Source organism: Gallinula chloropus (genome assembly GCF_964237585.1).
Source record: "Gallinula chloropus genome assembly, chromosome: 17".
Classification (NCBI taxonomy): domain Eukaryota; kingdom Metazoa; phylum Chordata; class Aves; order Gruiformes; family Rallidae; genus Gallinula; species Gallinula chloropus.
The window spans coordinates 11,632,453-11,747,221 of NC_140102.1; the positions used below are offsets into that span (position 1 = coordinate 11,632,453).

The window sequence follows — 114,769 nt, forward strand, 5'->3', positions numbered from 1 at the left end:
AATCCTTGTTTACCTAAAAGCCAGGTATGTCAGTAAGAAGGAAGACAATCAAAAGCTTGATTTTTCTTAATACTCAATTTTGATGCATTTAGAATGTCTAAGAGGTTCCAGTCAATTCTGGCAGTGAAAACCCCTTAGAAATCCATATACATTATGAGATACTGCACTTCATGTAAAAAATAAAGTGTAAAAGGTATTTTTGTAGGCAAATATAAAAAAGGCAAGTGAAGAAATGCACCTGGCTGATTCTTACCATCTCAAAAATGACTAAGGAGTGTATCTCCTGAGATTTTTAGTGAAAAACCAATTTATAGTCTGGCCTCTTATTAGGGAAGTGGTTTTCCCTCAGAATTTTCAAGACTGTTGGAGGGTGAAAGAACAAAGCTATTGCAATTATCTAGTTCTGAATTAAGCACAAGTCAGGTTTAAACACAATGAAAACAAAATCCACCATGCAAGAGATCTGAGAGAGAAAAAGCACATTAAGCTCAAAGGTAAAATCATGTAGCATCACACACATGACAACCAGGATGGACCAAGAAGATATTTGGCATGTGGGAGGACATGCAAGACATGTCATGGGTCAGCCAGCTTTGCAAATTTTACAGGCAGCAGCAGAGCAGCTACCTCAGGTAAGCTCTCCACAGGAGGAAGGGCTGGTGTTGCAGTGATAAATGAATGTGCTATCAGCTTGAAAGGAAATGAAACATGCATTAAACTGGACAGTGGCACACAAGTGAGCATGATGCCAGGAGCAGTCTTAGGTACAATTAAGAAAACCCCAACAACAACAAATAGCAAGGGATATCCAGGTAGAATTCAGAGATTACACTGATGAGCCTGTCACCATTAAAGGATTACAGAGACTGGATATATGAGTAAATAGGAGACTGAAACAAGTACAAAGGCAGTGGTAAGAGTATTGTTCACCATGCCAAGGCACAGCAAACCCTAGACTTGAGCAACTGGCAACACATACAGGAGAGTTAGTATGACATGGAGTGTAAATAAAAGTTTGATAATGATTTTCCAGGTGAAAGCTGCCAGCTGTATCCCTAAGCCTTTCCAATGCATGAAAGGCTTATTGGTCTCAGAGTCACCAACTAGGTAAAAGTGAGACCATTATCCTCACTCCAACAGCGTGGTGGACAGCAGTATTAAAATAAGCTCTCAGCTATTAGCAAATGCTGGTGATAAAATCAGTGCAGCCACAGACTAATATGTACTAATACGTACCCAATATTAGATAACTTGCTCCATGGCAAGGATATCCAGTGGGTATCCAGCTGGATTCACAACTCACCCCTTTGTCAAAAGGAACACTGGTGACTCAGGGAAAGTGTTCAACCAAAATATTGGTAAACATAACTAGCAGCACACAAGCAATCCAGGACATCAGCTGAAACAGGAGAGCATTTGAAAAGCACGTTTTCCAAATATTTGTCTATTTCTTTTCTGTGGTGACAAAGCAGGAGGTTAATGCATCAGTTACTTCTGCAGTAAAATCTGTACATTTCCAGCAGAAAGATGAGATAGAAATTTAAGAACTCCCTTTTTACTCACATTTAATTCAATTTCTTATTGACCCTTCAGAAAAAGTCAATTAGATTTATTTATTTTTTCACAATCTAAAGGTATGTAAAAAGAGACTTGCCTATACTGTTGCTGTAATAAATAGCTGAAGCTTTCAGGCTAGACAGTATCTACTGGTTCATAAATTAGTGTCCTCTTCTACTTAACAGATTTAGCATGATTTTATTAATGAAGTTCCAAAGTTCATTAACACTTCAATTTACTGTCCCTAGTTCAAAAGCTTGAGGGATGTTGACAAGGTTGACTCATAGAATGGTCTGGGTTGGAAAGGACCCCAAGGATCATAGAGTTCCAACCAAACTGTTAACTAGATGAAGTAAATAATTCCTGAAATTCTATTACTGTATTGACATTGATGTTTCAGTTGTAAATAAAAAGCTTTATGTATAATTTTGAGTATTTATGATGCAAGATAATAGTGGCTGATGTAACATATTAGAAAACTACATTAATAAAATAGGGCTTCTTGCCTGTAGACAATATTTAACAAAACAAAGAATGAGGATTAGAATACTTACACTGAAGAAGCTGAAGTTAGAGGAACTGGGGTTTGCAACAACATCAAGATAGATAAAATGGAACCAACTTGCAAGCTACGCCTTGTAGCTCCTGGACCCACTGGCTTTATAAGCACAACACAATGCACATATAGGATTAAAATCAATAGTATTCACAGGAGGCTGTGGACACAGGAGGTTGTCCTGGAAGGGAGGCATATGCTGAAGAGGAACACACGTGGTGTTTTAGCCCCAAACAGTGGCTGAGCACCACACACCACTCACTCCCAGAGCACAAAGAGACCCAGCCACAAGCTGGGACAAGGACAGTTTAGTGATAAAAGCACTGTGATAATTAGAACAATAGCAGCCAATTACACTCACACCCGGTGATAACACAGAGTGCTGCAGGACACAAGGACAGGACCAACCTTAATACCCCAGCCACACTCAGACTGCCCTGGAGGCACCCAGAAGCACCCCCTCCCCAAGCAGCCCCTTTTATGGGGAGTGATGTCAGGTGGGGTTGATACAGCCCAGGCTGACTCAGCTCACCTGTGCTGGTTGCTTGGGGAGGCTGACTCTGGCCTGGCCAGAACCAGGACAACACAATACGTTTCCAGCTCCAGGAACAAGATTTTTTTCCTTACCTGAGCAAGTGACAGCTTGGTAGCAGTTACAATAAGATGAAAGAATGTAATGTAGATGTGGTTATCACCGAGTGAGCTTAGCAAACCCTAACAACAGCAGTTTTGTACATTGGAAGACACTGTCAACTTCATGCTGCACTCTAAATCCTCCAGAGAATAATGAGGACTTTTAGCATGCTGGTTATAAATATTTATTAGAGCCATGTATCATAGATTGTTTGATGGTGATGGTGATTTGGCTTGCATGGAAGACTGAGATACTGAGCATTTAACTAGTGTGGCCTCCCAGACACAGGAACTTTGTGGAAGAAGCCCAGCAGAAACACATGGTGGCTAAGCAGCTGCAATTCTGACTGGTGACTGAATGTTATGCAAGCAAAGCCTTTGCACAGTTCCCCACAGTGATTTCTGCTGGCAGGAGAGGCTGGAAATTGTAATAAAAAGCAGTGCTTGCCCATTATGATAGCAGAATGGTGACCCAGACACATCTTCAAACAAGATGTCAATGCTGAGAGTGCTGGTTACCCAGACATCACTAACCCCATCTCTCAGCCCGTGGTGGAGTCTCACTCCCAGCTAGAGATGGGCACAATGAAAGTCTTCCCCCAACCCAGTGCTCCTCCTGGAAGCCCAGTCTGTGCCCATTATTCGATCCCCACTTGGAGCAGAAACACTGATCTGGAACACTGCATCCTGTACCTCTGAGAACAGCAACTCTTTCCCAGGTCCTCCTGTGACCCAAGAGCCAGGGGGACACCAGGGGAGGAATCATCACAAGAAAGCCCTAAATGAAGAAATGAAATATGTTTCCCTCGGAGAGGAGGCTTACTGGAGTGTAAGGAAAACAAGCCCGGTCCCTCCTCCCCTGAGCGCACACACACACCCCCTGGAGGCTTTTGCAAAGCCACAGGAACGGAAATAATTTCGTTTGAATCCATCAAGCATTAAAATCCGTTCGCTGAGGGATTGAAGTGAAAAATGAGCCGGAGACAGGAATTAGAAGCTCACTGCCTGGGCTGTCAAAAGGGATTTTCCCCAGATAGAAAACAAGCAATTGGAAATGCAGGGAGGTAAATCCTTTCAGTCTCTGACATGTACACAGATTCTTAGTTTCCCCTCCTGGCCCTCTCAGTTCTGGGTCCGTGGAGTCAAACCTGGGCGCTCTTCAGCCATAGAGCCCATCCTTGGGACCCCCTTCTGGGGGTCTTTCTCAAGAATGTTGCAAGCCTCAAGCAAGGGGAGGTGGTGAGCTGGCTGCCCTGCACACACCATACTCATGGGTCCTGAAGGTACCAACGGGAAGACAAGGCACCTGCTGAAGGGATAAACCAACAGCTCCAAGAGCCACTTTATCTACTGTGTAAAATTTGCTGAAGAAAGACAACAGGAGAAAAGTTCACATTATAGTGATAATCACTGCACACCTTAGGTTGCCACTCAAGAAAAGCCCCAAAACAAATCCCAAACCCAGAACACTCCCTGCCCTTGAAATGTGGTCTCTCTCTCAATACCAATGCAAATGCCTCTGCAGCAGGTACATTTTGCTGATGTCTCAGAGGAATATTTGCAACCCTAGGAGCCAGAGGTCTTCTTTTTCCAAAATGAAACAGAGACTCAGGAAAATAATGTGGCAGCTAGGGAGAGTTGAGGCTACTGTGCAGAGGCCAGTCCAGTTTATGAGCTGAAGCATGTAAGGTGCATCTCACATTCACAAATCTCTGCAGTCTTATAACTGGGCTTCAAGAAAGAAATGATCACCACAATGCTGTTTGGTGTTATGCAGGGTAAAATTCCCCTTCAGTTGGTTGCCAGACCTCAAGGCAAGAATTATTTGTAGTGCAGCTTTTTTATGAAGATAATAACATGACCCACTGAAAAAAAAAAAAAAGGCTGGTATACCTCTGGGTCCATAGCACAGGGATGCAGGACAGTTACAAGAGGAAACACAAAAAAACATGACAGATCTACCAAATGTGCTGAGACTTTATACTCACCAAACTGTACACCGGCCATTTACTATGGAGCCAACTGTCTACTTGGTGAAAAAGGGGTAGGAAGAAAGCAGAGAGAAGAAAAAGGGAAGGTGAAGAATCAAATATGCAACATCTAAGCTATGTGAAAAAGCCTGCAGAATGACAGGAGCCAAGGAGCCATCTAACCACAGCCCAGTTCCAGACAATGCAAAATGGTCTGAGAATAGGGCAGAGGTAGAACAAGAGCAAGGTAAGAATTCACACAACAGGATCCTTGGTGCCATGTGGCTTTGAATTCAAAAGCCAGTTAAGAGAACAGTCAACTTGAAGTTTAGTTTAACATAGAATTCAGTAATTTTAATGTATGCCAATATGCTTCAAGATAAAGGCCCAGTTTCCTAGATACAAAGACGCATGTGTTCATAGTAAATATTTTCTTTAACACATGCTGTCCTCTACTGTTGTGTAATATGCTTTCCTATTGTTCTGTGGCCCTCTCTGGTAATAATACTACCACTTAGGTGGTGTTTCATAGCTATAGATCACACTGTGCTTAACCCAGGGGGTATCATTATCTCTGCTTCACATATGGAGTCATGGAAGGACCTAAAGATTAAATGAGTCCATGGAAAGATTGGAAAAACAAATACAGTTTTATAAATTATTGTGGTAGCTTGTATATAAGAGAAACCTCAGGAGGTTTAAATGAGACTTTTTTGGCAGCATAAAGACTGTTTGAAAACACCCATGAAATGTACTCATCTTAATGGCAAGCCAGGGATAAAAACAGGCAGGAGAAGGTAAGGTGATGATGCCATGACCACGGGTCAGACAGAATCAGTAAGAGCCAGCTCAGCAACTACATTAGAAAGAGTTTGTGTTTCCTTCACACTGACGATATTCACAGTTGCCTCCCTGCTCTTTGAGGAGCTGATGAGTTATCAGCAGAATCTTACACCAGGACCAGGTCACCCAGAGAACTGAGCTTGGGAAAAGGGACGGCTGAAGTCAGCCGGTGGCTACAGTATCGGGGTGCGGGTTGATCTGTATCTGAAAAGTCTCCCGTGCCTGCCATCCCCATTCTGTCCCCCCTCCCTCTGCTGAAGATGCTGCTGCACTGAACCTGAAAGGTCTGGTTATAAATAGCTTCTCCCTGCAGCTCCTCAATGAGCCACTGAGGCGGAATGAGTCATCTCTGCCGGCTCCGTGGCCCCCCCAAACCGACTGCGTCAGGTTGGGAGCGTGGCTGCCAAAAGCAGTGGTACACTCTGTTCTCTCTCAAAGGGCAGTGGCCTTGGGGGACAGGGACACCAAACAAACTCACTCCACTCATTACTCATAAGCACCCAAAAGCCACATCCCTTTGTGCATAAGAATAATGCAGAAACCATCCAAAGTGCTTAGAAACTGACACTGGCACTCCAGCCCCCTCTGTCCACACCATTATCTGTGCCACCCTGGTTTTCAACTGGAGCTTCTAACCCATTCACTGGTTTGTTGTGGCAATGATTGAGCACATCTCTGAAAGTGAACCTTTTATTTCACTTAGAAAGAAATTCTCCTTACCAGGACTTAGTGACACTGTTCAGTGATGGACACAGCGACAAGTAGGTGAGCTGACAAAGCTAGGTGAAGCATGATACTAGGCACACCTCTCTACTTCCTATGAGGAAAAGACAAAGAGAATTTTAACAAGAAAAGTCAGACTTAGGTTTGCTTATTCCTTTGTGAGAGAAATCCACCCAGGACCCACATCCTCGTCCAAACAAGACAATGCACAGAGCTGATGGGCAGCTCTATCTCTTCTAATTGTGTTGCAGGAGAGTGTTCCCCTGTGTGACTTCTGAACTTGCACAGAACATCAGGTACCCAGAGTAAAGGGATTCCACCGATTATTTGCTTTGTTCATGTGGGCTTTATTCAGAGGCAAATGGAACTCTCCTGGAAAATGTCCTTTCTCAAGCCTAAGACAACAAAGATAGGTATTTCATGAGCTTTAGGGTAAACACCTATGTAAATAAGTAAAGCACAAGTCCTAGCCAAGATAAACATATCAAATTTGCTGTAATTAGCAGAGATTGGAGGGGCTGGGAGTGAATACTTACAGTAGGGGAAATAATTTAAATCAATACTTTGTTGAAAGGAAGGAAAAGAATGATCAGGTAGGGAGGATAATACAAAGTGGATGCCAAAGAACACCAGCAGGGTCTGGAAGCTGGTTGTTACTGTTATTACAAAAAAGATTTGGAAACTACATTTCTTTCAAGTGGAGAGTTTAACAACGTGATCAGAGTGATTCAGGTATGTCTTCCATAAACTAAGTGTAATGGCTGTGACCCATGGCTCACTCAAGTATTGTGTGAGAAAGCAAGCACAGGACAGCAGTGAGCAAGGGTACCAAGGACAGGCATTCCAGAGTATGTTACCCATCAGTTGAAGCCAAACGTTTGCAAGTAGAATCTTGAAAAAGAAAATTCTCATGTAGCTACTATTGGAACTGAAAACTGGTCAGGTTGATGAAGGTCCACACAAACAGAATAAACAAAGCAATATATTTCAATTCCCTTGGTTTGTCAGCCTTCAGCTGTGCTGACAAAAGCAATATTCCCCAGTTATATGGCCACTGCAAGTGATCCCTGGCACTGCATTGTGTGATGGCAGAGGGGGTTTGCTTTCAGGTCGTGCTGTGATGCAAAACAATGACAAAGCCTGACAGATTTTTTTGCTGCCACAAAGGTGATACAGTGTTGTCTCAATGGAGGCAGAGGATGATGCAGCTTTACATGAGCTGCCTTTTCATTTTCCCTCCAGTTTTTAATTCATCATCAAATCAACAAAGTACATTCTGTTTAAAGTTAATGACTTTGTTCTGATAGCATTTTAAAACCGACCTACTTCAGAGTTTTATAAGTTCCTCATGTACAGACTCACCGCTTCTATATTAATGTTGTCTGGGAATATTTTATCTTCAATTTTATTTTTTTCTCTAAACAGAAGGGTCTTGCTCCACAGAAGAACCCAATCCCAGAAAAGATCCCTGTCCTGCTTTCTACTTTTTTCTCAGCACTTAGAAAGTTATTCACAAGTACCTGGCATTCAGAAATGACACTTGTTCTTTCTGATATCAGCTCTAACCTCTCCTCTCTTTCTTCATTATTACCTCTTCTCTGTCTCCTATCAAGGACACAAAGAATATCTGTTTTCTCTTGCAATGTTCCTGTATCAGTGAGTAATAGAAGATCCTCACCTCCTTACTTTTCATAGTGCTGAAGGGACAGGCTCAGCATCTCCAAATTTTGCAATTAGTAAACATGTAGTGATGTTGCTACTGCTGACTGTATTCCTTAGCCTCTGAGGAATCCAAGCATTAGAAAGGTGGTACACGTGCTGGCTAACTGGGTCTCAAGGGTGTATCTGGGCTGCACCCGAGTGCTGCCCCCAGCTCCTCTGTTGTATCATGGCTAAGAAAGAAAATCACAAAGGTCGATCCCTTGGTGACAATGTCAAACCCCCATCTTCCTTTAATGAAAGGAGAAGGATAGAATAGATGAAGTCCTGCAATTTCATTCATTTTCCCCCTCTACTCTGCCCTGGTCAGGTCCTACCTGGAGTGTTGTGTCCAATTCAGGGCTCCCTGGTATAAAAAGGACCAAGATCTCCTTGAGAGAGTCTAGAGGAGGCTACAAAGATGATGAAGGGCCTGGAGCATCTTCCCTATGAGGAAAGGCTGAGTGAGCTGGGACTGTTCAGCCTGGAGAAAAGAAGACTAAGGGGGGACCTTATTAATGTTTATAAATATCTTAAGTATGGGATGCAAGGGGAATTGACCAGACCCTTTTCAGTGTCTGTGGAGACAGGACAAGGGGCAATGGCTGCAAGTTGGAGCACAGGGAGTTCTGCTCCAACATGGGGAAGAACTTTTCCCCAGTGAGGGTGAGGGAGCCCTGGGACAGGCTGCCCAGGGGGTGTGGAGTCTCCATCTCTGGAGAGATTCCAGCCCCATCTGGATGCTGACCTGTGCAATATGAGCTGGAGTGACTGCACTGTGACTACTCCACAACAGAGAGGATGGTGGTTCCCATACTTACAAAGCACAATGTATATTTTTATTAATGAGCAAGAAAATAATTATTAAAAAGAAAATTAGGCACATGGGAGGCAAGAGCCTTAGTGAGGGCTGAGGTTCTCATGGGAGCAGGGGAAATACTGATGAAATAAAATTTTGTGCTTTAAATATTTGTAAAGGCCAAAACATCCCAAAACAGCCTTTCAGGAAATGAATAAAAAAATGCCAAAACAATTCCACCAATAGGTGTCCTAATTGTCCCAAGACTGTGAGGCATCTCTTGTTATTGCACAGAGTGAACTTGGAAATCAAAGATACTGAAACCTTCTGTTGAACTGGTGTTTGCAGGATCCTATCTATATTCTTTCTCACCTGAGACCAGGTACCTCTCCAGATCTGCTTCATCCTCATCTACAGCATTCTTTGGCTACTCCGGGCATGGGGTGTTCCAGCTCCTGAAGACAAAAAGTGAAGAAGCAATTAGCCTAATTGCATCCACAGTATCATTGCACCTGCCTTTTAGACTAAGATTATTCAAGGTATTATACTAATTCCCTAGAAAAGCAGGCCTTTTAAAGGCCTTAGAGGCTGTCTAATTTATACAGACTTTCCTTAAACATCCCAAGGGAGGAAGTGTTCTGTGGGGCTTACTCTTATCTCTCAGGTTGTGTAGTGTCCCAGGTCAGGTCACCCCGTGACCAGGGTGGTATATATACAAAGTGAATGGAGATAATAGGATGTTTTTCATAAGCAACATCCCCTTGCAATAGACAAAAATTCATGCTAATCAAGATCAAATTGGATGCTGCACCTGAAAACTAACAAAGGAAATATTTGAACCAAAAACTTCATGCACTAGGGGAAACAGTTCAAAAAAAGCCCGATCAGGTCAAGGCAGGTTCAGGAAAGAATAATGCAGGACTCATAATTCAACTGTATTTTCTTTCCTGCATCTTTCCATCATCACTTTTTTCCTCCTTTCCAATCTACAGGATCCAATTCACTTTCCTTCCTGCCTGTTCTACTGCATTAAGCGAGATGTAGTGATTATGCAATGACAACTTTCTGAAACAGCCCAGTGGCATGGTTAAATGATGCATATGAATAGAAGAAACATTCTCCTGATGCAACTAAAAGGTCAAGCACAGGTAGTCAGCTGCTGATGCCCAATGGCATGTCCAGTCACTTGGCCATGCTGTGTGAGAAACACCATGGTGAGGTGCACTGTCATCCTACCCAGTTACAAGCAGGATTTTAGATAATGACAGAGACACAAGCATTCATATCTGCTGTCATCATTGCTTAGCAGGAATAAAAAAATTCTTTTAGGTTGTCCAGACATTTCAATTTCTCTTAGGACCCAGTTTAAAAAAAAAGTAGAAGAAACTGATTATTTCGCTGTGGATAGGAATATGGAGGAGGTCACCATATGTGTAGGATAAATATCCTCCTGCTGCAAACTCATATCAGTCAGTCACCATCATCTGGTCTGTGGGATAAAAATGTCTCAGATGCTGTGCACTCAAACATCAGAATTGCCCATCTCATTTACAGTCCTTACTGCTGTGCAGCAGGATCAGCCGTGAAGTACAAGGTGATTGTCAGCCAATCGCCCTTTCTTTTCTTTTCTTTTTTAATTGAATCTTCACCTCCTCCCTTTTACCAGTGTTAAAGTTTAAAAAAAAAACAACTGAAGAGATTATATGACAGTCAGGAGAATTGCAGAAGAACCGATTGTGCTCATGTTAGAAGATTAGATTGCTCTGAAGAACTTTCAGCAGATCCTCTCCAACCCTGCTGTAAGGAAGAGCAATGAGGGAAAGGGAGAGGAGCTCAGGGAGGAAAAGAAAGGCCAAGCAATAGCTGAAAAGACAAAAACCTTTCCTTTTGCTCTGTGTACCATCTGGTACCCTGGGGTAGTGGGCTAAAGGGGGCTGCAGTACCCAGTGTAGCTTTGGCTTTAAACTGAAACCGAGTCCACACCTGACATTTCCATTTCTAGAGCTCTGGAAGGGAATGGGCAGGAGGTAAGAGCATCCCTGAAGAAGCAAGGCTTCTCTGGCAGAGCTGCTGCAGCAGCAAAGCTATTAATAAATGTTTGCAATCTTTTAATCATTCTGCTAAATTGCCATCGTGTTCTTGCAAACCCCATAGTGTGTCAGTGCAGCTGCCTCCTCCCGCCTGCCTGCCCGTGTTCGCGCATGTGAGTGAGGGGGAACATCAGGAACATGCTCATATCTGAGGGCTGCTGCAGCGTTACAGGGAGAATGATTTTGACAAGTGACTTTTTAAATCTCCCCTGTTCCAAAGAAAGCAGCCCGATTAGTTACATCTATACGCCGTACCTTCTCCTGGTTTTCCTTCTCCAGCAAATCCTGCCTGCTCAATCCGGACGCTAAACTTTCCCTCGTGGAAATACCACGTCTGATCTGCCATGGCTTGGGAGCTGCCACCCACGAGGCCACATCTCTTGGGATGTGGTAGCACCTCAGTCACAATCAGCTGGCTCACACAAAGATACTCTCAGCAACAGAGCATTTTTGTCCATGTTATGTGACCCACTATGGAGCTGATAGTCACCAGGATACAGCACAAAGATATATCTATATCATTTCAGGCTTTCTCTACAGGGTCAGTTAGTCAGAATATAAGTGGACTGGAAAGCTGTGATCCTATTTATGTCAAGAGATAACATTTCAGGATGAAAAGGATTAATACTTTTAAATATATTGTCTATTTGCCTCTTCATGTGCCTAAAGCATATCCATTATTGTCCAAACCAGGATATAACAGACAAAGCTACCTTCTAACGTCATGGTGGAGATCAGCTTAATCCTTTGTCTGTTCCCTCCCCCCCAGCTCAAACTCTCATCTTCGTCCTAATTATAATAGCATTTGAAATTATCATGGTTTAAAAAAAGATGCCAGCTTATATAATATTCTTATTGCTTATTAATGATTTCAGAAGGGAGAGCAAGTTGCCTTGCATTCTGGGAGTTATGCAAATGAAGGCTGAGCCATACCTTGCTGGGCTCCACGAGTTTCTTCTTCGGAAGCCTGATGTGTGAGGATTACCATGTAATACCAGATGTTAAGGCTTTTAGTGAATGACAGGCCTGCCACACATCCTTGAACAAGAAGACATGACAGGCGTCCCATTTCACAGTGATTAGCCTGGGGCACTTTTCAGAGGCAGAAGGCTCCAGGGGAAGTGACTTTAACCACCCTGCGAGCCTGATAATCCCCGAGATGGCAGAGCCTGGAGAGCTGACTGCTGTTCAGCATGGGAGCTTATGAATAATAATAAAGAAAACATCAGACTAGATATCGGTGACACGGTTACACTGCGCTGACAGCCAGAAAGACACTCTGGATATGAACTCCTTAAGTCCATTACTTAACCTAAAGTTACTTGTACCCACTCCTCCAAACATCACCTCCTCCATAAAGCTGTAACGTGTGAAAGGCACCAAAGACCTGAACTCAAGGCTTAGTTTGTGTCCTTCCATTTGTGGTGTGTGCTGCTGTGGTAATCCTTCTGTTGGCGAACACAGTGTGGAGTAGGAGGGAACGTGAATGGGAGCAGGAGCTCTGTATCCATGTTGTAATCTTCTGCTTTTCTATTGAAAAATGAGCTTCAATATAAGGTGACACCATGAGTCTCTGATAGTAAGAGACTATTAAAAGACTAATGAAGTTGCTTGCCCCCACGCTTACAGCGAAACACCTGCACTCTGCAAGTCCCAAAAATAAAAGAGCTCTGTATGTATAATTTAAGTAAACTAATTAAATAAAATTATTTTTAAATTATTTTGTTAATGCCTGTCATCTGACTCACAGATGTTGGTCTTACAACACTGGGTAACATAGTAATGGAGAAATAATAGGGAGTATATGTGCTTTTTCAGGCAACGAGTTTATCTATGTAGCAATATACATGAAAATGTTGAGAGCTGAAGTTGAATGTGTGTTTGAGAGGAACACAATAAACACTCAAAAGCATCTTTATGCTTTTTTAAAATCCTGCATCTTACAGAAATAAAGAAATTTAAAATTATTGTTTAAATAGTTGTCCCTCTGTGTGCCACAAAGAAAGCTGAGGGAGTTTTGGTTTGGCCAAGTGGTTGGGGTGGGGACAGGGAAGGAGAAGAGAGAGAAGTTGTTAAAAGAATCAATCCATCTCCTGGAGACAAACCATTGCATGCAGAAAACCCTGTCAGTATATTTAGAAATAAATGTGGAAGTCGTGCAGACAGCATGGGACATTAGGTTACAGCGTTGGGAGTGCCGTGTCCTGTGCTAGCCCTGCTATTTGCCCTGAGAAGTCCCTTAGGTGCCCATTGTGTGCCAATGAAGAGGAGCCATGCTGTACCAAAGCAATGGCTCCTGTGATGCTACGTGATGAAAAATCTTGCCACCTCCACACATCCTACACAGAGGAAAAAGCCAAACCCAACCCACACTTCACTGGCTCCAGCTTAGTTTCTTGACCCATAAGCAGGTACCAGTTTTAAGCCACACACAGTCCACACCACCAATTCTTGACCCATCTCACGTTCTGTCTCTATACCATCTTGCACATTGCTGGCTGGAAGAGTGGTACTTGGCTTGGCACAGAGACACAGGCAGCCCAGGGTGCTGACATACAACAGGCATATGCTGAAATGTGGGGAAAAGTGAGCTCCCTTAGGAAAGATGGAAAATGAAACCAGATGCCACCAGTAGTGAGAGAGAGAGAAGAAACCAGATCTGATCCTTTAGATGACTTGATGGAAGCTGCTCATGTTCAGAGGCAGGAGGACCAAATTCAGCTCTAATTAAGTTACAGCAGGATAAACATGATCTTTTAAGCATCACAGGTATGAAACAGGGACAGAGGAGGTCACATAGCAACAGCTGCTTGAGTTCCAGCACGAGCGCTATGGAATTTTACTGAGGTGGCCTGAGGGACATGCCCTGGGTCAAGTGCTCCCACATCATCTCACAGTGGCAGATGCCACCAAGCATTGCAAGAAAGTTGCTGTGTGCACCAGCAGGAGCTTTAGCTCGGGACCAACCAGCAGCAGGCAGAAGTCATCTCAAGTGCCACATCAATCCCCCCTGTGCCCTCAGGGCAACTGGTAGAATCAGCCTAGCAAACGCAGCAAGATCCTTGTTTAGTTTGCTTCTGTCTTCGTGGTGTGCATGGCTAGAAAAAGGGACAAATATTTGCAGTCTCTTTCACTCAGGTGCAAGCATATCTTCAGAAAAATATTAACAAAATAACAGCAAAAAGCCCCAGCAAGCTTCCCAAAATAGGTCAGATGCTTCCAGTGCTTTTTGTCGTCTTTGATCTCGAACAACCAGTGCCTCTGGAAACGTGTTTGCACTGACTGGGCTCTGTGAGCACCCCCCGTCGGCACAGCAGAAATAAAAGAGCCGCAGCTGATCCTCTGCACCCAAATCTGCACTCACACACTGCACCCCGCTTTGCTCTGGGGAGGCTTTCGCTGGCTGCGCTGGGCAGTGGGACACTGCGGCAAGAGCAGACGGGTGGGGAGGGCTCTGTCGGGGTGGGTCAGACAACGAGTTGAGACCCCTGTGCTCCAGCTCGGCAGTGACTGACACACTCTTTGCATCAAGCTGACACCGGTACAAGCCAGGACCCTGCAGCTGCCGTGGGGAGCCCCGGCCGTGCCCCACCGAGCAGCTCCACAGCAGCTCCCCCTCCTCCCTTGCACATGTCGCTGCTGCCCTGATGGAGCCAGGCAGCAGGCAGGGATTATATAAACAAAGTTGCTCCAGGATGCCTGTCCTCTCGCCTCAGCGCCACAGCCACTGAGTGATGGATGCACTGGAAAATGCTTTTCATTGCCTCCCTCATTAGGGAGAGGAAGACATCTCTGATCCTGTGCTGCTCTAGGCTGCTGGAGTTAAAGATGAAGCTGTGGAGAGAAAGGAGTGTTCAGAATATGGCAACATAAGCAGATAGGTCTTTACGGTGCAATAGGACCCTGGCTTAATGTGCACATGGGAATTCAGGAGCAAGGAAAAGCAGAGAGCAAAGATCTGTGAGACAAGCAGAACTAGACACGTTGTTTTTGTTTCAGAGCAGCCTGCCCACCAACTCATATGTGAAGAGGGTGGCTCAGAGTAGGCTCTGTTTATGCCAGAAGAGCTTCTATTAGCTCAATTATTATAACTGCATAGTAACTCAATAATTCATTTGTAGCGCTCTTTGAAGTAGAAAAATGTTATTTGCCTCATTTTGCCAACGTGAAATTCAGACCTGGAGAGATCAAGGGCCAGACTTCTGTGAGTATGAAGGTGCCCAGCGCCCACTGAAGTCAAAGGTAGTTACACACCCAAATTGTGAGAGGGTTTTTCATGAGCAATGGAAATCGGTGGGACAGTTGGGAATTTCAGCAACCCACTAATCTTACCTAATTGACAGTGCCCTGCCCTTGTAAAAACCAGATTTATTTTTTCTTTTTCATCCTCTGTTTAAGTGCCATTCAGCTCAGAACAAAACCCTGAGTCCCATCTCACTAGCAGGCTCCAAGATCTGCTCTCTCTGGAAGGTCTGTTCTCCAGTGCAGGCTGGAAGGCAAGGAAGACTCTCCAAGGCTGTTCCAAAGTTTACAGCAGTCTTCACCACATCTCCACCTCCCTACAGGTAGCAAGAAGTTAAAATCCCGCTAATGCTCTTGGATTCTTTGTCAAGGAGCAATTTTTCAATTACACATAATTAATAGTAATTACCCTTTATCTTCAGAGACCAGAACAAAGAATAATTAATCCATCTTAACATCCCTGTTAAGGAGGTTTTAAATATGGGGGTTTTACATAGCAGATTACATAGTAACTTATGTGGCCTGCTGTTCGGTCTGTGTTTCCTAATGCAGGAAGGAAAAAGAGAATCCTGAACAATCTCAACTAATATTCTAGGTTTTGCCTTAATTTAATTAACTAGCTTGGAAAGAGCATTTGTGGCTTGCTGCAAATGAAGTGTGCTGCCTACAGACCTCTCCTATACAGAAGCAGTTTTAATATATTTGATAATTAATGACATTCAAGTGGACATTGTCCTAATTTTAAACGTGCATCTTCACAGGAGTAAAGTATTTGCAATTACTCCCATTGCAGAGCTGGAGAAAAAGCAGCTCAGAAGTTTATGATCAGCTTCTTGCTTGGCACACCACCTTTTTGCACTGCTTCTCTCTCACACTGTTTTTATCTCCACAGGAAGGGAAGACTCGTGATTCTGTGTTCATTCTGGACAGCAAACTCATAGACACTCATGTCCTTTATCAGATCTTAAAATTTGGTTTCAGTCATCCAAAGTACTTCCAACTTTCTATACCTCAGTGGAAGCTCACCTTGCAGCACTTCAGATGTCTCTCAGAGCACAGAGTCGCCGTTAATCTGAAGAGAAATTTCCTTTCCTTGACTATTAAAAAAGAAATACTGAAAGAAACATGAATTTATTACTATGAACTTCAGTAGTCGAAGATCACAAGCCACTGAAAGAGGCAGAAGCAGAATTTGCTTCAAACAAGTGGTTTCAGAAGACAAATATTCCACATGGCAGGATGACAGCGAAGATGGGGGCAGTGCTGCAGGCAGCACGTGTGGCAGCCTTGGCAGACAGACCAGCAGCCTCTGGCCCATGACAGCTTGGGTGCCCAGGAAGCTTATGATTAGTGACTGCACACTAAGGTGATAAAAAAGGACAGCTTTTATTCCTACATGTATTGATCCAAGGGATCCTGATCTAAAAAGAGGGGAGGGAGCAGAGAGATACAGAAAATAGGGGGAGTAAAAGGGAAAGGACTGAAGGGAGGAGAACGTCCCAAATGTTAAATGAAAGCATCTGCATGAAAGCCTCCAGGCCAGCATGCTCAGAGAATGCACTCTTCTGTCTCAGTGACCTTGTGAAGACAAACTGAACAAAAAGCTTCAGGCAACATCAGACAGAGGATTTAAGAAGCAGTTTTAATTTTAGCCAGATTGTTTTGTATTTTCGACTGCGGGGTTATCTGGGGATGCAATGTGCACACAGTGGAACAAACTGTAGTTGTCACCCCCCACTCTGATACCACACTCGATGGCAAACTCCAGTTCTGTGCTTCCAGGGGGAAGCAAAAATCATGGTTTGGGAGGATCAAATTGCAGTACCACAAGGATGGAGTACCAGCACATCCTAATTTTACTACAGAATGTAATTACTTGTCTAGCTTATGCACAAGCAACATACAAGACCTATACTCCCACACAGTTTGCACTAACATGCTGGTTCCCTCTGCTCACGTTATATCCTTGCTTTGCATCCCCAGACTGACAGCTGTCTACTATGAGCAAATTGTTGAACCCCCCAGTACCTCACTTTCCCCTCTATAAAATGGAAATATCCTACCTAGAAAGATTGCAAGGATTCACTAACTGATACCTGTTCCTTCAGTGAACACATTTGCTGGTAATTTTAATTATAGCAAATAAATACAAAGTCTAAGAGCTGGCTGTATACAATAAAACATATGCATTAATCACAGTGTCTGTTGCAGCTTATTAGCACAATTAATTCTATACTATACAAATGCAATCTAACCCTCAATCTGGAGATTACAAATGCCTTATAAATCCAAAATGAGGGTCTAGATCTTCAAGCCTGCAGCAAAATGTCAAATCATGAGCTAAAATGGAAATAAAAGCAACCTGGGACTGATTGGGAACCACATGCACACTACCACATGTGACAAGCACGAGCTGGGAAAATGAGACCTGAGTATTCCTCTTGCACCCCTGTAGCATCATCACTTTATAAATCAACCATTGATGAACTGATAATCTTCTACCCGAAGTTCTCAAACTCTTTATGAATTGTCTCTGATGTGTACAGGCAGCACACGTTGTTTCTGCCGTCCTATACTCTGTCCTCCACAATTTCTACTTGATAAGCTATCCTGAGGCCACACTGTCTCTCCAAGTCTGCAGGAGAGACATCCATCCTCTCTCTTGGCAGGTCTCTTGAGCCCATCCTCAATTTCAATACCGTTTTCTGAATTTTCCTCTCTCAGATCTTTTCTTAGGAGACAGTTCCTTCCCACCGCGACGGTGTAACTCACCATCACTGGCGACAGTTTCCTGAATCACTGAGGCTGGAATCAATACAGCAGAGTTGGCAGAGGATGGGAGTGAGGAGGTGGGAAAAACAAATGTGAAGATGTTGCAACCTTTTAGTCCTGTGCTGTCAGCTCAGCACGCTGTGATGCCTGACCAGACTCACACGGCTTGTACTAACACAGGCAGTGACTCTACAGGGAGCTGTGGCAGCCCAGGGCTGCTCTATGCATCCTCCAAACTAACAACAGGGAACTAAAGGCAATATCCTACGTGAAATGAAGCAGGACAGGGCTCTCTCACAACACTGCTCTCTCTTTGCATCGTGTCTCTCCTAATCAGCCTTCTGGACCGAAAACGGTGGCCTTCTCTATACACAGGGCCAGGCTGTAGCATGCACAGTGCACATGTCCTATTGGATTACAGGGCAGAGTGCACTCACATGCTCTGCTTGTCAGAGACACAGCCCTGCCTTGCAAAGAGAAGGAAACCAGGCAGGGCATGAATGAAAGCAAACCAAGTGGCCCAGGACAACCCGAGCCCAGCCAGAAGGCGGGATGGGGGCTGCCACCTGAAAGACAGGGGCAGCAGGCAAACAAACCCTGGCAGGCACACCAGGAGGCTAAGCCAGGGCATCACTCCGTACAGAAAATACAGGGAAATGTGTTTGATGTCACTCAAAAATGTGAGAATAGCTTATCATCCAGGAGCTTGCTGTATTGACAAGTGGAACAGATGACAGCTAGGTCCCAGTTTGGATATTAAAACACAAAGCAATGCAGCAGAGATCAATGCAACGCGGCCTCTCTCATCGAGTAAATGCTTCTGTCTGCATCAGCTTCAAAAGCTGACAAACTTCCCCTGGCTCCTTTGGTCATGGTCCAAAAGAAAAGGTCTCCTGGCAAGTCTGTACTGGACTTTGTGCTTCTTTCTCCCCTGAGACTCATACCCTGCAGTTCTCTGAAAAGAAAACTTGACTCAAAAACGTGATCACAGGCGAAGAAGAGAGGAATTAAGAGAAAGGGAGAGAGCAGCAGAACAGGCATCTATTTCAGAGGGCAGAAGTTTATCACCCAGGACAGGATTACCACTGGGTTTATCATTGTTTTCTTTGTCTAGAATTAAGGTCATTAAAGAAGATGTTTCCACTCTGAATTAGCAATGAGTTCCCACTTAATTTACGGTGCCTCAGCGCTCCCATGTGATCTGGCTCCAGGGACCCTGGCAGCACTGCTGCTCCCGTCATAGAGTCATAGAATCACTTGGGTTGGAAGAGACCTTCAAGATCAGAGTCCAACCGCAGCCTAACCCTGCCTATGTCCTCCAGACCATGTCCTCAAGCACAACATCTGCATACCTTTTACATACTCCTAGGGATGGTGACATAGCCTTTTCCTGGGTTTTTCAGGATGCAATCTCAAGTTTACTAAATGTTGGTAGCAGGGATTCTGGAATCAAAGTAGTTCACCAATGCCACTGAAGCAATTTCTTTGGAAAAAGAACTGTAAAGAGGAAGGAGGAAAGTGACGTGCTGTTAGGAACAATGTGACATCACTACATCCATGAACGGACAAAAATAACGAAGATGATGCCGGGATTCACAGAGGAAAGGGGCAGAGTAGGCAAATCTGTGTACAGGGAAGGCAGCAACACTTTCCACGGGCTACTGTCAAATTAAAACAAAATTTTAAACCTTTTTAAGGATTTTTTTGTGTGTGTTTTACAGCTGCTCCTAATCATGATGGGAATGCCCTAACCGGGGCTTTCCCCCGCCTCATGTTCGGGTCCCCACCTCGTGTCTCTTCCCTCCCCCTCCCCTCTCCCCAGTGCCGTCTCAGCCAGACCCTTTCAAGGAGCGCTCCCTGCTTCGCCGCGTCACGCCAGAGGTCAGCGACCTGACAGCCGCTGCAGGAATGACTGGAAGTCGCTCTGCTCCACGCTTTGCTGGGCTGTTTGCACCTGGTAGGCAGCCCGCACGCCCGACCGCCCCCGGTAAACGGGGGAGGCGCTGGGCGCCCCGATGGAGCCCTCAGCCGCAGCTGCAGCACCGGGCCTGTCCTCGCCCCCTCCCCAGGGCGGCTGCGGTCAGGCAAAGGACACCCCGCGTCCATCACCGAGGCGTTTTGGCACCAGACGAAGCGGGCTCAGCCGAGGTGGGCTGAAACCAGACGAACAGACTGACGGAGCGCGGAGCCCAGGGCCCGGGACACCCCCAGGGCTCCCCAGGGCCCCCGGCCGCCCCCTCACGCCGGTCCGAGTAGCCGCGAGCCGCGCGCGCCCCCGCGCGGAGGGTGCCAGCAGGCAGCGAGGCCGCCCCGAGAGAGCCGCCCCGGCACAAGGAAGCGGAACGCATGCGCAGAGAGGGGGGGGGAGTCCTTCCTTTGTCCCGCCCTTGCGCGGCGGCGATTGGCGGAGGTACGAAGAGAGTCTTCGCCCGTTGGCCAAGCGCGACGTCCGTCCAGACCGGCGCCGCCGCCATGGTTCGCTTCAAGAACAGGTGAGGTGGGTATGGCCGCCGCTCTGAGGCTCGTGCGGCGTCGCGGGCTGACGCGCGCGCTCCCCGCAGGTACGTGCTGTGCGAGGTGGTCTCGGAGGACCCGCGGTGCCGGCAGTGCATCGAGGACCGCGCCGTGGGCGTCGCCGTCAGGGAGGCCATCGGGCGGGTGCACGGGGACTACGGCCTGGCCTGCTGCTCCATCTCCTTCACAGGTGGGGGGGCCGGGCACGCCGCCCTGGGCGGAGCGTCTCCGGGGGAAGGGCCGGGGTGCGGGGCCGGGCTCAGCGGTGCGTGTGTGTGTGTGTGTGTCCCCGCAGTGAAGTACCTGAACGCCTACACCGGGACCGTGCTCCTGCGCTGCCGCAAGGACTTCTACCGGCTGCTGTGCTCCGCGCTCCCCTTCGTGAGGCAGCTGGAGAGCCGGGCCCAGCGCTACCCCTGCTTCCTCAACACCCTGCACGTCGGAGGTCAGCCCCGGGCTGCGGCCGCAGAGCTGGCGCGTACCGGGCAGGCCCGCTCGAAGGCGGGAACCTCGGCTGGGGGCTCGGGGTGCCAGAGACACGTCCCGGGGTCGCTCACGGGCAGCCTCGGGCAGGGAGAAGTAACAAGCGGGCAGCAGCAGTGCTTTGTTGACTCCCTTGTTAACTGTGCTTGTATATTACCCTTTAACACAAAACCAGAGCAGCACATACCATATTGATCATTTTCTTTTAAAAATACATCTTTTGAAAGCATAGCATCATCCCTGACCTGAAAATTAACCAGCTTGGGCAAGTAAAGTAATGGACATGGCAGATTAACTACTGTTCTTCCACCCCTTGACCTCAGCAGTGCAGAAACAACATCTGTAGCCAATCTTTGTGCACTTGCATTAGTGAAGTTGTTGTCTGGGACATGTGTCACTCAGTACAATCACCTTCAGAAAACAGACTAGCAGCCTTGAGCCCTGGGGGTGTGTAGGTTGTCAGATACTGTTCTTGTGACTCCTACAGGTACTATAAGGACATGTCAGAAATTTCTGATTCAGTATAACAGACGACAGCTGCTGATGTTGTTGCAGAACTGCACAAATGAAGGTAAGTTCCTTCAGCCTAAAATGTGACCAGTTCCTGGGGGCTGCAGAGGGTGTGCTGGGCTGCTTCTGGATTCCTGAACCAAGACACATTCTTTTCTTTGGAAGTTGAGGATATCCCACTGTGTGTGAAAAGATCAGTGACCCTCTGTTGCTCTCTCTGTTGCAGAGGAAAGACGGTGTGTACAGAAGTCCTTGTTGAGCTGTTCCCTTACAGAAGATCAGTCTCAAAGTGGAGATGAGGAAGATGATGATGATGATGATGGCATAGAGACAGACTGAACATTGCTAGCTACTGCTCACCTCTGTCCTGTACTGTGTAATCGAGACACTATCAATTATCTTCAGTGTTAAGGACAGGGGACAGGGGAAGCATCTGTTCATATTTAGACTTAATTCCCCCATCCCAAGTGTTCTTAAATAAATACTTTTTTTAAAAAAAAAGTTTTGCTGAAGTAGGTTACTTGCCTGTTTCACTCCACTTGCACTCCTAAGGAGCACAGCAGGGCAACATGATCTTCATGCTGAGGTAGAAGTGAGCTTTAGGCAGTTGGTGTAGACAAGGAATGTAGTTACTCTCCATCAGCATGGAAGAAGCTTTTAGCATCTCTGGGTTTTGCCTTCTCTTCATGGGTTATCCAGAGTCACAAAAGCACCAGCTGCACACTCAGGAGCAGAGATTACAGGGGATGCAAGGTAGAGCTGGAAGGCTCAACCCCATCCAACCCATTATAAAATTCATAGCTACAAGCACTGCTTAGATATTTATTAAGTTTACACCAATCAGTTACAGGAAAATAGCATTGCTGGTATTCTCTCTCAAATCCATAGGAAAATGAGATACAACCTGAAGATGCTGTCCAGAAGAGCCTGCCCCTGCAGAAGGGGCAGTTCCTTGCCCGCATCGCTTCCCTTGTTCTAGTGCCTGTGAGATGTGGAGTTACAGCAGCTCCAGCTATTCTGTCTCTCTTGCCAATGCAAAGAAAAGTTGACTATAAATGCACAGAGGTAATAGAACACAACAGATACTGGTTAGGCACTGCTAGTTACTCCTGTCACATGGCTTTAAATGGCTACAAATAGGAAACAATAGTACTGTGAGCACAGTTTAACTGTGTACTCAAACTCATTTCTTGCTCAGTAGCTTTTTCTGCCCTCACCAATAATTTCCCAGTGTTTATGTGAAGCATTAACAGCAAGATGTGTACCCGCTTCCAGGCATCTTGCCTTCAATTCTTTGCCCTCTCTTGACAAGCTGTACCACCTTTCCACCAAACACAGTTAATTGTGACCAAGCGTGAAGTCAAGCTGTTTGCAAAGAATCTTTTGCAAGTGTTTCCTCTGTCCTCCTGGAGCAGTTCAGTATTCTAAGCCTCCCCACTCTTCCCCTTCTTTCTGGCTTGCAGCTTTGCAAGTATTCTTTTTGGTGCCAGCTCTCCTTGCACACACACCAAAGTGCCTCAAGGAAGTACCTGGATAACATGGAGCCAAGAGCTCTGCAAGCAAACACCAATATATCAACCTAAACTTATTAAACAACCAGAGATGTTACTGGTGGCATCAGTACACCTGACTGGAGGAGCCACATGGCTTCCTTGCTCAGTCCAGTGTCACAGGGAGAGGATGCTTCAACTTTGATTTCAAGCCTGTGCCAGTGCAGGCAGACCATGAGGCTGAAAGTAAGGGCAAGATAGTGCCAGCTCCCTGGCACAGAATCTGTTGGCAGCAAAGGAGGATTTCAGTTGGTGCAACCAAGGGGCATCGTGCTCCCCGTGGGGCTGAGGGGAAGTGTGCAGTACTCTGAGTGCATATATGCATATGATTTATTGCAGCTGTATATGCATATGATTTTTATTGCAACTGTTGGCCTTGACTGGTACATTACACCTACAGTTCATTTTATTCAACAAAATCCACACCACTTAACTCATCAGCTCAAACCAAACTACAAGCAGTGCAGAATGTGACCACCCAAAGAAAGAAGCAGGGAGGGGTCCAGAAGTACCAGCCTGAGGTGCTTAATGCAGATCAACTTACATCCCAGAACCAAGCAGATACAGGCCCTTATCCCACTACAAAAGACTCCAGTCTCTCCCTGGGGCTACAGACTCCAGCTATCAGTTGTTCCTCAATTCAAGAGCAATGTCAAAGCGTAGTTCAGGTAGTTAAAGAGCCCTAGGGTGGAGTGTTTATTCTAGATGACCAGGTTACAAAGAATGTGGAGCCCATGGTTGGCAAAAAAGAAGAAAAAAAAAAAATTAGCAGCCTCACTCACCCACATGAAAACAAAATTGAACAACTGAGAAAAGCCAGGAGGTTCCTCCTACCCCTGGTGCCAGTACACACCAAGAGTCACTTCAAAACCAAGTAGCCAATTTCTGCTTTGCACTCCACCTCAACTTTACATCTTTCCAAGCCAGGAGAACAGGAGGAATTCTTGCTCTTTAGAAAAAAGCAGCTAACACTCTAAAGCCAGGAAGCTCTTTTGCCAGTGCAGTGGAAACCAATTTCTCCAGAGAGCAGTTTGACAGCCTTACTGAAACAGCACTACTGTCAGAGTCAGATGGACTTCTGCCCATGAATATTTCTAGAGAAATAGGGGCTCTCTGCCTCCTCCATTAGGTAACCTTGCAGTATTCTGGCAGCACCACAGAGCTGTGAAGACTCTCATACTGCTTATTAGATGACAAGAACCTACTTGGCACAGACTAGAAGCCTCGGCTGATTTGTCTTGGGATTGTTTCTTCCAAAACTTTGTTTCAGTATAAACTGATGAAGCAGTTGGAGTAAAATGATCTGATTTCAACATACACTGCTGTGGTTTCCTCCTGACCCCCCCCCCCCCCGAAGCCCTGGAAACACAAGTTTAGTCTGTTCAAATTTAAATACTTAAAACTATAGCAGCAAAACAAAGCAAAATGAAAAGAAAACCAGGAGAGGAAGCTTCTCTTGAATAGCAGAATCACTTTGTGTGAACAACAGAGGTGCTGAACAATAGCTTCTGCTTCTGTTTCTTTCTTTTCTTGCCTCCCTTTTCCTCTGTGAAGAATTAAAATGATACTGTCATTCTTCTCATGGAACAGGAACATCACACAGAAATGATAAATGGTCTTCCCTAGCCTAAAGGATTTCTACAGGTCTGTGACACTTCCTATCAACTTACTGAGAACCAGAGTGTTTAATTTTTAACAAAATTTAAAAAAAATAATAATAAAAGGCCAAGTACTGCAGGCAAACTAAGGCAGGCTCCATCACACCTAAACCACCCCTACAGACATCCCTATCTGATTCTGAAGTCGCTGTTGCAACAGCAGATCCTGGGACTGCAAACATGCTGCCATTTGCCTTTCAGACAGCTATCACCTTCATCCATGTCCAAAACAGCTGGAGCTGGCACTCAATTCCACTGAATGTCCCAGGCCCTCCCATCCAAGTCTCCATCATTCAGTGCAGCCTCCAAACAGAAGCCAAAGCTACACATCAGAACTGGGCATTATAAACGTGTTTTACCAGGCAGCACCAGGCTTAGATGTTTAACTTCATCTCTGTTTCCGACTCTCTAATTTGAAATTTCAGCTGGCTGTTACCTTGATGCTTTGGTCAAACTTACGTGGAGGTTCAGCAGCTCAGGTATTTTGAGTTTAGAAGTGCATAACCTGTACTTCCATAATACAAAGCTTAAATTAAATTCCAGTGGAGACATGGCAAACGACTGTCAAAAGCCATCTTTGTCCTAACAGGACTCTCTGCTAGCTGGAGATCTCAGCTCCCACTATGAGAGCTGCTTTAAGCTAACAGCAGCCCTAGTCAAGCTGTTCAGAAACCACAACCCGACAATTTTCAAAACTGTTTTGCAGCCAATTCTTGGTCCCCAGAATCGCTGCTCTCACTTCTGCCAGAGGATGGAGGGGAAATACTTAAGCCTTTTCACTTCCAAAGTTTTTCACACCTTCTCCCCCATCTTTTACCTGCTAAGTGATCAGCTGTGGACGGTTTGTCCAGTTTCAGGAGAGCAGCCTCAATAGCTTGGCTGAAGGAATTCTGGAAGCTGGGCACAGGTATGCGGTCAGAGCTGTCACTTTCGCCATCGCTATCCACAGGCACAGGGAGTGCCAGAGTGTTCTCATCTGAAAGGAGGAAAGGGCCTTGAGAGGCAGAAGACTGTACCCAAAAAATCCCAAACCAAATCACTTCTGCAGTGCAAATGCCCCTCCAGGCTCCAGACATTCCTTGTGAAGTCACAAGTTCTCTCAGGTTAGATGCACATTAAAGAACCTGAAGCAGCAATAGCAAATTGCTTACCTCTTGCCTTTGGAGCAGGCTTGGGCCATGTTTCTGGTTTTGCCTTTCCAACTCTCAACATCTACCAAGAAAAGTTGGACAATATGATTAAATCCCACATACTACAACAAGCCTGTGTATTGCCTAAGTGGCAGGAAAATTGAGGGACCCCTTCAGGTACTCAGACCCTACTCTGTAAGATTTAATCACACATCGTTTTTGTGGAGGAGGCAACTGTGTTCTCAGACTAACCCCCAACTAAGACACATGAGTAATTCTGACATGATTTACTCTGCTACATGGCTTACCTGGGCAAAGGAGGGGAAGGGAGACTCTTCTTCTAAACTCCCACAGAGCAAGGGGCTGACCTGGCTGGCAGCAGGTAACAGTGGAGTTGGAATAGATTCTACAGAGAAACCAGCAGATAATTAAAGCCAGCTACATTTGGCAAAGGCCCTCGTGCTGCTTATCAGGATGAAACAGAAATAAACTTCTATTATCTTATGCAATTAACCATTTTTATCTCAACAGTTCCACCTGTTACAGAGTGAGACCCCTCAAATTTCCTCAATCTTTTAATTTAAGGGAGATTTAAGTTCGGGGGGGAGGTTGGTTGGTTGGGGTTTTTTGTTTACTTATTTGGGGTGTTGTGAAGGGGGTTTTGAGAAAACTTCTAAGAATAGTTTCTATTTAGTATTTTTTTATGAACTGCAAGATAAAACATCTGGTAAAGCATCACTGGACAACCACCTAGGTGAGTCCTCATCAGCTACATTCTACTGTAGTGTAACATGGTGGGAGGAAGATGGAGAGGGTAGAAAGAAAAAAATGCCAGCAGGACATTCCTGGCATACACATTTTTCTTCTGGTTTGGGGTTGGTTTTCTCCTCCTTTCTTTTCTTCTGCCTCAACAAAGATTTAAAAGATGAGGCAACTACAGGGCAGGTGTCTTGTTATCACTGAAATAGAGGCAGTAAAAAGCAAAGGACCAGAATGTTTTGTAGCCATGTCGGCTTCTTGTGTACAATCTCTCAGGCAACCCAGGGAAGAAGCAGTCTTTGGTTAGTATTCAGAAAGTTTGGTGTGATGCCTTGAGCAGTTTATACCAAAAGAATGATTGACAGCTAGATGCAACATGTTTTACAGATGCTCACCTGTCTGAAACACAGGGCTTCTGCCAAGAGGAGACAGACATAAGCTCTGCTGATCAATGCTGGTAGTTTCTCTGGGACAAGAGGTAAAAGCAGGGAACTGCTGCAGATTCTCTAAAGCAATATGGACCTCTGGATCTAGAAAAAGTTTTTAAATTAAAGCACTACACAATGTGGGGGAAGACTGTCAATATGCAAGTTGTTTCAGGACTCTAGGAGGTGTCAACTCAATTTTCTTTCCACCCTCTATTTTAGAGACCAGTACAGCCCTGCTGCTGGTTCCTAGACACATTCTTCCCCCTCTTCACTTTTCACTCTATACTGTTATTGCTATAAAAACAGAAATTAGGAATCCTGAGAGTTGTATACACCATGGAGACAGCTGTGCCCTTGAATGCCCTCTCTCCCATAATGTGCAAGTATGCAGGAATTGCATCACATCTAACATCCTGACTAAAAAACCCTTACATTTTTCACTCTACAAATGTTCTTCCAATACCCTGCAATCTCGTTCAGTGTACACACTACAAGCTGAAGGCCTTCAATTCACTCTACAGCTCAAGAAATGAGCTCAACAACTAAAGATGACTGGAAATCCATCAATCACAACTTACATTTGCCCTGTTTCTTGTTCTCTTCCATCTCAATTCTGCGCTCACGGCGTCGTTCATCACGAGCTTTCTTCTGCCGTAAACGTTTCCTCTTTTCCAGGTCATCTAGGAGCAATGACAACACTGGGTGTCAGAAACCCCACACAACACTTCAGCAATGTTTTATTCAGCTTTGAGAGCAATGTATTCAGTTAGAACACATTAGTAGCTTACAAACAGCATAAGCTCTTCCAAGCAGTCAGGCTTTTTTCTTCTTTGGATACCTGTTGCCTATAGAACAGGGAGCTGGGGTTGTTCTGTAGCAGGGGCAGTCATCAGACAGCTGGTGCAAGGAGAGTACAGCTACTGTGTATGATCTTTGTTCTGCCATTATGGGTAAGAACAACTTCCCCTTCGCTGACACACAGCAGAGCCTATTAGAAAGGCAGTACCAACCTGCAAACAACTCCAAAGTCTCCTTAGAGATGATGGGTGGCTTCAGAGCCAGTTCACAAATGCTGAACTCGCAGGTGAGGGGCAAGTGACAGAGGTAACGATGACGCTGTCTTATATCCTGATACAAAAAAAAAAGGCAAATGCATCATCACAACTTGGTCTAGAGGCTGACAGTGAGGAACAGTTTATAGAGAACAGAACACCCACCCTTCACCAAATCAAATGGAAAACAAGTAGGAGCAGAGACACAGTAATCACATTATAAACTACAAACAGGTGAAGGATGGCCTGGGCCAGAACCAAATGCTCTGAAATCAGTATGAAGCTGAGACAGGGGAGGTTTAGACTGCATATTAGAAAGAGGTTCTTTAGTGAGAGGTTGGTCAGGCACTGGAACAGGCTTCTCAGGGATGTGGGCACAGCCCTGAGCTTGACTGGGCTCAAGAAGCATCTGGATGATGCCCTCAGTTCCATGCTCTGACTTGGCTGGCCCTGTGTGGACATGGGAGTTGAACCTGATGATCCTTATGGGTCCCTTTCAACTCAGAAGATTCTATGATTCTCTTCTATGATTTTATAAAACCTCCACCAGCTACATGATACCAGTTTTGGATGCAGATATTCCAGCTCAGTTACCAATTTTTTTGCTACCCCTCCCTTCTCATTCACACTGCTGAAAGTAAGTTCAACAAAACTAGTCCTGCAATGCATTTATTTCTGCACTGGACCATAACTGTCTTTTATGTTTAGAATTGTTTAGACTGACAATCACCACTTTGCTAGATGGATATAAGCTGAGTTTGGTATTTTTCCATGTAGAGCCAAAAATCTGAAAGACAATTATTTCCTGCCTCTGCATCCATTCTTACCCAAGCACATCCTTTCTCAAAGATGGAATGAGGAATTATGTGTAGTTGTTACTGCACATGCCAGTTCTTACAGCTGTCCTTACCCAAGGAACTCAAGACCCCATCCCCTCTTAAGCACTTTCATTCCCTCCACCTCAAACACTGAAGTTTCTTTCCATCCTCTGCTTTCATAACATTCCACCTCTACCCTTGATGCTCAGAAAAAACCTTTTCAAGATGGGCAGAACACTTATTCAGGGTGAGAAAGTTGATAATCTGTCTAGTTCAAGCTACTGTCTTATATGAGAAAACAATTTAACACAGTTTTAACAACAAACCATTCTTAAGCTTGCAATTCTCTTACTCCTATAGCTTCCTACCTTCTAGGAAAAAAAATAGATGACAGCCTATCTACCAAAAGCAATTTAAGGTCCTGTGTCTCACACCGACACCCTCCTCAGATTAGCATACCTACTCATTCATCATTACTGCTTATTACTGAAGAGAAACAAGTCATCTGTCAGCCACAATGATCAATCTGCTAAAACAAAGGCCCTTAGTCAACGGCAAAATAACTACCTCTGTCATTGAGTAGCCAGTTATCTCCACTACAGCTGCAGTTATCTTCTCTGGACTCTTCTCCAAGCTGCCATATTCACGAACAAGACATCGAACATTCACAGGGTGAAGATACATACACTGTCCATCCTCCGCTGTAAGAGAAGATACCATCACTTGTTTTTTGCCTGTTAATTTTCAGCACCCTTCTCCCCACCTCAGTGCAATCTCCAGTAATGAAATAAAAGCTCTGTTCTGAGTTTCTGAGGGAGTGTCATTGCACAGGGGTTTGCTCCATCTAATGAAGTGACAATCTTCCTTAAGAAGATCCCAAAGGATCTGCCCCCCAGATTTCACTGCACTGACCTTGATAGAAATAGTAAAAAGGAGAGTTGTTAAGATGTCCACTGCTAATTGTATCTTTAGATTCCTGGTAGCTTGTTTCAGCTGGATTTGGTTCTTCTGTAGTGTTCGTATCAGTTTCCCCTACGGCATCCACCTCGGTTACTTCCTCCTCATCCAGTACTGCCTCTTCTGCTTCCACAGGAGGGGAAAAGGAACTTGCCAGCTCAGAGGATGGCTCCACAAGCTCCTCATCAAATGCAGAGAGATATTCCACACCACACTATGACAGTGGAGAGCATATTGTTAGTACCACAACACCTTCTTCAAAAGATTATAATCTCTGCAAAAATACACTGGTGAACTGGTGCCAGAGAAAGTGACAGAATTAACTACTAACAAGATCTGCCAGAGCAGAGTCCTCACTCACCTTTTTCTCTTGGGAAACTGCAGGCTCCACAACCTTGGAGCCTTCTAGGACCAATTCTTCCACAGCTGCACTGATTCCAGCAATGCTGTTGTTTTTATCCTGATCAGCAGAAAGTGCTGATTCTCGCTCCTACAAGTCAACCAAAGAAAACAAATTTCAATTTCCTATTTAAGCCAGGAGACTCTCACTGCAGTTATTTTTAGCTTTCTCCTACACTTCAGGTTTGCACAGAACTATAATGCATATAAACAGAGTGAACCTTGAAGAGAGGTCTTGGTTTGTAAGTGGGAAGCACAGCCATTGCAGGATGCCTAAGGGCTTTGAACAGGAATATTCTACACATTTGCTCGTGTCTGCCTGACAAAAGTTATCCCAGAAATTGTTGGGCCTGAAAGGGAAACACACCTTCCTTGGAAAGCATTAGCATTTATGGAATGGATCCCATTCAGAAAAAAGCACTCTTATCCTGAACATCACACTTCACAAAGGGTCCAAAGGCTGTAGTCTCTTCCAAGATTTATAATGCTATTCCAGCAGCCACTATCACCACCTTGCTAGTACGAACGTATCATGAAGACCAGAACAATCACACACAATTACTTATGAGGCAGAACACAGATGCTCTGTGCTCAGCATACTGTTCAAAATAAGGTCACTGAAAGCCTCCTAAGAGGTTCTCACCTTCAGTTCCTGGATGGCTGCCTCAATAAAGCAAGCTTCTGGGGTGTGTTTTTCTTCCTCATACTGTTTCAGTAATGCCGCTTTCTCCTCCAGAATCACCAGCTGCAAGACCTGCTCCCTGGATGCCAGAAGCAGCTTTGAATACTGACTGTGCTGGTCATCTGAACAGGAGGAGCACCAAATCATTAATACCCACATGTAGACACACCAGTTTAGACTGCTATTTATCCTTAAGTCTTGTTACTGCTCCATTTTGTGAGTTAATTCAGTCCAGGGCAGACAATACTTAGCAAGAGCTTCACACAGACTCTGCATATTACCATTATATCATCGATGACACAACCTGGTGCCACATACCTGCTCTGCTACACACACCTATCCCACCCAGCAGTTTATCTGCAACTTTCAACCTGCCACTTCACTGCTCAGTTGCTACATATTAAAAAATAAATAAATAATTCAAGTCTAAACTTCTATGCTGTGGAAGCATCACCTTCAAGATGCCTTGGGTGGTCAAAACTTCCTGAAACAATGCAGTCTGCAGCTGCTTCCTCTTCTCTACATGCTCAAACCTAATGCAACTGGAAGTTCTGCAAAAGCAACCACTGGTTTGGCTCTAACTAGCTCATAAGCCTGTATGTATTAAAATCTCCCACAAAACACTACTATAAGGTGTTTCCAAGAGGCACAGCTGAAATAGTAAGCTACAGAACTGCAATTTTAGCAAAAGGTAGTTGTGTCTGTTACTAGAGAGTTTATCTTCACTAGAAACTTCACAGCAACCACAGCGTCACACACTAGTGCAGTCCCTATATTCACTCTCCCCAGGGGTTCAACCTTGTCCACAGAAACAGTTAAAGTCAAATTTCTTGGGTTTAGAACAATCTCCAATCCCAATTTCTGGTTTGTTTTATGAAAGGATTTAAAGCCCTTTACTTTCAAACACCAAGAAACATGTAAGCACATGCCCTGCCTGCTGCCTACCCAGCACATGTGAGGAGAGTTGACTTTTTCCAGAGCTTAAGAGAGCCAATGGGATCCAAGAGAGCCAATGGGATCCTGGGGTGCATGAGGAGGAGTGTGGCCAGCAGGTCAAAGGAAGTGATCCTCCCCCTCTACTCTGCCCTGGTCAGGCCCCACCTGGAGTGTTGTGTCCAGTTCTGGGCTCCCTGGTATAAAAAGGACAGGGATCTCCTGGAGAGAGGCCAGAGAAAGGCTACAAAGATGATTAAGGGCCTGGAGCATCTCCCCTGTGAGGAAAGGCTGAGTGAGCTGGAACTGTTCAGCCTGGATAAAAGAAGACTAAGGGGGGACCTTATTCATGTTTATAAATATCTTAAGTATGGGATGCAGGGGGAATTGACCAGACCCTTTTCAGTGTCTGTGGGGACAGGACAAGGGGCAATGGCTGCAAGTTGGAGCATAGGGAGTTCTGCTCCAACATGGGGAAGAACTTTTCCCCAGTGAGGGTGAGGGAGCCCTGGGACAGGCTGCCCAGGGGGTGTGGAGTCTCCATCTCTGGAGAGATTCCAGCCCCGTCTGGACGCTGCCCTGTGCAATATGAGCTGGGGAGCTGCTTTGGCAGGGGGGTTGGACCTGATGAGCTCTCAAGGTCCCTTCCAACCCCTGGGATTCTGTGATTCTATGATTAACTGCATGCAGCCTTTCACGACTGTGACTGCAAAATGAAGTGAGCCAAGCCAGCCCACAGAACAGTAATCTTCAGTAAGATTATTTCTTTAGTCACAATTTTTTTTTGTGCTACTAACAGCTAGGATGATGATGTGTTAGTCACATTACTTGACTGGAGAAAACTGAAGAAGCCAGGCAGCAGATGTTGGGAATAGGTTTGCAGTAATTTTGATTATTTTCCCATATCATTCACAGATTTTAGCTGGTAAGTGAATATGATGAAAACCTTGTTGAAGATTACATCCTTGAAATAGTTTAAGCACAGAGACAGGAGACAGTTATTTTTGCTAAGCCATATAATGAGGAGAAAGGAGAAAAAAAAGTTAAGGACACTGAAGAGCCAACACAAGCAGCAAGAGACACACCAATGACTGTATGATACAGAACACATATCCAATTAACAACAACGATTGAGAAGGCAAGAGTCTGCAGCGTGTTAGTTTGAAGGGAAACAGCACAAGTTAAAGCCTTCCAAAAACCAAAATGTAGGTAGGAAGCTCATTATTAATACGTGGTCATTAAAGGTTTTCAGCTGCTAAACCCCATCTTTCACGGTCTGGTTTATTTTAAGGTGACAGCATGGCATTGCCATGACAAATCCTCTCCACACAAGTCCTAGTTACCGAAACGGGATGTCAACAACCAGTAGGCAGGTACACTCACCTCTGACATAAACAGGCTGCACCACATTCATCCACTGAGATTTGGGCAGTGCTACCAGAACACCTTTCTCTCTTCTCATAAGTTGCATCGTAATAGTATCACCGATTGCATATTGACGTGTTGCCATAGCAACAACACTGCAATGTAAGGGGGAAGTCACAGCAGGATAAAATCATGTGTCAAAATGATACATCATTTAATAAAAACCGAGTCTCACCTCTTCAGATCCTTCTTGTGAACAGAGCTGTAACAAATCGGACATTTACTCCAGGTCTTTTCACTCAAGGAGAGATAGTGAAGGATACATGCCCAGCAAAAGATGTGCCCGCAGCGGGTGATCTTTGCTGCAGTTGGTGGGTACAGACATATTGGGCAGGAGGGCACTTCATGGCTACAGATTCGCTGAAATGGCACATGAGAAAAACAGTGCAAGTTTTAGGCTTGGAAATCAGTTCCTGGGCTACAGAATATGCCACCTGTAAGATCTACTCTAACGTGCTCACCTTCCGGCTCTTTAGGTTCTCCCTATTTACCAAGAAATTTACTACACTAAGAACTCAGTCACACCTTCAGACTGCACATGGAATAATCTTCAAAGCCACCTATCTGGTATTTCTACTCTAATGACATTGAAGTGACTCATCTCACGTTTACCCCATCATCTCTAAGAGTTAACAGCATCTCCACCACTCCAGAGAAGACAGGAAGTGAACTCTGTCACCTCACTTACACAAGCAGACTTGCACAGCCCTGTTTAACTGCAAGACTGATCTTACCCATTTCCATGAAGATGCTGGTTTAGTCAGACACTTCGTTAGCATCTCAGTGTTGCAGAGATATAACTGTCAAACAAGCACCTACACTTTTCAGCTCTCTTGTAGCATCAGGTAACAATAAAACCCATCTCCTCTCCAGCTACACCACACAGCAAGACTAGTTCTGGCTGATAAGAAGTTTCTACTTGAAGCAACCCAAAGTTCTGACCACAGTGCTCAAGAGGTTTTCCATTTTGTTGCTAGGCACGATGGGCCACCTATGCACAAAGTAATTCTTCAAAATTCTACACTCTAGTCCTCTTCCATGGACTCATGCCCAAGTTTTCTGTTAATATCTCGATCACAAGGACTCTGTCTACAGAATGTCAGATACTATTTTTGATGAGCTCCCATCTGCGAAAGCAAGAAGAAACTGCTAATTTTCCTAATAGATTTTAGCACTTCTCTTTTCCTGTCATGAAAGTATTTCATAATATATTCCATGACAGATCTTTCCCAGTATTGTGGGAGTGACAGAAGAGGGCTCAACGCAAAAACACAGCTGAGTTTTACATAATATCACAGAGATAAAGAGCCAGATAAAGACAGGTTAAGCTTCTTAATAATCATTTAACAAATAAATTAAATCTAGCCCATCACAACTGACCACTTGCTCCACAAAGTCCCAGTTGACCAACGTATCTGGATCAGCAAAGTGCACTGTGTAGTCCTGTTCTTCAGAGACAACAAACTGGCAGCTGGGGAAAGGCAAAGAGACAGATGATCCACTCAGTTGTTTCTAAAAATTCTTTGAGAACTATCCTATAGGACTCTCTGAGCTGCTTCTTCATCCAGCAGAAAACTGCTGGACACAGTAACTTCTACCAACAGAACCCAAAAGAATTCAATTCACACCCAGATTTCCAGCACAAAGGTATGTCTAATTTCAGTTAGACACAACCTCACATACTAACTACAGAACCAGCCCAGTAGAGTTAACATGTAACATACAGCCAGCTCCTGCTAAAAACAGGGAATCCACAAGTGGAAAAAAATATACTCACAAAAACCAGAACTAGTGGGGTTCCTGCAAATAGATTTCACTGCAATAAGCCACAGAATGATAGCAAAAAACTGGAAGCATCAATGCCAAAAATACTTTTTATCATCTTTAACACAATGAGATACAGGACATCCTGAACACATTACAAATTCTGGTGAAATTGACCATTATTTCCAGTAAAATGCAATTCTCCTGCGGGATTACTATCCTGATCATCACTCAGGTTATACTACATACCAAGGGGCCTGTGAAATAATCAGCAGTTTAAGAACTGAGACTCATTCGTAATTGCTTTTGGGACTTAGAAATTCAGATCAACTGCCACCCCCACCACCCAACATACTGCTTCTGGGAAAAAAAACCCAAACTACTATCTTCCATAAGGGAACTACATAGGTCTTCCCAAATGGAGTGTCATACTCCACAAGCAATGCCCGAAAATTTGAGCAGAAGACTGACTGGTTTGTATCTAAAGGACTGGTTCCATCGGGTATCTTGTAAATGGGTAAAAAATGAAACTTGATGTATTTTTATCCCTTTCAATTATAGTCCTTACCACTAAAAACACTACAGAGAGGCAAGTTCACCCTGGTAAAGTCAACACAAGTAGTCAAGGTCAAACACATTTCCCTGGCTGATCACTCCTTACAGCTCAGCGTCTCTGTAGAGGTCTACAAGCCCTGCTGGTCTCCCACTCACTTGGCCTGTAGGAAGAGCTCCTTGTTGAAAGGCTTATGTCCCCACTTGTTCCTTTTTCCCCAGTTGCCGTGTCCATTCCCATCAAAATGGCCTGCTTGGCCACGGGGTTCAAAAGTGAAGTTCAGTAAGTGGTTCAGATTAATCTTCTTGGGACCAGAGAACTGGGCAGGGCTGAACTCTGCCCGCTGAGCCTCTGCTACCTAAGAGACAACAGCATTTGTTAGAACTTGCTAAAATTTACTACAAAAGCATCAGTACAAGTCAATACCCAGGTCCCACCAGGGCTTACATACAAAATACACAGCATCCACTCACTCACCTTCTCCCATTCCAGTTCTGCAAATCAAGCAGTGCAGCGTTAGAAGTGCATGAGAACCTGAAAGTTAGAACTGAGTGGTCTTACCCACACTGATCAGGAGGAGGAGAGCACGAAAATAACCCACGTAAAGATAAGTGAAGGCTGGCAAAACCTAGTAGTCAAGGTTAATAACAGAAGAGAGTTGCACAAATCCTGACATTCTTTTAGACAGACAGAAACACAACTCTGATTGCTATTTGCAGGGGATGTACTTGTTTTGGTTAGACTGCATATAATGAAGCAAAGAATTGAGAATTCAATAGAGACAGCAAGTGAGTTTCTAAAGTCAGCGATTTAGATGAGCAGTATTGCTCATTCACTAAGAAAAAAAATAAATAAATCAGAGCCCTCTGTGCCAACAAACCCCCACCAATAATCTACAGCATTTAGACCCATGTGAGCATGAAAGTCTCAGTGCCATTTTACTCCATCTCAGTGTCACCAAGGCTAATGCAATTACCTTCTCAATACCTGTACCACACATAAATTTGCACACTGAAGTGGTCAGACACAATCACCTCAGGCTTAAAACCTAGAAATTGTCTCCTACTTTGATGAAGGACCTCTGCTTCACAGGACAGGTACATGGCCTGTCTAGGTAACCATTCCTCAGATGGTATTTTTTATTGCAAGTCTCTCAGAGCAGAGAGCACTCCTCTTCTCTTGTTGCAAAGTTGTTCTGCTCACTCTGCAGACTCTGGCATCTCAACGATGTTAGCACCTCTTACCGCTCTTTCCCTTCCCAGCCCAGGAGCTGAACACAGAAGACCTGTCTAGGCAGGTCCGAGTGATCCTCTCGTCCCAAGAAAGAAGGCCTTGGAGACAGGGCATTACAATTCTCACCTCATCTCGTCTTCCACCATTAAAAGAGCTAAAAAGTTTGCCACTTCCGCCGCTACCTCCTCTTTGAGGGGGCATCTTGTTAAAAGCTTTGCTTTTCTGTGAATTGGAGCGACGGGACTGGCTGGAAAAGTTCTCATTTTTTGAGTAGGAAGTTTCTCTTTTGCGGTTGTAACGCTGTTTGGAGCCACTCGCATTCTTTCCATCTGAAAGGAAGAAAAAAGAAGCCAAACACAAGAATCAGACCAGCAGGCTCAGAGCTCTCCGTGCGCAACACGTCCCGAACAGCGTCACACAGGACATCCCTGTGGTCACTTCAGCCCCTGGATCCCGGTTAAAAGGCAACTGCTCATCAGGACTTCAAACCCTCCAGCAACCCAAACTGCTTCGTTCCTGTCACTGCCCAAAGAACTGGTCAAAGAGGATAAAAGAAGGTCGTATTGCTGTGCTTTACCTTTTTTAGAATGGCTGAGTTTTCTTTGCCCAGGCTTGGAACTGCTGCCACCAGACACTAACATGTTGCCTGGTACGTTAAGTGACCAACAACAACTTCAAGCCCCGCTACAAAACCTGACAACTATTTTATTTTTTCATTCCCTTTTCTGAACACACAATTTACCATATATTGTTCCCTTATACAAGTACACTGCTGCCAGCATTTCTCTAGAGACTTCCCACTTTGCAAGACCCACCTTCCTTGTTTTCATTCATTCTGTTCTGCCACCGACACTTAAAAGACCCCAACAAACCTAATTCTGTTTAAAAATACCCTTTATTTTAATCTCCACAAAACCAACAAATGCTAATCAATTGTGAATCACAAACCCAATGCTTTGGCCTCGCAGGGCAGGCAACTAAAATCTAGGTACTAAGTCCACCGACCTACACAGCAAGGACTGTTTGCCCAAAATCATGCCAAAGCACCGCTGACCCAAACACAGGACACAGTGGTGAAGCACAAAGCAAAATACTGCAGGAATAAAGCTGACAAGGGCAGAAAAATCAGTCTGGTTCTAGAGAGGGGCCTCCTGTGTCTGAACAGCTGCTTCTGCAGGATAGAAAATCAGTACTATTGAGGTATTCCTAAATATCTTAAGATCCAAGCTGCCTTGAGGCCGCAGCAGACCTGTCAACTCAAGAGCCCCAAGTTTTATTTGTAGAGGAGGAATGTCAACAAGCTTGGAAGCAGAACTAGAGGCGCAGCAAGGCGCCTATCCACACCAAAGTCACCCTGGGCACGCAATCAGCATTACACAAACAGCAACACCTTGCACTCCATTTTATAAGAGCCTCCTAGTTTCCTTTTCCTCACATGGTAGCCCTCCCCACCCCTTAACACAAATTGTAGGTAGTAGGCAAACAGGCTGCAGTGATTCAGGATGGCGTTACTCCCAAGGGCAGTTTACCTTCCCAGTGCCAGCAGTTCTCCCCCAGCACCACCTCAACCTTACCCAAGTATTTAAAGCAGCTGGAACTGGATCATTCACACAAAGTCTCACTCTTCGTGTTATTTTTTGTTTTCTCTCCCACCCACACCCCACAAAAAAGAGAAATCTGTATGTTGTTAGACACTACTGAGGGTCCAGTTTCTTAAGAATAATTAATAAAAGCAGCTTGACTGGGTTTTGTGGTGGTCTGCAGACTTCAGTCTTTGCCTGCAACTCCCACTCCAGAAGTAAAAGGGCACTATTACTGCTGTCACACAATGCCACAGAGCCATTTTGCAGACCTTCATCACCAAGACCAGTCGCTTACTCTGCTTGTCCAAAGGCTGATCCTTTAATTCAGAGTTAAACCAACTCCACCAGCACCACAGCCGTGTAATCCAAACACACGGCTGCACAGCTTGCGGTGCTCTAACACACATCAGTCTTAACAGACATGAGTTGAGTGTTATCAGGGAAAAAAACACACCAGTAGCTGCCAAGCTCTGAGGGTGTGACCAGGTCTGGCTGAAGGATTATTTAGATAGACCTTTTTGGGGATTTTTTTGTAGGCAAGAGGTTATATGCAACACCACTGAGTCTCCGGACAAAAATTAAGTACTTTTGAAGAAGTTTGGACAACTGCTCAAGTTGTCACTTTAGAGGTCAACCACCCTCTTAAATCTGCAATTCCAGTGAGCTCCCCAGAGAGGCACATGTCCACTCTGTCTACAGCAACCTTGCAGCTTCTCTGCAATCATCAACCGGGGAAAAGAAACAACTCAGAAGTGTAAGTTCAGTGTAAAGTGGGTCTTCACAAGGCTCAGGAACAGGGAACAGCTTCTACCTGCAGCTGATGGAAGAATTTAATCGAGTTAGTCACCATCAAATTCATCAGTCAGCTGGTTTATACACATTCCTGTCAAACTACAGGTCCTTTCAGACCAACTTCTAGAGCCCCTGGAGTCACCCTCGTACTTCAAAGGAAAGCCCTGTCCACCTGGGCTGTTTTTAGGAATGACCTTACATGAAAGTCTAACAATGCTTCAAGCCTGATTTTACTGATTGCAAGTTTCCTCTCCCAGAATAATTACTGTCATGAGGATTCTGGTCCATCAAAGTAGCAATGAAATCAGTCATCAGACTGCCAAGGGTTTGGAGCATGTATTTGTAAACTGGAACACTTTCCCCCCATCCCAAATCCAAGCAATGCTGTTCCTTCCAACTTTTCAAGCATGCCACACGTAAGGGAGCTCTCTTATCATTACTCTCTGCATTCCTATGAAGAGTGGAGCAGGGCAGGGCTATCTGTACTCAGGTGGGGGAGAAAAGTAGAAGGTTTAAGTAGAGAAGGTTGGGATTTGGGAGGGGTTTATTCTTCCTTTTTTCACAAATCAGAAATGAGCAACAGTGACAGTGAGGTACTTGCTCTTCACTCAGGTCCTCAGTTAGTCCTTCTGCTGTTCTCACAAGATCTAACCTATAATAAACATACCTGCCCATCCACACTCCAAGAGAGCACAGACTTATAAAAACACTGTTCATATAACTTTATAAGTTCTTGCCTTCTGGAGAGAGCCCTGACACCTGTAGTTTGTCCCATGTTCTGTTAGAGAACTTCTATCTCCAAAGACCCAGAGAGAGATCATCAAGTTCACCAGGCTGAAAGCAGCTCTAGGTGACTGCTTCAGCTCCAGACCTGCAGTACTGGTTTGCTACTGGGGTGAGGACTGCAGTTCCCTTCAATCTCTGGCCTCCTCAGCTGAGCCCTGCTGAAGCCAACGATATTGCATAAGGGCTTTGGGTGATGGATCACACACAAGCTGCAGGGTGATTTCATGAAAACACACTGCAGCTATTGCTGCTGCTAAGGCAAACACCCCAGCGAGCAAGAGGTGATTGAGCAGTCAGGCATCCCAGCTAAGCATGCTCACACTGCACTAACAGGGCAGCCCAGGAACGTTTATAGGAACTAATGCTGTCCATCAGGTCTGGAGGAGTGTGGGGAAAGCCAACGAGCCTATTTCCCCTTAGTTACTTTATTCCACTCTAAAGGAATGTGACTCCTGTCAATGCACTAACATAACCAAAAGAAACTTTCCTGTTGGAAACTTGAGTTTAATTTAGTTTCTAAGGGCAAGTTTGAAAAATAGCTGGTGTACAACTTCCAGAAATACAGGAACCTGCAGTATTCTATCTAGCTCATTTCAAGCTGTGCTGCAAGAGAAACAGAAGGAGAAGGTATGACAAGGTTTCACAAGTGTCCACTTCTTCATTCCCTCAGCTGGAGCTGACCTCAGCAGGTAACCCTGGAAAGCACTGACTGACCTTAAATCCAGCGACCATCAGTACAAGAGTCATGTATGTAACTAAGAGATCTACGTTCTGGGGAAGGCCTGTGGTCCAGAAGAATACTTTTCATATCAAGGGAGAGGCCAGATTTTCAGAAGACATCCTACACCTTTCCTGAAATAAGAGAAAAATTGGGTTGACCACATCAGGCACATGCAACTATACCATTCCTAAAAAATCCTGTGTGGTGACATGCTGGTGCCTTCCCTGCAACAGGTACCAGACCACGGCCACTGTTCCACACACTGGGGCTGGTTGCCTTGGTCAGAACCAAAAGAACCTTCTCCTTTTAGCTTTCACTACCCTCCAGCTAAGCTATTCCCCAACATACAACTACTCCTACCAAAAGAGATTCTCATTTCTTCCAGGCCCCTCGGATGCACTGTAAAGGCAGCAACTCACTCCACATCCCCACTTTGCCTTCCACTGCGGTTAAGAAACGAGCCTCTTAGAAGCAGAATCATGTCAAACCAAAATTGTCATCTGCTTTATTAAAAAAAGATGTCTTCAGAAAAATTGTGAGGTGTTTTTTTTTAAATTAAAAGTTAGTCTAGTGTATGGGAGTAGAAGAGTATGGTAGGTCAGGGTTTCCCTTTGCACTGGGCCTCTGCTACTAGTGGCAACAGTTTCAAGCCCGTAAAAGGCGGCATTCCACAAAAATCACTTAACACTTCTATTTTGGGCTGGAAGGACACACCTTTTATTCCCTTACACACTACAGATACATTTTATTCTACGTGAAGGCATAGCAGCCACAGGACAGGCCATCTTAATTCCTCACTGCGGGATGTTTATACTCTGTGAACAATCCTCTGCTGAGTATCTCCTGGCAAGAGAGAACAGAAACCCGTTCTCCACAACAGGAAAACCATGTGTGTGTGCCAGCCTTTCACACTGCCTCTCAACACATGCAGAGACCTTTACACACTCTGTTATCCCATTAGAAGCCAAAAATTCAGTTCCAAAGCTTTCACTGCATACCTTGCATGTGATACCCCCTGTTTCCATTAGTCCCTTCATTACAGACTGAAAAATAGGAGTTGGGCAGGTTCAGCCTGGAGAAGAGAAGGCTCAGGGAGACCTAATGACAGCCTAACAATACTTAAAAGGAGTCCTACAGAAAAGCAGGAGAGGGACTGTTCACCAAGGAGTGCAGGGGTAGGACAAGGGGTGATGATTTCAAGCTGAAAGAGGGCAGGGTTAGATTAGACATCAGGAAGCAATTCTTTCCTATGAGGGTGAGAAGGCCCTGGCACAGGTTGTCCAGAGAGGGTGTGGAAGCCCCATCCCTGGAGGAGTTCAAGGCCAGGTTGGATAGAGCTTTGGGCAGCCTGGGCTAGTGAGGGTGTTCCTGCCCACGGCAGGGAGTTAGAATTAGGTAATCTTTGAGGTTCCTGCCAACCCAAAGCATTCTGTGATTCTGTGACAGCAGCAGCTAGAGATAATAAGACCCTCACAGCAAATCCTGCAGCTGATGCAAATCAAAACTTTGCAAATCAATTAGGAGTTCTTCTAGAAATGGCTGCCTAAAAAATTCCTCCTATAAAGACTTCCACGTGTTTGAAGTTAAAATTTCACTAAAATCCCAGAGTTGCATCACAGCCATGGGTGAGCCGCCTCTCATGTCACACACTTCAGCCCCTCCTGTGGGAGACCAGTTAACACAGAAGAAGAGCAGGTAATACTTGGTTAGCTGGCACCAGGGTGTGTTTTGGAGGTCCAAAAAGGAGTCACCACCTTCCAGTCACTCACTTTGTTAACCCTCCGGAACACACTGCTGCCTCTCAGAGACCTGAGGTAACAGAGTTGAAACAAACCACGGAGGAGGAAGGATATTAGTACAGAGAGGGGGTTGTAGCAAGCTGTTGACACTCTTACATGTACTTCCGGGACTGAAAACACTAATTTTAATCACTGCTGCTCCATTTCTAAGTTTTAGGGGAAAAAAAATATGTAAAGTTGTCAGGAACATACTATTCCCAAACAGTTCTGGAGAACTGGACATGGCTTAGATCTTAACTTGACAAGACAGATGACAGGAACCACAATGGCTCCTCACGAGCTGCTATATCAGCAAAACCAGTTCCTGGCCAACACTTTGGTTTAAATGCCAGGCAAGCAAACAATACGTATCAAGCTACAAGCTCTTCCAGGGGGGGTTCTGAAACACAGACGGTAAGGGGGATGCTGTGCATCAATACAAGACTTCCTTAAGCAAGACACAAAAGCACTGGAGCAGAATATTAAGGGTTCTCTTACCGGGCACCAGCAAATGTATGTTCTTAATATGCACCCAGAGCTTTGGTGTGAAGCTGATTACTCCAACGCTAATGGAGATAAAGCGTTAATCCTTAAAGGAGACAGAGAGTGGGAACTCCAGCTCAGCAAACAGGGGAGCCATAAGAGGATGGAAAAAGCGAGCAAAACCCAGAGGTGACCAGAGATGCAGCCCATTACAACGGCACAGAGGCAAACCGGTCAGGGGGAAGCTGGACTTCAGAACCCCAGCACAAGGCCATCGGCCCCGCAGCCCCCCCGCCGCTCACCCGCTCCTCCCTCCAGCTACCACCGCTCCAGACCCACCAGCGAGACCCAGAGGCCGCCGAAGGGCCGCCGCTCAGGGCCTGAAACCCCCGGCTCGAACTGGCTCCCACACCGCCCGCTCGCTCCGCCGCCCCCGGCCCGGCTCTTACCGCCTTTGGGCTTAGACTCCCCCGCGGCGGGTCCGGCCGAGGCGGATCGCGGCTGCTGCCCTTTGCTGCCGGCCGAGGAGCCGGGCGCACCGTCCATGGCGGAGGCTGAGGCGGGGGTCGCGCCGGGCGGGCTCTGCAGCATCAACGGGCGCCCCGGCGAGCGAGCGGCGGCCCTGAGCGGGGGGGCACGACGGGCACTGGCGGAGCCGGCGGGGGGCCAGGCTCATGGCCCGCGGGGGCGACCGGCGGGGACGGCGCAGCGCGGACTCGGCCTCCTTCATGGCGACATCTTCTCGCTGCTCCGCTCGAACGGGGAGGGCCGCGGGAGGCCGGGCCGGGCCTGCGGGGCTCCGGGCGAGGAGGGAGGAAAGGTGCTCACGGAGCCCCGCGGGGCCCGGCGCTGCCTGCCGCCCGAGTGGTCGGCACCACCCAGGCACCCACCGACTCCTCGGCGCCGCCCCGGCCCCGACTCGGCCGCCGCTGCCCCGTAATGGCGACGAGTCGCCCACAGCAAGTGGCCGGGACCCGGATGGAGCCGTTCCCGGACGGACCCGCGGGCACGACGGGACTCGTAGGCCGCGGCCGCCGCGGAGCAGGCCGGGAGCTGTAGGCCCCGGCACGCCGAGGCCACCCCGAGCCCCGCCCGTCGGCCCGCCCCCTCGCTCCCGGCTCCGGCCCGGGGCCGCTCTTAGCAGGGAGGAACCGTCCGTGCCCGGGCTTGAGCGCGGGCACACAGCGGCCCGGGAAGGTGGAAGGAATCAAGTGTTCCCACCGCATTGTAGCAGGCAACCAAATAACTCTAAAATACGCCTGGTTTAAGTGATCATTTTAAACTTCTCCTTCAAAGCAAAAGCAGGGGAAATAAACCACACAGACAAGGCAAAAGAGATTCGAAATGCATTTTAATTAATCCTTAAAATAACATTCAAAGATCTTTAATGTGTTGATCTCATCCAGGGGGTGAGAGCTTCAAGTTCACTGGGAGAGCAGAGGCTGGGTTTCTTACAAGAAACATAGAGGTGGAGTGCAGAAGGGCTGAGCTAGCACATAGTATTTTAGGAGAGCAAAAGGAGTTCTTTTCTCTCCTGTCTGCTCCCTGATTAGGTCTATTATTCTTAGAATTACTGAGCAATTTGTGAGAGTAGTCACAACACTGTTTGGATGGTTTGGATTTGAGAAAAGAAACTTTTTAACAAATCTAGTCATCCACGTTCACTGGGAAATAAGAAATAGCAATAAGTGATACCAGAAAAATAGGGTAGATAGCCATAAAACTTTTAAAGACACAATACTTTTATTAGCAAATGAGCTGGCTACAGAAAGAAAATAAATATAAGGAAGTCTGGATTTGTGTTTATGGTTTTTTTTCCCTAATTACATTAGAAACATCAACAGGAGAACATTATGAGCAAGCACTTATCCTCTTTCTGTGAGCTACATCATGCTCAACTCTGCATCTCTCCAGAGACAGAATGGCACACTCCACAGCGTCTCTTCCAAGATGTCCATATCCTTTATCACAGCCAGATGATCACCCACGGTTACCTGTAATAAACAACACAAAGAACTCAAAGCTGGTGCCGGCCAGGACCCCCAGCCAACCAGTCACAGGAGTATCACCGTTCCCCACAGGGTTTCAGGGCCCATGTGCTGCCCATAGCCGTGGCCGGGCAGAGGCCTTGCCGGGACTTTCCCAGGCACAGGCACAGCCGGCGCTCAGAGCCGGAGGAACGGCGCCTCCCAAGCCCGGGCACAGCACCCATCTGCTCTGCGGCCGCTCCAGCGCGGGAGCGGGGTCAAACCCCACCGGGCACCGCCGCCCTCCCAGCCCCTCCCCAGCGCAGCCCGACGGCGGCGGGAGAGGGCGCAGCCCCTCCAGCGCCCGGACCCGACGGCCATGGCGAAGCAAGGCAGGAGCCCGCTGCCAGGCCCCAGTCTCCCGCTGCCCCTGACCGGGCCAGCCCAAGGCCGCAGGACGCGCCCCGCGCCCCTCACCGCGCTCAGCCGTTTAATCGGCCCCGGGGGCGAGCGCCTGCCCGCTCCTCCCCTCTTACCGCCTTCGGGATCGCGTTCCCTCTGGGCGGGGCCGCCCGAAGCGGGTCGCGGCTGCCGCCCTTCGCCGCCAGGCGCCCCGGAGCCGGTTCTGCCTGTGGCGGGGGTAACACGGATCCGCGCTGCCGCACCAACGACGGCGCTGGCAGCCGCCGCTGCCCAATACCAGGACCCGGATGGAGCCGTTCCTGGGCGGACCCGCGGGCACGACGGGACTCGTAGGTCTCTGCCGCCGCGGAGCAGGCCGGGAGCTGTAGGCCCCGGCCCGCCAAGACCACCCCGAGCCCCGCCCGCCGCCCCACCCGCCTCCACCTCCTTCTCGCTCCCTCCTCCGGCCGGATACCTCGATGGGTTCGGGCCTGCCCCGCTGATCTCCCTCCGTCCCGAAGGGCAACAGAGGGAGCCACACACAGGCCTACAGGACCAGTGGCGGGGCCCGGGGCCGAGATACCCGCCCCACCCACCCCGGGCGGCACAGAGCAGCCACAAATAACGACCTGGGGGCGAGCTGAGGCAGAGCCTGGCCTTTATTTTCCAAAGCCCTTCTCCAAGAGCATCAGCATCAAAAAAAAAAAAAGAGACAGCTGGCACTTTGGGGCAGTACATCCAGCAAAGTGAGGGCAGGGAAATTATGCAAATCCAAATCAGAACAACAAGAGGGTTTGGACAGAAAGAACTAAACACAGTCAGTACTTACTTAGCACAAGCAGTAACTGGGCAATACTGTAGATGGCTATAAAACTCTGAGGTGAAACTGCTCTACTAGCAAAGAACCAGCCTTCTGGAAAAAAATAAATACAAGGAAGACTTTTTTTGGTATTTTTCCTTTTTATATCCACAATGTAACATCATCTGCTATAACATAATCCCTGCCATTGGCCTCGAAGATCAAGGTCTGCGTCCTCAGGAAGGCTGCAGTAACTAGTCAGAGGAGTCAGCACACAGTCCTGTAGCCGGGTGCAAGTCTCAGTAACAGTCCGTGGGTCTAGCCAGACTTGAAGAGAAGAATAGCGACTTGGCCGAGGTAGAAGTAGATGAAGTGCTTGGTCTCATGAGTCACGTAGCTGCCGAAGTTCCTTCCCACGATGCAGTGCCAAGTGGGGTTGTATTTCTTGTCAAACTCCTGAAAAAAAAGATCAGTAGAAATCAAGAACTATTCTAAACAGGCATTCACTTTCAGAGCAAAGCAAGTAGAGGAAGAGCAGATGTGCTCTAAGTGCCAGGATCATCTTATCTACATTTTTATTGTTCACCTGCTGGTGAGACAAAAATAATCCACAAAAAAAGCCCCAGTTTCCCATCTCATCAGCAAGAAGTAAAATACTACTTTCCCTGAACCAAGGTAATATTTTCCCACCCATAATTCATCCTACAATCTGAAACTATACCTCTCCAGTAAAAACTTGGTTTTATACCCACATTGGTATTATAAAACTATTGGTTTTATAACCCACAAAGTTTTGTACATACTTTATATTTCATTGTCCATTTGCAAGGGACTCACAGGTACTTCTCTGCTACCCACTCTGTAACACCAGTACTATCAACAAGTCCGAGAATTTCCATTTTACAGATTTGAAACAAATCTGCTACAAATTCCCAGCAGCTGCTACAAAGAATAGCTGAAAAGTATTAGCTTAAACTCTCTCTTCACTGTCAATAGATACTTCCTGCACCTGGAAAAACGAATGCCTTTCTGTACAGTCAGCATAACAAACCAACATCTCTCTCATGGAAGCAATCATCCTGCATAGTGCCTTTTTAAGCACTTCCACTCAAATATGTGTGACTTCCACAGAGAAATCAAAGAGCGTCAAATCTCCTGAGTTGATGAAGCAGGAAATACAATCAAAACTAGATCATTCCCATGTTCAGTATTGTTAAGCCGACAAAGGACACCACAGACCTTGCAAACAACAGACAATCAGTGCCAGCAGCATTTTTGGTGGGTTGGTTTGGGTGGGGCTTTTTGTTTATGTCACTATGTGAGCAGAGATGTGATTACAGTAGATTTGCACAGAACTACTTTTCCCTGAAATTTTTTGACTCAGCAGGAAAGAACTGTGAACAGATCTTTACGATTAGCTTCAATAAAACTGAAACCAAGGACTATGTAAATCAAGCTTTCTCTCAGGGGAAAACTGCAAGAGCTCAATAGAGCCCCTGTGTTTTGTACCAGCTCATCAGTCACAGGGACAGCAAGCTGCTACTCTGCTCACCTGGACAACAGGACAGGGACACAAAAGGCTGAAGTAGAAGATACTGCAAGAAAAAAAAACCCCTAAAAAACAACACACAGAAGGACCTGGGAAAGTCTACATAAAGGGTGGGGAAAGGAACATAAGGACACCAGCCTACAGAAAAGTCCAACTTGATTATCTAGTGTCTCTGGAACTTGTTTCTCTAGAGCTACTTGCCCAGCAGCATTCTCCCTGATTGATTTTTCATGTGCATAGGGATTTCAGGAGCACGTTACAAGTAAGCACTTACCTTCTTTATGTGAGCAGCAATGTCCTTCTCGATGTTGTACTTCTCTAAGGCCTGAGTTGCACACTCCACAGCATCTTGCTGCATCTCCTCTGACATGTCCGCATTCTTGATCACTGCCTTTCGATCACTCATGGTTGTCTGGATTGAGCAAGGAAGAGGGAAAACTCAAAGCTGCAGGAGCGGCTGCCGGCCAGGACCCCCAGCCACCCAGTCACAGGGGTATCGCAGTTCCCGGCGGGGTTTTGGGGCCCACGCGCTGCCCACAGCCGCGACCGGGCAGAGGCCTTGCCGGGACTGTCCCAGGCACAGGCACAGCCGGCGCTCAGAGCCGGAGGAACGGCGCCTTCCAAGCCCGGGCACAGCACCCATCTGCTCTGCGGCCGCGCCCCGCCGGGCACCGCCGCCCTCCCAGCCCCTCTCCAGCCCGGCACGGCCCGACGGCGGCAGGAGAGGGCGCAGCCCCTCCAGCCTTTGGCTGCCGAGGAGAGACGAACGAAGCCCGACACTCCCCGCAAAGGACTCGGAGCCCAGCGCGGCTCTAGAGGAGTCTCCCGCTTACAGCTCCCAAGGGCGCGGGAGCTGAGGCAGGGTCCCGGCATGGAGGAGCTGCCGGGATACCCGGGCACCACCTGCACTGCCTCAGCCTTCCGGGTACCTGGGTGGTACCAGGCCCCTCTCGGGAGCTGCCCCACCCCGCCGCTCGAAGCCCTCCCGCCGCTCCCCTCACCATTCAGCGGGTGCTGCGGGACCAGCCCTGCGCGGAACGAAACGGGCGGGACACGGAACGAGGCAGACACGCAGCTCGCTCTGCTGCCGCGTCGGTTTAACCGACCCGCGCACGCCGCCGTCGCCTCCAAGCGCCTCCAGCCCCACCCACTCCGTACTATCCGCTAGCCATTGGTCTCCGCCACCACCCCCCCGAGCGCTCATTGGCCAGAATCTGTCGCTCTCATAGCATTTTACTGCAGCAGTTTCTTTCAGCCCGGCATGCTTTGCGCCTACACCGGTTTCCATAGCAACGGAAGGTACTGCAGATGGAGCCCGAAAACGGGGCTCGGCGGGAGTGGCTCCGGATCCCCCAGAGCCTCCACCGAGGAGAGGCCGGGCTGTGGCGAGTCCGCAGCACCCTGCTTGCGGGTGTCCCTGGGCTGGTTGCTCTCAGGTAGCGCGCAGCCCCTGCAAGGCCTTACCCTTTCTTTCCTCATGGCTGAGCTGCCTGAATGTGGCTGACTGTTGGCATCTGTACAGCAGCCTGTGACTGCAGCGTGAGAGAGGCCCTTGGGGTCCTCGGGGCAGAGGTTGTTTCTTCTTTTAGCTGAGGCAGACAAAACAACCCCAACCACCAACCCCCCACCCCAGCCCAAAACCCATGTGATGCTTTGCAAGGCATCCAGCCCCAAATAACATAATGGAAAACTTTTAAGTTTTGCTTAATTCTGTGGAAAATTATGGGAAAATCGTGGTAGGGTCGGGTTAAGGTGCCAATAAGGTTCAACATGGAAGATCTTGACCAGGGAGACCAACTCATGCTCAGGGAATGCAGTCTCTAGACTGATTTCTTAACAGTGTGATGTCATTTCATGACAAAGGGTTAAATAACTTCCTTGTATCTACAAAGCCGACAGAACTTCTGAATGACTCAAATAATGTGATCAGCAGGGCAACTGTTGCAGAAAAAAAAAAAAAAAAAAAAAAAAACCACCAAAAAACCCCTCAGAAAAGGTCCCTAATTGGTGCTGCTGTCCCTGACAGGACTGGGGAGAACCGTTCACTGCTCCCCCCAGTTCAGTCCCACGAACCAGCCCTCCCTGCTGCTCCCCGGGACGTTTTACTTTAGCTGGGAAACAGCGAAATTAAAAATCTGACGTCAGAGGAGATGATTTCCCAAGCTACAGAAGTATGCTGCGCCAGGCGTGTTGGGTTTCGGTCGGGTTTTTTTCCTTCTCCCTGTCACATACCCCGCCGGGACGGACTCAGCCCTGCACATAAGCGGCCCCCAACACCGGTGGGTTTGGCGGCTGTTCTACTCCACAACTTGGGGCCAGGGCCAAGTAGGGAGCCCAGCCACAGCCCGCCCCGCCCCGGCTGGGCCGTCCCGTCTCGGTGGGCCGCCTCCTTCCATTCCCTTCCTCCTTCCCTCCCCCGCGGGGCAGGTGGCGGAGCGGTGGGGCTCGGCGCGGCGCGGTGCGGCGGGCGGTGCAGAGGTCGTGCCCTTGCAAGATGGCGGCGGCGGGGCTCCGCCCGTGCCGGGTGCTGCTCGCCGGGCGCGGCGGGGCTCTGCGGGCGCTCTGCGGCTCCGTGCGGGGCCTCGCCGCGGCGCCGGAGACGCACTTCGGTTTCCAGACCGTGACGGAGGCGGAAAGGAGGGAGAAAAGTGAGGGCGGCGGCGGCGGGGTCCGCTGGGGAGCCGTGCGGCTGGGACCTAACGGGGCTCCCGGGCTTTTGGCGCCCGTCGGCTGTGGCGGCTGAGGGGGGGTGGAGACGTACTTGGAGCCGGGCTTGAGGCGTTACCGGGAGGCTCAGCGAACAGTGTCAGTGTTGAGCCGCTTACAGTGAGAGGCTGTGATTCTCCAGAGGCGTTTGTCAGGCAACAGGCTCGGTGCGATTCCATCGCAGTTTTTGTAAGGAGTTTTCGGGTGGTACTTTTCCAGCTCCGCACGGTGGAACCACAGCATCACGAGGAACTGAAGGCCACGTCTTCTACAGCAGCTTTTCAAGTAAATCGTGTCTCATTCCCGTGTCCTTTCTTTGCAGTTTACAAGGTCTTTGAAAGCGTGGCCGAGAAATATGATGTAATGAACGATTCAATGACTCTAGGGATCCATCGAGTGTGGAAGGACATCCTCGTGCATAAAATGAACCCTTCCCCAGGAACACTTCTTCTTGATGTTGCTGGAGGAACAGGTAAATAATTGTGAGTTCCACATGAACACGTCATGCTAGTTTTGAACTGTTTGTGTCTGCTCAGAATTAAGTTGTCTAGCCTTTTATCTATCTATCTATAAGCTGCCTGGCCTTTGTGTATATATATATATACACACACATGCACACACTCTCTCTGTTTATACTATGTGTGTGTTGGTTTTTTAAATTTATTTACATATATAAAATCAAATTGACACAGTTTGATGTTCAAAGCCTTATGTTCCAATTTCCTGTGGCCAGAAAGCATCCCAAAACGTGCATCTTTCTTTTAAAACGCAGGTGACATCGCCTTTCGGTTTATTAACTATGTTCGCTCTGTACGGCAACGCCAGCTCCAGCAGAAGCTGAAGCACCATCAAAACTTATCATGGCAGGAAATTTCTGAGAGTTACCAGGAAGACAAATCTAAGTCACCAGGGGATTCCCAAGTGGTGGTCTGTGACATTAACAAAGAAATGTTAAAAGTTGGGAAGCAGAAAGCACAGAATCTTGGCTACACCGAAGGTGAGTCATGCACTGTACCGTTTCAGTAGCATGCCTGGTAGCAAGAGTTTGATGCATGATGGAATTACTGCTTCAGGATTACAATATACATTTTATAGACATGGTGTATACTATCGTTGTGCATGAGTATTTGGCAACATTGAGTTACTTTTTCAGTGAGCATGTAAGTAGTACGTTGTTTAGTTGTACAGCGATGTCCTGAATAATACATGAACTTTCAGAAACACATATATGGAAGTGTCCATGAGGTCTGATACCCAGCTATCCTTCAGAATTAGTTAAGTAACCTAAACCTCCTACTTGTATCTCTGCAAACGAATCTGATTTACTAAGGTAGATAATGCAAAATGGCTCAGCCCTAGAATGATTACATTGAAGGTCTCATAATGGGAATTTGAAGAAAAAAGGCAGCAAATAAAAAATGCAAGAACTAAAGTGTATTGTGAACCTATGAAACTTTCCAAGTTAGAGCATATGCTAACAATACTCAGAGAAACTGAATTATATTAAATGTTAGTTTGCAGGTCAATGGATTAATTCACTGATATCTAGAATTTGTTGGGGACCACGCCAATCCTGAGTGAAAAGCCTGATTTTAAGAAGTAAGACATAGAGAAAGAAGTTCTGCTTGTGGCTCAGCGTTTGTATGATAGTTGGTTATCCTCTCCTTATTTATGGATATTTGGCCAATATTTTAGCAAATGGAGGTTCCCAAACTTTTTGTGCCTGGGTACCACCATCAGGTATGCCTTGGGCAGCATCTGTGTATGTGCTATGAGATCTCATGTGTCCTTGCACTGTGGCCTGCTCCCACATCAGCACTTCAGCCTACAAATGGTGTAGGCTGAAGGACATCCAGAATGGCTCAGTACCACAAAAGGGCCAAAACATAAGCTGCTGGCATAGGTTCTCTCAGCTGCTCTTGCTCTCTGCTGGTGGTGGCTTACCCCAGGCTGTTGCCTGCCTGCCAATTTCTTCTCTTAAAAAACCCCACTAATTGTAAAGACATTGTTTTTTCCAATTCTGGTAAACTGCTTGCATCATGCTTATCTGAACAGCTTGCAAGCCTGTCCAGAGCTCTATGCATAGTAGTTCGGCAACACCTGAACTGTGCCGACGTTGCAAGTATAAAAGCTTTATGACTGTAGCTTGGGACCTGAAATAAAGCTTGATACTGCCTCCCATCTACTGTAAATAAAGCATTTTGTTTAATTGGCTGCACTTTTCAAGTATTTTTGTGACTTAACAAATTCTCAAAATTAATATTTTTGTGTGTTAATTCTTTCCTCTGTACATCACAGCTATAGAAGCCCAACTGTTGTCTTGGTGCCTGACTTGTCTTATGCCCCACTGTACCACAACTCTGATTCTTTACTCTTTCACTCCCTTGTTCAGTGCACATCCATTTAGTATGCTCTACCTTCTGGTTTTCATGCAATTCCTCCCTGTTGTAGTAATTTCATTTCTGAGTTTGCTTATCTGCTCATTGCCTGAGGTCTAAAGATATTTTTTTCCTTAACATTGTAAAGGGCAGGGTTGTCTTTTATTGGTGAATGTACACGGGACAACAACAGTGGGGGCTGGGCATGCTGAAAAGAAACATGTGCTGCACAACTGTCCATTGTGCATTTTGACCTGCAGGAATGGTAGGCTGCCCCAGTTCCTCTTGTACACCAAGAGCCCCCTTTATGTATCACTTACAAACTCCTGGGCTGTGATTATACCACAGGCATTCTGAGGGACAGTTTTGCTGTTGCTCAAAACCTTTTTCTGATGCTCACTTCTTAGGTGTCATTTCAAACTGTCTACACACTGATAAATGCTTCTTTAATAAAGTGTGCTGCTTTGCATACGATGCTTTCTGCAATTATAAATACAAATATTTTGTTAAAATGAAATTTTAATGTCTCCTGGCAACAACTGTTGCTTGCTGCTGTGTTTTGCTTTCCTCTATGGCACTTTCTAGCATACTGCTCTCTGAAACTTCTCATCTCTCTTGCAGAGGATTCCTGGGGGGTTTTGTTGTTAGCTTTTTTGTTTTGCATTTGAGTCACCAAAAACAGTGACTTTAAGAACTATTAATTCTAAATTGAGCAGTCTTCATTTTGGTGCAAATAACTTGGAGGTCCATGCTCCACAGATAGACATGGCCTTGATCCAGTGGGGTTTGGGAAGCAGCACAGCAGCAGCAGGTCACATGCTGGTAGTGCTGATGGAGGGAGCGTGGCTTTTCTGTTCCTCAGTCTATAGAGGTTGTCTAGAAAAGTGCATTAAGTGACTTGGCTGTAGTTGCATGGCAAGACATTAATCATTGTTCATAGTTACTCTGTGAGAAGAAATTCTCCTTTTGCAACTTTGCTACAGCAGAATGTCAGCCAGTTTCTGTAAAGCCAGCTGCTTTCCACTAGGACGCAACATTTAGGTGAAACCTTGGCAGACAAAGGCACTGTGAGGTGCAGAGTTCACTATTTTCTTTGAAAGACAGCTGTATAGTACAGGCCCTGGAAGCTTTGTCATTATAGACCAAGGTGTCTTTTCACCAATAAAAATGCAAAATTGAAGTATTAGTTTAAACATCAGTTTATTAATAATAATTTCCTTCAGGAGGGGATAAGTTTGAGTGTTTTTGGAGCAGCCTGAGTTGTTAAGGTCTTTCAATATAGTGCCCTTGGCTTTTACTGCAGGTTTGTCCTGGGTGCTTGGGAATGCTGAAGAGTTGCCCTTTGATGATGATAAGTTTGATGTTTACACAATTGCCTTTGGAATCCGAAATGTAACTCGTATTGATTTGGTAAGTTGCTATAGTGTATCCTGACATGGGGTCCTTGAGATTCATCAGAGTTTTCTTTATCCTAATATAGGAAGCAAAGGAAGAACTCCTTTGGATAAAGGAGCATCATTGTCTACTCCTGAAACATTTGAAATAAGTAGCATGTAGCGTGCAACTTGTTTGAATGAAGAATGCAATTAAATGCCTCACCTTTGTCATAAAAAGTTAGGTTTGTGCTAGTTGCACCCAATCCTTCCAGCTTGACAAGCCACACAATCTCTACCTGAGGCAAAAAGGCTGCATCTCTCCATGCACAGCACAGTCAGTCTGCATGTCTTGAGTCTTCCTGACACACCTGATGTGTATCCCACCCACAGGGGGTCCAGCATTTCCTGCCCTGTTTTATTTACCTGTCTGAGCCAGCAGAGCTCTCAGAGCACAGGGTGGGAAACAGCTGGCTACTGCCACCACTGCTATTGAACTAACCCATTCAGCCCACTGCTGCTGAGTGTCTTTATGCTGGCTAGTAGTAGGGCTTCCTATGAAGAACGAGTATGATCTTAATTAGGGTAAGTAGCACGCATTGTTCTAAACAGTATCTGCCCCTTGAGAATGCTTACCTGTCTTGTGTGTGAATATAGGTTAGACTAGCTCTCTAGCTAGACTAGTTGTCTGTTTTGGAGGAGTGTGTTAAACCCTGGCAGTAGTCCTTCTGTGGCATTTGGATCTAAACCCCCTAGAACTGTATGCCCTTTAATTTCTCCTAATGTAGATGGCCTTTCAGGATGCTTCACCTGCACCCTTCCAAAGCACAGGCTTGATTTATACCCCTTTGTGAATACAGCAGTCTGGTAGCATAGCTCCTTGGAGACCTGATAGAAAACACTTCCAAGCCTCCACTTGTTTTGCAAAGCTCCTGTCATGTATGTGTTCTGCTTATATTTTATGCCTTAGGAACATGGCAGTTGAAGTCAAACAGATGTACGATCTGCAGATGTTCTTGAATACACGTCTGCTGTGCTCTTGTATGAAAAAGCATACAGTTGTAAACATAATTTCTCTTGGTTCATCTTAGTGTTTGATTTTGCATATACAATGGAATTTTCAAAGTAGCCAAAGATCCTCTTCTCTCTCCTTCCTCCCTGTTCTCACACTGCTCATTCGAAACTCAGTATCATTTCTCCTTTGATCCTGTGGGTGTGCCTCACAGTTGAGTAAAATCTTTTCTTTTGATTAAAAAAAAAACAATCTATCATGAGTTCTTTTCATTTTCAGCTTCTGGCAGCTGAGTCACCTTCTCCTTTTTAGGTTTGGTCTGTAATTACAAAAGCTCTGCTGGCAAACATTCATCATCTAAGAATAGGGAAAGAGAAGAAAATTGCAAACCTGGCATCACAATTTTCACACAAAGCCTGGTCTAAATCTATTTATGTAACAGCAGGAGTGTTTGTGGTTTGGTTTTGTTACTTGTTTGGAGCTTTTTTTGTACTTGTCTTGGTCTGCTTCTCCACAAGTAAATATTGGATATTGCCAATCAGGATTCTCTTTACTCCCCTCAGGTCATCCCTGAGTTGCCATCACGTGGCATGATAATAGACAAGTGCTGTTCTACAGAAACAAACTTAGCACATCTGCTTTGTCTCAGGCACTTCAGGAGGCTTATCGTGTGCTGAAACCAGGAGGAAGATTTCTCTGCATGGAATTTAGTCACGTCAGCAACCCTCTTCTTTCCAGGTAGGGACGTGGTGACGCCTTATGCCATATCACAAGGCTGTCTTGCTTGTACTCAGCCAGTATAAGAGATGGAGACACTTTGAAACCAGCTCATTGTGCACTCTAAAAATCAGAGGCAGGGTCCATAGCGAGTGTGGTACAGAAATCAACTTGTGTTGGATAGGGTTGGTTTTAAACTTGTTTGTATTAATCTGTGTCTGGTGTCTGTCTGCACAGGCTCTACGATCTGTACAGCTTCCAGGTTATCCCTGTTCTAGGTGAGGTTATCGCTGGTGACTGGAAGTCTTACCAGTATCTTGTGGAGAGCATCCGACGTTTCCCCCCTCAGGTAAGACAGTATTTTTCTGGATTCACTAATACACCAAACGTTGTCCCAGCATCATCTTGCAGGCAGCTAGCTGGTTTATAGGCCTTCAGGTTGTTATAATGATGGAACTATTATTTTTCAGGAGGAATTGAAGGCAATGATAGAAGACGCAGGGTTTTTTAAAGTGGACTATCAGAATTTAAATTGGGGCATTGTTGCCATTCACTCAGGTTTCAAACTGTGAGTCTACTATGTAGCAAAAACCACCAAGTGTAAGGGCTGTGGAATTTTGGCAGTATCAAGATTGAAGAGGAGTTTGAAGAACTCATGCAGCAGACACTTGCTCAGCAGTCAGACCCAGAAGACCATGAGCTGCTTTTTTCTCCTCCCAAGAAACCTGTGGATGAAGTGACCCCTGTGCTTTTTTTTACACTTGTGTTTCTCCTCAAATGCAATGTAAAGGACATAGCCAAACCAGAACAATGCTTACAAAGGAAGCAACTTTGGTTACCAAGTGCTGTGGACGTAGGAATAGACTGACTGGGATTTGAATAAGATGCCTTTTTTTTTTCTAAAACAAAGTTTCAAGGAGAACATTGTACCAGTGATAAGTAACTTGGATTTATTAGCTTTTTATTAAGCTCTCATTATCTTTTTCATGTGGAATTTAAGGGGTTCTCCCCCACAATTCCTTTACTGTGAAATAAAACAGAGCTGTATCAACTTTCTTCAATCAAGTCAGTATTTTAACCTTTCTGAGAAAGGAATGATGTTTTCACTCCTATGTGAAGTTTTTTTCAGTGCTAGATGCATAACAGCTGCATAAAAATACTATGTATTTTCTTCTGCTCTTTAAATTACACTGTTGAACAGATACTTCTGTAGCAGGATACAAGGCTAGAGTAAAAAAAACTTGAGGGTTTAAATTTACATTCTAAAGCGACAGCTGTGTAATGAAGTAGTATGAAGATTCGCCTCTTCTGAAAATTGGGAGATGAAAGGACCATTGGTTTTAGGTCACCAATTCACTTGAAATCAGAGAAGCAACAGCATCTATCTAAACTCCAGCCCTTACTCTGGAGACTGAACATGGTGAAAAAGTGTTTAAGAGTGGAAAAGTAGTCTCTGCAGATTCTTCTGCAGTTTTCAGGACTGATGACATATATTCAGAGTAGCTTAGGCTTCAGGTGCTGTGGAGTTGGGGAGGGGTGTGTGTGTGTGAAATGGAGGTGGGCTCCCTCATTCACAACCAAATAAAGAGGGCAATGCAAACCCAAACACGACAGAAGGACAGAGAACAGTTTTAAAGGACAAACTTGTTCCAACAGTTTTATTAGCAAAGAAGCTGTCTTTCAAAAGAAAATAAATACAAGGAAGACACTTTTGCCTTTTTTTTATAGCCACAATGAAAATATCAGCTGCTACAGCAAAAAATCCCTGACCATTAACAATACAACAAAAGACCTGAAGATCAAAGTCTGCATCCTCAGGAAGGCTGAGGGTAGGAGGCTGTTTGGAGTTGGTGTGCAGTCCTGTAGCCGGGTGCAAGTCTCAGTAACAGTCCGTGGGTCTAGCCAGACTTGAAGAGAAGAATAGCGACTTGGCCGAGGTAGAAGTAGATGAAGTGCTTGGTCTCATGAGTCACGTAGCTGCCGAAGTTCCTCCCCACGATGCAGTGCCAAGTGGGGTTGTATTTCTTGTCAAACTCCTGCAGAAGAGAGGAGAGTCAGGAACTCAGAGGTTTTGTGAGAATGATACCAACATTGTCTAACGGGGTGGTTTTGCAGTCATCTGTCACTCGTTAGCAAGTACCACGTTTGGAGGAAGGCAATTAAGGAGCAGCATATGCTCTGAAGTGCAAAGTTCATCTATCACTTTATAACTTATCTGCTGCTTAGTCAGACACACACACAAAAAAAAGTGCTTCCAAGCTGAGCAAGAATAACCTCAGACCATATGGTTGGGGAAGTAACTTTCCCCAAAAGTCACACCATGATCTCAGACTATAAGTTTTAAGGACACCAGGGCTTGTTCTGAGTCTGTACCAGTTAAGCTATTACTGTGACTTCATTAGCTGTTCTCAATGAGGCTGCTGAAAGGACTCTAGATGGAAATTTCTTTGCTGCATGCTTGATACCAGGTCCTGAACCCATTCTTCCTACACACTAGTCAGAAGCCCGCTATGAATTTCAATTAAACTTGTGTGCACAGGTGTACTACAAATAAAACATTGCAGTCATTAGTTCTATACTGCAGCATCACCAGAAGAGACTCTTTGAGAGAGCACGTGAGAGTTTGTGTTCTGCTCAACCAAAGCCTTCGACTACTTAGAGCACAATCAGCCTCCCAGTAGGAGTCAGAGAAAAAAATCTGACAAACTGGAAGCTATGAACCATCTGTTCTATATTCACATGAACAGTTTGTCTTACACATGGTGGTAAAAAAAAAACCCAAACCATGGAAACACTTCTTTATTACAAGGCCTGCAAACCACCACTTCTCAAACAGGCTCCAGAGAACCCCTGTGCTTTGCACTAACTCATCAGTCACAGGGACAGCCAACTGCTACTCTTCTCACCTGGACAACAGGACAGGGACACAAAAGGCTGAAGTAGAAGGTACTGCAAGAAAAAAAAAAGAAGACAGAAGGACCTGGAAAAGTCTACACGAAGGGTGGGGAAAGGAACATAAGGACACCAGCCTACAGAAAAGTCCAACTTGATTATCTAGTGTCTCTGGAACTTGTTTCTCTAGAGCTACTTGCCCAGCAGCATTCTCCCTGATTGATTTTTCATGTGCATAGGGACTTCAGGAGCACGTTACAAGTAAGCATTTACCTTCTTTATGTGAGCAGCAATGTCCTTCTCGATGTTGTACTTCTCTAAGGCCTGAGTTGCACACTCCACAGAGTCTTGCTGCATCTCCTCTGACATGTCCGCATTCTTGATCACTGCCTTTCGATCACTCATGGTTGTCTGGATTGAGCAAGGAAGAGGGAAAACTCAAAGCTGCAGGAGCTGCTGCCTGCCAGGACCCCCAGCCAACCAGTCACAGGGGTATCGCCGTTCCCCGCAGGATTTCAGGGCCCATGCGCTGCCCACAGCCGTGGCCGGGCAGAGGCCTTGCCGGAACTGTCCCAGGCACAGGCACAGCCGGCGCTCAGAGCCGGAGGAACGGCGCCTTCCAAGCCCGGGCACAGCACCCATCTGCTCTGCGGCCGCTCCAGCGCGGGAGCGCGGTCAAACCCCGCCGGGCACCGCCGCCCTCCCAGCCCCTCCCCAGCGCAGCCCGACGGCGGCGGGAGAGGACGCAGCCCCTCCAGCGCCCGGACCCGACGGCTTTTGGCTGCCGAGGAGAGACGAACGAAGCCCGGCACGCCCCCCAAAGGACTCGGAGCCCAGCGCGGCTCCGGAGGAGCCTCCCGCTTGCAGCTCCCAGGGATGCGGGAGAGGGGACGCGGTCGTTGAGTATGTGCCCCGGCAGTGGCGAACCGGCGGGATGCGCCGGCTGCCAAGTACCCGTGCCCGGCCCGGTCCTTTCGGAGCCGCCCCCCGAGCACCCTGCCCCTCTCGCCTCTCCCCTCACCGTTCGGCAGGCGCTGCGGATCCAACCTCTGGCGGAGCGGCACTGCGGAGTGCTTAGTGCATGCTGGGGCCGCCTCCTAGCGCCCCAGCCCCGCCCCCCATCATCGGCTGCCAGCTATTGGTTGCCGCGCCCCTCCCCCGAGCTCTCATTGGCTGCGACCCGTTGCTTTCCCAGGGCTTTACTCGTGCGTTTTCTTTCGGCCCGGCGTGCTTCGCGCCCGCGTCCGTTACCATAGCGACCGCCGGCGGCGTGGGAGCAGCCCCGGGCTTGGCGGGAGCAGCCCCGCAGCCCCGCCGCGGGGTGCCGGCCGGTACCCGAGAGCACGTCCCTATGGGGCGCCTACTCGTGGGGATGCCAGCTTAGATTTCGGCTGTGTACGGAACGGCTCTGTCCCGGCCCCCGTGCCCCCCTGGCATCCCCCAGTGACCCTGGACCAAAGCTCTTGCTCCTTGCCGCACCCTGTCTGCCGGGCATTGTAATGTGTCCTCCGGTTCCTGGAAAACACCCTTCCATTCCCGATATTTGGGCCCCAAAGGCCATTTTATTACCCAGCCCGGATCATAGACACCGAATTTAACCTGGTAATCTCTGCAGCAGGCCCTTGCTTCTGTTTTAACTGGGTCAGTCCTTTTGGTAAGATGGCCCCATGTTGCAGGAAGGAGTTCCATAAATGGCACTTGATCACCTTTCTCATTAATGTGTCTGTTTTCAGTTTGCCCTTGTTTTTCAGACTAAGTGACCTCTGGCAGAAACCTTTTACCCATGCTTACCAAGTAGGATCAACTCCAAACTCGGTTTCTTCAGTTAACTGAATCCATCAGACTTCTTGCATCTCATTTAAGGCATCTTTTGCAGACCTCACCATTCTTGCCTTGTTTTTTTTTTTTTCTCTTTTGTTAATGATGCAATATGTTTTGGGAGATCCTCAGTGCTCTGTTTTGTTAGTTTCACTCTCCCTGGGGCACTTTCTGCTTATACTCTTGTCAGCAGCTAGAAAATTGCTGTTGAGTCTTCCAGAGCTGGTGATCTGTTAATAATAGGACTCTGAACCATATCTACAGCAAACAACATGGGATAACTTAAAATAAAGGTTTTCAAATACTGGTTGGTGGGACTGTCATTTCCTTGTAGAAATGAACTTGAGACCAGTCATCCACCTCACTTGAATTGCAAGTATTTTTATGTTCATACAGTATTTTTACCTGCTCAGCATCACTCGTAGCAAATGTAGCATAACTGCAAACAACCCTTTGCTTTTGCAAGCTCTGAGGCAACCTCAGAAGAATGTACTGTCCCCAAAATATTAAAACTGTATATGTAGTACTTTTGTCACTGTAAATTATGTCAGAAATAACTCCTGATTTTAGCTCCCAGGTTTTAGCATTCCGATTAAGAAGAGATGCAGTTCAGAGCTTGGCTTGTTGTCTTGACATCAGGAGGATGTGTTAGGGACAGCTCCAGAAATTCTGAGATCAAGGGATGAAAGGGACCTTGTGTGCTAGCAACTTGAAGAAGCTTGGAATAGTCTTGGGGCCACATTAAGCAATTAATTTACAAAACTGTGTGTGCTATCTGCAGCACCAGTAATGGTTCTTTGAGCACTAGACAGTTTTGTGCTGACAAAACTGAACCATTTAACAATCTTCCTTGTGCTTACAATGAACTTCAGAAACACCCATGAATCTCTGAGGAGGTGGTTGTGTTTGGTAGCTGCAGGCAAATTTCTGTGCATCTATTAAGAAATGGTTAGCTGAAGGAACAGATGTGATGACGACTGCAGGAAATGTCAGTGTGGGTGAGAGACACGTCATTAACGAGAAGCATTAAAGCCTGGGACACACAGCTTTAAAGAGAAACATTAGAGCCTGACTTGTTAATCTCAAATATTAAAGTGTAGTTACCCTCAGGACATAGCTGCAGGGGAAGGCAGAACAAATACACGTAGATGATAGCTGGAGTAGAGGAGGTGCCAAAGAAAATTGGGTAATGGATAAGGCATCTCATCAGATCTCTCTTGCAGATGGGGGTTAGATTTAAGCACTTCTCAGTTGAGGCTTCCTTTTTTGCTCTGTGTTGAGCACAGTATGACTATATCTAACAGATCTTTCCTGGGGCTGTTAGTTACTATCAAAACATAAAATAATCATTATTAGCAACAATCTGACTTCCATTTTATTTTTCTCCATAAAACTGAACCTCCATCTTGACATTTTCTTTGTAAGCCTGGAATCTGTATCCTAGGGCTTCTAATCCAATTTTATATGTTATGGATCTATATAGTAGTGGAAAAACCTCAGCAGGTGTTGCTCAAGTTATATCTCCATGGTCTCCAGGGAAACTAGATAAATTTACATCATCTTAGAATCTGGCCTCCCTTTGTTGTTGTTGGTTTGTGGCTTGTTGCTTTGGGGTTTTTTTTAAACCAAAGAGCCTATTTTTTCTTGTCGCTGGATCTATTAACCACTGAGAAAAGATGAGTCATTCCACATATGTGCAGTATTTTTGCCTCACTGCAGTCACAATGAATTTACAGATAGCAATTTTATTGCATGAGTCCTTAGCTGTATTTATTCACTTGCCAGGGTTTATAAATTGCATTGTGGCAGAATACCATAAAGATCTGACCCAGATCCAGACCCACTTGAGGTCCTGTGGGGAAAGCAGGTGAACTGGCAGCATGAAGAGCATCTTGTCCCACCCTCAGGGTGCAGCCAGGGCCCAGCGTGGCTTCACATCATCCCGTGGGGCACAGCACCCACTACATTAGACATGCTGAGGGCAGGCTGAGGCACTAACATGTTCTGCCCTGTAGGCAGCTCATCTGGTGTTTGCTGGGGTTTCTGTTTTGGTGGTGGCAGGTGTCTGAGTCAGGGCTGTAATTCTTTTATTAGTGGTGAAGCTGCAACAAACCCCTTCATTAAGGAAATGTGTATTTTCCACTTGTAGTGCAGTTTGGGCTGCAGGGAACAAGCATCAGGCAATCTGTTCTCTCCTGAGTGTGTGGGTAAGGGAGCAGCAGCGAACTGGCAGTTTTAAGCCTAGCCTGTGCTGCATTGGGAATGTGGGATCATCCCTGTGCAAATTGTTGGGTTTGGGTGTTGCTTTTACATAGTTACTTGCCGGTATAACTGGTTGGAAGCTCCTGTGGCCATGCAGTTTACTCTCAAATTCCTCTTCCCCATGTCCCCATTCTCTCTGATGGTCAAAAAGGGGCCAAAATAGGTAGAACAAGCAGAGATTTCTCAAGCTGCTAATTCTCTGTGTTGTATGGTGTCACTTGAGGTCTTTCCTTGTTGTGATTTATGTATCATATATGACTTTTAGGCTGAGCTTGTATATTTGTAAAACTTGTAGCATTTGCAGGGGCTGAATCTCCAAATAATGTGGTGTTACAGCTTTGCAGAGAATTGGATTAGTGGGGTTAGATAACTAACTCAACACCCTTGAAAGAATTCAAGTATCGTAATAATTACATGTTTTATGCAGCTATGTTTGTGTGTCTATCACGGAAACTTAATGAAGTAACTGCCCAAACGAGAGTAGGAACAGTGTTTCCTCTGAGAAATATGGAAAAAAAAAGTCAGTTCCAGGAAAAAACCCCAAACAGTGGAAATCTTGCCAAGCATACAGCATTCTGAGGGTGATGAGTGAAAGCAGATCCTACCCAGTGGCTGTGATTTCTCATACCAGCAAAGAGCTGTAGTCCTTTTCACTCATCCCAGGTTTTCTATTAAATAGCATGTAATGAATTGACTTCTTTGAGATGTTAAGAAACAAGAGTGTGTGTATGATTAATCTCCAACATCTATTGCCCAGTGTTTGCAGGTATGGGGAAGGCACAGCTCACAGGAGGGATAGTCATTACAGCCATGCTCGTGAAGGCAGGCAGGGACACAGGCACCAAGCTGGTAGTGCTTATCATGCAGATGTATGGAAAGACAGAGTGGGAGCAATGGCTCTTCTCTGCAGAAAGATAAAGCACATGCACTGGACATGTTGGCATCTCAGGAGGTGAGTTTCTGCACGTGCCTGCACAGTAGTGGAGCATACTTTCCTTCTGTCTGCAAGAGCAGACTCAGGACTGAGATTTCAGTAACTTCAGGGGTCTTCTCTAGCACTTCTGAAGAAAATTCCACTATGCCTCAGGACATAACTCCATGCACAAGAACACAAATTTGAATAAATAATTCTGGATTCCTAAATCTGTGGGTGGATGGGGCATTGTCCAGGAAGAACAGTTACTGCTGCTTCTTGCTAGCATGTCTGCCTGCTACACTCAAGCATACTGGGGTTCTTATACTTCTATAACCTGTTCCAACCAAAAAATAAGTTATAGTACATATTTAGTTCACTGTGCCAACAGAACAGAAATGCCAAGTTCACAAGTAATTACATTCTTTATTTACAAGTTTAGCCATAATTTAAATAACACAAATAATTGCAGTGCTTTTTTTGAAAAGAAAAAAATGCTTAATCCACACTGCCACTGCCACAGGAGATACACATTCTGTGGACAGAAATACTTCTGGCAGTCATTTCTGTGCTTGAGAAGTACTTTCCCAAATGATGCACAACTCTGAGTATTTAGTCTGTGAGAATAAAAATACAGTGTGGGAAACAGAAGGTAACCCATACAGACATGGGGCACAGAGATAGAATGAATATTTAGTAGAAGAAAAATACTTGAGTGCATCATATTCTCAAAGTGCCTTTTCAGGCACTCAGCAGCGTTACAGACTCCTCCTTCCTAACAGGCTTAGTTAATTCTGACAGGGGCAGAGCCAGAGAAACAGGGAAATACAGACTTCTAACCTCTCCCTTTCCTGATAAACTTGATGAGGCAAAAATAGTGTTCTGGGGTTTTTAAGCATTGCCTTTGGATGTTCTCTTTATGCCATTCATTATCCTAAAAGACTCACATCGAATTCCCTTTGCTAAACAAAAGCACTGAGGTCATCTGTCAGGCTGCATTCTGGCTTCACAGACACCAAGTATTTCAGTAGGACTGCTGAAGGTTTTATACCTTCCTCCTTCTCTTGTGTTGTCTTGCAAGTGTTCTCCTTTTGATACATGCTGGGGGGTTTCAGACGTGGCTGCACAAAGCTTTGTCTTTTCAAGTAAAATACTGAAACCCCGTTTGGGTTCTGGGCTTTCACAAAGAGCTCTGCAGGAAAGTCTCTCGTTCTTCCAGCTTTGGTAAAGGGATGTTGCCTGATAGGAAACAAAAGTTGCATCAGACCAGCTGCAAATTACCTTCTGGGTAGTACGACTTAGAATAAACCAGAGAAGTCATAGAATCACAGGGGTTGGAAGGGACCTCGAGAGCTCATGGGGTCCAACCTCCCTGCCAAAGCAGCTCCCCAGCTCATATTGCACAGGTCGGAGTCCAGATGGGGCTGGAATCTCTCCAGAGATGGAGACTCCACACCCCCTGGGCAGCCTGTCCCAGGGCTCCCTCACCCTCACTGGGTAAATGTTCTTCCCCATGTTGGTGTGGAACTTCCTGTGCTCCAACTTGCAGCCACTGCCACTTGTGCTGTCCCCACAGACACTGAAAAGGGGCAGTTTGGTGCTAAGTTATGCATAGGGAGCTTACATTTCCTGAGCAAGCAAGGAAAGCAAGGCCTGTCTGACTTCCTGTAAGTCATTGCTCAACGTGTGAGGTACCTTCAGAGTACGGTGAGCTGCTGTACTGCTTTGGGACTGAGAGAGCACAGAGCCATTTACATGGATGGCTGCAGTTATTTATTTTAGTCCTTCCTTATTACCAGCTAGTATTTCTGAAAGTAAATGCAGTTATATTCCTCAGGATAACTCAAGGAAGATTAGGAGGTTTTTAGAAGCAGGACAATACCTGGTGGGGCTACAAAATATTCCTCTACTTTCTCTCTGGCGTTTTTCAGCAGCTCACTTGTGCAGTTGCCTTCTGTAACATCATCTTCTCTGAGGTACAGACACCTGAAAGACAAAATTTACTAAAAAATTACTGGCTTGTATTTAAAGACTTCTATGATGTAGGAAGCGTGACTTAGCTCTAAACCTGGTTTGGGTCTGAAGTAAGCAGTAAGACAACTATTGGAATATTCTGAAGTAACTAAGACTGCCACAGATATCTGGGGAGCAGCGTGTGCTGATCATTCATGACAAGTAAGATGTACAAAGGAACTGGAAGACAAGGGGCAATGGGTACAAGCTGGAGCACAGGAGGTTTCATGTGAAGATAATGAAAAACCTTTTCCCTGTGAGGGTGACAGAGCCCTGGGAGAGACTGCCTGGAGAGGTTGTGAAGTCTCTTTTTCTGGAGACATTCAAACCCACCTAGATGTGTTCCTGTGTGATAATCTAGGTGATCCTGCTCTGGAGGGGGGTTGGACTAGGTGACCCCTTCCAGCCCCTGGCATTCTGCCATTCTGGGATTCACCTTTGCTGCGCTTACACCTAAAGGTGCCAACACCACCCTCCTTCCACACAAACCCATGGCAAGGCTCCTCTGTAAGCAAAGGGGCCACACACGTAACCAGGGTGACTCCCAGGGGAAAAGAAAAGCTACAAAAGCCAGTGGTCTGGTACCTCAGTAGCCAAAAGGAGCCTGCTGGCCCGTTACCTGTCCTCCAGGACCGAATCCATGGGCTCCACACCATCGGTGTCCACTTCGTGAAGCTGCTCGGCAAACTGGATGGCCTTCTGCAGCCGCTCCACACCCTCCGCGTCGCGGAAATCCACCAAGGCCAGGTGCTCCAAGCGATCCAGCACCGCCACCGTCACCGCCTGCTGCGCAGCGACGCGCCGGGGCAGCGGCGGCAGAGCTGAGCGAGCCCGGCGCCGCTACCAACGCCTCGCTCCACGGCACGGCCGCCCCCCCCCACCCCTCCGTCCGCTGAGGCGCGGTGAGTTCTGCGCTCCCCTGGCAAACCGGCGGTAACCGAAGCCCCGGCTCCCCCCCATCTCCCGCCCGGGGCGGCGTTCCGGGGCTGCGCTCGCCCCATCCCCCGCTCTCCCCCGGCCGGGCCACCCTACCTACCTGCGGGGCCGGGCGCGGCGCGCCGCGCTGCCAGGCCGGGCGCGGGGGAACCGGCGCGGAGGACCCGCTGGACGCCGCCGACGGGGCGCGGGCGGGAGGCAGCGGCGGCCGCGCCCCGCGGAGCCACCGCCCGAGGGACAGCGGCGCCCGCATCGCGCGCTACCAGGGGCTCCCCCACGCGTCAGCGCCCCGCGCCGGAAGCGCGTCAGAGCGGCGGCGCGGCCGGGCGGGCGGGGCACCGGCGCGGTGACGGGGCGCGGGGGGCGCCGGGCCGCCGCCATGAACAGCGTGGGCGAGGCGTGCACCGAGCTGAAGCGCGAGTACGACCAGTGCTTCAACCGCTGGTTCGCCGAGAAGTTCCTCAAGGGCGAGAGCGCCGGGGACCCCTGCGGGCAGCTCTTCAAGCGCTACCAGCTCTGCGTGCAGGTGCGTGCTGCGCCCGCCGCCCGCCGCCGCCCTCGGGGCTGCGCTGCGCTGCCGGGCGGCCGGGCTCCGCTCACCGCTCTCCTGGCAGCGCCGGCAGGGGCCCCGGCCCGCAGCTCCGCCGCCATTTGCCGTCGCGGCGCTTGATGCCGGCGGCGTCTCCTGGAGCCTGCTCCTCCGCAGGCTGCGAGGCCTCGCTGGGCCAGGAGCCGCAGCCTGAGTTCGTGGTGCTTGCAGAGCATCTCTGCTACCGAAGCTTTGTCCAAACCAGTCTCCAGGCTACCCTCCCTGCGTGGGGTTTGGTAGCAGAGCTTACATCCCTGAGCACTACAGACGGTTCGAGTTTACTTCCCTGGGTTTGTTTTTCTTCTTTGCAGAAAGCCATCAAGGAGAAGGACATACCTATTGAAGGCCTGGAGTTCATGGGCCCAAGCAAAGGGAAAACTGAAAACTCTTCCTGACCTCAGCAGTCGGGGTGGGAGTCACTGATATGAGCCTTCAGATGAAGCAGCGTCACCAGGCATGACAAGCCTACAGGCCACCAGGGCAAGACCTGTGTTAAGCTGCTTACTGGGAAGGAAGGAATTGGTTCTGCTGGTACAAACAGCCACCAAAAAAAGAGACTGGACCATGTAACTCCTGCTGCCCTCTGAGTGAACGGTGGTGGTGGTGGTGGTGCAGCACCTAACAGTGTGAAGCCCTTTGAACTAACTTCCTATTGAATGTCCTCTGTAACGGTAAAGTGCTTCTTGGGGTGGGCAGAGATAGAAGCTGCTTTGTTAGCAATTTCTTTTGTTTATTTATATAACACTTGGAAGTGTTTAAAGAGACTTGGGAAGAGGTGTGGATTTCCTTTGTCTTCTCTCTGCTGCTGAATTCTGGTGACATAAGTTCGGTTTATATGATCTTGAATGCTGAGGGGCTGAAGCATTGGTTTGTGTCAGCAACAGAGTGGTGTAAAAGCACTGTCTTGGACCTGCAATAACTTAGCCAAAATAAATATAACCAAGTTCTATTTTGTTCAACTAGATAACTGTGCAGTAGAGTCTGTGACACCCAGGAGGGATGGAGGTGGCCTGCAACAGAAGCCACTTTTAATGCAGAGGCTACTTGTTCAGCCTTGCCTGGGGTACTGAAACAATCCTGGAGCTGGGTTCTCTCTCCTTTAGCATTACACTTTCCTTCAGTAACGCTGCAGTGCAGACCTGGCTGTCCTTTCCCACCCTGCTGCAGAGCACTGGGCTGGTCACCATCCCTGCTACACTTCTGCTTGTGGCACTTAAAGCACGTGCTGAACGAGGGAAACACTGAGTTGCTGCTGGACAGCTGGTGATGGTAAAAGCCCCAGACCTGCTCACAAAGCTGCTCCTTGACTCTGTGCACTTCACACCCAGGACAGCAAACAGCAGCTACCTGCCCTGGGTTGTAAATGGCAGAAATGCTTGCAGCAGCTGGAGGTGTTTGGAAGGGAAGCAAGGGGTGGGGATCCAGCCCGTCCAGCAGCCCTCTAAGCGCTGTGGCAGGGAAGAGATTTCCACTGACCTTTGCACAGGGATGGGGAAAAAAATTGTCCCCTCTTGTTACACCAACACAGGTGAAAGTGAAAAATATTGCCTGGTGAGAGATGAGAATTCAACTCCTATTCCTCCTTGCATTAGTGAGGAAGAAAGTGAGCTTCACTCTCTGCCTCTAAGCACTACCTGAAGGATCACTCAGAGGTTTTACTGTTGCTTTGGGTCTTTTTAATTTTAAACCCAAGTTGCAGTTCTCAGACTATCAGGCTTGTCTGCACCACAGGCTGTCAGTACTGACCCCAGACACTGAGAGCAGTGTGGGACTTGTGCAGAGGATCAGGAGCTGCTGCAGATGGGGCCATTTCTCCCCCTGGCTTCAGCGACAGGGGGACTGGGTGAGCCACACTCCTGTTCTCCTGCCGGGTCAGTACAGGGCTAAACAGACAAGCTGTTGACACTTCCAACTGCTGGGTCCCTCAGGTACAGATTAAAATAGCAAGTGTAGGGAAAGGACACTGTAAATAGGATAAGTATGCAGGTGTTTGGTAACTGAAGAAGTGTGTTTTTCTGTGGTACTCTCGTAGGAATGAACGTAGTGGTGCTTTGTCACCTTTAAAACACTGTGCCCATCAGTGCCTTGTTCTGTGCTTTTAACACAGAAAAGCTTGTCTTAGCAGTCATTTTACTACTAAGTGGATGAAATAAATTGCTTTAAGACATGGGGAGGGGTGTCCTGCAGCACTCACTGAGCTGCTCACTTGCCCTCCCTTGCTCCTTTCGGCAGCAAGATGCCCAGCCAGCCACTGTGTTCTTCCTTCTGGGGAAGAGAGTGTTAATGACAGCCAAGCCCTAAGCCCTCCCTTCATACCATGCACAAACACACACAAGTTGCAGAAAGAATTGGAAAATGGTTTATGTGCAGAGAATTAAAGCTTCAAAATGAATATTGTATTGGAACAGAGTCAAGGCTTTAGAATTGGCTGTTAAATATGGAAGACAATTAAGCTTTTCTAGGTTAAGAGGCTTCTGAGTGACACTGATGTATTAGACATATGCAATGGAGAAAAAATTGTGTTTCCATTTTTAGCACATGGATGAGAGACTCTGCACAACCTGATTCAGCTTTATGAGCAGCAGAGTTGTGAGCAACATGCAGGCTGATAAATGTGAAAATCTGAGAGCTGGAGATTAACACTGTGGAGGCTCACAGGGCTTAATTAAACATCTTTGCTGCTGCTCCTTCTCCCAGAAGGGAGACTGTTAATAAATATTGCAGTAGCTGATTATGGAGAATGTGCTTTGGTATATATTGAATTTTAATCTGCAGTATGAGGCTGATACCTGTTCATCTGGCTGTGGGTTTACAGTCATCAGTTAAAGCAGACGTGAAGTGTATGGAATTAATATCCTATGCCAAATGTGTTTCTGTTGTGTTACCAGATCCAGGAGCAGGTTTTGACATTGGGGTACTCAAACCCTGACTCCTGCACTGTATCCTGTGGGAAGCCTCAATGTTCTAATCAAACTCTGAACTAAAGGACTTGTAAGGATTCAGATTAACAAAAAAATCAGATCCTAAACTCAAGTTCAGAGGTGTTTATTTAAAGGACCTCTACACAAGTACAGACAGAGGCTGCAACACTCTTCAGCTTCACCGTAGAAGGAACATGGAGATTAAGTGATGGTTCCCTAAATGATGTTTCCCCACACAACGTTCTGGCACAAGACAGGAAGAGCCAAAGTTCTGGCTGTGGTCAGGATCTCAGTGTTCATCTTCATAACCGGTTGGGAGAGCGTTAACGTGGGGGTTGTGGAACAGAGTTTTGTTCCCATCACCCCAAGGAAAAGGCTGTTGGAAGAAGAAAGAAAGTGAACCAGTGGCAGCAGAGAGATCTGTGCAGCACAGGAGATCAGCAGTACCATGGACTCAGCAATGGGACAAGGATTAACTGAGTTGGCATCTGTTCCCAGGCTGTGGGAAGGAAGAGCTGGAAAACACTCTCCCTGTCTATAGACAACAGGATCCTTGCTCTTGCCAAAACATCAGCTGTGCTGTACTATTGGACCTGTCTTGAGAATCTGGGCCCACCTCATTAGCTTTTAGCTTAAGTACAGCAGCTCCAGGACTGAAATGTGTTTCAGCAGTGGGAAGGCCTATGCATGCCATGGGTACTTCACCTGAGCTGTGAGAAACGTTTTTGCTGCCTCAGAAACAAAGCCAGGAGTTAAAATCAGGGCTCTGTACGCAGCACAGCAGCAGGCGGGAGAGCACCAGACACTGTAGTGATTTAAGGTGAAACTCTGCAATTGGGGAACGAATTCAAACAAACCACCCCAAGAGAGGGCAGGCAGACCTACCTTGGTCCTGATCCGGAGGTGAGGGTAGGCGATAAACTCGGGCCTCTCGTGCTCATGCTGCGCCTTCAGGTAGCAGTTCAGCATGCAGACACCGACCCCGGGCAGAGCCACCACGTAGCTCAAGAGCTTCCACAGCCGAGCTAGGGCAACGCGGGGCCCGAGTCACTCCAGCCGCCAGCGCTGTCAGGAGCGGCCCGAGCGCGGCCCCAAGGCGACCGGCGCCTGGACGGGGAATCGCGCCGCGTCCCTCCGCACCGCGCGGGTCAGCCCGGGTTTGGGGAGAGGAGAGCTCCCCACTCCCGCGGGCATCCCGCGCTCACCCGGGCAGGCCGCGGCCCTCCCCCCCCTCCCCGCCAAGGCCCTGCCGAGCGCCCGGACCCGCAGCAGAGGGCACCGGCCGTCAAGGGCAGCAGCGCCCCAGCCGCCAGCCCCGGCTGCGCCCTCGCCCCGCAAGGACCCGTTACCTCCGCTGTCGTCGTGCGCCGCGGCCGACATGCTCCGCCCCAGCAGGGAGCGGGGCGCGGCGGCGCCGAGCAGCAGCCGGTTCACCCTTCCGAGCGCCGCCATCCTCTCCCCCTGCGCCGAACCCACCGGAACCGGAACTCGCGGCGGCCGACGAGCCCGAGCGTGCGCAGTGCGCGCCCACCCTGAGCCTGACCTTGAGCGGCTGAGGGCTCAGACCACCCTGCTGCGCATGCGCAAGCCCTGATGGGCGGGGAAGGGCGGGACTGTTAGTGACGTAGGCGCGGCGGTGTGGCCTTAAAGGGGGCGGACCGGCGCCATCTTGATCATGAGGGGAGGGGGAGGCGCCCGGTTTGCGGGGCTGTGGGAGGGGTGTGGAGCGGTTCCCCGGCGCGAAGGGCGGACAGGACAGGGGCAGCTGGGTGGGGCGAAGCGAAGGAGGCTGGCGGGCTGCGGAGGGGCTGCCGGGCTGGGATACAGCGAGCTGTCCTGGCTTCCACCGCCTGTGGAAGGGCAGCGCTGGGCGGGAGCTGCGAGCAGCGGGAAGGCCGCTGCCGAGCGGCACCGTGTGCAGGGGCGGCCCGGCCCGGTGTCCCCGGGCGTGGCCGGTGCAGGCAGCCCAGGTGTCAGCCCTGGCATCCTGTGAGGCGCTGCCCTCAGCGCGCAGCCTGGGCAGCTCTCTCTGAGTCCCTCTGGGCAGCGGCAGAGAGGGGCTGCCACATGTGCTGCTGTGGCTCTTCTCACGCTGAGGACCGGTCCCGCTGCTGGGGTGTGAAAACAGTTTCAGTCACGGCAGTAAAAAGCTGCTTATCGCTAATGAAATGCAGCTTTGTACCCGCTGATGTCTTTCGAGTTATGTGGGTTCCTGAAATGGTTCTGCTGAAATAACAACATAACTTGAATGCAGATGAAGTCTCAAGGAAAAAAAAAAAAAAAACATTAGTAATTTGCAAATATCTCTATCCTGTTTCATTGTAATTCTTACTTGGAGCCTGGTGGTTTGCTGTTTGACCTTGGTGGAAGCTGTGGAGATGGAGGGTATGTTTTCAAGCACTGAAAACCCCACAGTGAAATGAGACAGCCCATCTGGTAGTGGCTGTAGAGATTGAAATGCATTGAGTGGGAAAGCAGAGAAATGGGAATTGGAGGAAGAGGGTAGGAAGGTATGGTCTGTGAGGGGATGATGATGAGGGAATTATATCTTCCTCCTAACAACATATGTATGTTTTTGGGAGGAGGAGGTTTCACTGTCATACAAGACTGGCATCTGTGAAAGATGAAAAGGAGCTGAAGGAAAGTGCAGGAGCTCCTGGGTTGGGATTATGTTGCTGTGGAGTGCTGCTCTGGCTGGGGGTAGCCCAGGCTTCTGTTTCACCTTGTCCCACCTGTTGGTAAGACCAGAGCACGTGGCACAGTTGTTGGATGGGACCCGTGTGTGCTGCTGGGGAGCACAAGAACTTGTGTCTGAATTCACTGTGTAACATGTAGGAATGGTAAGATGGCTGTGATCTTGGAAGGCTGGTGTGAAGCATACCTTGGTGTAAAATCATTGCTTGGTTGTTTATGTTCACTGTATCTTTGTGGTGTAAACCAAGCACTTGGGTGTGTTTGTTACTCTGTATTATATCACAATTACCTCTTCCAGCACTCCTTTGGATTCAGGCTTATGAGAGATGCTGTATCAGACTTTAAAAAAGGAAGTTCCACACCAACATGTGGAGGAACTTTTCCCCAGTGAGGGTGAGGGAGCCCTGGGACAGGCTGCCCAGGGGGTGTGGAGTCTCCATCTCTGGAGAGATTTGAGACCCGTCTGGGTGCTGACCTGTGTGACCTGACTTAAGGAACCTGCTTTGGCAGGGGGGTTGGTCTTGATCTCTGGAGGTCCCTTCCAACCCCTACAATTCTGTGATTCTGTGAAAAACAACCGAACTTCTGTCTAGGGTGAGGAAGGAACCATACAGTGATATTCTCTAAAATAAAAAGAACTTGTGCTGCTGCAGTAGGCTCAAAAGACAGCATGCAGGTGTTTGTCAGCAGGTGAGAGCAACCAAGGTGTGCTTCTCCCTAGTTACAGAATCACAGTATCATAGGGGTTGGAAGGGCCCTGTCACCCACCAGGACTCCCAGGTCCTTCTCCACAGAGCTCTTCTCCAGCAGGTCATCCCCAGCCTGTACTGATTCAAGTGGTTATTCCTTCCCAGGTGCAAGACCTCTGCACTTGCCTCTATTGAACCTCAAATTCTCTCTGATGCCTTCACTCCTCTGACAGTCTTGAAAATGCTCTTCAGAGAAGAAAATCTTCACAGAGAGAAGTGTGAAGTAGTGCCAGCTCCTAGCACACCTGCCCAGGTTAAAAGTTCTGTGTGAGCGTTTCTTTCACCCATGGAGCTCCAAGGGCCTCACGGAGAGTTCAGGGCTGTCCTGAACCTGTACAGTGGCAGTTTCACTACAATTGCACTGGTTTAAAATCAGACTTTCTTAGGCTGTGTGGTGTAGGAGCCCCCCTTGAGTTCACTGGGCTGCACTGCTGCCTTACAGAGGGGACTTCTTGTGAGTTTTACCTGAAACTGACCTATCTGAAGGCCTGTTGATTGATTTAGAAACTAGCTTATCACCTTTAAACCCCAGCTCTTAAATCCAGCTTTCTGAGGAAGTTTCTTCCAAAAGATCCAGCATCCTGGGAGCTTTCAGAGTGCAGAAAAGCTATGGAAAAAAGCCCTGGAAAAAAGTAGATGGGGGGGGGGGGGGGAAGAAGTTACTTTAAGAAAGCTGCTTTCAGTGTGGGCCAGAACCATAATCTGACCTGGCTCCCCAGTCAGTGTCTCCTGTTGGGTCTCCAGCAGTGACAGATGTGCAGTACCTGATTTGGACATTTTGGATCATATTACTGTTTGGTTTAGCAAAATATGAACACTCACAGTGAGCTTGTGTTCAGTAGAGGTGTGGTTGACTTGCTAAGCTGGAAAAAAGTTGGTAGCAGGAAAGAAAGCTTGAGTTTGTAGGAACTGAGCACAGAAATGCTTGTGAGGGCAGGGAGCAGCAGCCTCAGGTAATGGCCCTGAAAGCTGAAGAGCTTAAAGATAGGGAGGTTCTGCTGTAACTCCGAATCAAAGGCTGCTTTCCCAAAGACTCGTCTTTCACCTTTTTCTGATGTTTTCCCTAGGTGCAGCGGTGGCTAGCAGGGGAAAGAGGACACGGGACACGGCGTGGGTCAGTGATAAGATAAAAGCTGACTGCACGGAAGGCGCTCAGAGCAATGCCGGGCTGGCCCGCCTGGTGGCAAGCTGCTTTCGCTGGAAGCGTCTCTCCGGTGAGGAGGTTTGGGAACAACGACTGTGCTCACTGGGATTTCAGACTCTGATCTCATCTCTCTGCGTTTTCAAGTTTGCAGGGACCCTGCTCATCTCTCTGCAGTGATGTTTCCTCTGTAAGACGCTCTGTTAACGAACGCAGAGCCGGCTGTGGAGATAGCCCCTGTGTCTCAAACTTCACAGAGTTTCTGGGGGGTTCTTCATCTTTCTCCCTGTAGTCCCAGAATGGCAGAAATCAATATTCTGCCATCTGTAAATCCTTTGTTCCCCTTTTCACCAGGGCTTTATCAGCTTTGTAAGTGAAGGAGGGAGGGGGGAAGAGGGCGTTGAGAGGGCCATTGTCCCTTCTCTCGGGAATGATCTGGAAGTACTATGCAAATCTTCATTTGAAGACCCTGGGAACTGGGGGAGGGCTTTAGCTGCGAGCTCGGTAGGAGGGGAGCTCTGCATCTCTGCTCACGCACTCCTGCCTAGTGCAAGTAGCTGGGAAGAGTTTTTTGAACTGGCAAAAGAGAGGTTTTGCGCTTTGTGCACTTCTGGGGGGCTTTGCGCTCCGCTCCGTATGTCCCCTGCTTTGTGCTTTTTTTCTGCCTGCTTCTTGTAAAGGTTTGCATAAGAATTGGGTAGGGGAGAGATCTAAGAGCTGCCATTAGCAGTGCTGAAGCCAGAGCAGTGCAGGGTGCAGCACCCTTCCCCTTCCCCACCAAGTCTCCCACCGAGTAGCAGTGCGGCTCCAGCCGTGCAGCTCGGCTGCTGCCATTAGAGCAGAGGCACAGTTTCAGTAAGCAAACGATTCAGCTGGTCAGGAGTGGTGGAGTGAAAAGTTTCCAGTTCTCAAATCATCACGTCGTAGCCAGGTCTTAAAACACTGCCTCTTACTGGGGCAAAGACTCACAGACCAATACCTGCCTCATGAAACCCTGTCTGTCCCGGCTGGGCTCAGAGCTTCGTGTCATCTGTTTTGTGTTAGGGCAGGGTGACACTCACTGCCAGTTTCCTGGAGTTGCATGGGTCTTCCTTAGGCCTCATGGAAGGAGAAATACCCTGACTGCAGACACGTGGATGGATGGAGCAGTGGCAGAAGGAGAGTTATGTCAGGTGTTGTGCTTGTAACTTACTGTAAGGGTGGGTGTCATGTTTGATTTTTCTGACCTTCATTTTCATAGTATCAGTCTCACTGATTACTTTTTAAACTCTGAGAGGCCTTGTGTTCCCACAAACCCAAAATTACTTTCAGAAGGTGACAGCCCTGGAAGATGCATCACTCCCCTCTCCTGGGTAGCTGAGTTTTGCAGCCTTTTAAAAATCTCACCTTCTGTCAGAGCCATGGAGCACATACCACAAGCCCTGCCTCTGTTACCTCCCACCTTATATCCAAAGCAGTGTAAACCACCAGTGTTTTGTTCAGCAAGTACTTTACTGCTTTGAGGAGGGAGGGTGCATCACAAGCACGCACTCAGATGCACAACTGGGTCTAAATCTGCTCTGATTTTTTTCACATCTAACTCCAGAGTGACTCAGCTGACTTGGGTGAAGGTCCACTGGAACCGTGCTAGCTGGAAACCAGCCTGGATACATTCTCTCCTGTAAGTGCTCCCTACTACCTGTGCACACTCACAGCACCGTGTACATGCCTCTCCCAGTACACTTGTTTGCATGCAGGCTGGTGTATGAATGCACATTCTTCTCACCCACTCTTCACATATGCATGCAAACACACACGCATACTCAAGTGCACACACCCATTCCCTTTCTCTCCTATACATTTGCGCACATACACAGACCTTTTTGAAAGCTCCTGTTTTCAGAAAGGTTTTATTTATAGGTCCTGCCTGGTTGTGAATGTGAAAGGGAGAAAGCCCCTCAGAGGGTTCCTTTCATGTGTAAATCAGCCTAGGCTGAGAGCATTGGGGTCACAGAGAGGAGGATTTCACTCTTAATTACTCAGAGAGAAAGCAGGCAGGGGACTTTCTCAAACTAATAGGGTTGTTCTCTGCTGGGGAAAGCAGCTTGAGATGCCCAGGTTTCTCTTCCATCAGACTCGGGGCTCTGATTCACAGGCCTCTTCTGCCAGTAGCAAGAGCTGGTGCGTATGTGGCACTTGGAACAAGCAGCTCAGCTTCCAAACTGGCTCACTTATTAAAGATGGCTATGCTCATTATGATAACTGGGTGTTCTTTGCAGACCAGTGCAAGAACTGACCTGGTTTGCTTTATTTTTACGCCTCTTTCATTGAAATATTGGTTTAGTCTGTGCTGGGTATGTCTGTGACTTGTCTGAGGCATTCTTCTAGGCATACCTGACAGCTCCCACCTCTCTGCCCAGTAGAAAAATGTCACTGCCTAGAGATTAGTCCAGTGAGCAGGACTCTGAACTTGGACTTAAAACCAGCACTGAATTCCCAGTTCAGCCACTAAATGCCTTTGTGACCTTTGACAGGAGACTGGCTACCCTGTGCCTAGCTGTGAAAGGCCTAATCTTCTCCCTGGGCTGGGGCTGCTGAGAACAAAAGTCAATACAGATTGTGATACCCCTGATAATGAGGCTGGAAGTGCCAGGGTAACTGGGTGAAGCATGTCTGAAGAGACTGTCTCTCTCCTGCAGCACAAGCAGGTGGATTGCCCCACTTAAGTATCAGTGTCACCTCTCATCCACGGACACACAGCTGACTCTGGAAGTGTGCTGCAGGGACGTGTACACCCCAGTCACAAGCCACTCCGTTCTCTGTAGGAACTGCAGGACTTGCTTGTGCAGCCACACATGAACATGGAGTGCAGTTGTCAGTAGTTGCAGGGAAGAGATCTGTGTTTTCACACATGTGTGCACACACACACAAGTTAAGTACATCTTTAACTTCGGTTAAATTCCATCCTTTCATCTGCACCTCCTTTTTATATGGCCTCTGCTTTTCTGGACAGGAAATAAATGCTTTGAGGGCCCAGCGTTCCCAACCTGTGCACAAACACCTCCCTGGGAGCCCTGAGACAGGATGCTGGAGGCTGGCTTAGTTCAGCTTGCCTGGGAAGGCAGAGGGTTTAGTCTGGGAGCACCTGTTTGAGGAAACTCGCAGCAGTGGTGGGGGCCATTGGCAGATGAGGTCAGCAGTCTGAAGTGTCTGCTGAGGTCAGAGAGAAATGAATGGGTCATTTCTTTTGCAAATGAAGAGCTGCAGCCTGGAGCAGCCTTAGCAGAGCCCAGCATGTGGGTCCAGGCTGTTCCTTTTATGAGCTGATGGAAATGGGGCCCAAAAGGACTTCCCTGATGGAGTTCTGTCACAGCCTTTGTTATCTTTGCCTCCCGCAGCATGCACTGGGCATAGAATATGGATTGAGGGTTATCCTGGCTACCGGCACAGTCAAGAGGATGAAGGCTTTATGGCTGCACAGAAAACCTGCTGCTGCAGGGTATCCTTGCTGCCATTCCACAGGAAGAAAAAAAAAATCTTGTTTAAAGATGTAGAACCCATGTTTCTTTCTGCTTTAGTGCTCCTTTTTACCCAGCCTACACTAAAATGAGTAAATCCAAGGGCTGCGTCAAAATAATGCACATAACTGAGTAACAGGGATTGAAAAGCCTGGGTTCTATCTGTCATTCTGGTACTAAGTCGTCAGTTGCTCTGACAGAGCCCTGTGAATGCCTCATGCCTCACTTTTTCTGTAACCCCCTGAGAATAGTAGTGTATTCCTTTTCCTCAAACATGTTGAGGATTTGGGGCACAGAGTGCTTTATTAATGAAAATGTTGCTGTTAGTAGCACCCTCTGTCAATGAAATCTTTTTCTCTGCTTTTTAGGCAACAATGTTACTTTCTCTGAATTGTTGAATTAGCATTCCTTTTCTGTTATATAAACACTCAGTTCTGTCTTGCCATTTGCTCTTTTGCTTCTTTCCAGACCACCGGGGAACTTCTTTTGCTGTGACATTGTAATGGGAGGTGGAGACACCTCGAGGAGAAGGTCGAAACAGACAACAGCAGTTACAGTCAGTAACATCTGCGACTTGAGAAAATCTTGCCTCAGTTCCAGGTTTGTTTGGGATCCTGGGGGGCATCAGGAAGAGTGTGGCCAGCAGGTTAAAGGAGGTGATCCTCTCCCTCTACTCTGCCCCAGTCAGGCCCCACCTGGAGTGTTGTGTCCAGTTCTGGGCTCCCTGGTATAAAAAGGACAGGGATCTCCTGGAGAGAGTCCAGAGAAGGGCTACGAAGATGATGAAGGGTCTGGAGCATCTCCCCTATGAGGAAAGGCTGAGTGAGCTGGGACTGTTCAGTCTGGAGAAAGGAAGACTAAGGAGGGATCTTATTAATGTTTATAAATACCTTAAGTATGGGATGAAGGGGGAAACCCCCTTTCAGTGTCTGTGGAGACAGGACAAGGGGCAATGGCTGCAAGTTGGAGCACAGGGAGTTCTGCACCAACATGCGGAAGAACTTTTCCCCAGTGAGGCTGAGGGAGCCCTGGGACAGGCTGCCCAGGGGGTGTGGAGTCTCCATCTCTGGAGAGATTCCAGCCCCGTCTGGACGCTGCCCTGTGCAATATGAGCTGGGGAGCTGCTTTGGCAGGGGGGTTGGACCCGATGGGCTCTCGAGGTCCCTTCCAACCCCTACAATTCTGTGATTCTGTGCATGCTGCCTTTCCTGTGTGCAGGTATTTTAAATAAGGCAGGACATGAGAATAACTTTCCCTTGTAGGAGCCCAAGGAACAGCTTCCTATTGTTGCTGTCTTTTCATGGCCTCAGATGAAGTGGGGCAGGGTGGGCGTTTCAGGGGGAGGGCAGCCAAGGTTGGAGTTACTGCGCTCAGGGTTTTCCTCACTGCTGTGATGTTAAAGCTGTGACAAGCAGTTAGAAGTTACAACAGTCCTGGGACTGCCAGAACTTGCACTAAAGAGGAAAATGAACTTAGGTTTAAATTTTATTTTTAAGTCTCAGCTGTGTGTGAAGGATTGTTGTTGGGGGGGTTATGGCTTTTATCTCTGTCTTCCTTTAGAAACCTCAGGAGCACTGTCCACCTTTCAAATCTGTTTTGATGTGTTTTAAATGCATGATACAGAGCACAGCCACTCCCAGTAGGCTGCAGAAAGTAGACATAAAGTCGTAACGTGGCTTTGGAGAGGTAAAGCGTGTTCTTTATTTCCAAAAAGCACCAGCCAGGTTTACATCACTTTGTGTAAGAAGAGCTGCAAAAGAGAAGATGGATGTTTCTGAGGGCTTGGGGACAGTTTCATGTCTGGGGTAAGGTTGAGGTTAGCCGTGGAGCCTGTGTCCAGGCAGTAATTTGACAGCAGACATGGGCACACAGTAATGCAGTCTCTGAAAATCACAGAAGCCTGCTGAGTTATTGTGAGCTGGAGGAGCTTTTCTGTTTGTGGGCACATGGGTCTGCCTGCCTCTCATTGTGAAGACATAACTGAGACATAAAGGAGGCTGGCAAATTGCAGAACACTGATGGAAGTGGGGACAGGGGGCAGAAGAAGAAAAGTTAAGAGTTTGTAGACAAAGGGCTTGAGCTTAGTTGTGAATTCCTAGCAGGTATCTGTCTCTAAATGAAAGCATTTGTCAAGTAACTACTGATTTAATGTGGGAATTGGGATAGATATCTGCAAAGGTTTTTGCACCCTGTTGCAGTGTGATTGCAGGAGATGTTGAGAGAAAGCAGTTTTGCCTTCTATCAAAGCTTGTATTTGTCCATGTACCCAAACTGCATGGGGCAGGCAGTGTGGAGGACATCACTCACTGAGACAGATGACACCTCGGGGTATGGGCATACAACATCCCCACAGATTACACCTGGTTGTTAGTACTCTGGCATACTGTGAGCCCTGTTGTTGGCCTGTGCTGCACCTGGCTGATGTCTATATCCCCAGTCCCACAGACCTGCCCCAGTTCTGCCTGGGCAATGCTCTCTACTCAGCCTCTCTGTTAGGAGTAGTGGCTTTCCTGGATCCCAGGTTAGCTCTTTCCACTGCGTGGGGACATCAGCATCACAGTGTAGCTGCTTGGTTGTACTGGGCAGTGGCTGTGATCAGACTGCATGTCTGTGTAGTGCCTGTCACTGAACTGATGGAACAGACACATTCCACAGAGCACAGCCAGCAGCTCCTCTCTGGTCAGGGTGTATCCCCTTTTTTGTGCCTGTCAGGACCTGGCTAAGGAATAGACCAGGCTCTGCATAGCAGGTTGGTAGGCACTCCCCCTACACTTCCCCCAGTACCCTACCACAGCTCTAGCTGATGGACAGGGTCATACTAATTTGAGATTGGTCCTGTGTTCCTTTTTTTTTTTTTTTCTCTTTTAAACTTTCAAAAGCCTCTTCTTGAGCCTTGAACCATTCCCATGCTGGAGCCTTGTGAATTAATTGCCAAGGACTCAAAAGTTTTGGATAGATGCATGCAGAAACTAGCTACATGGTTGACCATTCCTGTAAATCATTGGACTCTTCATAATTCTTTCTGGGCTTTTCCTTAAAAGCCCTCTCCCAAAGTGGACACGAGACAATGGACACCAGCAGGCACAGCTCCCAGTGACTAGGATATTGTCACATATCCAAAAGCCTGGTGGGAGGAGCAGACATTAGCTCTGAATTCATCCTGGCAGGGAGATTTGGCTGAGAGAGGAGGAAAAGAAGGTCAGAGGCAGCTCCAAGGAAACGGCTTTGGTTTAAAATGTTTCATTAGAGTTTTCACACTGGAAACACAAAGTGGGAGAATACAATTGCTTGGCAGAGGAACCACATTTAGTAACAGTCTGTATACATTCTGTACTCCATACAGGAGGAGACAAAATATGTCCCTGACCATCACAGCAAAATTATGGGTCCCTCTTGTAAATGTGACTTTTTTTCCAAAACAGCTTACATAATCTGGAGAGTTTTAAAATCAATATTGATAAAGATGTTGCTTTTCCAGTAGACTTGTGTCTGCTGTAGTCACACCACCTTTGCAGGACAGACTAGCTTTATCTAAGCAGTGTATCTGCATCAGTCCAGCTGGAAACACTATTGGGATGCTCACCTGACATCGTTTCCCTTCTCCTTTGTGTCTGTTTTTGATTTTTCCTGTTGTAACTCAATGAGATACTCATGGTCACCCTTTTCCAAAGGGTTAGGTTTTTCCCTGTTGATTTGACAAGCTCCTTTTTTTGAAGAGAGTTCTCACCTGCTGCTTGAGCTCTGTTGCCTCAGGATGTTTTACCCCCTCATGCAGGCAGGGCTAGGAGTTTGGAGTGGTGTATGTACCCATGAGATCTAGCCAATGCCAGCTTATGGCAAATGTCACCAGTGAGGAGGTAGGAAAGGGGATGCCAGTATGTCTCATCTGCTTTCTTCTTTTGGGACATTGTGTCATCAAAGAATGGAGCAGTTGAAATGTCAGAGGAGTATTTTTTTAGGAAGACAGGATTAGTTTACACTTCTTTTTTCTGTTTTAACTTATAAGTGAAAAACTTGGAGGTGCTTTGTCATTACATCTCAATGGCAGTTTTAAATCTACTCTGGCTTAGAAAGAAGCCTTTTCCAATGGACTGGCAAAACAAAAGCACACATACTGTGCCCTGCAAAGGTCATTCCTGACCAGACCCTGAAACAGCTGAAGAACACCTTGTCAATCTTTCATGCTGCCAAACCCTTGTGTGTGTCCGTACCCTGACTCTTTTGTCAGTGCTCCAGGTAACATTTATGTTCTCTGCTGACTGCTGGGCAGTGTGTTGTCAGGGCCCTGGGTGCACCAGCTGACTCTGCAACCCCTTTACCCTGTCCTACAGGCTTGGATGCCTGTGTTTGTCCCAATATGCTGGAGTATAACCTGGCATCAGACTGCTCTGGAAAGATCTGTGTGCCAAAGAGGTGGGAGAAGCCTGCTGGGGCCTCCCTGCTTCCCTTGGGAGCCACTGCACAGAGCTGCCCTTGTCCTCTGTTCTCGCCTCAAGCAGGCTGTAGGGGTGTGCACACCTGCCTATGGACCTTGCTCCTGACCCTGACTTGCTGTCTTGATTTTCCACCTTGGCCTCAGACCTGGCTCATCTCTGCAGGCTTGTCTGACAGTCCCTGGGCTCCTGGTAAATGTGATTGCCATCACTGGACCTGCTCAGCTCTTCTTGCTTGGCCACTGTGCCCCTTTACCCCAGGGCCCTTTCCCTCCCTGCCAGCCCTGCTCCCCTCCACTCCTCGCACTGCCCCGCTCCCGGGCATCACCGTCTGAGAGAGTGAATGGGCAGTGACACAAGAGACATTGTGGGGTCATGCTGGTTTATTGCCACGGAAAATAAGACTGTGGCAGGAGATTTGCCTCCCTTCGTTTCCAACTTCTGACCAGACAAACCAAAATTCGGGTCTGTTGGCAAGAGCTCGGCCTGCCAAGGAAACAGCCGGCAGGAGGAGCTCTCTAAACACTTCGACGGATCATTTTCAGACTCTGATAGCTGCATGTTTCAAGGACATCACTAGATCTTCTTTCTTGGGACTTCCCTGCAGACAAAACAGCAGCAGACGCAAGTTCATGGTATTACAGTTGAGCAGCTCCAGTGATTGGGGTTTTGTTAAGATTCCTCAGGTTCCTTCTCCCACTACAATGCTTTTCTCTGACCCTGTTTCAGAAACTTAAAGTGTTCCTGAAGGTGTTAGGGATTCTTTTTATGGTTCCTGGAAGGTGACAAGTGTTATATCTTCCAAGAAAGTCAGTGTGAGGTTTTATGGACAGCAACCTAACTGCAAAGAATTGCAAAGCAGTGTTTATCTTTGTATAGAAAGATAGTCTGCTGGATTCCCCATGATCTCTGAAAGGACCTTGAAGCAGAGAAGCTCCAAAATATATCTGTGCCATTCTAAATATTGGCCCCACAAAGCTATTCAGACAGTTATTAAAAAAAAATAATTCAGATTACAGAAAAAGAAAATACATTAATGTGGTGAATTCTCTACTTTTGTAAGTCTGGCCCTCATTTAGTTATCTAAATGGGAACTAGATGGCTTCTGGTCTTGAATGTTGCTGTAATAATTATTTTGATTCTGAATGCGCCAGAAACTATTCTAATGCATATCAGTGTAAATTAAGTCAATAGAGATTCTTCAAATTTATCCTGGTGTTCAAGAGAATGGAATTCATGCACTTCAATTTACAGCTTATTAAGTGATCAGAATTAATGAACTCGCAGCAACCTTCTCTGTTCTTGTTTACACGGTTTCTTCCCATTCACTCATAACGTACATGATTTAGAAGCAGCAGAGAGTTGAAAAGGCAATGTGTGGGTCAGATATGTCCCATGGAGCACAGCATTGTACTTCAGGCTTTAATCATTTTAATCAAGGCAAAGCTGCTGTGTAGAAATGGCACCTTCTGACTCAGTTGATGCACAGAAACCCAGTTTTGATTTTTCAGAACCCCCTCTGCATTCTGAAAGGTAGTAAAATATTTGTGCTGAGGAACAGGGAAGGTATTCTCCAGAGTCACTGGAGTTTAAAAGATGCAGAGCAATTCCTCCTATTTTTTGAGAGTAATTTTTCAGCGTAGCACCATATTTCAGCCTGGGGGTTGGGGATAGTGCAAACCATTGGAACCACCTTTCCTTTTATTTTGAGATGTGGAAATCACTTGGGATGTCACCAAGAAAACATTGCATAAACCGGTTTTTTTTAATCTCCCCACCCTGACCAACTGAAGGTTATCCCAACTGTGCCTCATTCAGTTCAAGGTTGGAGTGACAAAAGGATCCCTTTGATTTTCCTACAGTTTAAGGCTAAACTTGTGAGGCTGAGTGTTCATCTGAACTCTATTTTACTCTGACTTCATGGAACTAGACAACTTCTAAATGCTCCATCTGATCAATTGCAAAAATTTCAGAGACTTATTACTGGGAGAGAGGACATCACTAATTTGTGAAAATACTAAGAAAATGAAAAGGGAAAAATAGGGGATCAGCAGTAATTTAGATACCACTGTATTTGTAGATGAAGCAACAGGGTGATAGCACTTGCATACCAATACCCTTATCTCATCTTTGTCTATCACTCTAGAAAAGTTATCATGTGAGCACAGTGAAAGATCTATCACTAGATAAATAATAATACAGTGCTTGTATGCAACCTCTGCAGAACTGGAGGAGAATGAAGATCTGAAGTCAGAAGGAAAAAGGATGGAGGACACACAGCTACCCTGATACAAGGGAGTTGAGGGTACCCCACTACAGCAGTAATGTATGTGCCCACAAAAACCCTGATAGTGACATTTAGAGAACCCCTTTAAGGAAAGGAGGTAGATGGGAAGTTAAATTGTTATTGTAGAAGAGAATGAGGGATTCTACAAGAGGAAAATGTTGGGATGGCAGCGAGCCATACACTGCCTGCTTGGGGGCACCACATGCTAGGAGAGGCTGAGGGGTTTGGAAAGGTGGCATATGAGGTGTTTGTGCAGGGGAGAGTGCAGCTTGTGTTGTAAATCCCTGTAAGAGAGAGCAAAATCCTTAAAGGAAGGGCTGTAGGTAGTGAAGTGCCCTCAAGAAATGAGAAACGGGCCAGGCATCTTGCACTGAGGAGGTGAAAGCCAGGGGCATGGAGGTAGCAAACTGCAAAGGTCATTTCCAACCTCATGGGCTGGTTCTGGCTGATGCATGGCTTGCTGAAAAACAGAGGAACTGGTAACTCAGGCAGGCTAAAGTGGAGCCCAGGGCTGGACAGAGCTCTGAGCAGAGCCACTCAAGCAGCTGACTCTGAACTTGGTCCCTGCAGAGCAGCTGAAACTGCCTGCCTGGCTGCTCCTCTCTGTACGGGTGCTGAGGTGGTCACCTGGGGGACTACAGGCAGTCCCTGTGTGTGAAAGTACTGTGCAGAGGCAGGTAGCCTCTGAAAATCGATGTGCAGCAAATTAAATTCCTAGTTCTTTTTACCTCTTTTTGCTTATGTACTTGTATACCAATCTTAAACAAGGAGATAGGACCTCAGAGGAAAGAGTAATGAAATGATGCTCAGCTCCCAGGATTTGTAGAAGCAGGGGGAGGAGAGCCCGTGGTTGCATTTGTGGAAGGAAGAGCATGGTGGATTCACAGGACTCAGCTTTAAGTATAATTAGCTTAAAATTCTGATTGAAAAGCAAATGTGCCTTAATACACATTTTGAGTACTCCTCTATTTCTGAAATTGTTACCTTTTTCCCTCTTTCCTTCTTAGTGCTCAGTGTTCAAGCCCACAAAGCAATAACTTAACACCACCACCAGTATTTCCAAGTTCTGTTTCTTTAAGAAGTTCATAAAACTTGTCACAATACCCCAGTAAAGCTCTTTCTGCTGTGCTATCTAATCCAAAGTAGTTTATATCAGATTTATGTTCTGGCAGCTCTGTGATAAACTTGGACTCTACCACATTACAATCACAAAAGATTACTTAAAGTTGTTGTTACTGAATTTGAAGGACTCTTTTGTTTCATGCAGTCCTGCACCCCCATACCAAGGTTGTTGTCTCCATGGCTCTGCACCTCATACATTTACAAATTTAGCCAGAGATTAAGACATTTCTACCAGCAACAATTTAATATTTTGGTAGATTTCATTTGAGTTAAAATTGTAAGTGACTAAAACACAGTGGAAGACACAAAGCATTGGAGAATTCAATGAATTCTGGTATTGTGACCAAAGAGTCCTTGAGATGTAAATGCTAGGTCTCCTCTCTCTAATGTAAGTCCCCTTAAACCTAATGTCTCAATTCATTAAGGCTTCCCTGGATCAATCTTGTGAAATTCCTAGAAAAAGACAATTATGCAGAAAATTATCAGACTTTTGATTCATCCTGGAGTGAGACCATGCAACTTAGCCTGAAAGCATGAAAGACTGAAACTATGGTGTCAGTCACACCCTCAACACACTGATTAGAGGTGTAACCACAGGAGGAATTCATCACAAAATCTTTCCCATCTGAAATCAAGCAGAGCTCAGGAAATGGCTGCCAAATACCCAGGGCCAGAGACCTCTCATCCTGGGGCCAGTCCTCCTGTTATCCAGCAATATGAAGCTTTTTCTGTCCCAAATTTATGGAAAGAGGAAAGATTACTGACATATTGTAGGTGATGGAATGTTTTGGGTTAGTTTTTGTTCAAATGAATCTACATTTGGCTGAAGAAATAGCAGTTTTTCTTCCTGTGATTCCAGGAGGAACAAATATTTACCATCTCTCTTCCAAGTGAGAAGTTCACCTCCTAACATCAGGAGAGCCCTTGGGGTTGGAACTAACAGTGACTGCCAACGTTCGTTGTCTGATTCTTCTGACATTTGTAAAGCATTCATGGAATTTGTGGGTTTCCTTATAATGTTATATCCCAAACACATGACTAGCTCAGCAGGGCTGTCATGGAGGGTCACTCTGCATTGCTTTAAGATCGGTGGGAAGTCCAGCTGTGTAATTGCAGCAGCTGAACAGAGCATGGACAGGCAGAGGACATGGTGAACTTCTCAGCTGGCTTCTTGTTTCCAACCCCATGCTCTGTTGTGTTCTGCTGTGAGAATCCTTCAATTCTTCTTCCCTTTGGGTCTTTAACACTAGCAGATGGAACTCCAGCTCAACTTTCAAAAACTCTGAATAATTTATTAAGAACAAAATTGTTGGGTCTGAGAGCTGGTTCCTTCTCTCTCTCTTTCTCCTTTTCTCTTTGCAAACTGCCTTTCAGAGGCAAAGTTTCTAATTACAGGTCAGGGAAGCAGGTTTAATCACACAGCAGAGCCCTTGATGCAGCATTAGAGAGTGTTATTTATACACCTGAATTAATAGGGATGCAGCATTTCAGTTGAGAAGAATAAGATGGTTTTCAATTTCACTCTTTTTATGTGAAACAAACCACATCAGATTCACTGGGCTTTTTGACCTAAATTATTGGGATTTTGAGTAGCTAACAAGTAACTGCTGTGCAGAACTAGAGCAAAAAAGGAGCAAGAATAGACAGAGAACCACTCACATAGCAGGGGAACAACAGGAGCAGGATGTATCAGAAAAAGCTGGGAGGGGAAAGGCAAAGCCATTGGGAAAGCTGAACAGGGTAAAAATACATACGTGCAGCTGTCTATCCCAAGGAAGACTTTTGGAGAGTGGGAACATCCACAGAAACTGGAGGGCAGTCTGCAGTGTGTTGGCACACCCCCAGATACCTCAAAATGTTGTTCTTTTAAGGCCAAGAATAGGCGAGGTGGAGATGAAATCTGAAGCGTGTGAGGAGTCCCTCGTACTCCATGCTGCAGGGAATGGGATCCCTGCACCATCAGCATGTAGAGTCATCAGCAGATCTTATGGGAGGTATTGGTTCTGTAGCAGTGAAAAGAGGTGGGGAGTCCTGGACAGGATTGTTCTTGCAGCATTGTGAGCTCCAATGTGACTTACAGCAGAACAGAGATTTATTTTCTCTGCTATTTTGGATGTGAAACTCTCAACCCCTGTGGACTTTCATTCCCTGTCTCTAACTGGTGTAGTTGGGCTTTGTTTTTGGTTTTTGCTTGGCTCCTTGAAAAGGCTGTGAAAATTTCCAGGAACTTTCTGAACTTTTCTCAGGGCTAAAAAACTGAGGACCTCTGCCCATGACTCTCATTCTCTAAGTTATGGGACACACTGAGTATAGTTGGACAACCTGAGTATACTCAGATGCCTGGAGTCATCGTTCAAGCTCTGTGTATCTCCCACCAGCTAGATGTCGGCCTTTCCTTCTAGCAGCAGTTCTCCTGGCTGTGGTTCATGGGTAAGAACACCTCTCCCACGGTGTGCCCAGGTACCTGGCAAAGCTAGGAAACTCACTGTCACCTGCCAAACCACCATATCTGCCACGTAAAAATCCCAAAGTGACAGAGAAAGAGGGATGCTATGCCTCAAAATAGCTGAAATGCAAGTTCTGTGGGTATGGAGCAAAGCATAGCAGCCAGAATGCCGTGTCTTATGCTCAGTGTGTGGGACTTGGCATGGCCTTGAGCTCCTAGAAGCTCTATTTTGCTGTGAGTGGTAGATTTCTAGAAGCTGTACTCAGCAGTCTCTAAGTGAAGAGACAGATGAATGCAATGCAGTAGGTACCTACTTCAGTAAAAAAAAAAGTTATCTGCTTTTGTAAATTTACTTTCAATCCCATGATATTTTTTTTTTGTTTAGATTACCCATACTGTGAACCTTGTTCTCATGTATGTCTGCAAATCATTACCACGGTGCTGGAGCGCTCTGAGCAGGGAATAGAAACTGATTCACCAGGCACAGGATCACATTACTCTGGCCATTGTATCTGACTGGGGCAGGATGCAAAACTGGGTTGCAAACTGGGTGGAAACTCAGTTGTGGAGAAGAGGTCACAAGCAAAAGGGAAGGCTGCAGCAGAGAAACATGGACAGCACTGCTCCCCTGGATGCTGTGGGAGCAACCCAGCCATGCTTCCTGCTTTGGCTTTGCCTTGCCAACAGGAGGTTTTCCAAGCAGGCAGCAAGGGAGGAGGGTGTGAGGTCTGTGTGTGCTCCCCCTGTGACACCCCTGTTATTGCTGCCACATGCAGATGGCTGACACCCGCCGTGACAGAGGCGACCCAGGGTTTGGTGTTGTGCTGTGCTAGACAACTTGTGGGGTGTGTGATAGCCAGGCTGCCCTGCCTGTGGGAGGAAGTGGAGAGAGCACTCTTGCTTTTCGGTATGTATGTGGTTTTCTCCTCCAAAAATAGCCCTCTGCTGAAGTGGAGGGGTTTCAGAGATGGGAGAGGACTACCACTAATGACATGGATGGTCATATTTCAGGGCAAACACCTGAAAAGCAGTCTAAGCCTGTAAGTAGCAACTGAATTCACCTCAGCAGTGCTTGCCTTCTGTCCATTCAGGGAGGCTGGAGCCAGCTACCCAGTCCTTGGAGTGCAGTTGGTGCTACAAGCTCAGCCTTTACCCACCTTCTGCACTGGTTCAAATGGAGCAACTATGGATGTTGACAGCTGACAACACTTAACGCATTGAAGAGGTGATGGCGTCTTTTTAGATACATCTGCTTTTCCACTATCTTATTCCAGTTCTGACCCTTCTTTGAGCTCTGAAATGCTTATCCTTCCTGTTTTGTTGTCAGGAGCTTTTTTTGTGGAGAAATTCTTTTAACGGTTGATTTGTTAGACCATGCCTTCCAGCACTGCCCCTTCTGTTCAGCAGAGGAGCTGAACGGGCAGGGAAGAAGCAGCAGGGGTGGCTTGCCTGGTTTTCTAGAGGTGAAGCGTGCAGCTGTTGGAGCATCCTCTGCACTTTACTGGCACTTTCAGAAAAGACTCTGCTGTGTGGAATTTTGGAACAAACTGCTACAAACTCCCCTTTAATGAACGTTGGGTAACAATGTGTTTGGAAAACATTTCCTATATAGAGATATAGCTTAACTACAAACTATTAATGATTGTTAAGTTACTTTGTGAGCAAATGGTCTGTACCAGTGAACTGGTTGTGAAAATGTGGTAGGGTCACAGCACTCAATCCAGTTCTCCTGTCAACTTTCAGACTGGTATCTGATGTTTTCAGTATTTTTGTGCCTGGGTTCCACTATTCCATGATCCTGGGTTTCTAAAAAATCATACCATCCTCACCAAGACTCTGAAGACATATGAGATCTTTGTCTAGCTTGTGTGTACAATTGAGATAAGGAAAGCATCATATTTTCTGATATATTTAATTTTTGGAAGCTGCTCTCCCTTTTATGTAACTTACATGTGTATATATATATATACTTACCTTTACATAACTTGCTTTTATATAACTTATACTTTGAAGTGAATATTGCTGTGAAAGAAGATCCAATAATTTCAAATATTAGGTTTTAATAGTAGTTTATAAGTTTTTTTTAAAGGATGCCAGCAAAGTTTTATCATTCTCATTAACTTGTCACCATTAGATTGGAGTGTAGGTTTATATAACATTTTCTTTGTTACAGAGATTGGTAGTAGGTACTTCAGAGAAAGTTTCTAGTACAAGAGGGAATGTTATTCTGTAGGTGAGGCAGTGAATACCCGGTACCAACAGAGGTCCCAGCTCTGACCTCAGCATATGAGCTGGTCCCATAGGGTCTAATAAACCACTGATTTCATTAGGAATACATCCTTCCTTTGAGCTAAGCATATGTTGAGTGGTTATGTGTATGTTACAGAGCTCAGACAGCAGGTCTGAGGTCTGGTAAAGTGTCTCCTATGTAAGGTAACTGGCTGTTGCAATTCATGGTGTGCAAGTCTCTCTGGGAGGTGACAGTACCATGAACATGCCCAGCGGGGCAGTTCAGGGCCCAGCAGTCCCTGCAGACCTGCTGGAGACTAACAGGCTGTGTCTGGCTCGGCTGTGGTGCGGGCGCACGGTGCGGCTCTGGGTAACGCAGGGCTGAGTGCTCAGCTGCTCCTCTCCGTGTCTGAAGGTACAAGCCCGGCTCACCTGATCGTGGCAGTTGATCAAATCTTCATCAAATTATGGAGCTATTTTATTTTCTCAGTTGTTGTCATGATACTGCAGGTGTTGCAGGTGAGTTCTCTGCTTCGGGCTGGCTGCTGTCTCTGGCCACTCTGCCAGGTAAGCACAGGTGAGTATCAAAGTCCAGAACAGTGTGTTGTGAACAATGAAGAGCTGTTGTTTATTTCTGTCACTTTATATGCACAAATAGCAAACTGGACTAAGTCAATAAGGACTAAGAAATATGCTTATCTGGGTCCAGGGAGCGATTAGGGTTCTAGATAGACAATACAGATCTTTTTGAACATCTTAACACTGGTGCTGTCACTGCCCTGCCTGTGAGCATGGGGGTTCTGGGGATGCCAATGCTGGATTTTCCAGAAGGGACTGGGAATAAAGAACCAGGACAGGTTCAACAAGGCACACGACATGATTTCCACTGTTTTCATATGAGCTCAGTAACATAACTGCTGCAGATCTAAAAGGCTCTTAAGAGTCACTACTTCTTCAGGTCAGTTACATACAATGTTGTCCCAATAAAAGAAAAATTTGGCTTTCAAAACAATTTGCATCCAAAGAAATGAGAGTGTGTGTCATCATCCCTGATTTACAGATGCAGAAATAGGATTTCAGCAAGGATTCATGGAGGTAAGAAAACTAGGACTCAAATCTGGTATAAGGATGCTCTTGTAAATGCATGTCCTGTGTTTTCACAAATGTGAAACTAAGTGTTCAGAGTTCCTTCTGGCTTTGGAGTACGGGAATTACTGGGAACAACTGGTGTGCCTCTGAGAGGCTGCATTCATCCCTTCAGGATTCTGCTGATAGTCACTTTCCCTGCTGAAGCATGTCACACTAGTTTCATTCCAGGAACTATGGGTGTTCATTTCTTGAGAAACTTCTGTTAATTGTAATGTAAGCAGTTTTGGGGGAGGGGGAGAATCAGCTGTATCAGAATGAAGATCCAGTTCTGTACGTACAGAACAATAAGGATCTGGCTGTGACAAAACCCCATTCCCAAATTTTCTTGAGTGCTTTTGGGAAATGCTGCACCTTTGTGGGAAGCAGGGCTGGCCTGGGTGAGTTGCTGGCATACAGCTGTCGATTAAAAAATGCAGTCTGTGTGACTGCCTGGGTGAAGAACATTTTATTTTCTAGTAGGCATAGAGAGTTGCCAGTGTCATTGAAATTTTGTAGCTCTGAATAGTTGCTGTAAATTTCATCTGGGCAATATCCCCAATTGTGTTAGATATAATTACATTCAAAGTTCTTTTTAATCATTTATTTGGAACATGTCCCAAGATTCAGCAGTTTTGGATTGGGACAGAAATTGAATTATTTATTATCAATTAGAGGTTGTCAGAGCCTTTGACACCACGTCGAGCTGGCATTGTTTGGTATCTGTATTAATGATCATATAGATAAAAGCATGAAATTATTGGTTAGGAAGCTTTTATTCTAGGCTGAGAAGGCTAGTTTGCATACTTGGCTGGATGCTTCCCTACACTCACTGTCATTATGGCTCTGTTTAATCAAGTCAACGTTGCCTGTGGAATTGCTTGCCCATAAATTGATGAATTGAGTGCAAGAATAATTCCCCCTAGATGGAACCCAGTTGTGACTTCCCTTGCCATTCCAGCCCAACACATTTAGACTCTTCTGCTTTGGCTGTGGTCTGCTATAGACCCTGGAACAATCTTTGTCACATCTGTTCTTTTCTTAGGAGAGCAATTTATTGACGGCTGTTGGTGCTGTGGTAATGCTGGATGCTGAGCTTTTGTTCCCCCAGGTGAGGGGATGGAGAGGACGACCTCACAGGTGTTCTTGAGCTCTCTTCACAGCTCTCTTCTGCATCCTTCTCTCATCAGTGCAGGTCTTAATAGTATTTTTTCTTATTGTGTAATGGAACTTTGCATGAAAGCTCAGCTTAAGAGGAACATCATTTGACAGAAGACTGCATAGGGTAACCTCAGCTACATCGCTGCAGAGAGGGAGACTGTCAGGAAAGCAGAGGAAAGGAGCATGGAGAAGATGCCACTTGATGTTGTTATCTCATCCCTGTATCTTCCAGCTTTGGCTGTTGCCAGGGTTAGTGCAGCCTTAGTTGGGAAAAAGATTTAAGAAAAGACCCTCCTGAGGACATAGTTGCAGTTTTTTGTATCAAATATGGAGTTTTTCTGCCTGCAATCCAGGCTGCTGGAAGCAATGGGCGTTAGTCCAGTACACACACTGGTCCAGCATGTTACAAGATATAACTTCTTATAGCCTTGTTCAAATTATGTGCTATATCCAGCAGGAACTTCTCATACAGTAGCTACACTAACTCATGTTATAACTCCAGTTCTATTCTCCATTGGAGACAGATTCCCTCATATCCATCTTCTGTGATTTCCAGTATCTCTTCTTGAAATGTATGTAAATGTCTCAGTGGGATTCCTGATCTCTTAGGGTTTTTCTTCTGATTCTTTTTCCTGCTTCACCCACACTTCTCCAAAGCAGGGCTTCTCCTCTGTCGCAAGGAAATTATCACATACACCACTTTTCAAATTGCTTCATTACAGCAAAGGAAACTGGAACTAGAGGAAGACAGAAGATTTTATTTTACTGGAAAACGTTGAGATTTCAAAATCTTTAACATTCCAGAATGAATCACTTTTTTTAAATCAAACTTTCTTTCAAAATGAAACTCTGACAACACAGTTTTGTTTTGGTCTGAGCAGTTCCCCTGATTTCAGCATCTTTAAACGGAAAAAAAAGCTACTTTGTATATCTTTATGTAACTTTTTATATAATTACATTGCTTTTTGTTTTGAGAAGCTTTTCCCAACAACATCCAACATATTGAAAATGCCAAAATAGGCCTTTTTGACATTACTGAAATACCTCATTTGTTTTGTTGAGCAGAAAAAAAATCACCGTGTTTTTCAAAACAGTTGGGTTTCAACAAACATTTTTCCATTAGCATTCCTCCACACGCAAACACTCATTATCTGGCCAGATATTTTAATACTGTGTAACTCCCATTCTTTTCAAATTGGTGCCTGTATGGCAAGAAGTACCTCTTCCAGTGAGCTCATTTGGAAAAGCCGAAGCCGCGTGTATCCAACCTTTCGGGCTCAGCGCTGACCTCCACAAAGGAAAGTATGCAACTGGAATTCCTGGAGCAGACCTCTCTTCAAGTATGCGCTTTGTATCAGAGATGCTGTTTCTCAAGGGAAAAACAAAACCAAACCCAAGTCAACCAAAGCCCGGTAACAACACACCAACAAAAATAAAATCAGCTTTTGTCTTGACCTGCAGAAGGTGCAATGGCCCCTTCATCCCCTCAAATCCTTCTATTTAGGGAAAAACAAACAAGGGGGGAGGAAAAACCCCACCCCAACGTGGAAAAGGAGCATGTGGCTGTCGAGCTGCGGTACGAACCCTGCGAGCGACTTCTCTTCCCCAGGCTGGTGGGGATGTTTCCGACTCCCAACCTCCCTCTTCAGAGCCTGACAGGCAGCAGCAACTCTCGACTGCGGCAGGCTTGGGAAATGACTAATTAAACACTGATTGCAGGATTGCTTCCTGACCTGGGTATCAGCCCACAGGGGTGAAGCTTGGTGAAGATAGAGTGAATGCAGGAAGCAGTCCTGCATGTTTCCACAATGGGGGCATTATGGAGCCGTGCCCTGGAGGCTCTCAGACCTCCTGAATGGCTCCTGATACCATCGGGGAATGGAGTACCTGCTAGTTCAAAGCAAGCCTGAATGCAGGTTTTAATCCCTTCTGACAATTGTTGAGAGGAAATGGCCTTTCCTCTGACCTTATCGTTGTAAACAACAACTAGTCATCAGGTTTGGCCAGCTAAGGGAATAGTCAAGGTCTATGCAAGGATTTTACTTCGGGTTGTTGTGGGGTTTTTTTTTCTTCTTCTCTGATTACAATGGTTTAATCCTCTAGACCCGAAATGCATTCTCACCCCTTAATATACTGGCTTCAGGTACATTCTTTGTTAATTATCGAGTCCATACAGCTCGGCCTGGTTCAAATTAGCTTCTTGGAGCTGTGGGCAGGCATCCTGCGGCCAGTTTCGGTACTCAAGCCTGTGGTTGTTTTTGTGATGGATGTTGTGAGATGCCTTTTGGATACACCGGTAGCTCCAGAACCGGGTGGGAGACAAGCTGACAAACTCTTCTAGCATGACAGCATCACTAAGAGCACCAGCAGGCAGGATGGAGGACTTGCTGCTGGGCACCATTAGTATGGCAGTTTTAATACGATAGAAGGATGCATATGCTTCTGGAATTGCAGCAGTGGGCGGATTTAACTCTCTGGGTTTGTATGGCTTTTAGTGCTAAGACAATACAGATGACAGAGGAAATGAGACAGTAGCTTTTGCTGCTCCTGGAGTTAGAGCCAACTGTCTGTAACCAGCAGGGCAGAGCGACGACGCAGAAGAGGGATGATGTGCTCTCCTGGCAGTGTTTCAGGGTGATGAAATCCATTTTCTCCCAGACCTGGGCAGGACTCTGCCACTGACAGGCCCCAGTATTGGGAGGTGCATGGCTGTGCCACCTGTAAGCATCAGGGACTAAATGGTGTAACAGAGATCAGCTGTCCCAGCCTTTCTAAGAGGGGAGTTGCAGAGCTCTTAGGAGGATGTTTGTGTGCTTGCTTCTAGACCTTTTTGAGGCGAGGAGGATCTTGGGGGCTTTGTTTGAATGGCTTTTTAAGTCTTGTGGAGGTGATAGGTAGTACTTGTATGACTGCTCTGTGGTCCAATAGCTAGGCAGAAGAGACTTCTGCCTTGTGCTGTGCAGCCTGGCTGAATGCTGGGAAAAGAGGGATGGGTGGCACAAGTCCTTGTGCCTGAACTCTTTGGAAATCACAGCTTTTTTTTTTTTTACTGCATCAAAGGAACTATGTCTTCCCTAAGTAAAGGCAATGAACTGTATTTTTTTTCTTGTTCTCCTGGTTGACCCAGCTTAACTTCTGCTTCTCTAGCTTGTAAGGATTCTTACTGCATGCTTTGACAAGAGAAATGTGAGGTGTATTTTCAGCAGGCTGAAGTTCACTGTCTGAAGGCTTGCATTTCTAGTGAGAAACCTGTAAGGGTCTGCAAATGAGAAAAGGTTGTAAGCCTCTCTTTCTGGGTTTGTAAGAAGCAAAGAGTGGGCTGTGGCAGACTGAGGGAAGACTGGGAGATTTTATAGAAAGGATGGCTGTTTTTCACAATCACATACCCTCTGTGGTAAGCTTGGGCTGTGGTGTAATGTAACTGAGCAAAGGCAAGAGCCTGACAGGGTGGGGAGCAATCTCTGAGCACTGTGTACATTCTGGGCTGAGTGGATGGCCAAGGTCAGGGCTCAAGCAGCCATGGAGACAGTGTTGGATCTGCTGGTGCTTTGGCTCTGGCACCTGCATGTGCTGTGGCCGTGAGGGGACCATGCCCGAGGGGGTGGGTTTCTCTGCTTTAGGGATCTGTAGCTGTGGGTGGAAATGGGTGTTACCCTGAGTATTTGCTGTCTGTCCTGTAACTGTGTAAAGTTGTTTTGCTTGAGCCATACCAAAATGAGTTGGGATTGCCTTGCTTCTAGTCTTGTTCAGAAAACAAACAGGTGAGGCTGTTCTCCCTGTGCGGCAGTGGGACGGAGGCGCAAGTGGGAAGGATCTCAAGGAGCTCTGAGGTAATATGCCTGAAAGAACTGCCTTTCCTCCAGCCTTGGGGGAAGGTCGTGTGACTAGACTGCTTGGAGATAGGGTCACTGGGTACAGCATGTGCTCTGAACCCTGCTGGACACCAGCAGGCTGGGGGTGGGGGAGGAGGGGAGTGGCAGGACACAGTGCCACCACCCCACTTACCTTAGGAGTGCTGTCTTGTCAAGGTCTCATCTGAAGACTGAAAGGAAGAGTATTAGAGAGAAGATTCCACTTTCAGCTGGGATTGATACAGTATTTCCTAAGAGAAATGCTCCCTCTCCACCCCCCACACCCCCTGAGATTCACTTATCTCTTTGCAGGGAGTAGCTCTCTGCCTTGCTGTGGTATCACCTGTGCTAAGGAGAGTGGTACAAAGAAGCTCAAGCACTTATCGATTCAGTAGTGGAGCTGTTCTGGCAGTGATGAAATGCTGCTTCTCCCTCGGCTGTGGAATACCCATCACGTTTTCTCGTCCTACCCTGAGGTTCCCTTTAAGACTTTTTGAGTTATTTCCTCCACTTTACAGAGCTGTTAACAAAGGGCGGGTGGGTGGAGCACTGTGCCAGCTTTACCTGAGCAAAAGAGGCCACAGAGGGGCTGAAAGGGTGCCTGTCAGCAGGCTGCTAATTGCATGTGTCCATCAGCAGGTTGTCCTTCTGCTGAAGAATGTTATCTTGAGATGAATCCATAGGCAGCACAGAAGGGTCTTGTTGAGAGAGGCAGGCTGGGGAGCTATGGAGTGCTGCTACTTACCCGGACAGTGTCTGGGCAGCAGGTGCAGGAGGGAATGCAGAGCAGTAGCTATGTGGGAGCTGCTTTGCCTTGCAGCGACCACGTTACAAGGGAGGACGCTCTGCTTTTCTCTCTCTCCTAATGGACCACTTGGGCTGCGTTTTGTGCTGCTCTGCCACGTTTCTGGAAGCCTGTGGTAACTGGTTAGCATTCGTTGGGGCTTGTTTGTGGTGAGCAATGCTTGCTTTGTCCCATGCAGGTGATGCTGTGACACTTCAAATGCTCTGCTGGTAAAGAACAGAAATCTTTTCCTTTCAGATCTTACTGAGTACTGTAATAGACTGTCTTGGCAGCCTTCATACCAGAGGGGTTTGTTTGTTTTGCTGTATAGGAGCAGCACATCTTGCTGTTCTGTACAACCCAAGCTCTGGAAGAGTCTAAATGTTCTTGTACAGTTCAAACATTCCCTGTGGCCTGTCTTGGAAGCTTTGCACTGAGGCCAGGGAAAAGGGCAGCTACTTAAAGATATTCACACGTGGCTCGACTTTTTTCTGAGCTACTGAAAAATAATCACAATCACTTCCAGATTGTTTCTTTGACTCAAAGAAAGCGTCACCAGAGTTGACAAGGTCTCATTCTCAGTGTGGCAGATACTGTAATTAGGATGTATATTGCCATCAGCACCCTGAGACCCCAGGAGGACGTGAGCTGAGGATTTTGCTTGTCTGCCCTTACTGAATGTATGTGAGAGCCTCATGAATATTTTTGAAGCAGGTCAAATACTTGCCATCACAAACCTACAGAGGCCGTAATGAAAGCAACCCTTTGAGCAGCAGTGAAGGTGGATTTCTTCTTTCTTACAAGAAGGCTGTAAGGAGCACTGGATGGAATAATTTTGAAGCAGTAGGTAATGCCTGTGGAGTGAGTTTTCCTTCTGAAGTTGGAGAGGGGAGGTTCCTGATCTTGATTCAGCTGCAGGCTGGCGCTTAGCACATGTCTGGGGGCAGTGGAAGAGCCAGGCTGACTGTGGGGGGCAGTGATATACTCGACATGAAAATGGAGATGCTTCCCAAAAGCAAGTTTGCTGATTATATGGCAGCAAACAACTTGCTGTGACACACGGGGCATGGTAGAATCCTCCTCTTTGGAAGTTGTTGTTGTTGTTTAGAGGTGCTTACGTGGCTAAATGAACACCTCACAAACATTGTTACCAAGTAAAGTCACCTGTGATGCTGCTGGCAGGTGGTGGCAATGGTGAAACTGCGTCAGTATGTCACCCTCTTGATGCCTCCAGAGCGAGGCAGAGGAAACCCCAACACTACTGGAGTTCAGCTTTCATGTTAAATGGCTTTGTGGGATCCTCTTGACCTGACCAGGCAATGGGGGTCTGCCTGACCTCTCCAAGGAGGAGTCTGGCTGGAGGTGCAGGGTGTGAAGTGCATTTTGGATGGGGTGGCACTGGAAGCTGGAGACTTTAGAGCCTGAGTGCCAAAACGTCTGGTTTGATATTAGCCCCACAGACTGACTGAAAAGCAGGACTGCTGAGGAGCCAAGATGTTTATCCCTGAGCTGAGTGGAAGTCTGGAGAATAGAGACAGGTATTGGCAGAACAACTTGCTGTTTGCCTGGAGAGCCTGAACATCTGGCCATGAGGGCTAGGGAGCCTATACTTAGCAATTTGTGTCTCTGGCTGTTGGAAGTGGGCAGGATCTTTCCCATGCTGTTGAGCCAGTGCTGCATCTGTGATTAGGACCGAGTTTTGTTCTGTTTTCATGAGCTCATGCTGCCATTCACTGACTCACACTGCCGGATCTTCCTTTCAAGGTTTGGTCATGTCCTGAACCTGTGACAAGACTGATGAGATCCCAAGCGTTGCCATGTTCATAACTGCAATTCCCTCTTCCTAAGGCACGTGCAGGATCCCTTGTCCACTTCCCACACTCGTGATGTCCAGGGAGCTGGAGCTGAGCTGCTGCAGCCCTGGTTGCTTGTGGATAGAGCTGGTTGCAGGAGGGGAAACCTGTGTTTTGGTGTCCTGCCTCCTGTTCCTCAGCAGCCGGAAGGTTTTTCTGTTTTTCAGGGCTACATATATCCAGGTAGACTTTTTTTTTTTTTAAGAGACAGAATAATCTCTGCTCTGACCTCAATGCAGGAAAGTTTGCTTGGTGCTGCCTTAGAGCCAGGGAGGATCTTTCCTGTGAACTCCTGCACAGAGGACGCCTGTTGCTGTGAGCTCTCGCATAGTAATGAGAGGAAACAACTTTGGGCTCCCATCACTGGTTACACAACATGGCTGGATTCAGCTGCTGTTTGTCACCGTGCAGCCCAGCACCAGCGTGCTGGCGCCTCCGTCCTGAAACCCCTCCTTTGCCTCCATCCCCTCTCTGGGGACCCGCTGTGCAGATTGCAGGAGTCTCTGTCCTACAGTCAGCTCCCAGGTAAACCCTGACTGGGACCTATCAAGGGAAATCGTAGCCCCTCAGCGAAACAGTCCAAGTTTCCAAGGCAACTCTCCTCTAACCCTATTTTGAACAGGGCCTTGTTCCCATAGAAAGTTGCCCGTTGGTCTGGTCGGCAGCTGCTGTGGGAGCACGCCACCTCCAGAGAAGTTGTCCTTCGCTGGGCTCTTTATTCCCTAACGAGCAGTTGGGGGGATGCGGGTGGCATGTGCTGCTCGGCGCTGCTGGGGCAGGGCCCCGTGTCCAGCCCGGGAGCTGCTTTTCAGAGGGTGAGGGGGAGGTTGTGCCTTCCCACCTTGCCAGGGAGAGAGGGGTGCTTGGGGTGCCTGGGAGGTGCGTGGAGCAGGAGGCTGGAGCGCAGATGGGGCTGCTCTTGGGGGTTTTTGGCGAGCGGGAAGGTGACAAGTGAAGAAAAAGGACACGGCGTTTTATTTAATTAGAAAAACCAAACTCCCTAAAACTAGCCTCCGAAGGGCCTCCGTTGTCATCAGCTGCACAAAGAGCTGTGACAAATGAAAGGAACTGAGCAGAGAAAAGGCTGCTTTCTCTTTGTGTCTCTTTCCCAGCTTCTGTTTGCTTTGCTGTCTCCCTTGCTCCCATTGATCAGGCATGTGGAAACATTCCTCCTCCTGCGCTCCCATTGTGGCCGCCTGGTTGCCAGGCTGCCGTTGGCTTGAATAACTTCACTAAGCCAGGCCTCTCCAAAACCATGCCATCCGGCAGGCTGGATGCAGAGCCAGACGCTGCCCTCCCATCCTCCTCCTCTCCCTCCCCCTCCCCGGCAGCGCAGGGGTGCAGTGAAAAAATGCGCCAAAGAACAAGGGAGGTAAATGCGGAGCCCCAGCTGGCCCCGGCGCGGGGGAGAGGCGTGAGCTCGCCCGAAGAAAATAGGGGCAGCAAGGAGGGGACAATGGCCAGCCTGCGCTGCCGCCTTCAAAAGAAGGTGGGTGGGTGGTGGTGGAGGCTGTGAAGGCTGCTAGCCCAAAGTTTTGGAGCAGAGAAGGGACCAAAAGCCCCGTTTCCAGGGGGCACAAGCTAATAAAGCGCGGGGAGGTAAACCCCAGCTGTGTTTCCTATGGAGGGTAGAAGCAGTGAGGACAAAACAGGAGGCAGCAGGCAGCCGGCTGTGACTGGGAGTGATTCGTGGCCAGCTCTCGCTGGCTGCACTGCAAATGTGTCCCTTCAGCAAACAGGGCACCTTGGGCCAGGCTGGGCACTGCCGCTGGCTTGTGCAGCACCCAGTGTTTTGGTGGCGTTGCACCAGCTGGGGCTGGAGGTGATGCTGGTCCTGAGGAAGGTGCGGGGGGAGGGGGGCAGCCCGGGGGGCTGTACCTCCAGGCCTTGCCCCTGGGATTAACCTGGGCTAGCTGGGGTGCTGCAGATCCTGCACTTGAGCACAAGCTGGTGGCCCAGGGGCTTGTGCTGTTGCTGTAGAGGGTCTGGCACCCGACCGAACCTGCCCTCAGCTCTGCTGCCTACAGCCGTTATTATGCCGGATAGGATTCTGGCCCATTGTTCTTAATGCCATTTTCCATCGGTGGAATAGCAGTAGGCAATCTGTGCTTTCAGAGGTGCTTATTGACTCAGCGTGGCCGGGGCTGGATCCTCAGCCGGAGTAAAGCAGCCCGGGCCCATCGGCTGGCAGCATCAGGACCTCCGTGTAGCCTTTGCCAGGCTGGGCGCTGCGGATCCGAGGAGCTGTCTGGCTGTGGGTGAGGGTCCCCCCGGTGCTGGGTCCTGCGTCCCCCGAGGTGGAGAGAGATGTCCCGGGGCAGCCGAAGCCTGAGCCGGATGTGTTTGCTCTGCAGAGGGGTCCTGGGTTTGTACTGGGCTTGTACTGGTTTGAAGGGCAGGGACTGCTGAGCTCAGGTGATTAACATAACAATCCTGGGGCTCTGCCTTCATCCCGCGGCTAAAGCCTGGTTTGCTCAATCCAATTTCCAGCCTCTGCCCTTTCTTTAGCAGGCTAATTACACCGGCAGGACAGTGGAAATGACCTTCTTAAAGCCACAGTGCCCCTCGTCTACTTACCTGTCAAAACACAGGACACTGAGCACTGATGTCATTGGGAGAAATAACCCGTTTAGGCACAGCGGGCAAAGGTCCTGACGTAGCAGAGTGCTCCCCCGAAGCTCTTCGTGGTGCCTGCTGGTTATTGGCAGCAGTGTGTGTTTGGAAAGGGCTTTTTGAGCCAGGTCCTCTGGCTACGGGGCCACGGGCATATGGGTTTGTGTGAGTTTAAGGAAGGGTGTAGTGTGCAGTATTACACCAATAAATGTGTGAACTGTTGCCATCTCGCACAAACCTGTGAGGGCGCTGGGCTGGAAAGCTGCTGCAGAGCTGGCTGGCTTCTCTCATTAGTCATCCCAGCCTCATTCTGTCTCCCTAACACTTACTGCTGGGCTCCAGTACGGCCCTGTCCTCCTCCTGCACAAACCTGGATGTGGCCTTTGGGCCCAAAGAAGCTGTGAATGCTCTGATGTCTGCCCCCTGGCATGGGGCTGCAGCTTCAGATCAAGAAGCACGGGAAGCTGCAAGCTGTCTTGCTGCCAGGTGAGCCACAGGAACCCCTTGGGCTGAGCGCAGGGTGCTGGTGTACATACAGAGTGCTCCCAAAGTCCAGGCAAGGGCTCATCCACTGGAACAGGAAACTTCCTGATTTCCAAGGAAGGCAGAGCGTGTTTCTGACCAGCTCTGCAAAGTCCTCTGCTGCAGGTGGGCTTTGTACTCAATTCTTTGAACTGTGTCACCAGCCCAAAGATCTGCCTCTTCACAGAGGATGCCAGAAAGGAAAGGCTGGTGCCTGACCAGCAGCTCGGCACAGGATGTATCTGCTGTGGCGCTGTTAAAATTGGCAGCGATACCGTGTTAGGGCTGAGTTTTGCTTAGGACTGTCTTTATTTGTGTGAGGTTGGTACTTGCAGAGAAAGGCAATCTCCCAGTTACAGGGCAGGAGGAGCTGTGAGGTGATCCCATACTAATTGGTGGAGCGGTTGTAGCTAAACTTCTGGAGTTAGAAGGATGGGTTTGCTGTCTCTCTGGCTTGGAAAGAGGGAAATATGGTGACTGTCTTGAGATTTAATGTAACAAGAAATAAAACAAACTGGATAGCTGATACAGATGTGTCAGTCACACTTTGCCCCAAAGCCACTGCTGATTGCTGAGATACCTGTTCCATCAGGCATTGAGAAGAGGTAGGAAAACAATTTTCAATTCATGGCAGTCTTAAAGAGACCTGCTGCACACAGCAAATTTGATGCTGTGATAACTGACACTGTTTGTGACAGACAAATCTGTGGCTTGTGTAGTGAAGCAGTTCAGAAGTGCCTGCTGTCGCATACCAAAAGGCTGTGGAGATGGTTCTTGCTAAGAGAAACCATTGCAAGGGGATCCCAACTACTGAAGGCGTTTACAGAAAGCCAGAGGAGACCAACAAGATGCTTTAGTATGCTGGGAGAGTTATTTTTTTTTTTTTAAATGTGTTTTTCTTTCTGAAGGTACAAAATGCATTTGGCCTGATCTTGTTGGAAGCTACAAAATAGGGGACTGCTGAGAAACAAGGTGGTGCCAGGAAAACCAGTGCTCCAGGACTGAAGTATAAAGATAAACTGAACATATCTAAAAGAGAAGGAAACAATTACAGGAAAGGCTGTTACTAGAAAGCTGCTGGGAGGAGGGCAAATGCATCCAGGGCAGCAAGCCTGGGACAAACATAGGGAACAATCTTGGAGGTGTGACCTTGCCCATCCTCTCACGGCAGCCTTTTCCTATGTTTTGTTACTGGGAAGGTGGTGACAGGAGTTACTCTGTCTCTAGCCTTGAATGCAGGGCTGTAGGGACACAGTGCAATTGCTTAGTCCTCTGTGGAGTGATGCAGCTTTCCAGCGAGGCCAGGCTCACCTTTGGAGCTACATGCATCAAGATGGACTTGCAAAAGTTACTGTTGATGCTGAAAAGCAGCTGGTTTCTTCAAGCAGTTCAGATATAATTTGAAATTATGCCTGTGGCTTAATTAAAACCCACAAGATAGAAAATGAAACAAATCTGTAATGTGTTACGCTACCCGTGATGCAGGTGTATGGAGAGAAGAGGCAAACCAGAAACAGTGCTTAGAAGGGGGAAGAAAGTCTTTCTAATATGATTTGTGGGGCTTTTTGTTTGTGTTTTCCTACATGAGCCTTCCAGAGGAGACTGCCTTGCTGGATGAAAGCCCTGCTGCTCCTGTGCGGCCGGGCTCTGGTGGGTGTCACTGGTCAAGCGGTGACAATAGGCAGCTTGGCAGAGCGGGGACTTTGCAGCATTAAAAATCAAGGCAAGTAGTGTCAGCTCCTCTCTGTGTGTGGCTAAACGCTTTCCTCCTGGCCCATGCCAGGCACTGTCGCGGCCCACTGCTCACAAATGCCTTTGCCAGGTGGAGACCACGGCTGCTTTTAGCTGGAGCAAAGGACCAAATGAGACTTGTTTCTCTGTGTCGCTTCTAAATGATACTTAGGCTCGTATTTCAGGGAGGGGGTTTGGAAAACTGGATCCTATGACACTTTCAATGGGTGAATTCACTGATCTCTTCTTTTCTTTTTTCTTTCTCTGTGCTCTGCAATACATGAATAACCCACGTGTATGTGAGCTGCCCCGTACCACAGCTGTGTCAGCAGAGAATCCTGTGTTTCCTTCAGATTTCACAGCACAGTAAGTGACTCACATCAGCCAGTCTCTGAGGGAAGCCACCATGGGAATCCTGTTTTCAGAATCCCACACCATCCTTGGACACAAGTCAGAGACCTCCCTGCTGAGTCCGTTAAGCAATTGGTTGCAGTGCCCCTGTTTTGGGGACATTAGTGCCATGGTGTCCACAAGTGGAGATTGTGCAGGCTGATTTTGTACCGAAGAGCTAGAGTAAAACAGCAGTAGGCAGTGCTTCCTGCAAAGAGTATCTCCTGTGCCTGGTTTTGTACAGGATAAACTGTCTGGCTTAAATACAGAAGTGGCGTTCTTCTGTCAGAAAACTCAGGTTGGTGTTTGCTGGCAGTGTGTTTGGTATGCCATTCACTTACCTATCTCAATTCCAAATGTAATGGGTAAAAGAACATTGATTAATTTTCCTGTGATGTATTGGACAGATGGAAATCATTAGACACTGGTGAGCTGTCCCCCATCACGGCGTAGCAGCGCTCTGTCAGGGCCTGGCTCGGGGGGACCCAGGGTCCCTTCCGCAGGCTGGGCAGCACGCTGTACCTCCTCCAACGCTGCCTGTGAAATCTCCTTAGCTGCAGATTACTCCCTTTCTCTTTTGCTCACAAGGACCTTGATTCAGCTGCGTCTGTGGCAGGCTCTTGTGAACGAAACTTCTGTCTGAAACGTGCTGTGTCTGGCAGAACAGGCAGCAGCCCTTGCGAGGCCCTTCCACGCAGGTTTCTCTCCTTGCTGTTGTTCCCCATCCACACGCACCCCGTGCCCGTCCCAGGGTTTGTTTCCTTCCTTGTGGTGATCCACTCTGTTGTTTTGGAGCACAGGCTCACAGAGCAGAGCTAGAGGATTTCCAAGGGAAGTTTTAAGTGTTCAATAAAAGAAGGAATGCAGGGAGAAAAGAAAGCCCGACTCGAATGGCATCATTCTCTTTCCTTCATCCCTTTGAGGTTCTCCTGCCTTCCCTGCCTGTGTGTGACCTCCCTCCTCTCCCAACCAGCCAATTTCTTTTTTTCCCCCTTCCTCCTGCCCCTCACCCTCCTCGTTCATTGATCTCCCTCTAGGCTTTATTAGTGACTCCCCCTCCCACCCTTTCTCTCCCTCAGTTTTTCTGATTCTCTAACATAAGACAATTGAATGAGGCCAGACTCCTGAGCCGAAGCTGGGGGTGAGAGGGAAGAGGCGTTAAGATTTAATGATATTGCCTCTTTAAGGAATCCCTAATTCCTAACACCCATCTCCTCCCCCACCTGAGAACCAATTAAAACTCAATGAATTCAAGTGGAGGCTTTTGTGCATCACATGTGCTTGACTAACAAAGCCTTCTCCATGCTGGAATAAAAGCTTCTATTCAGCAGACAGTTTGTTCTAATTCAAATCACTTCCACTCCAGCATCCTCTCCTTCCTTGCTGCTCCCCAGTTCCCAGGCTGGGCTGCTGCCACGCTGCCCTGCCCAGAGCTCCACGCTCCACCTTGCAGAGCCCTACCTCGGTGGTGGAGCAGAGGACAGGAGATGACCTCTGGGCAGTGGGCAGACCATGGTCCATATGGTTCTTTCCCCCTGAGCCTGCTGAGCTGGGGGTTGAGCCCACATGGTTCCCTGCAGCACAGGAGCTCCAGCCTTGGGAGCTGCTTCTGCTGGGGCTCTGCTGTGCCCTTGGGAAACAGCTCCTCTGCTGCTAGGTGGCCTTCCTTGAAACCAGTGGAAATGCTCTCCCATCCTCTTTGCTCCAGGTTATGCAGAACTGATGACATCAGAAATAGCACAGGAGCCCAAAAGCCCTCAAAGTCTAAGTGAGTCCAAGCAGTTTGTACTTTCACCTGCCTTGGAGTGTAAATTGTGCTACCTGGGAACCTGAGGGAAACTCCTGTCCTCTACTGTGCCTCGAAAATTAAAAGGGGCTTGAATCTGGGGGTGGGGAGGATATATTCCATGCTAGTCCCAAATTTAAACACCTCACTTGAAAGCTTTGCAAGCTGTAGATCTGGGGTTTGGGTGACTTTATATAGGGAGGCAATTCTCTGTCCAGATGTTAGTCAGGTAATCTTCCTGGTGTAAAATAGGCTCTGCTGGGAGTTCCTGCCTGCCTTCACTGATGGGTGTTGCCCAAGCTGCCGGCAGAGCTGCATGTGTGGCATGAACTGGGTTACCCTGTCTCTGTTCCCTCAGCCTCCTGTTTGCAGAGACACTTTGGGAGGGGTTGTGGGTTTTTTTTTTTCCCTCTTGTGAGAAATCTCTGGTAGGAGCAGGTTGAGTGCTCCGCTTCGATGGCACTGAAGTTTCTGCTCCCTCTAATCTCTCCAGGGAGTGAGCTCCAGCTCTGTGGGCCAGCTGCCAAGGAAGCTATCTGCTCTGCTCCAGAGCCTTGTTCTGCTACGCGGCACTCGCGGCGCTCCTGAGACGCCTGGCTTTCTCGGGGAGTCACGGAGGAGGTACCCAGCTCTTGGGCAGCCAGGACCTGTCTCACAAAGAGCTCTGGCAATTAAGATGAGTTCTTTGGAAGCTGGTTGGATATTTGCAGAGGCACCGATGGTGAGAGGAGCGATTTGAGTTTCCATGTAGTTAGGGACCTGTGGTGACTGACAGCGGGGATGTTGCGTTCTGAACTCATCTGAAAGTCTGTAGGGCCGGTAATTCTTTCTACCACACTGCCTTGCAGCTGCCACACAGGGCAGCAAGCAAGGGCTAACACACATCAGGGTGTGTTGCAGTGCTCTAGTCAGCTTCTATGACAGATTGATCTGAATGTCCCTTAGCAGTCCTGTTTCTGGCTATAGTTGTGGTCTCTTGCTTCTGGACACCAGCCCCAACTGTGACCAGCATCTTTCACTGTTCCCAAAGAGCATATTTGGGTCTAATACTTACCTGTCTTGTTCGTGTGTTCATAGATTTGGACGTGGAACCCTCCTTTGTAGTCAAAAGACTTACTGCTCAGTACATTGGCACAGATTTTTCATCCAGCCTTTTTCCTCCTGTAAGTGCAAGTTGGCCCTTTGTTGCAGCGATGTGCAGAGTCAAAAAACCCCTGTACTCTGCTGAGGTTTTTCCTTAGCAAACCTGCTCCTGTGTCTACAGAAATACACAGGACTGGGGATTCTGAAAATATGGAAAGTGGGCTGGGCTCGCAGCCTAACCCATGAGTTGTAAGGAATGGTTCTTCAAGTGACACATTAACTTCAGGTGACGCTATGCGGTGTCGTGACAGTACAATCTCTGTCCGTGAATATGGTGAGGGGGAAGAAGATCAGATTGAATTCTGTTGGTTTGAAAAAATACTCCATTTCCTGTGAGTTAGAGAGTGCTGGTTATTTGGAGGATGTTTAAAAGTATTTCCCTTTACGACTTTTGGGTTATTTGCTGCAGCGTGTTCTCTCTGAAGACCTCAAAGCTTTTTCTTTTGCATTTTTTTTCCTTAGGTAGTGAAGAAACCCCTCAATTTTCATGTAGAAAAGCAGAGTTTTCTTGGCCCAAACCACCCAATGAATCCTTGAGAAGAGGTAGGAGAGGAGCAACACCAACATCTTGTGAGCTTTGGAAGACCTGGGTCCTCTTTCTTGAGCCTCCTGTGAAATGCAGCAACTGTGTCATAAACTCACAGAAGTAGGTGGTTTAGAGAGCCCCTGCAGCACTGCTGTGCCTGCTCAGGGACTGGTGTGGCTTAGTTGGGCCCTAGTTTGTCTGTTTGAGGGGGGTTTTTTTGGTAATAAACATGCTTAATTGAAGGGAGCAGAAGATCCGGGCACGTGCGGCTGTGCAGCCTGGTGGGCAGAGCTGCCCCTTCCCTTGTGAGGCAGCTGAGCTCTCCTTGTGTTCAGCACTGACCTTCGTCTCTGGGGCTCTGCACTTTGTTCCTGTTTCTCATTAGTGAAATGAGTTTGATGGTCTCAGACTTGCTAGTAAATGGTTTCTACTTCAAAACAAAGTGCAGTTAGTTTGGCAGGAGAGTCCCAGGTCTGACCTAAAACTAAATTACAGCTGACCCTGAGACAGTGAGGCCCCTCCAGGTCAGGGACAAGGGCATTGTCAGGACACTGGGAGCTTGCACTGTAATTAGCAGCAAAGGTATCAAATACCTCTGTTTCCAGCATTCCTGTCCTTAAAGCAACACAAGCATAAAATCCCCAAATTTCTCCTACTGCAGCTTTACTAAAAAAACTCCCCAGCAAACCCCACAAAGGGAAAGTGAGGCTGAACAAACTTTTGTGGATTTGCTTTTTTTTTTCTGCTCTGCAGTAAATCCCTCCCCATCTTACACTGTCTCCCACAATCCCTTGTTCCTCCAGCATCTGGGAATGAATTTACCAGTCGCTGCCTTGCTTTCAGGGCTCCAGAATGACCAGTGAACTTGAGCACGTTTTGTCTGACTAGCAGGAGTGCCTAAGAGGAGTTTCCCTACTTCAAAAATTTGCTTGGCTCCGAGTTGCTCTCCCAGCAAACGTCCCTTCTATCCCCAGGTTTCTTCAGACACCAGAGAGGCTCATCTAGATTCATTCTCCTAATTGTGACTTGTTTTAAATAGCTTTTATGTCACAGGAACGTGGTAACTTTTGAGATAGGAATATGCCTGTGCTAGCTTTCTTGGAGAGAGACAGTAAGCAGAAGGCAGGATGCTGTTGTGGCTAAAAACATACAGAAGGCATAGATTGTATCCAAGTGTCATGCTTTTGACCTAGTCACCTATGCCACTACTTAGAGAGAAATGTGGATCTTGAGTAGGTGCCTTGAGACACCATGCACTTGTTTTTGCAGAAAATGTTGTGTTCCCAGAGCTTCCCAGGCCTTATTTGGGAAGAGGAATGTTTACCTCATCTCCAGCTCTTTGACTTCAACACTCAAAATCGAGGGGAAGTTTTGGAAGATGCCTCACTGTTTCCATCCACCGCAAGTGGGCAGTTTCCAAAGCCCAGGGGTGTCTGTGAAGCAGCAGACTTGGTGATCCCCAGAGGGGAAGTGCTGGAGCAGGGCAGGACATACTAAACAGGGCTTCCAAAAACACCCATATAATCAGATTACAAGTCCAGTGAGTCAGGATGTCACAAGCCCAAGAATGATCCCGCTATTTCCAGTCTAATTCATGAGATGCCACTCTCCTGAGGACTCCAGAGGCTGGTCAAAGGGGAGAGCAGAATCTGCTCACTGATCCATCAGGAATGTGGCAGGTAGATGGAACTAAAATCACAAAAACCTGTAATTAGATTGAATTTTTGTAGGAACCTTCAGTGTTTGGACTTCCTCTATGTTAATGTTCCCCACTTTGAGACCTGGACCCAACAGACTTTGCATTGCAGAGGTTACTGCCTGGTTCCTACTTTTAGTAAAGGGATGGTTCTGATGTATGTTGTGCACCTCCACTGGGAGAGACGTTTCCTGTGGCTCCCCTGCATCCTCCTGCTTTTGGCTGGAGAGTCTCTTGGACAGCTACTTTGGAGGGAGCTGGTCCTTTGCTGTTGCAATGGCTTGGCCACCAGCCAGCTGAGAGCTCCGAGGATCCTAGTTTGTGAATCACTTCTTGCTCCTGGTGGGAAGAGGGTCAATGATTCTGTTTACTCCAGCTTGTGTGTGGAACTGCATGGGCATGAGGTAGGTGGGAAAGTTCTGCCTGGGCTAAAAAAACCCAGAAATGGCATAAAGACCCTGATGTAGCAAAATCAGCCTTGAGGGAAATCCAGAGCAGGCAAAGGCGTGAAAAGATAAATGCTTAAAGGCTGTGAAAAGCGAGTAAAAGATACAAGGGCAAGAATGGACAAGTAGCAGCAGGAGCAAAGTATTTCCCACTAGACTATGAGCAGTGTGGAATCAGAGCTTGTCTTTAGTGTGAGGTCCATGGGCAGTCACTATGTCCTGGGACCAGTTGACAGATTTTGAGCCTTTTCCAGCTCCAAACTCAAAGTATGTAAAAGCTGGTGTAGGTTGCTGCAACTGGAGCATTGAGTAACAGCCCTCTCATTTCACATTCCCCAGCCTGGAAGGATCAGGAGCCTGTAAGCCTGAGTGAAGATGCTGTGCCCTGGGGTGGGGGAAGCCCTCCCTCCTTCCCTCTCTGGAGGATGCCACTCCTGGCCCCGCAGCGTCTATTACGGGAGCACTGCTGTTGAAAACCTGGACTTACTCTAAGTACAACACCCACTGGGTAAGCTTGTGCTTTCCATAGAAAAGCTCTGTGGCAAACAGAAGAGTGACCAGAGATGACCACAAGTGCCCCTGGACCCATGCAGCCTCTCTCACCCCCATCCCCTCTGGGCAGGGAGGAGATTTGGGCAGGGTTACGTGTACAAAGCAGCCTGAGGACGGGAGCTTTGCCTGGGAAGACACTGGTGTCTGTCTTGATTAGGATGTGATGCCTGATGGAAGTCATGTGACAAGTACAAACAAAATACCTTGGCAAAACCTTGAGGAACCAGGACAGGCTGAGCTGCTTAAGGAGATTTACAGCATGTATTTCTGTCCTGTACGCTTGCCTTGGCCTGAACCTTTCCCATCTCAGGAGCTCCAGCACACAGCCTGGATTCTAAAGATGCTCTTTTCTGTTCATTCCACCAAATAATCTGTAAACCTCCATTTTGTTAAGTGACTGGGACCACACTGTTAAACTTTACACTGCCATAGTAGCAGAATGCTATAAAGTTGTCTTCTGAGAAGTGCTGTAGGGATTTGTGGAGCAAAGGTCCCGTCGGCTTAGATTAGAAAATAAGTCTTGAAGAAATGGGAGAGTTAAAAGCCAGTGTGAGTGTTACAGCGGAGGTAGGAAATCGATTATGTCCTGAAAGAGAGGGGATGAAGCAATGGCTTCTGCTTGCTCAGCTCCTGCTCCTGTGTTGAGCTAAAAGTTCTGTTTGCTCTTGTAAGTGCCTCTTCCTTCTGGGGCTGCTCTGGGACAGTGCCAGTACCCAGATTTTCTGCCTCCTGCAAGCATCTTGGTGGAGGATCCAGCCCTCCTACCCCCGAGCCCTGTTCTCTCTTTGCTCCCCTGTTCCCTTGGACTCTGTCTTTAAGAGGTCCTTGACATGGTGCTGACTTCAGCCCCAGATGAATAATTCACACGTGCATCAGACCTGAAGAGGATGTGCAGATAACTGATAGTGCAGCATCACTGGTCCCTGCCTGAGAAACTGGTTACTGGAGGCCCAGCAGACTGGGCTGCAAGGCACCCATCAGTGTCACTGTGGGGAGATGCTGGGATAGCTGCCTTAGGTGCAGTGCTGTGGTTGGGGCCTTTCTGTCTCCCCCCAGGATTTTATTTTTAGTACAGAACTTTGAATTCAGTACTTGTAAAAAATGTTAATACAGAAACCAAAGGTACCTGGTGACCACTGCCCTGGCTGCTGCTCTCCAACCTGACCCAGACTTTTCCTGTCACCCCTATTTACTCACTCCAGTCCCAGACCTTTTCTCCAGTCCTGGGGGTGGTGGGTGCAGCCTGGCCCTTCGCTGCACTGCTCTGTGCCAGTATGTGCACCACAGCCCCTCTGTTTCTGTGTTACTTCTCTCTTCTCCAGCCTTCATCTGCGCCTTGGAGCACACTCAGAACTCCCGTGTTAGACAAGCTCCCATTTTTGCCTCCTCTATTCCATTCCCTTTTCTGTCCCTCAACCTGCCAGGATGAAGAAACTGTAGAAACTGAGGATGAAAGTGCTGCCAGGTGTTTGCCTCTGCATTGGGCAAGGACAAAGTAGAACCTGATCCCCGAACCAACGTTGTTTAAAATCTTCATGGATGGGGATTCCTCGACCTTCCTGGCCGACCTCTCCCATCTTTAGCCATCCTTGTAGTTGTGAAGTTTCTCCTAATATCTGACCTTTATCTCCTTCTGTGCCAGCTCAGCCAATTGCCTTATCCTCAATGAGCACAAGGAACAGTTTAATCCGTGTCATCTTTAAACAGTCTGTCACATCTGGTGGATTTCTTTCGTGTCCGTCCTCACCTCTGCCCTCTAACAGTGGGGAAATGGGTCCCTCTGTATCACCCTGTGGGAAGCTCTGAGCTCCCAGCCAAGGAGGGGAAGAGCAGGAGGTTATGCTCTGCTTCCAGGCCAGGGAAGAGCCTCTTAACAACAGACACTCTGGGGAATGTCCCCTCAACAGGGATTGCTGGAGTGAGAACTGGGGTGAAGTTAGGTAGGGGCAAGGCTGGAGCAGAAAGCAGGAGGAGTTAGGTAAGAGCAAGGCTGGAGTAGAAAGCAGGAGGAGTTAGGTAAGAGCAAGGCTGGAGAAGAAAGTGACTGATGAAAGTCTGTGACAAGTGATAACTAAGAGGTCAGTGGGAAGGTGGAGCTCAGGGCAGCTGTGAGGAGGGAGATCTTGCTTTTTAAATCTGTTATTGCTTTCTGTCCCTTTATATGCAATCTCTGGAGAGCTGCTTTGAGGAGGGGGAAATAATTAATAGGAAGTGCAAATGTTTTCAGCTCACTTTTGGAGAGGGGGACCAACCCTTTGCAGGCTGCTGCAGGGAGGTGGCACCTGCACGGGGGCCAGGCTGGTGTGGTGCTGGGTGTGTGGAGCAGCTCCTGAGTTACAGGTGAGCAGTCAGTGTTTCCTCCCTTGTTTGCTCCATTGATGTAGGTAGGATCATGGAGACCAGACACCACCTTGTAGTTTTTAAAGCTTGTAGAGGAGGAGGATACCAGGAAGGGGTCTCTGTTTTTTCCCTTAGTCATCATTTCCAGGACAGCCAGTGGAAGCCTGCAATCTCCACCATCCTTCAGACACCTCTCCTTTTTGCTGTTTTATGCTGAATCCTTGTTCATTACACAAGTTCTCTTGATGTTTTATTTTCCATCCTGTGCAGAGGATGGATTTTCTGAGGCCCCAATCCCTCTTGCTGCTTTGTAGTAACTGGGGTGGTCTCCTCCCTCACTCTTTTACTCCAGTCATCCCAGTTATCTTTATTTACTCATCACTCTCCTGCTCCTTATTCACCCACACCTATGTTTCTCTTCTCTTTTCCTGTCTTGTATGCAGTCTCCTCTCCCTCTCCCTCTCCCTCTCCCTCTCCCTCTCCCTCTCCCTCTCCTCTCCCTCTCCTCTCCCTCTCCTCTCCCTCTCCTCTCCCTCTCCTCTCCCTCTCCTCTCCCTCTCCTCTCCCTCTCCTCTCCCTCTCCTCTCCTCTCCCTCTCCTCTCCCTCTCCTCTCCCTTTCCCACTCTGTTCTTTAACACTCTGCACCATGTATCCTGTCTTTCCATTGCAAACCTTGCTCTGTGAGGCTTCTTACATGAAGAAAGCCTCGATGCCTTCGCAGCCATTCCTCCCTTCCTGTTGCTGACTGCCCCTCTCCTCTACCTCAGCAGAGTCTAAAGAATTAAATGTCTCTAAACAGCTCTTGTCCTGCTCTGTGCCCTACTCCTGCCCCAAGGCAGCACCTGCCAGGCAGGAGATGGCTGAGCAGCAGGTTCCCTTTGGGGCAGACACCTCGTGCATGGGATAGCACAGAGGTCTTGCATCAGCCTTTCCAGAGGGTCAGCATCCTTTCCAAAGCAGGCGTGAGCATCGCCGGAAGCCGCTGCCAGGGACTGGCGTTGCCCCCAGGCTGCCTGTGAAGCCAGGGTTAATCTCTTCCAGGTTTGCATGTCCAGCAAGGCAAATATTACAGAAATGATTTGAATTCCAGTTCCAGTTTGTTTATGAACTGTCCAAACTAAATGAAAAGTGAAACTTCTCGTAGCGCCGGAGTGCCACAGCCTCCTGGCCAGGGACAGGTCTGCAGGACACAATCTCTCCTTGAGCTGTGGATGAGGGAGGAAAAGAGGCGGCTTCTGCCCTGCCCCTCCCCTAACCTCCACTTTTTGGAACCTCCCTCTCACCATGAATAACTCCAGTGTGTGCCACTGGTGCCGGGCAGAGCTTTGCCAATCATCCTCCTCAGCAGGAAGTGGACATGATTTTGATAGTGTCACTCTACCACACACGAGACGCTGAATAGCAGCGAGAAAACTGAGCAGTTTTGTTAATCTCGCTGGTGTTTGGCAACCTCTCAGCAGCAGCCACAGAGGCACTACAGCTGTCTGTCTGCAGCCCCAGGAATACAATGCTGCATTATTTTATATTCAG

At 47.4% G+C, this 114,769-nt stretch overlaps 8 protein-coding genes across 12 annotated transcripts; 3 read left to right on the top strand and 5 right to left on the bottom strand.

The window, feature by feature from the left end:
* Nucleotides 1-20,352: 20,352 nt before the first annotated feature.
* On the top strand, nucleotides 20,353-21,884 carry POP5 (POP5 homolog, ribonuclease P/MRP subunit). Of its 3 annotated transcripts, XM_084272147.1 has the most exons (5): nucleotides 20,353-20,375; nucleotides 20,445-20,587; nucleotides 20,693-20,842; nucleotides 21,368-21,451; nucleotides 21,617-21,884. In XM_084272147.1, the coding sequence occupies exons 1-5, from the start codon at nucleotides 20,356-20,358 to the stop codon at nucleotides 21,727-21,729; spliced, it is 510 nt and encodes a 169-aa protein (XP_084128273.1). In that variant the 5' UTR covers nucleotides 20,353-20,355; the 3' UTR covers nucleotides 21,730-21,884. The 3 variants fall into 3 exon arrangements, 2 of the variants coding, with proteins under 2 accessions (XP_084128273.1, XP_084128272.1); XR_014617692.1 differs by having other exon boundaries at nucleotides 20,693-21,451; nucleotides 21,617-21,674; XM_084272146.1 differs by having other exon boundaries at nucleotides 20,445-20,842.
* A 314-nt stretch (nucleotides 21,885-22,198) lies between these two features.
* RNF10 (ring finger protein 10) lies at nucleotides 22,199-43,767 on the bottom strand. Its single transcript, XM_084272193.1, has 17 exons — nucleotides 43,324-43,767; nucleotides 36,858-37,060; nucleotides 35,657-35,856; nucleotides 34,562-34,652; nucleotides 33,357-33,541; nucleotides 33,140-33,276; nucleotides 30,785-30,945; nucleotides 30,104-30,232; nucleotides 29,698-29,956; nucleotides 29,353-29,486; nucleotides 27,926-28,043; nucleotides 27,494-27,595; nucleotides 26,883-27,017; nucleotides 26,037-26,134; nucleotides 25,750-25,810; nucleotides 25,416-25,574; nucleotides 22,199-24,486 (listed from the first exon to the last, which is right to left on the bottom strand). Exons 1-17 carry the CDS (start codon nucleotides 43,463-43,465, stop codon nucleotides 24,410-24,412), a joined length of 2,391 nt encoding a protein of 796 aa, XP_084128319.1. The 5' UTR covers nucleotides 43,466-43,767; the 3' UTR covers nucleotides 22,199-24,409.
* Nucleotides 43,768-45,881: 2,114 nt separating this feature from the next.
* Nucleotides 45,882-48,730, bottom strand: LOC311198368 (dynein light chain 1, cytoplasmic-like). The gene is made up of 3 exons (XM_084272298.1): nucleotides 48,593-48,730; nucleotides 47,866-48,003; nucleotides 45,882-46,498 (listed from the first exon to the last, which is right to left on the bottom strand). Exons 1-3 carry the CDS (start codon nucleotides 48,593-48,595, stop codon nucleotides 46,361-46,363), a joined length of 279 nt encoding a protein of 92 aa, XP_084128424.1. The 5' UTR covers nucleotides 48,596-48,730; the 3' UTR covers nucleotides 45,882-46,360.
* Nucleotides 48,731-50,052: 1,322 nt separating this feature from the next.
* Nucleotides 50,053-56,814, top strand: COQ5 (coenzyme Q5, methyltransferase). The gene is made up of 7 exons (XM_084271954.1): nucleotides 50,053-50,239; nucleotides 50,620-50,769; nucleotides 51,070-51,294; nucleotides 53,979-54,085; nucleotides 55,710-55,798; nucleotides 56,015-56,126; nucleotides 56,248-56,814. Exons 1-7 carry the CDS (start codon nucleotides 50,086-50,088, stop codon nucleotides 56,347-56,349), a joined length of 939 nt encoding a protein of 312 aa, XP_084128080.1. The 5' UTR covers nucleotides 50,053-50,085; the 3' UTR covers nucleotides 56,350-56,814.
* Nucleotides 56,815-57,412: 598 nt separating this feature from the next.
* Nucleotides 57,413-59,745, bottom strand: LOC311198370 (dynein light chain 1, cytoplasmic). Its single transcript, XM_084272300.1, has 3 exons — nucleotides 59,691-59,745; nucleotides 58,943-59,080; nucleotides 57,413-57,813 (listed from the first exon to the last, which is right to left on the bottom strand). The coding sequence occupies exons 2-3, from the start codon at nucleotides 59,072-59,074 to the stop codon at nucleotides 57,676-57,678; spliced, it is 270 nt and encodes an 89-aa protein (XP_084128426.1). The 5' UTR covers nucleotides 59,075-59,080; nucleotides 59,691-59,745; the 3' UTR covers nucleotides 57,413-57,675.
* A 4,329-nt stretch (nucleotides 59,746-64,074) lies between these two features.
* GATC (glutamyl-tRNA amidotransferase subunit C) lies at nucleotides 64,075-66,872 on the bottom strand. 3 transcript variants are annotated; one of them, XM_084271893.1, is made up of 4 exons: nucleotides 66,712-66,872; nucleotides 66,295-66,458; nucleotides 65,545-65,648; nucleotides 64,075-64,901 (listed from the first exon to the last, which is right to left on the bottom strand). In XM_084271893.1, the coding sequence occupies exons 1-4, from the start codon at nucleotides 66,862-66,864 to the stop codon at nucleotides 64,843-64,845; spliced, it is 480 nt and encodes a 159-aa protein (XP_084128019.1). In that variant the 5' UTR covers nucleotides 66,865-66,872; the 3' UTR covers nucleotides 64,075-64,842. The 3 variants fall into 3 exon arrangements, with proteins under 3 accessions (XP_084128019.1, XP_084128018.1, XP_084128020.1); XM_084271892.1 differs by having other exon boundaries at nucleotides 66,295-66,461; XM_084271894.1 differs by having other exon boundaries at nucleotides 65,545-65,665; nucleotides 66,295-66,461.
* A 93-nt stretch (nucleotides 66,873-66,965) lies between these two features.
* TRIAP1 (TP53 regulated inhibitor of apoptosis 1) lies at nucleotides 66,966-68,161 on the top strand. Its single transcript, XM_084272296.1, has 2 exons — nucleotides 66,966-67,137; nucleotides 67,512-68,161. The coding sequence occupies exons 1-2, from the start codon at nucleotides 66,991-66,993 to the stop codon at nucleotides 67,593-67,595; spliced, it is 231 nt and encodes a 76-aa protein (XP_084128422.1). The 5' UTR covers nucleotides 66,966-66,990; the 3' UTR covers nucleotides 67,596-68,161.
* A 2,068-nt stretch (nucleotides 68,162-70,229) lies between these two features.
* On the bottom strand, nucleotides 70,230-71,629 carry COX6A1 (cytochrome c oxidase subunit 6A1). The gene is made up of 3 exons (XM_084271847.1): nucleotides 71,471-71,629; nucleotides 71,007-71,146; nucleotides 70,230-70,497 (listed from the first exon to the last, which is right to left on the bottom strand). Exons 1-3 carry the CDS (start codon nucleotides 71,571-71,573, stop codon nucleotides 70,411-70,413), a joined length of 330 nt encoding a protein of 109 aa, XP_084127973.1. The 5' UTR covers nucleotides 71,574-71,629; the 3' UTR covers nucleotides 70,230-70,410.
* Between the last annotated feature and the right edge of the window lie 43,140 nt (nucleotides 71,630-114,769).

Excerpts from the sequence above, each read along its gene's own strand:
- RNF10 (XM_084272193.1), bottom strand. The coding sequence starts at position 43,465 with ATGCTGCAGAGCCCGCCCGGCGCGACCCCCGCCTCAGCCTCCGCCATG. Across the intron at positions 28,044-29,352 it reads CTGGCTACTCAATGACAGAG|GATATAAGACAGCGTCATCG; the intron begins GTAGTTATTTTG and ends TTTTTGTATCAG. Across the intron at positions 25,575-25,749 it reads GCCTGCTCCAAAGGCAAGAG|ATGAGAACACTCTGGCACTC; the intron begins GTAAGCAATTTG and ends TCCTCCTTTCAG.
- GATC (XM_084271892.1), bottom strand. The coding sequence starts at position 66,864 with ATGCGGGCGCCGCTGTCCCTCGGGCGGTGGCTCCGCGGGGCGCGGCCG. Across the intron at positions 65,649-66,294 it reads GATTCGGTCCTGGAGGACAG|GTGTCTGTACCTCAGAGAAG; the intron begins GTAACGGGCCAG and ends TTTGTCTTTCAG. Across the intron at positions 64,902-65,544 it reads ATATTTTGTAGCCCCACCAG|GCAACATCCCTTTACCAAAG; the intron begins GTATTGTCCTGC and ends GTTTCCTATCAG.
- LOC311198368 (XM_084272298.1), bottom strand. Across the intron at positions 46,499-47,865 it reads TTGCTGCTCACATAAAGAAG|GAGTTTGACAAGAAATACAA; the intron begins GTAAGTGCTTAC and ends CTTTTTTTTCAG.
- TRIAP1 (XM_084272296.1), top strand. The coding sequence starts at position 66,991 with ATGAACAGCGTGGGCGAGGCGTGCACCGAGCTGAAGCGCGAGTACGAC. Across the intron at positions 67,138-67,511 it reads GCTACCAGCTCTGCGTGCAG|AAAGCCATCAAGGAGAAGGA; the intron begins GTGCGTGCTGCG and ends TCTTCTTTGCAG.
- LOC311198370 (XM_084272300.1), bottom strand. The coding sequence starts at position 59,074 with ATGAGTGATCGAAAGGCAGTGATCAAGAATGCGGACATGTCAGAGGAG. Across the intron at positions 57,814-58,942 it reads TTGCTGCTCACATAAAGAAG|GAGTTTGACAAGAAATACAA; the intron begins GTAAATGCTTAC and ends TCTCTTCTGCAG.
- COQ5 (XM_084271954.1), top strand. The coding sequence starts at position 50,086 with ATGGCGGCGGCGGGGCTCCGCCCGTGCCGGGTGCTGCTCGCCGGGCGC. Across the intron at positions 50,240-50,619 it reads GGCGGAAAGGAGGGAGAAAA|TTTACAAGGTCTTTGAAAGC; the intron begins GTGAGGGCGGCG and ends CTTTCTTTGCAG. Across the intron at positions 51,295-53,978 it reads GAATCTTGGCTACACCGAAG|GTTTGTCCTGGGTGCTTGGG; the intron begins GTGAGTCATGCA and ends CTTTTACTGCAG.
- POP5 (XM_084272146.1), top strand. The coding sequence starts at position 20,356 with ATGGTTCGCTTCAAGAACAG. Across the intron at positions 20,376-20,444 it reads ATGGTTCGCTTCAAGAACAG|GTACGTGCTGTGCGAGGTGG; the intron begins GTGAGGTGGGTA and ends CGCTCCCCGCAG. Across the intron at positions 21,452-21,616 it reads GCAGAACTGCACAAATGAAG|AGGAAAGACGGTGTGTACAG; the intron begins GTAAGTTCCTTC and ends TCTCTGTTGCAG.
- COX6A1 (XM_084271847.1), bottom strand. The coding sequence starts at position 71,573 with ATGGCGGCGCTCGGAAGGGTGAACCGGCTGCTGCTCGGCGCCGCCGCG. Across the intron at positions 71,147-71,470 it reads GGCGCACGACGACAGCGGAG|CTCGGCTGTGGAAGCTCTTG; the intron begins GTAACGGGTCCT and ends GCGTTGCCCTAG. Across the intron at positions 70,498-71,006 it reads ACCTCCGGATCAGGACCAAG|CCTTTTCCTTGGGGTGATGG; the intron begins GTAGGTCTGCCT and ends TTCTTCCAACAG.